This window comes from Cupressus sempervirens, chromosome 10 (genome assembly GCF_028749045.1).
Source record: "Cupressus sempervirens isolate cs-2001-9-10 chromosome 10, ASM2874904v1, whole genome shotgun sequence".
Lineage (NCBI taxonomy): Eukaryota > Viridiplantae > Streptophyta > Pinopsida > Cupressales > Cupressaceae > Cupressus > Cupressus sempervirens.
Window position 1 is genome coordinate 571,152,328 of NC_143127.1, and position 144,179 is coordinate 571,296,506.

Below are 144,179 nucleotides of genomic sequence, written 5' to 3' on the forward strand. Positions count from 1 at the left end.
CATCCCATTAATATAATAAATATAATTTACCATGAACTACGATCACATATGATCCATATAAAGTGATATCAACATTAAACTTTGAAGACTCCAAAAAAATTTGTGCTGAAGGTTAACAATTTTGAGAGGAATTGCAAACTATATTTCATGTGTGAAGATCCTCACTATGGGACCTTGAATAAGCAATATCAGAATCGAGGTGTCTAAGTGTAAATATTAACTAAGGCAACCCTATCTTTCAAAAGTATTGAATAAGGTCAAATAAAGGAAAAGGAAAGAAAATGAAATATGTTTTATGCAGTCTTTCTTGATAGATCATCATACTATAGATTGATCACTTATGACAACTGAGCTGATGTATTATCTAAGTAAATCAGTATTGGCTGTAAGGTAATGGTGACAAGTATATGAAAAGAGGTCTGAAAGGTCTAGATAGTTGTTGTACCTACAAAGTACAAGTTCATTTATGACAAACTTAATTGACAAAATTAAAGGACTAGTATATCCAAAAAGGGGTAACTAAGAAAGTAAGGACCAATCATTAGAATGCAATCAAAGCATAGTACAAATACATTTGATGGTGACCTATATGAATCAAATCAGAAAAAAATGAATGACCAAAAAAAAAGGGTCATTACAGACATATTTACCATGCTTCTATTGTCATAATGTATGACAATAGGTTCACTGATTTCTATCTTTATATCCTTTAGCATCTACTTCATCTAAATGACTTGATTGAAATTATTTGCTGCTACAACATGTTTTTCTTCTGTTGTACTTTGAGATGTACAATCTTGCTTCTTTCTTAACCAATAAACCAATCTTCCTCTAAGAAAGAAGTCTCCACCACTAGTTCTCTTCCTGTCATCTATACTACTTACCCAATCTACATCAGTATAAGCACTTAGAGTGAAATCACTAGATCTGTCATACCATAATCTGAACTCTAATGCTCCCTTCAGATATTTAAATATCCTTTTTACTGTTGCATAATGTGCTTCTCTGTGATCAACCTAGAATCTTGCAATAATTCCAACTGCATTTTCTATATTTGGCCTTGTTTGAGTTAGATATTGCAAACCTCCAATCATAGATTTTTACTTTTTCTTCTCAATAGTAAGTGTCTCATCCTTTGTAGATAACTTGTGTCTAGTTACTATAGGTGTTCCAACAAGTTTGCATGCTTCCAAACCAAACCTTTTCAATAAATCCTTCAAGTACTTAGTTTGAGAAATAAACATTCCTTCTTTATTTTGTAAAATCTACAATCTTAGAAAATATTTCATCTCTCCTATCATAGTCATTTCAAATTATTTCTTCATCTCCTCAGCAAACTTCTTGTTTTCCTCATCATTACCTCCAAATATGATATCATCAACAAATATTACCAAAATCATCAAACCATCATCAATTTCTTTCCAATATAGATTACTATCTATCATACCTTTGCTGTATCCAAGTTTTGTCAAATGTTTGTCCAACCTTACATGCCAAGTTTTGAGTGCTTGCTTCAATCCATATAGTGCTTTCCTTAGTCTACATACTATGCCCTTGTCATCTGTCAAAGGACATCCTTTAGGTTGTTCAATGTATACCTCTTCTTCTAGTTCTCCAATTCAAAAATGTTGACTTGACATCCATTTGATATATTTTGAATTTCTTCTATGTTGTATAGGCTAAGAATAATCTTACTACTTCTATTCTGGCCACTGGAGCATTGGTCTCATCATAGTCTATCCCTTCTTGTTGTGAGTAACCTTTACATATCAATCTAGCTTTGTTCCTTACAGCTTCTCCTTGCTCATTCATCTTGTTCTTGAATACCATTTAGTTCCTATCACATTCTTATCTACTAGTCTGGGGACCGATTCCCATGTTTTATTCTTTACTAGCTGATCTAATTCCTCTCACGTAGCTTGTTTCCAGTAATCATCTTTACATGCTTCATCTGCATTCTTAGGTTCAACTTGAGATATCAAGCATTGTTCTTCATTTACTCTACTTCTTTTCATCACACCTTTGTCTTTGCTTCTGATGATTTGCTCAGATGGGTGATTCTTTATTATATTCTTTCCTAAAGTAAGAGTTGATATCTCAACTCTTGGCTCTACTGAAGGTTCTGATCTTTGTTCCTTCCTTGGCTCTCCTTCATTTTGCAAATCATTATTAGTCTCAAAAAATACTTCATCATTCCTTGGCTTAGTAATAGCATCATCATCTGAATTGTAATCAACTATTCTCTCTTGTATCCTGAATTTCTCATCAATTTTCACATTTGTACCTTCCATAATAGTCTTAGTTCTCTAATTATAACATCTATAAGCCTTAATTTCCAATTAATAACCAAGAAATGTACCTTCATTACTTCTAGCATCAAACTTACCAATATCATCATCTCTTTTGATATAACACTTACTCCCAAATATTCTGAAATACTTAACTAAAGGTGAGTGACCAAACCAAAGTTCATAAGGGGTCTTGTTTGTGTCTTTCCTGACTTGCACTTTGTTCATAGTGTAGACTATTGTATTCACAACTTCTCTCCAAAATGTCTTAGATACATCATTCTCTGCTAACATAACTCTTGCAACTTATGTAACTGTCTTGTTCCTTCTCTCTGCAACACCATTCTGTTCAGGGGTTCTTGGAGCTGATAACTATCTTTTAATTCTATTTTCTTCACAAAATATGTTAAACTCATTTGAAGTAAAGTCTCCTCCTCTATCTAATCTTAAACATTTAATCTTCATACCAGATTCATTCTCAACCCTATTCTTGAATATCTTAAACTTATCAAATGCCTCAGATATCTCTTTAATAAATGCAACCCACATCATTCTAGAAAAATCATCAACTAGAATCTTAAAATATCTTTCACCATTGAATCCTTTAGTCTTTGTAGGACCACTTAGATCTGTGTGCACAATCTCCAACTTTTCTATAGTGGTAAACTTCTTGCTGGGAAAAGAAGTTTTGTTATGTTTAGCCAACTTCCAAATTGTGTCAGTAGGCTCTATAATCTTTGGCAAGTCTCTAACTGCAAACATTCTACTAGTCTTCGCAATACTGTTAAAGTTTATCTGACAAAATCTCTTATGCCATAACCAATTGTCGTCTACCTTTGCAACCAAGCATGTCATTTCAATAGGATTCAACCGAAATACATTACTTCTGGACCTGGTTCCTATTCCAATTACCTTTGCATCTTTGTGTTTGATTATGCATGTCTTTTCTATGAATTGCAACTGATAACCTTTGCCTACTAATTGTCCAACACTCAAAAGATTGTGGTTTAAACCATCATCAAAGTATACGTCCTCAGTGTTAGTTTTACCATCAAGAGTTATAGATCCAATACCTTTAACTTGGCATGCTACATCATTTCCAACTTTGACAATTCCTCCATCCCAACTTTTGAAGTCAACACACTTGTCCATATCACTAGTCATATGATGTGAACAACTACTATCAATTATCCAATTAGATTTCTTCCCAACCTGTGACACCAAAACTACCTTTTCTAGACTTTCTTCTTTAATTGCCATAAATCCAATTTCATAATCACTAGCACTTAATGCTTGTTCATCAGAATCATTATCTTTATTTGCATACAAACACTCTCTATCTTTTCTAGGCTTGTAATTTCCTTTAACTGTTTCTCTTTTAGGACACTTAGATGCATAATGACCATATTCATCACAAATCCAACATTTAAAAATTTTCTTACCTCCTTTTTCTCTTCTTACCAAAAGGGCTACTCCTTCAATATTTTTGTCCTCCTCAAATCTGCTACTACTAGAAGAATCTCCTCTAGCACTTGTGCTCCTTGATAAATTAGGTCAAATATTTAAGGCATTGAAAGCTATCTCTATTATGGTCAATTCTCCAAACTGTCTAAGTTTCATTTTCAACTACTTCAAGTCTTCCAAGCATGTTTCCTTTGCGAAATCTTTGGTACAAGATATCAACAACTGTATCATCTGAACTGCTAACTTAAATGGTGGTGTTAGAGTCTTTATTATATTTCATATAACCTCATCCTCTTCTTTGGTTCCTCTTTGAGCTTTGATACCTATAGTAATTTCTGATATCCTGCCTATATATGTTCTTACAGATTCATCTTCCATCATTTTAGCATCTTGAAATGCAGAAATCCAACTTTGTAGTCTCAACTTCTTAGAATGTGCATCTCCTTCAAAACCATTTTCCAAAGCTTTCCAAATCAAATGTGAAGTAGCAAGTGATTTTACCTAATTGTACTCAATTTTAGGAAGTGCAGTCAATAGTGCTTCTCTAGCTCTCATGTTGCACATAAAAAGATCTCTTTCTACCTAGGTGAAATTTTCCAAATCCTTTTCAATGATGATTGTCTTATCTAATTTTGTCAAGATCCAATATCCTAGACCCATACGCAATAGAAGTTTCTTCATCTTTTCTTTCCAACTATCATTATTTGTTCCATCAAACTTCAAACTATCTTTCCTGAACATGTTTGTCATGGATCTCCCATAGTTGTTAAACTTTATCTTCAAGGACCTAATGCTTTCTGATACCAATTGTTAGAAAGGGGTGAATCAGTTATCCAACAATTAAAATATAAATATCTACTTTAAGAAAACTTAACCATTTAACCAAAGTAAATAGCAACCATAATAAAATGCACATAGACAATTACACCAAATATGTTGACTAGGAAAACCCTTGATTAGAGGGAAAACCCTGATGTGAATGATGCCCACAAGATGATGTAATAATATAAATATTTCTTGTTAGAGGATGGACCCTATTAGGAGTCTATTACAACATTTAGTATAATAAATCCCTATTAGGAGACTTTGAATCCCTGTGAAGAGATTCCAACCTTGTTAGGAGTTGTGGTACAATGTATACAAGATGAGCCCACTACCCAAACATGCAATTTCAACCACAAGAAGAGCTCACTACTCAAACATGTGATTTACTATTATGTTCTTCTTTCCTTTGTTCTGTCAATCAAACCAATCACTATCAAACCTTGTACACTAGGTCATGAACCTTGGATCCAAATATCAAACCTTGGATTATTCAGCAAAACCTTAACAATGAAGTTTCCTTCACTTTCACACTACTCTGCTCAACTTTGCATTCCACTCTTGCTACTGCTTAACATCAATTATTAATCCATTACCATTCCATGCCATGATAAATAAAATTATCCTTCCTCTATATCAAGTCCTCAAAACAATTCCCTAACTCAACTATTAGACCTTCTCAATTAATCATTATAGGACCACATTAAGAACACATTACACTTAGCAATAACATAAATCTTCTACCTCACAACTAGAATATATTTTCGTACACACAATATCATGACGAGAGAACTTAGCCATGTTATCATCAACATGTCTTCTTTATGTCCTTAACCTTGATTCATAGAATATCAACTCTGCTAAGAGACATAACAAGTTTACCAGAACATGCCTTTATAAACTCTATCTTAAAACAGACATTACCAAAGCTTACATAACTTCTTCCAGACTTATCATTTTTTATTCTCATGTTAACTACATATACTAGATACTTAGAAGTATCTCCAAAAACCTTGGATAGTTATAATACTCAACTAGTCATCCAAACAAACTTGATCTTTCCGTTGTTCTTCCATCAAATACCATAGAAAAATGCTATGTTGACATCAATGACAAACTTAGTCATGAATGTAACATATCATTATAGTAACATATCTATAGTACTCTCCCATAGGAATATCATCAACATTCATGCTTGCAACCGATCTTCTAACAAGTATTTCATAGTTGTAACAAAAGGCTTCATACTCATCATGGAAGCTTTGATAATGGGAGAAATCATTTTGGACCTTATTCATGTTTTGGATGCATTGGAAATGAAAATCATTTTACTCAAACGGATCATGATGATAAGGTAGATTATGTTACAATATTTTAGAAAGTTTGTTATTATTTTTAAATAAGAATTATTTTCTTCTTTGCTAAGTATAGAATGTGTTAAAATAGGAACATGATTTAAATGGATAATTTTCAGAAAATAAAGATATGGTAAAGTTGATAAAAAAATTATTTAGAAACAGATTACTTGTTGTAGTTCAATTAAAGCATTTTTCTCATTAACTAGCATCATTTCTTTTTGGCAAAGTAATGTATTGAATAGAATAGATAGAAACTTTACTGCTATTTTAGATGGTAAAATAGGGAAAAAACATGGTAAGAATCCATTTTAAGTTTTAAAATAGGAGTGAGTTAGAACTTAGAAGTTTAGTTAGGAAAGTTTTGGATAGATCCAAATTAAGTCATCAATACAATTTAGTCACTATTTGTAGTGCAAAAATCCCCAATCATTGAAGTCTCGTTGAATGACCCTTATAGTAGACAACCTTGTACATGCCTTGGTTGAAATTTGAATGAGAAATTAAATGATGCAAATTGACAAAAAAATGGCTTTGCACATCATAGAATATATGGCACACCTTGCTTGATAGATCTCTAATGTATACCCAAAAGATACCTTGATCTTCTCTTTCCACTTAGGAGATCTCTGTGATAGTTATTGTATCACCTCACTCTTTCTCTACTTTCCCATATTTTCAATGCACCAAACTATGTTGGCTTGATATTCATCTTCATTCTTTTCTCTATCCAACAATACTTTCTTTGATCAATCTTCTCATCTCAATATTTTGAACACACACAGTGATCAATTTATTTATTTTATTATATGTAATCTTTCCTTTATGGGTGTCAAAACCCTAAGAACATCACAACCAAAATAGTGAAATCAAAATTTTAATTGCACTACTAAGAAGTTCGTGAATAACCTGTGACACCTACATCATAGGATTTAGACTAGTAGCCATGATAGTATGTTCTAAGTCTATCCTTATCTTCTCTATATTGTCTTATTTTTGTTATTTTTTCATAATGTTAATCCCATCACAATTCAAACCATGTTTTCTTTTGACTTTTCATAGTGATAACTCATCGGGATGAGTGTCACTGCCTTGTCTTCTCTTCCTCTCTATGCACACAAATGTATATGTCTACTGGTAATAATGAGATGGTATAATCCACTCAGTTTGTTTCCAATCAATGACAACACTTTGTTGTTTAGGATATTTACAACACCATATGCCCTTCATAATGCCAATGAGACCTATAAGATCAACATGTTCCTCCTAGAACGGATATAGTTAAAAAAATCTATTGAAATAGGAGAATCTTGTAAAAATCATGGAGATAAAAATGAATAATTTAAGTGTATTATTAGAAGACATCATTTCAATGCATTAAAAATTAGTGAAGAATTGTTAACTTGGCATGAAATAAAAGAAAAACCAATTATTGATCATAATTATAAGAACATGGATGTTGAACACTCTCATCCACAATCACAAGATCACAAAAATGAAATTCTAAATCGGAGGTTGTTTACAATATGGTGGGAATCAATGATAACATTGTTGAGTATGATATTAATGAGGATATTATTCATCCCCACAAAACACTCATGCTATGTTTAATAAATTACAAAAGGATTTGGAAAAAGACAATTTAGGTTTAGACAATGTAGTGGTAAATGACACTTCTATAAATAATAAAAAATGTCAAGCTTGGTATTGCTCAAAACAAACCAACTTAAATACTCCAAAATGTAGGAAAACTCATAAAAAAAGAGGTAGGAAATTCATCTCAAAATTTTAGAAAAAAGATACTGATGCTGAAAATCAAGTGAAAATATCAAATCTTTTCAATGTAGGGAAGGGGGAGTTCCTTCCAACAACACCATGAAAAAAATTACATGGAATGTGAGGGGTTTAAATGTCCCAAACAAATGCATTTTGAAACATTGTCTTAATACCCTAAAATATGATATTATTCTTATCCAAGAATCTAAACTAAATAATGAGGAATTAAGTGAGACAAGTAGGAAACTAGGGATATGGCTAATAGATGACATTATAACCAACATTGCACTAGCGGTACAGCCATATTACGGGATCCAAGAAGAGTTAAATTTGACCCCTCAATAGAAAATCAAAATTGGATGGGTGGTTGGGTTAGTGTCATAAATATTAAACTATATTTTTCTTCTCATAAATATATATGGTCCAATCACTACTTCTAGTAAGGTAGAGTTATGAATAGAGTTAACTAACTTTATTTCTTAAAATAGAAGTATAAAATATTTTTTATGAGGGGATTTCAATGCTATCAAGAATCACGGTGCAAAAAAAAGATGGTATTCAAATACCAACAAAGCTATGAAGGATTTAAACCAATGTATTTATGATAATAATTTGATGGATGCTCCATTTTCTAATAGCATCATACCATGGAATAATAAAAGGGAGGGATCAGACGATATTACAAAAAAACTTGATAGATTTTTATTTTATAGGAATGTTTCAACTTTTGATTATAATATATCAGCCTTCATCATTCCAACATCAGGTTCTGATCATTATCATGTCTCCTTAGAGATTATGAAGGAATCTCAACCATTAATATGTTCATTTAAATTTGAAAATATGTGGTATCGAGATAATTACTTCATGTCTCTAGTAGAACAATGGTGGGTTGCAAAAAAATGTGAAAGATCTAAAATATATTTTTTGCATCAAAACTCAAACATATAAAATAAAATAATTCTTCAATTGAATAAACAATATTTTAAAAACATTTTTGAGGAAAAAGAAACTTTACTCTGAAATATATGAATTAAATAAAGAAGTTCTAAAAAATGATACGAATAACAAGAGATATCTAAAAGAGAAAGACCTTTAAGGTAAACAAGAAACTCTCTTACATAAGGAAGAAATTTATTGGAAATAAAATTCAAGAGAAGAACAATTGTCTGAAGGAGATAAAAATATAAAACAATTCCACAACAATACCAAAATGAGGATAAATATCAATAAAAATAATGAAAATAGAAAACTTCACAAGGACAATCAGTTGAAGATCTAAAGGAAATTGCTAAAAAGTAGTTTCCTTTTTTCAAAACACACTTAACAATTGGGAGTTCACATATTTGAAATCATAACTACCCTTTTTAAATTATATAAAAAAAATCAATACTGATGAATACAAACACATGTCAGAGAAGGTCTTCCCCTTGGAAGAGATTAAAATTGCTATATTTCAAATGAAGTCTGATAAAGCACCATGCCTTGATGGATTCCCACCTAGGTTTTTTCAAAAATGTTGACATTTTTTGGGTTTGGATCTTTGGGAAGCCATTGAAAAACTAGTAAGTTGGGTAATATCCTCAAAGAAATAAACAAAACATTCTTAACCCTAATACCCAAAAATATTGAAATAGAAAATTTAGTGATTTCAGGCCCATAGTATTATGTAAAACTTTATATAAAATCATGTCTATAGCTATGGCAAATAGACTGACGACATTACTTCCAAACATCATTTTGTAAGAACAAACAAGTTTTGTTCCCAATCAGTCTATATTTGACGGTATCAGAACTTTTTCATTCAACTTAAAGAAATGAAGACCACCCTATGCTAATAAAGTTAGACATTATGATAAACTTGACTCGAGGTTCCTTTGCAAATGCTTGGAATCTGTTGGCTTTTCAAAAAGATGGAACAGTCTCATTTTCAACTTTATATCATTCAACTTTATATCAACTACAAATATCTATCTTAGTCAATGGTTTTTCATAAGGATTTTTTGATATTTCAAGAGGACTATGACAAGGGGATCCTATATCACCCTTATTTTTTGTTATAATAGAAGAAGCCTATGGAAGAATGATGTGTGTGTGTGTGTGTGTGTGTGTGTGTGTGTGTGTGTGTGTGTATTCTTCTAACAAAATAGTGGGCAAAAAAGTAACGGATAGGGCTCTAAATATCACTAATCAATAGTTTTTCCAATGATACAATTGTATTGGCTAAAGCCTTTAAAGATGAAGCATTAAATCCTAAAGAAATTTTATATATATATATATAATCCTTAGGCCAAAAGGTTAACATTGACAAGTCTAAAAAATATGTCATAAACACAGACCCCACTATGGAAAGGGACATTTATAATTTAATGGGTTTCAAAAAAGGGACATTTCCATGTAAATACTTAGGTATCCCTATTGAAAAAGATAACAAATCTACAAAAATATGGGATCCTATTATAAATAAATTTGAGCATAAAATGTAAAATTTGAAAGAAAAATGGTTATCCAATGTAGGTTGTTTAACCATGATTAAATATGTTCTTTCTAAACTACCATCCTATCATATGTCATGTATTCCCTTACCTAATAAGGCAAAATTTTCCATCGAATACAAAATTGTAAACTCCTTTTGAAAAGGAGTATCTAATACTAAGGAAATATTTTAATTAGTTGCGATAAAATGCGCAAGCCATTTAACAATATGGTGGTCTAAGAATTAAGAAACTTGACTGGCCAAAAAAATCCATGGACACTAAACTAATATGGAGAATGTATCATAATCCTAATAGTAAATGGACCAAAATCATATTCCATAAATACCTTGAACTAGAGGATCATCTCAATATTTTTGAGAACTAGGAACCCACCCAAAGGATCTCAAGTCTAGAATTTCATGTTAGAATGCAGAAACATAATATCTAATAAACTCACATGGGATATTGGACTAGGTAACGAATCTTTATTCTGGGAGGACTCTTGGAGTGGCTACTCGCCACTATTTTATATTATATCTCCTAACATTAAGAATACACTTAGTAATTTATGGGGAGAAACCTTGAACAATTAAATTGAATTTCCTAAGGGGGGACCTAGTTTGAAATAGAAATGGAGATCCTTGAAAACAACCCTCTTACCAACACTAAAAAGATGGAAATCTCTACTTTTCTATTATCATGAATTAATAATACCAAGAATGTAGAGGATACTCTAGTCTGGTTAGGACCTAAATCTAGTACTTATATGGTTAAAGATGATTATCAATCCTTAGTAGACAAACAAAACTAGGTAATTTTGGACTTACCTTTACGTCTATGCTAGGATAGATTATGCTTACCCAAATCTAGTATGTTCTCCTAGGATACTCTCCAAATGTATCCTCACAACGAATTGGTTTAAAAGAATTAAATTTCAAGGATCCTCTCATTGTGTACTCTATGAAACTCATGAAGAAATTGTAAATCATATCCTAATTAGCTATCCTTATGCCCAAAAATGTTTTTTTTGGCAACTGCAAAACTTAAAATTCCAATTCCCTTTTCCTATCAACATAGTGGATTTCTTCAAGAGAGGATCATCTACTTATAAGAAGAACACCTCCTCTCTCACCAAGATTTCCCCCTTAATCATAATTTGGGAAATCTAGAAGGAACACGACCATCATATTTTCCAAGATAGGAAGTTTGAATATTGAAACCTCCTTAACAAGAGTGAAGCTAGTATGGTGGAAATCACTAATAATATACTTATACATATTAATGCTATTGAGAGCATATTGTCTCAGTAGGATAAGGAGATCAATGAGTAATGGCACTATCAGTTGCAAAATATCCACCCAGAGTAATGGGCAAGATAAAATCTCTAACTACACTTCTATCTAATAGTTGGAAATGGTGATACCAATAAACCAACACCAGCTCAAAGGTTGGTTAAAAGTGTATCAATTTGGCTCTAAGTCTTGTTTTAATCTATTCTATAAGAATAACCTCTACCATTGGGGTGCAAAGACTTCCAAAAGTATAAAATTATAACTAGTTTTGTGAATTGAGAAGGTAATACAAGCTACAATCAAAGTTTCTAGTCTGTGTATCACCGCAATCACTCCTAGTCAAAGCTTCGATTATGATTACTTCTTAACTCTTTATACTCAATTATTTAAACACACAAAAATAACATGAATCAAAGATAACATATGCAAACTATAGTCAAAGCTTCCAATTTTCACTATCACAATTGTACTCAATCAAAGTGTTAGTAAACATATTTGTCTTTTCACAAAATACCCTTAGATTGACTTTTGAATGTCCAAATCAAGAAGACAAGAATCTACAACTAACACTTGGGTCACTTTGTAATTAAAATACATAAGTGCCCTCTAATTTATCCTGGGTATAGCTCGTCATGTGATATTTTCAATGAATCCACTAAACTACAAATGGAAATTATTTTAACCCAATAGAAAGAAAGGCATACAAACATCTATCCATAAACAAGGAGTAGATGCAAAAAAGCTAAACAAGTTAAAAATAAATAACAAATAAATGGTACAAAGACCATTTATCAAACTATTACAATATATAGCAAACGTAAGAAGAAAGACATATCATATTCTCCAAATACATGAATTATCAAGGCTCACAAACCAAATGATAAATATACATGTAATCATGTGAGACAAAATTATATTTATGGAGGAATTGATCATGACCAATCTCAATTAGAAAATAAGTGTTCATACTCAAAGATTTAATACACAAATATCTTCTTTCTTTGAACACATAAAAAGATGACACATATCTTATTGCTTCTACACTCACTAATTACAATATGAAATCAAAATATTCCCTTCTCCCCACAGTTACAATAAAAAGAAAAAGAAAACCTCCTTGTTTGTAGCACAATATATCCAAGGAAAGAAGTTGGAATATAGAACCCTCTCCATGTTTGATCTTTTACAATAAATAAGTTTCTCTATAGGTATCATTCAGTTTAGATAATTGAATCTTGAAGCAAAGAATTTTACAATATCTAGTTTCATTCCTCATGCCTTTCCTTTATTGCCCAATATATTTTCTTTGTTCATTGTTTCACTAGTTTTGATGTTTTATAAATATTAAATTTATAAGAGAAATAATTAAGGTATTCTTGCACTTAAAATATGCATATATATTTATCTAGACTTTTCCCACTTACTGGTGATGAAGTGTCGTTAGCATCTTATAACTGTCATTAATAGTTTCAAGATTACTTCACTCTGACATCCAAAACTTTTGATCTATAAAGAATTCAGAATAACACTTTGGAGAGGATATAGAGAATTAGGATTACCAAAACATATCTAAAAATCAGCTCAATCCAATGGTTGGGTTAAACTTTATGCTCCCATAACATGATTGTTTTTTTTAGTAGAAAATTTGAGATTACAAGTTGCATTGAAAATTATGAATATTAGCGATATCAACTCTTACACATGGATCACCAATTTGAATTGAAATTAATTATTTGTATATTATCTTACACAAAAACATTCATATGGATCTGTGTCATCATTTTTATCCAACATCATAATAGCTAACTCAATGCAATATTGAGTAAGTCTATTGTCAATATTTCACCAAATAACAATCTAAATTGTTGAACCAATATGAACCACTCAAACTTGTGTGGGCCATATTGAACCAAAATGAACCTGTGAGAACCTCACTAAACTTTCCTAATCACGTTTTGAAATTCTTTGAACTATTTGAACTAGTTTGAACTACTTTGAATTCTGTTCCAAATGGTTCAACGATTAAATAGACATTCAAATTTCAAAACCTCAAGGACTCCCTTGAAACTCACTGAAATATATCATCAAACCAACTAGCCAATAGAAATTTCACACTCTGAGTCTAAATTTTTGAATCATTACATTTGAACCTACACTCTAAACTTATACCTTCAAATCATTGAACTTTTGACCTTGTTGAATCTATGAGCCTCTTTGAACTAGTTTGAACCACTTCAAACTCAAATGCACCTGCATGCATTCATGAATCTTCTTTAACCTTTGGACTAGTCTGAACCAAGTTCAAGGAAGTTCTAAGTCCTTTCCTTTATTTGTTTTAAATTATAAAGGAGATACCTTCTAAAGCATGGTATGCAAGTGGGACAATTTGACTTTGGAGAAAGTTTTAAATGGGGGATCCGTATGAGAACTAACACAAAGTTTTAGCTCCAATTTCTTGTTTGTATTCACTTTTCATCAAAATATTACTACACAATCATTATGCTTGCACAATTCTTAAGAGCTTTATTTCATACAAATAAAAGATGATTTTTACAATGAGGCAGGCACCTCTTATATAGGAGCAGAAGTGAGAAAAATAAGAAGTGGGAGAAATTCAACCACTTTGACTTGGTAAAACTAGGTGAGAAGAATTATTGGATCACAAGTCATGAGGAAATGCAATCAAATTACATGTAATTGCATCACATGCCATTCATCTTCTCCAACTACAAACATGAGATACTAAAAATTGGAAAAAGAAAAAACATGGAAAAAGTTGAATCAATCCTAAAGATTACTCTGAAAGGACTTATATTTTGTGATATAGGAAGATCTATGATATCCATTGTCTTTGAGATAACTTCAATTCGAACTGCATCCACATGTGCTGATTTTACAACTTTTTAGTATTCTACAAGAGAATCCCACTAGTGTTTTGCTATAGATTTGTACGCAAAGAACTTATTCATCATGTGTGATCTCAATTCTTCATAATGAAGATCAATATTGACTTGGTTGGTATATTCTAAGGTCATTGAGTCTTCTTTGAACAGGTTGTCATGTTTAGTAAAGACATTGCATCTCATTTGCTCCAGATTGCACATGATTTATGTTTTCACTAATTGACAGCCTTCTAAGGCCCCCTATAACTTTTTTAAAAGTTTTCCATGTACCTCTTCCTTATGACCCATGAGTCCCTAATATCTATAGAGCATATCAAAAGATGGGATGATGTCACATGTAATCAAGGTACCTAGGACTATGTTTTCAATTTGATCCCGAACACCCAAAATTTCTTTCAAGGTATTGGTTTCTTGATTTAAAAAGGAAATCATGTCATGTAGTATCTCCTCAATACCTCTAATATGTTCAAGAAATTTGATTGCATCCTTGATGGATTGAACTCCTTCAAAGATCACTTCTTTGAATGTGGCTTTTGCTACTTCAATTCTCTAGTTCTCTTGAGTTTTCTAAGGTGTGATGACTAGATGTTGTGAAGACTATGGAAAAATGACCTCATTAACATAAGAAACCTCCTACTTCTCTTGATTCTTCTTCTCCCAAAGCTCATGATTTCTCTTTGACAAATTGGCAAGTGTATCTTGCGCATCCTGTAAATACCGCAGTTGTGACTATTTACCAGGTTCAATTTTAGTGAACCTTTAGTTTGACTAGTTGAGCTCCTCGGCGAGTTTTTCTATCAAAGCCTCTACAACCTTGGTATACTTGGTTTTTTCAAAATAAAAAAAATTCTTGAAATGACTTTGGCTTTTGAAGATTTAGACTAGTCATTTTTACAAGAAATTTTTTTGGAGGTACTACAACCTTCCTTTTCTTCATAGTGTTTTTTTCCCAACCATATAGGTAAGAAGGATTTCCAACCTTGACATACTTGTTCATTTCATAATTTAAAAAAAAACCTTGAAATGACCTTGGCTTTCAAAGATTTAGACTTTGTCTTTTTTATAGGGGAATTTTCTAGAGGTACTAAAACCTTCCTACTCTTCATAGTGATTTTTACCAACCATGCGGGCAAGTTGAAACCTTCATTAGCTAGAAAAGGGTTAGCAGCTACAATATACATTGATGTTGATTGTATTTATGTTGTGACTATGCATGCTTTAGTTTGTGTGGCTGAAACCATGGGTGTCCTTTGAGATAATTGTCGAGAACAACGCAAACCCTACAATCGAGGTATCAAGTTGAGAAACTTGATCTTCTATGAGAGTTGGAAAATCTTCAAACACACTTTCCAAGTTCTCACTCTACTCTTTTGTGAGGATGGGAAGAGTTTCTAAATACATGGGAATTGACAACATGTTCACTCTGAGATGGAAATGGTAGGTGTAAAAATGGTGGAGAATGAGTCCACATCATTGTCTATGGTATCCAAGAAGGGTGTTTCCTAAATGGATGGACCTTGATTTCTTGTTGTCCTTGGGGGAGATATGATCATTATCTCTCCCACTTCCCCTTCATCTTCTTCTGAAATTATTTTTTTGATCCTTCAGCCTATAGGGGTACTTGAGAAGATTTTAGAGATGGTTTTGATCATTTTTCGCCTTTGAGCTTGAATGTGATAGTTTTAGTCGGTGCTAAAGAGGATGAACCATCCTTTCTTGTTATCTCCTCCCAAGATGTTCTTCCAATATGTCCAAAATGATTGCAATCTAACTCGAGTTTTGGATGTACTCTTTTGAGGCCTTGGATTTTTGTCCACTTATTGATATTTACTAAGAAAGATTGGGATCTATCAAAGATATAATTATGTTGCTTCTATTATCATTGAATAGGAAATGGACAATTCTTATCAAAGTCAACCTTGTGATATTTTGGATCTAGGATGATGCCATCATCTTCAACTTGAAAACTAAGTAGAATCTCAACCATGTTGAGGTCAATGATTTTCTACAACATGAGCCTACAATAGTATATTTTCATGATGTCCACCTTTGTGCACAAATTAATCCTTACATCTTCCATGCGATGAACATGGGTGAATGCTCTTTTGATTCTTGCATGCATTCCTCGGTAATCAAAGTTGAACCTAGTTGTGAATTGCTTCAAGGTGATAAGTTGAAATTCTACTTCCATTGTCTTCACTTGGTATACATAATTGAACATATACTAACCAATTGTAAGGGGTTTAATAGTGGTAATATCAAATCCTAACATGTGTTGATTATGTTGGTACAATTGTACCTCCATGAGTTGTCTGGCCAACTCTATCAAAGTAATCTCATAAGTAGGATATATTGGTAAGGTATATGGTTCCCCTTGAATATAACCAACTCTTATATAGGTGAAAGTTGGAAATTTCAAATAGATGCATCTGAACTGATTAATCGTCTGTCTCTCGGGCTTCATCTAATACTCTTCTAATTATCAACTCTTTGTCAAATTGACACCTAAAATGTCAAAAAAATGAATCTTGGACTCTCCTATAATGATATTTTTTGTGTCAATGTGATTTGATCATAATAGTCCCATATAGGAACTAGAGTCTAGTCCCCCTTGGTGGAAAGTCCTGAGAATGTTCCCATAGATGCAAAAATGTATACCAAGTACGAATTCATGTAGAAAGGTGTTGATCTTCCCACATTAAGCAACTTCTCACATAGCAATGTGCTTATATGTTCTCCCTAGTAGATATGTTCCTTGTTATCAAAGATTTGAAGAATAAACTTATACATCCATTGTTCAAAATCACAAGATGTCACAAACTCTATTTAGTAGAGTTATCAAATCCTTAACTTCTAGCTTGAAGTCAGATCTATGTGTTGTTCTAAACCACCTAGAAAAATTAGTTCTCTTATTATCCAACTAATATGCATTTATGCACCTTTGTTAATCCAACTTGGTGTGATTCCATAGTTGTACAAATGTCTCTTTAGTTAAATCTACACATTTTAAATCATGAGGAACTTTGAAGATTTTCTCAATGACATTTGGATCCATGCTAATGATGACCTCACTATATGCACTCTTGATTATTTTCGTCTTGGGGATGAAATGCTAAGAACATCCCAAGATAAACTTAGGTTCTAGGGAAGCCATGGGAAAAGTAGACACTAGATGAATATTGCTTCTTTTCATACACTGCATCTCCCTTTTAGTAGGGGCTTCGATCCTTTGTAAGAAATTAGTCATGTCTACATGCCCAATCTCTATATCTGATACTTGATCCAAAATAGATGAGATGAGTAATGCAGTCGCATGAGCCAACTCCTTATCATACTAGTATTTCATCTTCCCTTTGGATTTTTTTGGCACATGTTGGCACGGACATGTCTTGTGCTACAACATGAAAATTCTGTAGAGTAAATACTTCATTTGAAGGGATTTTCTCGATGAAGACGTTAGTCTTTGATTGGAAAAGGAAGATATATGAAGGCAAAGGTGTTTGCAGTATTTATTAATACTCATGGAACACATGTGATGGTTGGAAATGATCTAGAAAGCATATGCATTTGGACATAAAGTGAATAAATATTGGACTTAGTAGGATGGTTTTTATTTGTATGACCAAGAATGCAAGCTAAGTGCATAGGAATGTGTGTAGATAATGAACTTGATATTTAAAAGAGTGACCTTTTACCAAAATCGAGTTCTTTAGAGGTAATTACATGTAGTAATTATTTGAGTTGGCTTCAAGGGATGTAATTACATGTGTTGGAAAATGAATGAGAGATGTGTTGACATCAAAAGATAAAAGGTGAAAGGATGTGGATGCATTTGCATTCTTGGGTAGGAATTCATAACTTTCTTTCAAAAAAGAAACAAAAACAAGCAAACAAGAAAACAAGAAAACTAAGCACAAAACAAAAACATATCTCTTGATATTGGAGGATTCTCAAGAATTTGAAATGAGAAGATTTCATCTTATTTAAATAAAAAGTGCACAAGATATGGCATGTCTTTCAACAATTGACAAAGATGAGCCGAATAATGCAACATAATAGTAAAGCAAGCAAGAACTACAAGAAAAACTGAAATCTTCTACTTACTTGGAGCTCAATGAAATAAATGTGGAGGAAAGAGAAGTTGAAATGAAAGAGTCTTCTCCAAAACCAAACTCTCCAAGTGTTTTTGCATCCAACAAATCAATAGCTTTTGACTATTTCAAAGTTGCACATACAAATTTTCATGCTCAAATACTTGTACATTTTTGCATGTAATGGTGAAAAGCAAGCTAAAAAACCATGTAATGCCAAAGCATTTTGATGTAATGCATGTAAAGGAAAATTTTGGGAAATGTGCCTTCTAAATGCACCAATATGGGTCATTTTTAATGCCCTTAGCAAAAAAAGGTGAATCTCAAACACCAAAATATGCATCAAAATATGAAAACGCCTTCTCTATTTGCAAACGTATGGGCTAGAAGTGTAGATTCATGGGTGTTTTTGACAAAACATTGGCATGTAACTTTTTTAATGTTTTTGACAAAAAATGTGGATATCAAATGCATTAAAATGCATCTACTTGCAAAAATGTTTCTTACAAATGCTCAAATGCTCATACGTCGCTTCCAAATGTGGATTTCTAGGCATTTTTAACAAAAATGTGTCCTTGAAATGCATGTGCTAGATGCATTTTTTAAGGGAAATGCCCAAAAATGTGTTCTTCAAAGGTATTTGCATGGTTAGACTCTAAACATGCATTTGCATGTTTTATTTTCTGTTGGAAAGCCAACATTCTGGCTTTGAAATGCATAGTTGGACTCTTCGAATGTAATAATATAAGTTATTTTCCCTTACATTTACAAGCTTAAATAAAAAACATCCCTCCCAATGCAAATCACTCTCTAGGTGCTACTGCATATTTCATTTTTCCTTTTAAATGCAAATCACACTCTACAGGGGGCATTGCTTATTTACATATTGGTTGGAAAAGCCATTTTCATGCAAATCATGGTCTTGAAGGCCCATTGCATATTTTAAAATATACTTTTTTATTTGTCTAAGTCCACAAATTGCTTTCCTAGTGTAAATCAGACTCTCAAAGTGCTATTAAATGTTAAGTTATTTGCATGTAGAGGGAATTTTTCATGTAAATGGACTCTTAGGATTTCATTGCATATTTCAAATATACACTTTCAAGCCAAAATCAAACTCTCCATATGTATTTGTGTGTAAACATGTAAAAAGACACGTTATTGAGTTTGAAAAACTTGAAGTGACCAAGTAAACACGTCTAACTGATTTTTGAGTTAATATTACTTAAAAGGGGTCAAAAATAATATTTACACTATATAGTTTATATATCATGTGTAAATATTATTCAAAAAGTAACATTTAACTTAGATGTTTTAAGATAAAATATAAAGTAAAACTCAACATTAAATTAGAACTATATAGTAACAAAGTCACTTATGTGAAAAATTAAAAAGTAAGTCGACATAAAAACATAACATAAAGTGCATTATAGTTACTTAAGTGATAAATTTAAGTGATGAAGTAACTTAAAAGCATAACACAAAGTCAATTTTTGTTATATTTTTCAAAAAGTGAATCTCAACTATGAAATATAACATTCAGATTTTAAATATGCAACTACACTTGGAGAGTCCACTTTTTGGGCACTTAAATGGTCATATCTTTTGACTGCCAAGTTTGATTAACTCTTAATAAATATAGAACCAAAGGGACAACCAAATATAAGAGATTGGATGAAAGAAAAAGACTAAAAGAATTATCTCAATCAATGTTGGCCAATTAAATAATGAATTATCTTAAAGAAATACAAAACTAAGTTGAAAAAGTTTCGTATTGTTACCTATATTTTGAGGTGACAAAATGCAGGACAACAACCACAATAAAAACATCCCTCCACACTATGGTAAAGAAAGGACAAAAACATCATGTGCAAGTAGAATTTGTCAATGGTTATCCCCCAAACCTTTTGGTATAAATTTAATTTTGATAGTGCATCCCATGACAACCTAGGAATGGCAGACATAGATTGCATTTCATAACTAGGATAAACAAAATTGTGGCAAAAATGTTAAACCAATTGGGATAGCTACAGATAATGTTGCAAAACTTGAATCAATGTCTTAAGGTTTAACAATCTATAAAACCATGGGTATCAAAAATGTTGAAATTGAAGGGGATTCTTTGATTAACGCTTTAAGAAGAGGATCGACCCCAAACTAGATATCTAAATTTTAAACTTCAAAGAATAAGGGGAATGCTTTTTTTTTATAACATAACTATCAAACATACATTGAGGGAAGAAAACAATGAGGCTGATAAATTAGCTAATTTGGGTGTTGATGGGTCAACAATTAATGAATACTAAAATCATTCTGATAACTTAGCTAAATACTACAAGAAATTAAAATCATCTAAAAAGTTTTAATAATATATTGGATCCCTTAATAACTACTAAACCTATTAGGTTTCACACACACACACACACACACACACACACACACACACACACATATATAATTTTAAAATCATATTTAATTATTTTTGTAATTTATTTTCCTTTAAAATCACACAATTGGGTAAATGTTTATTTATCGATTTTATACAATTCTTTTATCTATTATATTATTATGACATACTATAGCCTTGATAGTCTCTTATTTGGCTATTGTAAAAGGGAAATATTCAAATAAGAAACTATAAGGCTTCAATATCCATAATACGATGATTATTTTAAATTTCTTAATTACTCACTTTTATTATATGACTTTAGGATTCGAACAGTTTGACACATTTTAGAATTAGTAATCTAGTATCAATTCCAAGATCTATTATTTAAGTTCTTAAATAACTAATCCTCAAAAGTGGAATAGAAGTAGTTTTTTTAATACAAGTGGAGGGGTTTAGTAGTACATGAATTTGGAAAGATTGTGGTAAGAGAATTGTGCCATTCCTAGTCATTTAGTTTATTACTTTCAATATCAGTAATATTTTTTTGTAAATTGATTAAAATTTAATTTTTGCCATGTAAACAAGGGTATGCCCTTGTATTCTTTATGTAAAATGAGGTATGCCTTGTCCTTTTTGTTAATGTGTATTAATCAACCATGGATAGTATGATGAATCTATAGTTGCTTCTTTTACCCATAATGAAATCCAAGTCTCACTCATCTTTCATTCTCTTTTTACTTTTATGCTATTACAATCTTAAAAATAAAATTTATTTGTTTATCAAACTATTAGTCAACCATGAGTATGATGAATCTATAGTTGTCTATTCTACCCATTATGAAACCCAAATCTCATTCATCTTTCATTCTCTTTGTACTTTTATAGAATAGTTTCTAACGTTAAAATACTATTAAAATCTTTAAAATAAAACTTATTTGTTTATCAAACAATCGGTCGATGAATAGTATGATGAATCTATAGTTGTATGTGCTAGTTTTCCCAAATTTGTTACAAATGTAATAACGCTTCCATGATATGTGGTATGTGTCTTCCAAATGGAAACAACCTTTTATTTATAATGAACAAGGGCAAAGAAGAGACTTGTCCCATGAAGGGACATGTCTATTCATTAATTTGACAATTAATATAATAATACATACATACATACATACATACATACATACATACATTTTTGCTCATTTTATAAACTTATATATAATTATATCTCATATATAATTATATATGATCATACGTTTATCTTACTGAAGCTACCAACCATCAACACTCCCTCTTAGCTAGGGAGGATAAGCACATGTATTACCTCACAATAATATCAAGTAAGCAATGTTAAGGATATCTTTAATTAGAAGATATCCATCATTTGATATCATGAGTATTGGCCTTCAAAATATATGATATTCACCAAATACTCTGAGTAATGGTCTTCAGAGTGTCAACACTTGATATTCACCATGTACTCAATAAAGTAATGGTCTACAAAATATCAACATATGAATTCACCATTTTGACATCACATTTGAGTATTGGTCTAAAGAATATCAACATACGGTATTCACCAAATACTTTGAGTAATGGCCTTTACAATGAGATACAAGATATTCACCAAGTAATGTGAGTAATGGCCTCTAGAACATCAAGTCATGATATTCACCATGTACTCTGTGTAATAACCTCTAGAACATCAAATTGCATAACATTCACCTTGTACTCAAAATATTTGTAAGGTATGTGCACACGCATTCTCACAATGTTACCATATAAACATCAACCATGCAAAGTGTAATCTATCATGATCTGCAAAGATATCATAAGATATCCATCATAATAGAAAATTAAGTTATTATAAAAGTGTTACCTTACAATAACTTATGCAAATACAAGTGACATCATTTGGAAGTCATCACTTCCTCATGATGTACATAGGGGGTAGGCCCATTAAAATCACATAGTCGTGAGGTATATTCATGAATCACAGTCCTCTTGATTGTTACAATTTATTGATCATTGGATAATCCATCTCAACATGGTTTACTTCCTCTAAATCAATATGATAGAGATCACCAAAGCTTGACTCACTCATATCATCTACCTGGTCCCTCTCTTTCAAGGTTGTATCTAATCAAATGTCAAGCTCCCTTTGAATCTCAGTCTCATTCTCCCTACAGTAACGTTCTTGAAGGAAAAGATCAAGGCACATGGCTCTTATAGTATATACAAATAAGATAGAGACTTCATTGATTCAATAAAATAATACAAAATAGTAAATAATTTTGTATAATGATTTAAGATCATTCCAATGCAATATAGATAAATATCTTTAAAAAAAGATGTATTGTAATTTATATTCACTTATATTCATAAGAGATTATATTACTATCTTGTTGCACATCAACTAATCCTCTTACATTTAATAATCTCAAATTATGAAATTAAAGGATATTTCTATATATGCAATTTATATTTATTAGATATTTAATCATCTTATCAAAATTAAAACATTATCCCTTTGAAATTAACAAATATCTCAAAACTATATATAAATTCATTATATGTTTAGGCCATATTATAGTAGTGGTGAGAAAATTTAAATATATAATATACCTCCAATGTACCTTTATTCAAATGTTTGTAATACCTTCTTTTTGCACTCCTTCTGTATTTGATGGTCTTGCATAGTTATTAGTGGATCCACCTTACCCACATGGCCTATGAACCTAGTGGTTATTATGGGGCCCGGTGACTTTTTAACTCTAGTCTCTTTTTATCTAAGTTTGTAAGTCACTGATAGCCAAGTCCTCATGCCTATTCATTACAAATAGACCCAAGGTAGTGAGCATTTGATCAAAATGGATAGTCCTTACCTCTCATCATGGCTTCTAAGCTTCCCCCATACGCCACATCCCCATGACCTATCCTAGCACCACTATTTACAACAAACTTCATCCTCTTTCCAATTTTGTTGTCTTCATTTTATATTCATTTTTTTTCTTTTTGGTCGATTGGATTGCAATTAGACATCAATGATTGAAAAGAGCTCACTTTTTACTTGTCAAACCGTCTTGGCATTCCTATGTGTGCGGTAGGGTCCTTCTAATATGGTCACATTATTATATTCTCTCGGCATGTTTGAACTTAATTGATGCTTCAGTTACTTTTGAACTTTTAATAACACGTGTATATATCATATATATTCACTTCCTCTATGTTTGAAAGAAATCAATAAATGCATTAATTTTTTCATAATTGATAATCCCTCTATTTTATACAATCTCATATTACCAAAGTCGCAAAATTGTTAACAATGTTGTTGATTTGACATAAATAGGTGAATTTGAAAGTTATTATTACTTGTATATCACTATCTTGTCTTGTGTATAGCACTCCTGATGATTAACAACTATCTTTTGGAATGATGTACAATCATTGCATAGGACTCACCGTCATCTTCTCTAAAATGGCATGAATATTAAGCCCAAAATTGTTTTCTATTATCTAGTAGTTTCAATGTCAACAACTCTCCCTTGAGAACCATAGTACAGAGCAACCTAATGGGGACTTAAACCTTTGTTGTAGGAACTACAAGCAAAAGGCCCCACCATTTCACCAAAGCATCAAGTGCTGAAACATGTATAATGTTACATGTAGTATAGTAGCATTCAGATTATATGTTTATTCCTTCATACTTTTTATTTGTAAAACTTTTTGATCATGTCTCTTATTTTCTAATATGTCTAGACTCTTGGTGATCAAGTTTGATTTTGAATTGGGGCAATATCTCCTTATAATGTATTCCTTTTTGTACACTATATTTAGTATAAGAGAATTATTTTCAAAAAAATTGTATGATGATTAGACATATGTATAGTAAAGATCTTCTATTACATGGATAATTGATCTATGTTATCCATTAGTCATCATGTTATCCATTATGATTGATCTATGGTTGTTATGTAGTTGGTACACAATATAAGATATTATGTTGTCAACTCCACCTATAGATGTATATTAGGCTTTCAATCCTACTAAAAAGATACTATTTGACATGCCTCTAAGTACTATTTTCTTCCCATTTGACAAACTTCATCTCCATGTTCTATAAATTTCAGTGAGCTCCACAAGTATTTGCATCTAATGCATCCCTAAAACCACATCAATGTCCCTTATCTTCATCACAATTCAACTCATACTCATATAATTGTATGCTCCAATTAGAAATCATATTGAGCACAAGTGAGCTTATATTCATCTACTACCATCACCTTGAAGCACGTGTGTTCTTTTTTACTAAATTCCTCTCCTCTCCACGTTGCGTCATCAATGAAATTTTAGGGGTAGCACAAGTATCAATGGGAGTTGCCCCTATAGAACACCTCTAACCTTAAATTTTACCACATTCATGAAAATAGAGAGTTAGCCAACAATCCCTATCATCACCTTGAAGTCGTTGTGTTCTTTTTTCCTAAAATCCTCTCCTCTCTACCATGCCCTGATCAATGAAATCTTACAAGTAGCACAAGTATCAATGAGAGTTGCCCCTATAGGACACCTCTAACCTTAAATGTTACCAGTTCCATGGAACTAGAGAATTTGATGTAGTACCTAAGTACCTTTTTACAATAATGCATTCTACAGAAGGGAAACATACAGAAAAAATACATAAGCAACAAATATATTTTGAAACTCGAATATCTTTCATTAACTAACCTACTTCTACATCGATTTGTTCGTTCTTAAATAACTAAAAACTCTCTAAATTTGAAAATATGGAATTAAATTTTTGGCAGAGTTTAACAAATCTTCAATTTTTCCATTTTAGGTAACCTTCGAAATTAACTCCTAAAAAGCTAAAAATAAAATTGAACTTTCCTTAAGCTATGACAACTTGACCTGCCAACTAATCTTCAAATTTGGAAATGTCCATTCAAAGTTATTACAAAAAAAAAAAACTAATGAAAACTGAGTTTTGGGAGTCTAAATAGATGTTCTAAGACCTGAAAAATAACTTCTTTTGGACACAATGGAGTAGGGCCTAACTGTTGGGCCATCAAACTCCCCCTTCCGAAACCACTATAAAAATTTTAGACAAAAACCAAATCCAAGTCAAAAGTTATGACTCCTAGAAGTTGATGCACCATTATCCCCTTCTTGAAAGAAACACAGCTCTTGTAAGTGGTTGTATGTGAATTGTTGCAATTTTGTCAGATCGAACTGCATTACTACCCACTCAGATAACCATGTACTCTCTATTTCAAGTAACCTATCCCATTGTATCAGGTATTTGTTATGTTGGTCATGCCTTGTGGCGGTAGTTTGCTTGTCAAGAATTTTGGTGATCTTTTCCTTCTTATTGGGAAGGTGATATTGCCAATCCACTCCCTATATGTCATATGTATTTGGAACATCTCCATGGAATGTGTATAAATCAAAAACATTAAAAATAGGGGAGATACCAAGATTTTTTGGTAAGCTAATCTCATAAGCATTATCATTGATCTGTTTGATGATTTTGCAAGGCCCAATCTTTTTATACTTCAATTTATGATATGTGCCTATAGGAAACCATTCATGCCTCAAGTAAACCACCACCAAGTCACCTACAACAAATATTTGTTGTCTCCGAGTAGCATTTGCAACAATCTTGTAATTTGCATTATTATCTTGTAACTTTTGTTTGACATCTTGTTGGAGCTGGTGAAGGTTCTCAGCAAAGGAAACTCCATCATCACTAATTATGTCTCCCAAGGGAAGTGACACAAGATCTAGAACAACTTGAGGATTTCAACCATAGACAATTTGAAACAGAGATTTTTTGGTGGATATGTTAATAAAACTATTATAGGCAAATTATGCCTAGGGCAATGCCAAGTCCCACTATTTAGGTGTCTCACCCACAATGCAACGTAACAAATTTCCCAAACTCTGATTGACTACCTATGTTTGTCCATCAGTTTGAAGATGATAGGAAATACTAAATTATAACTTTGTTCCTAATTTCCTCCAGAGAGTCCTCCAAAAATGACTCAAGAACTTAGTATCTCTATCATAGGTAATGGTCTTTGGAAGACCGTGTAAACAGACAACTTCTAAGAAGAATAATTTTGCTATTCTAGTTGCATCATTGGTCTTTTTACAAACAATAAAGTGGACCATTTTTTAAAATCGATCAACAACCACAAAGATAGAAACATTACCTCGTTGAGAGTGTAGAAGACCCAATACAAAATCCAAACTCAAGTCAATCTATGGTTCAGTGGGTACTAGTAAGGGCATGTATAATTTTGTATTTTATGAATGTCATTTAGCCACTTGACAGATTTTGCACCTTGCCACATATTTAGTGATGTCCTTCTTTATCTTGGGCCAATAATACTTATCTTCAACCAAGTTTATTGTTTTGTCCTTTCCAAAGTTTCCAGCTAGTCTGCCACTATAAAATTCCTTGATAATGTTTTCCTACATAGGTCTACCTAGTATACATAGTTGTTTACCTTTAAAGAGGTAACAATCTTGCATAAAATAGTCACCTTTCACATGATTCAACTTACTAGAAGATGAAGCCTTTAGCTATTCTAGAATTTCCTAGAAGTTATCATCAGTTTTATAGAAGGTCTTAATAGCATCAAAACTAGTGATCTCTATTTCCATTGTGGTTAATAGTGTAGCATGCATGCTCAAGGCATCAGCAACCTAATTTTGTTTTCCAGACTTATGTTTTGGAACAAAGGTATATCCTTGTAAGAAAGATACTTACTTGGCATGTTGACTATTCAACTTCTTTTGTGTGTTGAGATATTTCAAAGCAATATGATCAGCAAATAGCACAAACTCACGTGGGACTAGATAGCATCTCCAGTGTCTTAATGCTCGAACAAATGCATAAAACTCCAAATCATAGGTAGAATAATTCTTTCTTACTTCAATCAATTTCTCGCTAAAGAAGGCTACAAGCTTACTTGCTTCACTAAGAACAACGTCTATCCCAACATGTGAAGAATCACACTCTACTTCAAAAACTTTGTCAAAATTTGGAAGTGTCGATAAAGTAGCTCCAGTTACCTTTTTCTTTAAGAATTCAAAACTCTCTTCAACATCCATTGTCCCATGTGAACTCCCTTCCTTTGGTACAATCTGTTATGGGTGCTACAATATTGCTAAAAATTTGGATAAACTTTTGATAGAAAGTTGCCAACCCATGAAAACTTCATACTCTTGTTATACTAGAAGGACTGGGCCATTCTAGGATTGTTTTTACCTTTTATGGATCCATCTAAACACCAACTTGAAAAATGACAAAGCCTAGAAAGGTCAAACTAGTTTGCATGAATCTACACATCTTCAAGTTTGCAAAGAGCTTATCCTTCCTTAATACAATTAAGATGATCCTTAGGTGTTGTAAGTGTTCTTCCTTACTTCTACTATAGATCAAAATATCATCAAAATAAACTACAACAAACTTACCAATGTAAGGTCATAGCATTGTATTCATCAACTGCATAAATGTGCTAGATGTGTTTGAAAGCCCAAAAGGCATAACTATCCATTCATACAAACCATCCCGTATTAAATGTTGCTTTCCATTCATCTCCCTCTCGAATGTGGATCTAGTGGTAGCCACTTCGAAGATCAATCTTATTGATGTACTTTGCCCCCACTAATTCATCCATCATGTCCTCTATCTAAGGAATAGGAAACCAATACTTAATGGTAATCTTATTAATCACTCTGCTATCAGTGCACATCCTCCATGTGTCATCCTTCTCTAGAGTCAACAATGTGGGTACCACACATGGACTCATGCTTTCTCTGACCAAACCCTTTTGCATCAGTTATGTCACTTGTTTATTCAACTCTGCATGTTGTGTTGGATTCAACCGATAGGTTGCTTGATTAGGTAGAGTTGTTCCAAGAATAAAATCAATATGATGTTGAATATCTCTTTTTGGTGGGAGACCATTAGGCAGTTCATTAGGAGCAACATCAGCAAACTCCTCTAACACCTTCATTGCTTTAGGTGGCATCAAGTTTTCTTCTTCTCCTCCTCTTTTTAGTAGTAGTGCATAACAACATCCGGTTACCTTCATTTATTTGACAACTTCTTTTGCAGGCAACATAATTCATTCTTCTTTTCATCCTTAAGTAGCAATAGAACCACTTTAGAGTCATCCTCCCAAAATGTGCAAGTATTTTTCTCCCCATCATGTATGACCTTCCTATCATACTACCATGGCCTTCCCGACAACATATGGCAATCATCCATAGGGATAACATGACACCATATTTCATCCTTACGAAATTTCCCTATGGTAAATCTGACTATACATTTTTTATCAATTGTTACTTCATTTTATTTCTTAAACCATGCAATACGGTAAGGACAAGGATGCTTCTCACATTGTAAATTTAATTTCTCTACCATTTCTCTAGATACCATATTCTCACAACTACCCCCATCAATAATAACTTGACATACCTTTCCACCAGAAGCACATCTAGTTTTGAAGATGTTGGTTTAGAGCCACGAATCGTCAAAGTTCTTTGCAGGAACTTTATCTTTTTCTGGAATGATCATTGATCTTCTCATCATGAGGGTTTCTCCCACATCTGGTGAAACTTCTTGCTCCTCCTCTTCTATCTGGACCAGGTTCACTCTAGGTTGTCTTCCTTGATTTATTTCTAACATGTTATAATTTGAGCATTCAAAGGCTCTATGTCCTTCACCACATCTAAAATAGGTAAACGACCTCTGTTGGCTTTCCCATCCTCTTCCGCTACCATAACCTCATCCTCGTTGAAACCCCCTTCCTCTTTCCTATTTTACAGGATCTGGTCTTGAATCTATATTTCCTTCAAATCCTTGGGAGGATTCTCCTTGGTTGTAATTAGAACCTCCTTGAAACGGTGTTGAGGGACCCCTTCTTCCTCCTCTATTCATTTGATTTTATTGTCAATTTTGTTTTTCTTCAACCTTCAGGGCTAGTTGGTAGGCTTCTTCCATAGTGCCAATATGATGCATGCTTAGCTCATCTTGGATAGAAAATTTTAGGTCATTTATGTACCTAACAACCATCTACTCAGCATCTTCTTAATGCTCTATTCTTATGGACAACTTATAAAACTTATTTGTGTACTCTTGTACAAAGGACAAATTTTGCTTCAAATTCTTGAACTTCCAAAAGAGGGTTTGTGGTAATCCAAGGGTAAGAACTTTTCCCGTAGCTTTTTCTCCATCTTACTCCATGTTCTAATCTTTTTCTTTTGTTTTCTAGTTCATTCCTTTTGGAGGTGATCCCACCATATCATTGCATGCCCTTTTAATTTTGTGCATGCAAACTTCATCTTCTTTTCCTCTACCATAGGCTTCCATTCAAAAAAAATCCCCATCTCATTTAGCCAGTCTATCAATTCTTCTAGCTTAAAACTACGAACATAGTCTAAAACTTTGATCTTGATCCCTTCATTTTTACCTTATAAAGCTTGAAGCACTCTATCTTCACAGCTCAGCTCTTCCAACCGTTCTTCATTTTCTTCATTTTGATTAGCATCCCTTTGGTTTCCCTCTTCTTCTGATTCATTCTCTCCTTGTACTACTGGTATTCCTTGACTATTCATTCACTCATTTAGTTGTTCAATCTACCTTTGCATATCTAGCATCAATCTCTACATTGGAGTGACACCTCTTCCTCTTCCTCTTCCTCTCCTGGCCATCTTCCCACTTTGATACCAAATGATGTGGTACCCAAGTACCTAATTACAATAATGTATTCTACAAGGGGGAAACATACCCAAAAAAAAGCAACAAACATATTTTGAAACTCGAATATCTTTCATTAACCAACCTGATTCTACATCACTTTTTTGCTTCTTAAATAACTAAAAACTCTCTAAATTCGAAAAAACGAAAAATCACCCTTTTTGGCAAATTTTAACAAATCTTCAATTTTGCTATTTTAGGTAACCTTTGAAATTAACTCCTAAAAAACTGAAAATAAAACTAGACTTTCCTTAAGCTATGACAACTTGACTAGCCAACTAATCTTTGAATTTGGAAATGTCCATTCAAAGTTATTACAAAAAAAATTACGAAAATTGAGTTTTGGGAGTCTAAACGAATTTTCTAGGACATGAAAAATAAATTCTTCTAGACACAATGGAGCAAAGCCTAATTGTTGGGCCATCAAACTCCCCCTTTCGAAACTACTATAAAAATTTCAGAGAAAACCGACGTCTGAGTCAAAAGTTATGACTCCCAGAAGTTGATGCATCAAAACTGGGCAACAATTCCCCCACTAATTTATTCCTCTTCCGATGAGCATTCTTCCTTAGTACTCTTTGATTAAGATCATTTATCTAATATTTTTTAGACTAATCCAACTACTAAAAATTATTCTATCTTTTGCCTTTGCCTTAAAATTGCATATATGAGATTGGTCACGGCTCCCTGCAATGAAAGCATTTTTTTTTCTCTACAAATTTATTTAGATGACTATCCAATTGATTAGCTCATTTATTGTTTGATTTGATTCTTTATTTAATTGTTCCTAATCTTTTTCTCTCCAATGTGTGAATAACTTGGACTGAAATTTGCTCCTAGGAGTGGAGCTTTCCATGATACTGGCCTTTTTAATGGCTCCTCGTACGGTAGATGGATTGAGTCTCAAATGTTATGGTAGTCCATCCATAAACATAATAATAATTCTCCTCTCTAAAATATATGTAACCCAGTCTCCTCTCTGAAATATGTGTAACCAACACTAACAACCTCTGAAAATCAACTGCATAAGCATCCATTGAATCACATTGTTTCAAATGAGCCAACTCCTTAAAATATTGCTCTATAACCTCTTCATCCAATCTATCCATAAGCCTACCCGCAGACTCAGAATATGAAGTGATATGATCATGTCCCATAGTGGTCATCCAATGATGCCATCACTCATATATTTGATAGCTTTATCTATTAACATGGGATTGAGGTGAAAAAGTGTCCACCTTTTTCTCCCAAGATCTAGCTAAAGTCTTCCTTGCCCCATCCTAATAAGGGTTAGCTTCCCAACCTTTTCTACAAATCATTAATGTGTGTCCTTCCACCAACACAAGGTATATGCTTGAGTTTGAGGTCCATGTATTCTTTGAGAGGTATTGTGACTTGAGCTTCTAGTTCTCCATCTTCTAATCCAACATAAATTGATTTTGCAAATCAGTCACTCTAGGTTCATTGTCAACCTAAGTTGAATCTACATTGAACCTTTGAGCTTGGAACCAATTGTTCTCATATGTTGATTTGCAATAATTTCTTTGTTGTGTTGTCCCTCTAACCATTATTATCTCCATGATATTCATTACACCCCCATGTTCACACCATTGTTGTTGTTGTTGACTCCAAATTGAAGAGCGACAATCTCAATCAATTGGGTAAAACAAATTTTTTTGCTTGTCACATTTATCTTCAACCTCATCCTCTAACCAGCGTCTACATTCCCTTCTCTTTCACCCATATTTTCAGCTCTCTATTCTCTTACCATTAGGTTTGGATAAGACTTGTTCACGTGGGTGTTCTAGTGATGTGTGAAATGTGATTCTCAAACCCAAACAAGTCAAGGTTTAATCATTCTAAACCCTTCAGGATGGTAGGATAACCACTCTAATACACACAGTAGTTAGTTTTTCTGATTTGAATTTGTTTTGAAGTAGAGAGAGGTACAATATCTTGTTTGCAACGATAAGTTAAATAAAATAACTCTTCAAAAAAAAAAATCAAGCGTGCTCACAATGAGCTAATTTCAGAATTATTTAAGAAACTGAAAGCACAATATATCATCAAACTTTTTGATACCCAAATAGTGAAACTACATTACAATGAAATATCAACATAGCTCCCAAACTTGGGCTCAACAAGGCAGACTCAACTTAGGACAATGAAAAATCCAAAAGAAAACAAAAACTTGGCAAGACTTGGCAAAAACTAAGTTTCTTGGGAGTTTTGCCTAGGCTGAGTTTCTGGACAGTCACAAGTCACTAGGACTCGGCCAAGGTGACTCGACTTGGAATTGACCAGGACTTGAAGAGTCCAGGAGGTATGTATTAGACATTACCCATTTGATTTGAATGCTTACAAGTCTCATTTTGCAATAAAAACACCACCTTGGAAACTGTACCTTGGATGCCACTCCTTTGTTCACAAATTGAGCACACAACTAATATCAAACCCTAGAAAACCCCAAAAACAATAGAATCGCCTCCAAAATGGGACCCCAAGCCTTCCAAGTCTTCCAGCCCAACACAAATGGTACAACCCAGCTTGGTTAAGGAGGAGCCAGTAAATAAGGAAATAGATCTACAATAAAACCTCTACAATCTGCTCCTTTGTCTTCCCAAAATCTTCCATATTAACTCATTGAAGATATAAATTGAGATCTTGCACAATGTATCCCAACTATGATTCGAAAAGTAGTAAAAATAGACGAATTGAACAAATCCATTCCAAAAAAGATCTTGATGCAACTTTCAATTGACTAAGCTCAGTGCAACACTATTCATTGCCATATATACTAGATTGAGCAGTCATCATGAGTCATCATGAGTCCCCTAACCCCATATATACTGGATTGAGCCTACAAGAACTTGCTAAATAGGCTAACAGTCTCCAAACTGATAGTGCTTAGGAGGGGGACATTACACAATGGGCTTCTTGCGAGTGAACTAGCCAAATGTCAAGCCTATATAATAGATTAATTGAACCAAGTTATAAAGGAGTTGGGCAGTGGGTCATATGAAAAATCATGAAACGTAAAGACTTGGTTTATGTCTTCCCTTGTTATTGTTAGTTCTTTTGCTACTATTACTCAAAAAAGAAAACTCTTAGCCATTCTCACTATACATTCATTTTAATCTCTTAGAATCAGAATTTGTAAGAGATGGTTGTACAATCTCATTGCAATGACCAATTATGTCGAAAAAAAATTTTGTTGTATTTTGTGATAAATTTATATGTAGGCCCAATGCCATTGAAACTTCTCTGGTCATGTCTCTTGTTTTCTAATATGTCTGGACTCTTCGTGATCAAGTTTGATTTTGAATTGGAGCAATATCTCCTTATAATGTATTCCTTTTTTATACACTATCTTTAATATAAGAGAATTATTCTCAAAACAATTGTATGATGCTTAGGCATATGTATAGTAAAGATCTTCTATTACAGGGATAATTGATCTATGTTATCCATGTGTCATCATGTTATCCATGATGATTGATCTATGGTTGTTATGCAGTTGGTGCACAATATAAGACAATTTGTTGCGAACTCCACCTATAGATGTCTAATAAGCCTTTCAATTCTACTAAAAAGATACTATTTGACATGCCTCTAAGTACTATTTTCTTCCCATTTGACAAACTTCGTCTCCATGTTCTATAATTAAAGTGAACTCCACAATTATTTACATCCAATGCATCCCTAAAACCACATCAATGTCCCCTATCTTCACCACAATTCAACTCATACTCATATAATTGTCTTCTCAAATTAGAAATCCTATTGAGCACAAGTGAGCTTATATCCATCTACTACCATCACCTTGAAGCATGTGTTCTTGTGGACTAAATTCCTCTCCTCTCCACATTGCCTCATCAATGAAATTTTACGTGTAGTACAAGTATCAATGAGAGTTGCCCCTAAAGAACACCTCACCTTAAATTTTACCACATTCATGAGAATAGAGAGTTAGCCAATAGTCCCTATCATCACCTTGAAGCCTTTGTGTTTTTTTTTCCTAAAATCCTCTACTCTCCACCATGCCCTTGTTGGAAATTTGATCAGCGCTCCCCTCAAGATTCGTGACAAGGGCCTAACCACCTCCTTTGTACTATAAGTTGAGTGGTTGTATCGGGCATTGATAGATCGGTCTTTCGGTGCAACGACAACCCCACTCTAACAAGTGGTATCAGAGCTTGGTCACAGGTTTGAATCCTCAGACCCTCAAGTAACACTGAGGGGGAGATTGTTGGAAATTTGTTCAACGCTCCCCTCGGAATTCATGACAAGGGCTTAACCGCCTCCTTTGTGCTATAAGTTGAGTGGTTGTATCAAGCATTGATAGAATGGTCTTTTGGTGCAAGGGCAACTCCACTCTAACAACCCTCATCAATGGAATCTTACCAGTAGCACAAGTATCAATGAGAGTTGCCCCTATAGAACACCTCTGACCTTAAATGTTACCACTTTCACAGAACTAGAGAAATGGGAAACAATCCCCCCACTAATTTATTCCTCTTCTGATGAGCATTCTTCCTTAGTACTCTTTGACTAAGATCATTTATCTGATATTTTTTAGACTAATCCAACTACTAAAAATTATTCTATCTTTTGCCTTTGCCTTAAAATTACATATATGAGATGGATCACATGGCTCCCTGCAATGAAAGCATATTTTTTTCTTTAGGAGTTTATTTAAATGACTCTATCTAATTGATTAGCTCATTTATTGTTTGGTCTGATTCTTTATAATATTGTTCTTAATCTTTTTCTCTCCATTGTGTAAATCACTTGGACTAAAATTTGCTCCTAGAAGTGGAACTTTTCATGACATTGGCCTTTTTAATGGCTCCTCGTAAGGTAGATGGATTGAGTCTCAAATGTTATGGTAGGCCATAAGTCTCCTCTCTGAAATATATGTAACCAAGTCTCGTCTCTAAAATATGTGTAACAAACACTGACAACCTCTGAAAATCAACTGCATAAGCATCCATTGAATCCCATTGCTTCAAATGAGCCAACTCCTTAAAATATTGCTCTAGATGCTCTTTTTTGAATCTATCAATAAGCCTCTCCGCTAACTCAGAATATGAAGTGATATGATCATGTCCCATAGTGAGACCATCCAATGATGCCATCACTCATATATTTTATAGCTTTATCTATTAACACGAGATTGAGCTGAAAAAGTGTCCACCTTTTTCTCCCAAGATCTAGTTAAGTCTTCCTTGACCCATCCTAATAAGGGTTAGTTTCCCAACCTTTTCTACAAATCATTAATATGTACTTCCACTAACACAAAGTATATGCTTGAGTTTGAGGTCCATGTATTCTTTGAGAGGCATTATGACTTGAGATTCTAGTTCTCCTCTTCTAATCCAACATAAATTGATTTTGCAAATCAGTTGCTCTAGGCTCATTGTCAACCTAAGTTGAATCTATGTTGAACCTTTGAGCTTGGAACCAACTGTTCTCATATGTTGATTTGCAGTTTTTTGTTTGTTGAGTTGTCCCTCTAATCATTATTACCTCCATGATGTTCATTACACCACCATGTCCGCACATTGAGTCTCAAATGTTATGGTAGGCCATAAGTCTCCTCTCTGAAATATATGTAACCAAGTCTCGTCTCTAAAATATGTGTAACAAACACTGACAACCTCTGAAAATCAACTGCATAAGCATCCATTGAATCCCATTGCTTCAAATGAGCCAACTCCTTAAAATATTGCTCTAGATGCTCTTTTTTGAATCTATCAATAAGCCTCTCCGCTAACTCAGAATATGAAGTGATATGATCATGTCCCATAGTGAGACCATCCAATGATGCCATCACTCATATATTTTATAGCTTTATCTATTAACACGAGATTGAGCTGAAAAAGTGTCCACCTTTTTCTCCCAAGATCTAGTTAAGTCTTCCTTGACCCATCCTAATAAGGGTTAGTTTCCCAACCTTTTCTACAAATCATTAATATGTCCTTCCACTAACACAAAGTATATGCTTGAGTTTGAGGTCCATGTATTCTTTGAGAGGCATTATGACTTGAGATTCTAGTTCTCCTCTTCTAATCCAACATAAATTGATTTTGCAAATCAGTTGCTCTAGGCTCATTGTCAACCTAAGTTGAATCTATGTTGAACCTTTGAGCTTGGAACCAACTGTTCTCATATGTTGATTTGCAGTTTTTTGTTTGTTGAGTTGTCCCTCTAATCATTATTACCTCCATGATGTTCATTACACCCCCATGTCTGCACATTGAGTCTGAAATGTTATGGTAGGCCATAAGTCTCCTCTCTGAAATATATGTAACCAAGTCTCGTCTCTAAAATATGTGTAACAAACACTGACAACCTCTGAAAATCAACTGCATAAGCATCCATTGAATCCCATTGCTTCAAATGAGCCAACTCCTTAAAATATTGCTCTAGATGCTCTTTTTTGAATCTATCAATAAGCCTCTCCACTAACTCAGAATATGAAGTGATATGATCATGTCCCATAGTGAGATCATCCAATGATGCCATCACTCATATATTTTATAGCTTTATCTATTAACACGAGATTGAGCTGAAAAAGTGTCCACCTTTTTCTCCCAAGATCTAGTTAAGTCTTCCTTGACCCATCCTAATAAGGGTTAGTTTCCCAACCTTTTCTACAAATCATTAATATGTCCTTCCACTAACACAAAGTATATGCTTGAGTTTGAGGTCCATGTATTCTTTGAGAGGCATTATGACTTGAGATTCTAGTTCTCCTCTTCTAATCCAACATAAATTGATTTTGCAAATCAGTTGCTCTAGGCTCATTGTCAACCTAAGTTGAATCTATGTTGAACCTTTGAGCTTGGAACCAACTGTTCTCATATGTTGATTTGCAGTTTTTTGTTTGTTGAGTTGTCCCTCTAATCATTATTACCTCCATGATGTTCATTACACCCCCATGTCCGCACCATTGTTGTTGTTGTTGACTCCAAATTGAAGAGCAATAATCTCAATCAACTGGGTGAAACAAATTTGTTTCCTTGACACATTTATCTTCAACCTCTTGTCCTCTAACCAGTGTCTACATTCCCCTTCTCTTTCACCCATATTTTCAGCTCTCTGTTCTCTTACCATTAGGTTTGGATTTTGTTCACGTGGTTGTTCTAGTGATGTGTGAAACGTGATGCTCAAACCCAACCAAGTCAAGGTTTAATCATTCTAAATCCTTCAGGATGGCAGGATAACCATTCTAATACCATTATGCACACGGTGGTTGTTTTTTTCTGATTTGAATTTGTTTTGAAGTAGAGAGAGGTGCAATATCTTGTTTGCAGCGATAAGTTAAATAAAATAACTCTTCAAAACAGAATTCAGAAGTGCTCACAACCAGCTACTTTCAGAATTATTTACGAAACGGAAAGCACAATATATCATCAAACATTTTGATACCCAAATAGTGAAACTACATTACAATGAAATATCAGCATAGCTCCCAGACTCGGGCTCAGCAAGGCTGACTCAACTCAGGACAGCGAAAAATCGACAAGACAGCAAAAACTTGGCAAGACTTGGCAAAAACCAAGTTTCTTGGGAGTTTTGCCTAGGCTGAGTTTCTGGACAGTCACAAGTCACTAGGACTCGGCCAAGGTGACTCGACTTGGAACTGACCAGGACTTGGAGAGTCCAGGAGCTATGTATTAGACATTACCCATCTGATTTGAATGCTTACAAGTCTCATTTTGCAATAAATATATCACCTTGGAAACTCTACCTTGGATGCCACTCCGTTGTTCACAAATTGAGCACACAACTGATATCAAACCCTAGGGATCCCCAAAAACAGTAGAAACACCTCCAAAATGGAACTCCAAGCCTTCCAAGTCTTCCAGCCTAGCACAAATGGTACAACCAAGCTTGGTAAAGGAGAAGCCGGTAAATAAGGAAATAGATCTGCAATAAAACCTCTGCTCAAAATCTTCCCTATTTCCTAACTCGCTGAAGATATAAATTGAGATCTTGCACAATGAATCCCAGCTATGATTCAAAAAGTAGTAAAAATAGACGAATTGATCAAACTCCAGAAAAGGTCCTAATGCAACTCTCAACTTACTGAGCTCAATGCAACACTATTCATTGCCATATATACTGGATTGAGCAGTCATCATGATTCTCCTAACCCCATATATACTGGATTGAGCCTACAAGAACCTGCCAAATAGGCTAACGGTCTCCAAATTGACAGTGCTTAAGAGGGGGACATTACACAATGGGCTTCTTGCGGGTGAACTAGCCAGATGTCAAGCCTGCATAATAGATTAATTGAACCTAGTTATAGAGGAGCTGGGTCATATGAAAAATCATGAAACTTGGACTTGGTTCATTTTTTCCCTTGTTATTGTTAGGTCTTTTGCTACTATTACTCAAAAAAAAAAACTCTTAGCCATTCTCATTATACACAGGACATTTATTTTAATCTCTTAGAATCAAAATTTGTAAGAGATGGTTCTACTATCTCATTGTCATGACCAATTATGTCGAACAAGTTTTTTGTTGTATTTTGTGATAAATGTATTTGTAGGTCATATGTCATTGAAACTCCTAATGATCTTTGGATTGGGCTACTCAAGAATGCTTTCACTGAGAAAAGGTTCAACAAACCTCAGACTGCGCTAACATAAGGAAGAAACGGATTATTAAGCTTGATATAGTGTGCTTGTGACTTTAGGCTTCACACTAGCCTTCAATTTATGTATTGTTATTCTGTGCAGTAAGGTATGGCTCCAGGCACTTAATTGATGCCAGTTTTGAAACACTATCACAATGGCTTTTTAATTGTACATTTGAAGAAAACGTAGTGTCCCTCTTAGGGTAGCTGATTAGCTCTAAATCCATATCTTAATTTAGTAGGCATGACTTTTAGTGAAAGTAATGGGAGGGAGGATGCATAGAATACACTGACAACTGGTATTTAATACACACAACTTATAACTAGAAATTGATGGATATGACAATGCAACCTATGATTAACTTCAAGCCACTATTACAATGACAAAGGTTAGCTTATTTTATAATGAGAACATAACCATCTTGAAGTGGATCTGATATCTACACAGAAATGTCCAAAAGACATCATATGGATTAGTGCTCAATTTCTAAGAATACCTCTTGGTGCATATCATACCTGTGCTAAAATAGATCTGGACCGATGCCACTAAATAAAAAATTAAATTAAAGTAATTATACGCCTGTGAATGAAAGATCTCAAGTCAGAGAAAAATATATATGAAAATACCACATTTCCCTAAAATCAGTGTGAACATTTCTGACTCATAAAAGTAATTCCTGCTTCACAACAGTCCGTCCCTGTTGGCCTCTTCTTCTTCTTTCTAGTTATGCATTTTGTGTTAATCTCTCAAGGCTAATTTTGATGCCACTTTACCATAAAAATTGGACTCAAAAAAAAAAAATGAAACAAATTAAGAAGATAAGATATTTTTCCATTCTAGAGGAATATTTAATAAAATAATAACAAGCTCCAGTTCATGCCCCAAATATTGGCTTGAAATATTAATTCATCCTATTCATTTCCTAGCAACTCACTATTCAAAAGAATCAGTCCTAGTGAGTGCAGCCTATTGACATTTTCTGAAAGTAATACAGAAGCTGCTACTATTAAAAACTTAATCCATCAACATGCACATTGGATAAACAGCTCTTGTACTAGTCACAGCTGCATCATGAGGAGCTGGAACATGAGAGAGGAAACCTACGTGTCTTCATCCTCCCATTTAAAGCAAGGGCTAAGATATCTAGCTCTTCTACAAACCATATTTCTGATACTGTAGCCTGTCAAAAACCATACACCAGCATATTCTTCAAAACTTGAGTTACTAAATACACATATTTCAAATGTGGATTACAAACTACCTATTTTTCACTTTTATCATATTGGAAGACAGTAATAATCAGTTGTTCATAAAATTTCTCATCCAGACTAATCATGAAATGAATTTCAATTAGATAAAAACATTTTCATTATATCATATGTAATGCATTCTAGGTGAAGAATGGACAGCGGGAGCAAGGAAGCATTAGCGTTTCATTTGGTGTTACAGCTGCTCAGAAAGAGGGAGATGCTGATGAAGCTTGGGGAGATGAGGGCTCTGAGGGTGCAGAAGAGTCTGTGGCTCATACACTTGCCACTTTTGGGGGGCTTGGGGTGGAGGTTTTGGAGGCAGAGCCTTTGGTTGTTGAGTTCCCTGCTTCTTTCTCTCTCTCTTCGGGTTCCGTGGGGTGCCAGGCTTTGATGTTTATTACTCCTCTCCAGTGGTGATTCATTTTGCACCTAGTGATATAGGCAGTTTTGGAATCTGCGTCTCTGTTGGATATGGTTCTCTGCGGATTTGAAGCCAATCCTTTTTGTGCTCAGCTTGGCAGGAGTTGATTTTGTCTGCCCTGCTCTTGGTTGGATGTTCTGTGAGGGTTTGTTGGGGCTTCCCCTTCGCTGGAGCCCATTTTGAGGGTGTTGTGTCAAGAAGGAACTCGTGGTTTGGCAACAGCTTCTTGGTGCCTTCCTTTTACTTTTTCTGCTCTTTTCCTATGCATAAGATGATCTCTATGGAATTTGATGGAGGTTTTGCTTCAAAGGATGACTGGGTTGTGCTTGTTTTATGGATGGGCTTTCTTTACCGCCCTTGCATAGTTTGGGCCTGGCAGTTTGTCTTGTTGGGTTTTCTCAGCAACTTATCATCTATTTTGGGCATGGGCTGTCTTGAGGGTTTCGAGGCAAAATTGACTCGAGGTGTGCCTATTGAAGGGGGCTATTTTGAGGATCATGGCTTACCTCTCTCCTCTTTGACAGACAGGTGTTCTGCTCTCTCTTCTCTAGTGGGTGGGTGTGGGGTTGATCCTTTGGCTAAGCCCTACGTTGGAGGAGCAAAAGCTGGTTTTGTGGGTTTTGGTTTGGCTTGGCTCACTCAGGGATGTGGTTTCTTTTAGTACCACTTCCCCCAAATCTCTTCCTCCTCCAACTGTTGTTGCAATTATAGAAGATGGGATGAGATGGTTTGCTTCCCTTCTCTTTGTTTTCTTTGGTCTCCTATGCTACATTGACTCTTTGTTGTAGGTGAGCTGCATGGTGCTAGAGGGTTGTGGCTAGTGTTGTTAGCTGACTATTTTTCTTTCAAGGTTTCTAAGTGCCTTCCAAAAGCAGTGGTTCCTAGTGTTTTTGTTGAGAATGATATGTGGGTTATGGGTTTTCCCGTAGAATTTTAATAGTCATCCTTGTGTGAGGCCCCAATTTGCTGTCTGGAAGCCATGGTTGTCTGAGTGTTAGGATTAACCTCACATAGAAATAACAATTACATGTAAATATAACCAATATCAAAAATTAATAGATCACACATAAGAGAACACAAGACACCAAGATTTAACGAGGTTCACCCAATCCCTAGGCTACATCCACAAACAGAAAGCCCAATATTATTATTATCTAGTGATTACAACCTAATTACAATCCATAATCTCTTACAACTCAATACCACTGCAAGAACCAATTTTTGCATCACACATTATATTATGAAATCCCTAACCCTAAGCCTTTTTATACAAGTTTTTTCCGCTTACAAAATTAGGGATAGAATAAGTCGTCCAATAGAAAAAATAGCAGCCGACGCCTTTTACAATATAAGGTCATTTTTGGCTTCAGGGGCACTTCCCCCAAAAACCGCCACGGGGGTGTTGCCCCTCAACCCCGCCCTATACTGCGACAAGGAGCGCACCTGGGGCGCTGCCCCCAAACCCCCGTAGAAATAATATGGGGAGAAGAACTGTGCCAAATAAACCTCCGAGTCTAATTAGGCTCCACATCACAACAATCTCCCACTTGGAGACTAATCAAGCTCCACAATAAATAACCTCCCACTTGGAGACTGATGATAGCACTGCTAAACCTATAGCTCCCACTGGAATATCAAACCACCCTAGACTCTGTTGTTATTTTATTCTATTCAGTCTAGAAGACCAACCGAAGCTGAAGAGTCCAGCTTCTCCCTTATCACTACCTTTGTAAACATATCCGCTGGATTATCATCTGTATGTATCTTCTCCATCTTTAACTATCCATCATCCAAAACCAACCGAATGAAACGGTACCACAACTATATATGTTTTGTCTTTGAATGCAGAGCTGAATTCTTTGCAAGATGAATGGCACTCTGACTATTTCTGAACAAATAATTATCCCTCTGTGGGTGTCCCAATTCTTCCATGAAAAAATGAAGCCATATCATCTCCTTGGTTGCCTCTGTAGCAGCAACATACTCTGCCTTTGTAGTGGATAAAGCATTAACCTTCTGTAATCGAGAAACCCAACTCACTACTGCCCCACCAACAGTAAATACATAACATGTAGTACTCTACCTGGTATCAATATCTCCTACCAAATCTGAGTCAACATAGCACAGTAAATCAATAGTAGAGCCCCCAAAGTGTAAACACTTACTGGATGTACCTTTCAAATATCTGAGAATCCATTTAACTACATTCCAATGTTTTTGTTGAGAATGATATGTGGGTTGCATGTTTTCCCGTAGAGTTTTGGTAGTCATCCTTGTGTGAGGCCCCAATTTGCTGTTTGGCAGCCATGGTTGTCTGAGGTCTGAAGATCTTTCTAGGGCTCCTTTCTCTATCTGTTTTGTGATGGGCCAGGTTCATGGCTATTGTATTTCCCCTCTCTCAACTATTCCTATTTAGGTGGGGCCCTATATTATTGAGGTAGAGTGGAGTCTTGTTGAGGGCCTTTCTAGTGGGATGATCTGGCTAGTTGTTGTGGATGGTTTTTGGAAGGTCTTCCAAAATTCCCAAGAAAGTTGTGAGAGACTTGCTATAACCTACTATTCAATCTTATGAAAATGGACTTATCAGGCTTGTCCTAGATGGGTTGATAGCTGGTTTTCCTTACCATCTTTTAGCTTGCACTTTTTTGCCCCTCTTCAATTATATGAACTTGTTGTTTAAAAGAGGGTTCTATAGTAAAAGGTTCCAAGGTGCCTTCCAAAGCCTGGTAGTTCTTTCAAGGTTGTGGCCTCTTTCCTTCACTAAGATTATCTTAGTTAAAAGGGGTCCCTATAGTGTTGCAGGAAGCTTTTTTAAACCCATTGTTAGTGTTTAGATTTCTAGGTTGTTTTGTTTCCAATGGTGGGGTTTTTTATTGTGTGAAGGTTTTAGGTTCTTTCTGAAACCCCTCTATTCTTCACATGTAATTTATAGTGGGGTCAAGCCCCTATGTGTCATTGGTTGGTTGTTCCATTGAAAACCTTTTATAAGGGTCTCACCCTCTTTGGTTTTTTGGTGGTCTCATGGCTTGTGAGTTCCTCCCCTTCTTTTACGTCTTTGCTGTATTTTGGGTTCGGGCTCTTTCCCTACTAAATTGATTAGAACAAATTCAAAGTGAAGTACATTGGAAAACTGAAAAATACATATTTAGTATTTACAGACATCATTTCAACTTAAAATATATATTTATTAAATTATACTATGTTTCAAAACACATTTACTAGTATAAGATAATACTCAACCATAGAACTTTTGTCCTACAAACTTCTCCTTAAAACAATAAATTTCACTAGTATTAACGACCATATAAAATGGAATATGAAATGAACAAGACACTTTCCAGCATCCAATTTCCAAAGGGTTCTATTATAACTCGGGAAGTACTCTAGCATGAGCAGTAATTCTAAAAGGCAGAAGGCATGTTTTTAACAAGCAAGGGAAAATAATTGTATGTTGTAAAATCCACCAAAAGAGCAATTATATGTTGTATCATCAAGAAAAAGTTGTACTGCTCAAGCCTCCTCGTTAAAATGAAAAATTTCACTAGCATTGATGACTGTAAAAATAGAATATGAAATGAACAAGCAACTATCTAATTTCAAATTTCCAAGAGGTTCTTCAATTATAGCTCCTAGAGTACTCTAGCATCAGCAACATATAGAAGGCAGAAAGCATGGTCTAAACAAGCAAGGGAAAATAATTGTACATTGTAACTTCCACAATTGAAAAGAACAACTATTATATGCTAAGATACCAATTCGGATGCAGATTCCGAAGCGGATACAATTCGGATGCGGGATTTTTTTTTTTGTTTTAGGGGGGGTGCAGATGCATGTGTGTGTGTGTGTGTATACTACGTGTATGCAAAGAAATCAGATAAGTATTCAAGTATTTTGTTTCGATGCAAAATCCCTAGACAGCAGCCCAAAAGAATCCGATTGCAATTCAAAAGGAGCTGTGGAATCAGTTTTGTAAGCCATTTTTAAGCACTCTGCATATAGTATTTTTTGGTTGAAGTTTTCACCCACAAAGAGTTTCTCTAAGGCATCAATGTCTCATTGTTGTTCAAATCTATTGTATCGCTCTTATCTTTCATTACATTTGTTTAATTATTTTACTCATTTTACTCATGATTTAAGCCTAATAGAACCACGTCACATATTAAAAAATGTTTGTCTTTCTTTTTTGGGCAAGGAAGCCTGTGGATCCTCCCGAGTGCCATCTGGATGCCATTCAGAGGCATCCGAACGCATCTGAGTGCCTTTGAGTGGAATCCGAATGGCACCCACATCACACCCATCGGCCTCTAGCACACGTCTGCATCCGCTTCTGCATCCAACCTCCAGGAGGTCAAATCAGTAAATTAGATTGTATGTTCTGTCATCCAAAAGTAGCCATAGTTTTGATCTAAGTCACAAGGTTCGAATTCAAATTTGAGTCAGGCAGCCACAAAATTTGAATGGAGTTCAACAAGGACAGAAGTTTGGGAAAAAAATCAGATTAAGTTTGCCTTATATAATTATCAAATTAAATAAATTTTTAAAAACAAGTAATATATTCAACAAATCATCATAATAGTATTAGATTCTTAAATAGATTTGTAATAAATTAATAATTCAGAATACAATAATAGTATGAAATTTATTATTAATTATATTTGATTTATTTTGATATAGCAATATATAATTAATTCAATATAATACTTGAAATTTTAAATATATCGACATTTTGAAATAATTTGATTTTTTTTTAATTTTATAAATATATAAATAAATAAAAACTATAATATATTAACTGTAATCTGGCTTTAGATTTTAAATTTTATGAAGTATAAATAAGAAATATAAACTAAAGTTTAAACGTACTCTACTACAACTAATAAATCTTAATGGAATGGGAGGTAACATATTGATATGCAGGTCTATCTGGTCTTCACAGAATGGTGCGGCGTCTATCTGGTCTTCGCAGACGAATGTGGCATCTGCATTAGGAGCAGGGTCACCTCTAGAGCAGCATCACCAGCCTTAGTCCACTAAGAAGTCATTTTTTTCTGTTTTGCTAAGATGCTGATCTGTCCAAATTTGCAAATTAAAGAGATCAAATTTCCACAATCCATTGCATAATATTGATTTGTTTTTGGATTCAATTGTGTAAAGATTTTTACCATCAATGTTTCAAATCACACTATGTGATCCATCATCAGGATGAAAAGAGAGCAAGAGATGCAAAACAAATTTGCAAAGTCGGAATACATCTTTGTAGACTAAGTTGTGAGTGGAGAGCCGCATTTTTTGAAGAAAATGTGCTGAAAAACTCTGGAAAATGTACTCAAAAAATTTCTATTTAAATGGAAAAGCGTGACCTATTATTCCATACAAAAAATATACTAAACTTCAACGAATTTCAAAAGAAATTTAATGTTTGGCAAAATTCGAATTTCATTGATGAAATTCACCGAATGCTGCGACTGAGGTTTTGATAAACAATGAATTCTTTGTACTTGTCCATTCACAAGCGATATGCTCTAGTAGAAGAGTGGTTACCACTAGTGAGTTTTCATCCACTGCTAGAGTAATCCTAGCACATAAATTTGTTACAAGCTAGGGTGGTTGTTGCACCAAAAGATCAACTTGTCAATGCCCGACACAACCATTAGACTTAAATAACACAAGAGGTGGTTAAGCCATGTCACGAATCCCAAAAGGGTGATGGAAGTATTGTCATTGATGTCAAAGTAAAATGACTTACTGATTATTCTTAAAGAAACATATATAAAATTCATTGATATATAGTATATACAATGAAGTGCAATTGAAATAAAAATCACACAAGCAGCATATGTAGTTGAAGAAAATTGATCAATTCATAAAGAGAAAAAGGTGGAAATATTAAACATATCAAGTTCATCCTGATTGAAGACAAATAAAATATACAGCTAGCAAAATGGAGCCATACATGGACACAAACTAGAGGATGCACTAGACAAAGCAAAGGATGTTGTGATTCCGCTAGAGAAGGATGACTGATACAAATCTAATAAGCAGTCAAAGATATATATATATCGACAATCAATGTTTGGTGACATGTAAATTCATTCCAGTCAGCATATTTGAGAAGAGTTTGAGCAGCAGCAATAACAGTATATGTTTTTGACACAGAGCCATTGAAGGATAGATAAACTTTGCTCTTATTGAGGACTGAATCAATACTTAACCACAGGCTAAGAATCAACGTGGCAATCAAAATACAGCAGCAATAGTGGAGTTCACTGAAAAATATGTATAGACGATATACGGTGATAACCTTGAATTACAGCTTATTATTGAAAGAAAACATTATGTGTATCATTATTGTATCAGTATGTTCATAACAACGACAGACCTGATCAGTTTAAAGACTGAGAATATCAAGCAAAAAAATGGAACTTGCGACATCATTGTTGAAGCCAATAAGGATGCAAGGTTAAGATAACTGATATAGCAGCAAGAACGTATATACAGCGATAATATTGAACATCATTTATACGCGGCAACACAGTGTGGGAAAATTACACCAGTAGTATTAATAGTATTGAAATTTGATACTGAAACAACAGATACTGAGATTCAAGTATCATGAGAAAATGGATGAATGACATGTGTGATTCTATGTAGAGGATCCATCTAGCGAACTCAGAACATCGAAGGCATTCAGACAAGTTGGTGAGTTAACATGAGAAAAGTCTTTCAATTATTGCATGTCATCCTAGTCAGCTAGTGAAAGACGAGGAAGGAACCATGTAAGACAAAGTGACAGCGATCATCATTATACCCGATAAAATAAATATACATTAGTGAAATCATGTACAGAGCTCCGATCATTACTCCACAGTAGGCCTTACCTAGTACCTTTATATGTAGTCCATGCCCATGTTATGACAAATTGATGTTGTTATAGTTGTATTAAAAAGAGGAGATGAAAACTCCTTATATGGATTTACAAAGATGATGTTTCCAAAAGAATCAATCATGAATTAAAGATGAAAATAGAAACTACCTAAAAACTAAAGACTAACTAAGATGACCATTATAGAAACATTGTAATATTATAATACCCTCCCTTAATGGTCATTGTCTAACTGTTGTCTTTTGGTCACAAATTCTTCAAAATATTTTGATGTTGTTGAGACCCTCCCTGGATCAGCAAAATGTAATTGACCAAGAAACCAAAATCCACCCAAAAGCAAACAAGAAAGGGTATCCCTTTCTTCACAATGCTTTGCAACAAAAGACAAGCCTGCCACTGAGATAAGTCTGTCACTAACCCTCCCAAAATATGCAAAACATCTAACTAGAAATCATCATAAAATATCTAACGTGACATTGGATAACGAAGCTGCTCTCCAACTTATTTAAACTCTAGGCTCAAGGTTCTTGTAAAACCTGGTCGTTTTTTATGGTTTACACTTTTGAATTCAAGTCCCTGTAAAACCTAGTTTTTTTTTTTTTGAACTTTAGGTTTCAGGTCCTTGTAAAACCTGGTGGCGCTTTATTGTTTATCTTTAGTTTTTTGTAAAAGGTTTCAGGTCCCTTCAAAACTTGCTTTTACCGTAATCTAAAACAAATTTGCTCTCTTTAAAGACAAACATTGAGAATAGCAAGCATGAGTTTGAGGAAAAATCAACAAACCCTCCAAGATTTGCAAATGAGCATGATGCCCCAAAACAAACTACAAAAAGGCACAATTTTTAGGAGAGAAATAGGAAAAACTAAACACAATTTTTGAGGTGAAACCAAACAATACAAAGCTTCATTTTTTTAGGAGAAAGTAAAATGGTAAAACCCACCAGATAATTTTTGAGAAAAAAATTATAAATCCACAAAGGAATCCCACACAACTTTGTGAATTACAAAATCAAAAAAAAAAAATTCAAGAGAAAAAATTATGAAAACCCATTAGAAAATTGCAGCGCGCGCCCAGGTCAAAACTCCGGCACACCCAGTGCACATAAGCACTTGGTGCGGGTGCGTCACGCACCCGAGTACCGCTGCCGGGAGTTTTTCCGCCACCGCACCAGTTGAGCACCCGGGGGGGACACGATGCTTGAGTGCTTCCCGAGTGCTCAGGTGCGCGGGTGCTTCTCGGGTGCTCGCGGGGTGCTTCCTGGGTACTCACTTTGATATGGCTATGATACATTATTATTATTTCACTGTTTCATGCTATTCAACTCATTGTCATCATGAGCATCTTTATGATATATGATATTCATAGAATCATATTTGAACAATGAATTTTGAATCTTGCATCTTGAACTAAGTTAATATGTTAAATAGTCATTGGTAATGGTTATGAAGTTTCAAGTTTGAACTTATGGTTTGTGAATCACATTTCAATTTTCTCTATTCATTGTATTCAACTATATTTGGTATGTTAATGTTATATAATATATTGAAGTATCATTTAATAATTAGCATTTTCAGTCATATATATTATATATATACTATGCAACCCCCTCCCCCCACTCCCCCTCCTCTCCCGCTCCCACACCCCCCCTCCACTCCCCCACCGTCGAACCTGCGCCATCCTCAAATTGAGGCTATTTTTTCCCCGCACCTGAAACTCGTCCCGACATCCCCCCGCACCGCCGCACCCCCATGCTAGGGTAACACTGGAAAATTGTCAAGGGAAAAATTTATGAAAATCCATTAGAAAATTTTAAGGGTGGCAAAACAAGAGACTTCGCATGGTAAACCAGCACATGCAAATACATACAACAAATATGCAAGCACATGCAACCTAAAAAGTAAGAGACTTCTACTGCTAAATCAAAACCCTTAACCAAAAGCTTGTGATTTCCAACAAAAATCCTCAAAGACAAACCACAAAAGTTCCATAAAATACCTCTAATGATTTTTATTACTAAACATTGAAAACCAAATTTTTAAAACAAATTCCAAATCAAATTTTTTCTTAGAAAATCCGCCAAGTTTTATTAAATCTTGTCGACCTTCTCAGATACCATGTTATAATAAATCGATGTTGTTGCTGTATTAAACTGTAATAACCCCAATAGGTTATAACTTCTTCAAACACCAAACATCTTTATACTTCAGTTCTTTGACATTTCATCAAACACTTTGCAAGCAAGCTCTGATACCACTGTAATAAGCCACCTCAAATCTGCTCTCAAAAATGCTGATGAAAGCTCAAGGAATTTCATCAAACAATTCACATGCAAGGGACGTATGACTGATATAGTATTTCAGCTGGCTTTAAATGACTCTTTTTCAATTTGCATCAATGAAAAACTTGTGCTAGAAGACTCCAAATGGACTACACAATGGCCTACCATGAGTGTGCTACTAATTTTGACAATATTTAGTGCATATATATGATCTAAGCATGAGAAATGTACACCTACAGCCAACTGGCATTTTTACAAACAGTTGGTGTACAAACTAACTAGCTAATAAATAATGATATTAAATTGCTTAAATGACACCAGCAACTATTATCTTCTTAATTTGCAATGAAATTTCTAATACAATGTTCATGAAATATGGCCAAGACTTTTGGCATTTACATGGATTACAAAATGATAATGCTGGTATAATGCACACTTACAACTGAAACTTATAACACCCTAAAAAACAATACTAATAAAGGAACCTGGTTGTAGATGGCTGTAATAATCTTCTTCAATGCTGCCCCTTCTGATTTGCTTTTTTCGAACTGCTTTTTCGGACTGCTTTTTTCAACCTGTTTTTTCGGTTCCTCTTTTTCGGACTACTTTTTCGGGCCTGCTTTTTCGGTTCCGCTTTTTTCGGACTGCTTTTTCGTATCCGCTTTTTTAGCCTGCTTTTTCGATTTTCGCTTTTTCGGACTGCTTTTTCGTACCTGCTTTTTCGGATTGCTACTATGTTGAATCTCAAGACCATATCTTTCAATGGCGTCAAGATTTCCAGCTTGAAGGGATTTCGTCCTCCAAACTATTGAGACATAATCTTCAGCAAATTCCCCAATTTCTTTGATATTTCCAACCATACTTAAAAGAAGCTCTTCCATTTTTTTTATAGTGTTCTCACAAGAGCTCCATCCTTCGTTTTCTCAATGTGGGATAAAACATAACTCCCTTTATGTAACTTATGTCTCCAATGTGTTATATGTGTTATAAAATAAAGGGGACTCTTTTAATTTAAATATTTCCCACAAACTATAGTCTATGCACTAATAAAGTTAAATATTTAAATTTAACTTTATAAAATAGCTTTATCAATGCAAAACAAATCTTATCAATGATAAACAAGTCTTCTTGCCGATTTTAAACAATTACCATCGACATACCGTTGCCACTGGATGTCGACCCATGCCCAAGATGACTTACTATAAATAGTAAGTATGCCCAAAGTTGCCTCAAAACCCCTCAGAAAGACCTACAACTGAAACTATCTAGGCCAAATGGCCTCTAAGCCCCTTTAATGTCCTAGTTAGCTTACGGGACTATGGGGAAATAGGCTAACGACAACATCATGCTATGAATGCTAAAAAGGGGACATTACATAAACAGAGGAGATGAAAACTCCTTATATAGATTTACAAAGACGGTGTTCCCAAAAGAAACAATAGTGAACTAAAGACGAAAATAGAAACTACCTAATAAACTAAAGACTAACTAAGATGACCATTAAAGAAACATTAAAATATTCTAATAGCCAATTCCACTACAGGCCTTACCCGGTGCCTTTGTTGGGATTATTAGATATCATTTATTTTTCTCTTAGGAGGAGAACATTATAATTAAGGTTGTAAAAGGGGGACATGACATCACTAGTTCTCCCTGCACTTTCACTTAAAGAAAACACAACCAGCAGGTACGAGAGACAATTTCTATGGGCTTTGGAACAGTACCATCCACCAAAGAATAATGAGAAGGCCTTGCATGTTAAGCATGGTGACAAACAAATAGAGAATGGTTGGGCATTTGATTGAATAGAGTACCTAGAGCCATGTCAGATATATCTGGGTGATATAAAGATAGCATGTATTCACAGTGCATATAATATGATTGCTGATGCACTCCTCACTATTGAGTTGAAATTGTAAATCATACGACAGGTGCTTTGGCGCCACCTCCTCATTGAGTTTTCTTTCTTTCTTTCTATAAAAAGGTTGGATCTCTATGGAATAAGCTTCCAAAAGTTCATCGGGCCTCTTCTTTTTTAAATGCTGAAACAAGTAAACTGAAGGGAGGTGAAATAGATCAAAGCCTATAATTGCAATAGGATCTGTTTTAACATACAGGCATGAAATAGGAAATATCAAATATGAAAGGGAACAAAAATGAACTATTCACTATTCTCCTTAGGAAGTACAAGTTCCATGCCACTGCATGTTGAACGAACAGGCTCACTTAAATGAGTGCAAGGTGGATTGAAAAAACAAAATTTCTCAATTGGAAATAGATGATGTGCAACCAGTAACTCGAATCTCAGCTAAAAGGACGAGAAAACACGAGAAGGTTACAGTAAATGTGACAAGCACTCATGGAGAAGCTCACACTAGAGCCCGTTTGCAATGCAGCACAAGCATTGGAAGCTGAAGATAGAGGTAAATTGAACACAATTCAAGAAACTACAGGCAGTATTTGTCTCAAGGAGTTGCATTGGGGAAACAGTCCTTTGATTATGTCTCTATGTTGGTCTACGGGTTCACCTACTAACATCAGTCAGATGATTTCTTGTGGTTGACAAGGATCTGTTGGAGGCACTCTGATGCTTCAAATATATCAACTTTTCAAACCTTTGGAAAATAAGCTATTGGCTGGGTTTGGTCAGATTGGAAGATTGCAAGTATTGCAGCCCTTCTCACCTGAGGACCTTATGACAGAGTATGGATAGGAGGCTGAATCTGATCAAAAGCTTTGAAATGGATATGCGCACTACTTACACAAATTGGCAGAGAGTAAATGACTACATTTTTCACATCATTTCCTCTCTCTGCAGAAGCGCTTCTTATATTCATCATAGTTATCATCAAAATCCAGTATTAAGTCTTCGCATCGTCTGTACGAATAATTTTCATTATGATAAATGATTGCACTAAGCCAACACTCAGCAATTTAATTCTGAAGCCTGAAGGCTCAAACATCCCAGTTAGGAGAAGGCCATTTAACTGGATGTTGGAGGCTCTGGCATCCAACATTCCTCCACCTAAATATCTTCCATCTTCCAAATCTTTTTTTGAACCCTATATCCCAAAATCCACTATATTAGATACTCTATAATCTCGTTCATCGATATTGGGTCCTTGTGTTCTAATTTCCACATCTTTTCCTCCATCTAAATCTCAAAATCGAACAACCATCTTTCCTCCATCACTATGTAACCCATCAAGGTGTGTGCGAATTTTCATTTTGTTAGCATTTCCATCCACCCATATGCAAATCTTCCAACACCCCATCGATTATCCACCACCTATTTTCCATCTTTCCAGTCCTCTTGTCCAATCCTATGCATTTAAACTTACCCTAGTCCATAATATCATGGATTTCATCTCTCTTTGCCATCATCCTATCAATATCTTTGAGAAAACTTTAAAAAGCCATGATTAATTTAGTAAATCATCAAGGAGTGTTATCCAAAGAAAGAGATGCTTGATTCCTTCCATCTCTTATCTTGAAACCATTATCTTCCAAAAAGCGAAGAACACAAAATAAAGTCAAAAAAATCATCACCTTGATAAAAACATGGCAAACAAGCATATTGTGTGACACAAAAAATAGAATAAAGAGAAATAATTTGTCCTACGATAAAGACAACTTTCGTTGCACCTTGGGAAAGTACCACAATGAAAACATGGCAAAAAGACCATATTTTCATCATGTTACATGGGGCCGAGTTTTTTCCCTGCTATACTACCTACCACATCATCGCGATACCACATCCTCCATGTCCATCTGTTACAACCCAAATTTTGCCTAATTTAAAAACATTCTTATAGCCGTTGAGATTTAGTTGAATATTATGATCAAGTGAAATGGAAATATGGTTATTCATTATAGTTTCATGTGAAGATGACATGCTAATTAATCGTTATGATATTACTTGAAGATGATTATTTGTTATCTTGGATTTATGGAAATATGTTATTACTCTGGTAAATCTTTTCTTGCACAAGCGCAATGAAGGGGAGAAGCATTGCCAAAGCGGGAGTTAGGCATGGGGCACCAAATCAACTAATGAACCAAGTATGAAATTTTAATTACCTTGACTAAGGATAGACGGCTACTCGAGAAAGAATATACTTTGGACGACCATGAGCTAACCAGTTAACATATATCATTAAATAATAAAAGCAAAATTCTAATCATTAATAAAATGTGTTGCCTCTACAAATTGAGAGCCTTTTGATGTGTAAAGCATGTCTTAGTACAGCGACACCATGATACCTATATATACTAATACATGTACATACATATATATGTATACATGCATAAATCAATTAAGATGTATACGCCTATTTTGAACATATACAAAAAATACAGGTTTAGGATTAACGCATGTATACATGTATGTGTACACACATATAAGTATAGGTAAGTACGATGATGTCCTTGTATTAAACATTAAGAGAGTGAAATTATTATTTTCCACCTTGGCTATGGATTAATATTATCTCATGAACAGCCATACTTTCTTAATTCTTCATCGGGCCTTATAGCCTTCAATGGCCCTTTTCATTTTAAATAAAAGATTGTTTGGTGCAAGGGCACCACCTCCTCGCACTAAATTTTGAAGACCTCTCATTTCCTATAGGATCAGAGGTATTTACGAAATAAGGTCCTAGCAATAGTAAGAGAAACATCTACACCCAAATGTAAGACCTAGGTACAAGTTTGGCATTTATAAGCCGCTTGTTACACCATGGTCAGTAGGGTCAATAGATGTCTGTTCTAGGATAGTTAGTTGTTTAGGATTTGTTTGTTTTAGGAAAAAATAAGGAAACTTGAGTTTTAATACTTGAGTTTTGTTTTAGTCTTATTTTACTGCATAAAGGCAGATGTTGCTAAATGCAACTGTACTCGGTTTAACAAACAAAATTGTTAAACTGTTTTGGTAGTTTTCCCTCCAACCGGCTGGGTAGTTGGAAGCTGTTGTAATGCCATTGGAGGAAACCTTCATAGCCCTGACAGGCGGGTGGAAGGAGAAGAGAGATGTAATAAAATCAATAAAAGAAAACCATTTTTCCTGCAATTAAAAGAATTACCAGTAGTCTTTACGGTTTTGTAAAGTGTTGGAATTGGATGATATCAGTTTAGGATTGGAAGAGTAGCATCGTGGACCTCGTATGCTTTAAGTCTGAGGCAAAACTGTTGCCTAATGTGTGAGAAATCGGGAATCGAATCTCTGCAGTCTCAGTTGATTCTTATCAGAACCGCCACATTTCCTTCTCAGACGGGAGCATTCCTGCCATGGGAATCTGTTGATTTCCGATGGAGTGCTTCCTCTTCTACATATTTTGCGAGCCTCCAAAAATGTTTGACCAAAGAGAAACTGCAGGGGGATGAGCGTTTGCTTGAGCTCTAGGCGGATACCATGGGTTTGTGCCAACTGAAATGACAATGCTGATGTATGATCTCAGCAACCAAGCACCAAGAATGAGCTTAGACTCGGGTCTATTATGATGTATTGCTCACTACTCGGTATTGTAAGCCAAAGTATTCCCCATTGGTGGATGGGACAGAATATGGCCCTTTGACCAGTCTATGACCTGCGGCCCGAATGTCATCAGTCGCTGTTATGAATTTTGGTGCTCCGAGTATACGGAGGTTCTGAGGATATAATCAAACTCAGAATCGAATGTTAATATTAACTGTTTTGTCTCACGGTTCTCATTTGAATAGAGTACAGATTTTCGGGTTGGATCCCTCGAAATAGTGAATAGACCAATCTCCATTGTGCGAAGATTACTTCTTGTAGTCGATTGACTTTTCTAAGTTACTAGCAATGTATGGAGTTTATTGTTTCTGAGAGTTCTCCGAAACCACGATAAGTCTCTATTTAGATTCCTTTGGTGTCTTTTTTTAATAGACAGTTGTGCATATAAAAGTTCTGTGTACCCCATTCACTGTTACGGGGTCTACTAGTATAGAGGGTTCCAGTTTGCAGGTGTTCTAAAATCCCCTTCATGATGTCCTCTGTATTTAATAAAGCCTCTTGTCAGTCTCATTCACCGAATACATTGAAGAGACACAGTCAGTCTGGTCAAACTCATGGTGAGATCTGAATCGGTTCTCATGACAAGTGAGAATCTTGAGAGTATTTATCAAGGTTCCATTCTATTAGTTTGCAGTCCTGGTTCATGTATAACCAGTCAACTAAAAGTCAGGAGGAAATCCATAGCACTGTTTGAGACCCATATAAAGATGTGTGAGCCAGAGTTTTAGTGTTCATCCTCAGGGTCCAACAAAACTTTTCAAGACTCTCAGCATACCCCTTTGGCAGCCTTACATCATTGTTGCCAAGTATTGTTGATGACCCCTTGTTTCTTTATAACTCTCGTGCCACCTTCCATCTTGCTCTTGCTCGTAACCGAGCATTCAAGGGAGCGCATCATATACACAATGGTCTTGTTTCATTTTGAACATACTATTTTCTTTCAAGCCACCTATTTGCTCTGCAATTATTTCTCCATACAGCCACTTAGCTCTGCAATTCTCACCCTGCAAGATCACTGTTTCACAATCACAATTTCATACAACTGGTTTACTGCATAGTCTATACGTGTGTGAGGAATCGCTATCTTCAGAAACATATATTTTGTGAAAACAATATGCACACTGTGTTTTGAGCCAAGTTGGAGCTCCACGAGTATATGTTTTCTACCTTGCATACTCTCTACAAGTGGTAAAAGCAAGACGTAGCAGTGTTCCACTGCCATAAGGAGGCAATATTTATTCAGGTCATGCACTTTTCCTTTTAATACATTGTCTCTCTCAATTTGATGCATGAGGTTCTCAAATTTACAGTTAGGAAAAGAGAATGATAATAACACAGAAAAAATCTAACTCTAATATGAATCCAGTTGCTTATTCATGATTGAGTTCAAATATAAGAATTAAGGGAACATTTTTTTTTCTGATCTTTATCAAAATTTATTTAAAAAGAATTCCTAAAAGTGCAAGTTTATACAGTGGCATCTCTCATATATTATGAAAGTAATTGGTAAAACACTTGCTTGGTATTAACAGAGAATGAGAGATCAATATATACAAAAGAATAAAACGATGTTCCCTTAGAAAACAATTGTAAAAACTAAAAATATTCTATAAAGAAAGCTAATAGATAACTACAACTAACTAAGTATTAAAAACATTTGAATATTTACAATAGATTACCATTAACTAATAATAGACACTTATCTATTATCGCAATACCCTCCCTTGACGGTTAATCCATCCACAACACCAAGTTGTCCTCTGAATTTGACAAACTTATCAGGACCAAGAGGCTTGGTGAGAATGTCTGCAGTTTGATCCGTGGTAGGAACATACTGCAAGTCTATTGTCTCATCTCCAACCAGTTGTCATATGTAATGACAGTGAACATCCACATGCTTGGTTTGTTTATGGAAGGTTGGATTTCGTGCTAGTTTGATAATGCCTTCATTATCAACAAAGTGATCGGTCCTGCCAGCGGCATCTACATATTCCCAAGCATCCGACAAAGACAAACAACTTCACAAACTTCCTTGATTGTCCCTCTGTATTCGGCCTCTATAAACAAGAGAGAAACTGCCTATTGCTTCTTACTCGTCCATGTGATGACACCTGATCCCAAATTGAACACATATCCAGAAGTTGACTTTTTATCGTCAATAGAGCCTACCCAATCTGAATCTGTGAAACCACTGAGTCTAGGATTAGAACTTCGAGAGTAAAGGCGTTCATAATCTGAAGTGTCCTCCACATAACGAAGCACACGCTTTTCCTCCATCCGAAGCACACGCCTTTCTTCTATCCAATGATCAGCCTTAGGAGCTGTCATAAAATGTGGAATGTCACTGACTAAGAAGCTGATATTAGGCCTAGTAACAGAGAGTTAGATGAGGCTGCCTATTAGTTGCCTGTATGTAGTAACATCAACAAGAGGAGAATCGGTGTAGATGCAAGCTTGCAATCCTGCATACGGAATTTGTCTAACAGAGCCCTGGTACTTTTGGACTGAGACATGAATATACCAGAAGATTGTTGCCAAACCTCAACACCTAGGCAATAATGCATAAGCCCAAGGTTAGTCATATCAAAAGACTGGCATAAATTATGTTTGATTCCCTGAATCAAAGATGTCGAATTGCCAATGATGATCAAATCATCCACATAAATAACCAGAAGGATGATGTAATTGTCAGTAGTCTTGGTGTACACATTTGAGTCTGAAGTGTTGAAAAATTTAGCCTCATTAGGAATCGAAGCAAATTCCATATGTAAAAATATGTTTTCATATATATGTGTGTGTTGATGGATTTATGTTGATATCCTTAAATATGCCATTCTAAGAATATCATATTGAGAAGATGTCTCTTCATATACTCTTGAGCATAATGTGTTCTATATCAATCCTCCCTAAGAGGGAGTGTTAAGTTTGTAGTTCAGTCAGATTGATATGACCATGAGATTCATTAATGATGATAAATCATCTTTAGATATATATTCTTATATATAAAATATATATATTACATATATTATATTATATATATAATAAAATATATATTATACATATAGTTATTTATATTATTAATATACTAACTAATGATGATTAACTATAGAGACATGTTTCTTCATGAGACATGTCTCCTCTCATATTTATGAGTCCACAAATCATCATTTCGTAAATCATCAATAACAATGGCCATGATTCTACATTTCGTAAGAAAGCAATCCTAGACATAAAATGGTATTAAAGCCAGACTACAAATGTAAGAAATGGACATAGCAACAATCAAATCTATTATAAATATTACATTGCATGGTGATTGAGAGCAGGTTTATGGGCAGTTTCCCCAGTACTTCTCTATAAGCCTCTAAAAATTGTTGGATACGCATGAAGTACATCAAAGAAAATTCATTCACCTTTTCCAATCCCCTCACTATGTATGGCAAATAGGATGCCATGACTGGACTCCTCATCACCGATTTGTTAAAAGGTCTAGCAACTTGAAAGTAAATATGCTTAGGAGGTGTGAAGTCGTTGTCTACAATCTTCACTAGTTCCATCTCTACCCATATCGATGTGGAAGCTCAAGAACAAGGCGTGGACAACCATGAGAAGACATTGACAAGGCTCGGTGACTGTTGCTTCAAGGATTTGTGGTCTCCATGAAATGCTATGATTACAGATCTATGGATATAGATTCTTTGAAAGTATTTTTTGAAAGTTTTAAGAATATATGATTGGTAGAACTGTAGGGCAAGCCAATAAGAGCTTGGGACATGGGTGATATCTTTAAAAAGTGCAGGAACAGTATTTTCAAAATTGGGGACGATATTAAGTACTGTCAGCACTAAAAGTCCTATGTGGCCAATTGATTATAATAGTCCTCTACCATACAATGGAGCAGACCATGTGTAAAAAGGAGCATACATTCATTACTAAGATCGAATGCAATCAAAAGCAGCAATTACATTGAAGAGAAGAGTTGCAGAGACCTCATGTATTTTCAGACTCACTTCTCAAAGCCATATAATAATGCAATTATTGGACAGAAGAAACGATTAGTATTAACTCTAGGGAGTTTGTCGTGGGGCATCAATTCCATCAAGTATTTCAAACAACTGTTAAAGGGATGATGTTTGGAAATTCATTCAATTGACGATGATTGGAGATTCAAATAAAAATTTTATAAAAAAAAAACAAAAAAAGTTGAAACTAATGTGAATTATGACACTAATGTTCCATTGAATGGGCCATTTCAAATACTGACGGGTTAACATCAATCATTCGACAAGCCATTTTAAATACCAAAGTGCACCAAGTCAAGCAGCCTCTGATAAGAAGGGATGAGAGAAGTCAAAACTCGCATGAAGCAGCACACAAGGAAAGTTGGTGAAGACATAAGACATCAACCTGTACATATAGTGCACTCTACCCAAGATTAAGGAACATAGTGATAAAATATAAGGATTTTATTGTTACGTTCTAAGATTGTCTACCTCCTTTGTATGTATTAAAAGTTGTAAATACAAAGAAACTCACATTAAAACACCACGCCAGGTGGAACGAACAAAGTCTAGAAAAATAATCCTCGTTCATACAAATAAACGGCTAGTTGTACAAGGGCAGTACCGCCCACCGTGAAGGTGATAAAGGCATGCGAAAGGACTAAGGAAAGTGAGTGTCGTCAACTGCATAGCAAACTAATGGAGTTAGGTGAGATAGTTTCTTAATGTGCATATGAAATGCATTGCCCAGTACCTACAAAACGATAACAAGACTATTGAGAGTAAGGACACAGTTGCCATAGGAATAGAAGGATAATGATATAAGCCAAACAACACATGGTCAAAGGGATATGACCTAAAAAATTGTGAGGTGGTATTGCCTTTGCCACCAAGGCATTAACAAAACATAGGTTGACTATATAAAAAATGAATGACAGAAACTGCAGGACATCATTAGTATGCAGCCCGATATACTCTAGAAGAGGCATCACTTCAGGTTGAAAGTATTTTTGGTGAGCCTCTAGATAATTCATGAACTAAACATACAGATCACATTTTGGTGAGTATAAAAGGTATATTCAGTTCTATTTGTTTACATTATTTTATATGAGATTCTTTTGCAAGGCAATATTAGATATATAGTTAAGACTTGTTCATGAGGTTATCTATAAAGCTTTTCTTATATAAATATAAAGTGCCATTATATTTACGATAATATGTTAAAAATATAGATTAAAACATATATTGAAAATTGAATATATGCATATATGTTCAAAGCATATATTTAATTTAGATATTATCTATAATTTTGGAATGATATTATTCATTATGTAAAATTAATTTTTACATACTATAAAAGTTATGTGCCTTGATCTTTTCCTTCAACAATGTTATTGCAGGAAAAAGAGGGAGATTGACATTTCATTATTGTACACCTAACTGGCTGGGTAGGCCCCGCACTAGTGAGCCCCATGCATCATAAAGCACAAAGCTTGACATTTCATTAGAAGCAACCTTGAAAGAGAGGGAGCGGATAGAGAATATGATTCAGTCAACCTTTGGTGATCTCGATCATATTGATTCGGAGGGAGTAAACAATGTTGAGATGGATCCTCTAATGATCAATAAATTGTCACAATCAAGAGGACTGTGATTCATGAATATACCTCGTGACTATGTGATTTTAATGGGTCTGCCCTCTAATATAAGATGACGATCTTATGTGATGTATAATATAGGATTAATCAAAAGATCTAACAAATACCTTTGCATGAACAAAGGAAATTTAAGTTGTTGTGAGACATTAATGAAGCAATTAAGAATTCATTTGAACCATCTATGAGCCTCTCTTTGATGAATGGAACTCGACGTATGAGTTGTAGATTCATTCATGTGGCACAATCATACTCAAAATCATACTCAATCAAGATATTGGCGTATTGTGGACGAGTTTGAGAAAATGGAAGGACATGTTTGCTTCTATAAGAATGAGTGGAAATTTTACATTGTGGGGGGAATAATAGTCAATGTTCCATTCCCACTTGAACCTTATTTAAAAGGGAGATGTTCCATTCTCAAATAATCTAAAAAGACAACTTTTGAATCTTCATGTGCAAATAAGTATTCTTATCTTTTCCATTTATCTACTCTTTGTAGTCTCTCTCTTATTTGTAATTTTATACATACTATAAGGGTTATTTGCCTTGATTTTTTCCTTTATGTTTGAGGATATTCTTACAAGAAAAGAAGGTTGGTACTTTACATATGCTACCTTACATTGTGCAGACCCAACCTAATGATAGTAGCTCCAAATACCCTAATGATCAAGATGGATAAAATGAGGCTCTTGAAGCAAACATCCTTGATGATCGAGATTATGAGATTCTTCTACATTAAGAGGGAGTCTGACACTTCTTCTAAAGCAATGCAGGAGCTTAGAAAATTGATACTCAGAGAGAGTCTAAAATACATGTGTGTGACTGCATGATTTTGATGGGCCTACCCCTATACACATCATGAGGAAATAAAGACTTATCACTGAAGGTTGAAAAATTAATATCAAATTCAGAGAGAGTCCAAGAGGCATCCTTGGGTAAAGAGAGTCTCAAAGGGAGTAACTATAAGACCTCACTTCCCAGGATCATTGTTCAAAGGGAGAAATTTTGAGATGCAATCCTTTGTGGATGATATCTTCTCTATAAGGAGAAGTTCTAAGTAAGATTCTTTGTAATGTGCTCTCCTCTATGAGAGAGAAGTCTGAGGTGAAAACCTTTGTTCCACCCTCTACTAGCAGCTATGGTGGGTCCACCCTCTAACTTGATTTTAGCTGGACCTGTTTTCATGATAGACTTCATTAAATTGTTGTCCCAGAGTGCTAGAAGTCATGAGAACGAATAGAGAGAAGGTAACTATTGTAAGGTGGCAATCTTATAAATGGTAGACTTGTTATCATGATTCTTTGGGCCAGATTTTGTCGAACACCATGATAACCAACTCATCGTGGTTCTTTGGGCCAGATTTTGCCAGACACCATGATAACCAACTTGTTATGGTTCTTTGAGTTGGATCTTGTCGGACAGCATGACACAGTTACTATTATAGACCACACTTAAAGTGGTATTTAATTTTGTATTATATGTGCTTCAATTCCCTCCTTGCTAAAGAGGGAGTGTTGAGAAATTTAGCCTCATTGTGAATCAAAGCAAATTCCATATGTAATATATGTTAATATATACATATATATATATATATAATCTTGTATTATATGTGCTTCAATTCCCTCCTTGCTAAAGAAGGAGTGTTGAGAAATATAGCCTCATTGTGAGTCAAAGTAAATTCCATATGTAATATATATATATATATATATATATATATATATATATATTTGTGTATGTTGATGGGTTTATGTTGATATCCTTAGATATGCCATTCTAAGAATATCATACTGAGATGATGTCTCTTCATATACTCAAGAGCACAGTGTGTTTTATATCAATCCTCCCTAACTAAGAGGAAGTGTTAAGTTTGCAGTTCAGTCAGATTGATATGATCATGAGATTTATTATTGATGATAAATCATCTTTAGATAAATATTATTATTATATATATATAGTTATTTATATTATTAATATACTAACTAATGAAGATTAACTATAGAGACGTGTCTCTTCATGAGACATGTCTCCTCTCATATTTATGAGTCCACAAATCTGCATTTCGTAAATCATCAATAACAATGGCCATGATTCTACATTTGCAGAAATAATCCTAGACATTAACATGAAGAACTCCTCTAGAGGCCTTGATCACTGAGATACTTATCAATTTTCATGCACCATGCCCTAGGGGCCTGCTTTAATCCATAGAGAGCTTTCACCAATCTGGGAACCTGATGATCTTTATTAGTAACCTTGAAACAAGAGGCTACGTCATGATGGACCTTCCAACCAAACAGTGTTGCCATGGCTAGGAGTAATCTGATTGTGCTCATCTTTGTAGTAGGAGCAAAGGTCTCCTCATAATCAATGCCTTGACGCTAAGAAAAGCCCTTAGCAACCAAACAAGCTTTGTACCTATCCAAAGTACCATCAGATTTATATTTAATTTTGAAACCCATTTGCAACCAATGGGTTTCTTCTCTAGTGGAAGATCAGAAAGGACCCAAGTGTTATTCTTTAGTAGACTCTGGTGTTCAGATGTCATGGCCTATTCCCACTCTAGATTTCCTTTATCCTCGGAATATGTGTGAGGTTCAAACACACTATGAATGTTGGCCATGAGAGCAAAGTTAACAGACTTTGTAGGTTTGTCTTTTCTGAGCGATTCTACCATCAATAAGCTCATCATCACGAAGATCAGCAAGTGTCTTAGCCCACCACTTAGGCCAGAGAGGAGAACGACCAATACTAGTATCAGGAGATGCTTGGTGATCAGGTTCCTCATCAAAAGAATCTGGATCAAACTCAAGTGAACCATCTACAAATCAAGGTGATCCTGCACAAGAAGTTACAGGTGTCTGTACAGGGATCACTGGTATAACTGGAGCTATAGGAGCTACTGGAGCCCTCCCATCAGGTGGACCTAATGGAAGCCTAACTCCCAAGTCATGAGCCTTCATAGGCTGGTCTACTAAATCAAGAACAGGAGAAACAGGCATGAATGGTCCTCGTTGGTCATCAAAAAATACATCATGACTGTACAGGAAACGAGATGTCTAGGTGTCAATCAGCGGTAGGCTTTATGAAGACTATTATCCCCAGCAAGCATAAGTTTTTGACTCTTGGCATCCAACTTGGTGCATGACACATCAGGGATCCAAACAAAAGCAAGGGATCCAAAAACATTCAAGTGACTGATTCTGGGCTTGCAACCTGACCAGGCCTCTTCAGGAGTCTTACCTTTAATCACTACTATAGGTGACCGGTTCAAAAGATAAATTGCAGCGTTGACTGCTTCTACCCAGAACTTCTTCAGAACATGTCTGTGTTCAAGCATGGATTGATCGATCTCAGTGATTGTTTTGTTCAGATGTTCAACTACATTGTTCTATTGTGGTGTGTGGAGTGTGGTTAACTGGTGTTTGATGCCATGAGTATCCAAGAAGCTAAAGAATTCATTAGAACTAAATTCCCCCATTGTCTGACCTAAGAGTAATAATAGATTTCTCATACTCTTTTCCAACTAAATGTTTGAACTTCTGAAATACAGGAAATGCACCTAATTTCTTTTTAAGAAAATACACCCACCTTTTTCTATTGAAATCATCAACAAACAACATAAAATACCTGGACCCAAGAACAAATGGAGTGGCCATAGGGCTCTAGATATCGGCATGAACAAGCTAAACTACCTACGAAGCTCGCTATGAATCGCCACTAGTGAAAGGTGTACAATGTTGCTTGGTACGAATCACAAACTCCAAGCTGTTGAGTTTGCATCTCTAGCAAACTAAGGACAAGCTCTTCCCGAGCATGCTGAGAGAGATAATGCACATTTAAGTGGCTGATGCCAAAGTGTGCTAACAGAAGACCACCGAGAAGCCATAGCTAAGTCTTAAGAATCACCCGAATCAATAAGTCGGAAAAGACCATGATCCTCAAGACCCACTGCAACAATTGACTAAGTTGCCTTATCAATGATGGTACACTGATGTAAACCGAAGGTGACATTCAACTGTGGAGAATTTCGTGGTAATGACTGACTGAGAGTAGATTTAGTTCCATCCCTAGAATGTAGTACACATCGAGGAAAATGAGATTCCTCCCAACAGACTGAATCTAAATGTTGCCTTTACCAACAATGATATACTCTTCTCTGCTACCAAAAATAACAAAATCTAAGTAAGGCTGGTAGTCAGTGTACCAATCTCTGTAGTGGGTGAAATGAGGAGAGGCACCTAAATCAATGTACCAGGCAAAAGACTTTACATGATTTGCTAGTCTTTTAGCCATGAAGACGTAAAAGGTAGATTTTGTCTGCTTAGTGTGCTCTACACTGTTCGCTTTGGGTTGCGAACATGTTTGCTTAGATTGGGCAGTAAAGCATTTCTGACATTCAACCTTCATGTGACCAAATTTGTGGCAATAGTTGCATTGAATGTTCTTCCTTCGAGAACCTTCCAAATCTAGAGCAGAGGATTTCTGCTAAGAAGACTACTAAGACTTGCCTTTATCCTTGTAAAAGGATTTAGCAACAAAGGCTTGCTTTGAGGAGGTGGAGGTGGAACCACTACCAAATTGTTGTTCCACCGATCATGCTGAAGTAGAAGTGTGTAGAGATCAATGAACTTTAGATCAACACCACAAGACATGATGTTGAGAGTCTCGATAAAATGCTCGTAGGACTTGGGTAAACTCCGGAGAGTGATAACCACAATGTCATCTTCCTCCATCTTGCGACCAATGGCAAGCAACTGATCACGGATTTCCTGAATCCTATTCAGGTGAGCCTAGAGCTAGGTTCGCTCAGCCATAATAATAGAAAATAGAGTGTTCTTCAAGAAGAAAACTCTACTTTGTCAGAAGTCTTATGAAGATTTTTGAGATGTGTCCATATCTCGGCAGTTGTCTTGCCGGATGGAATCTGAGAGAGCTGAACATCGGCTATGGATAATTTGAAAAGCATCACTGCCTCTCGATTATTCAGATCCCATGTATCCTAATTAGTACCAATGGCAGTCGGACGCTATGTAACACCCAGAACAATCTTATCAGTATTCCGATATTCAAAAATTGCAATTATTTGTTGCTTCCAAGTGCCATAATTCCAACCATTGAATATTGAATTGCTCTTGAGCAAAATATTAGTCAATGATGCCATAGCACGTTTTTCAATGAAAAAGCATGAAAATCTGTGAAGGCATGTTCTTTGAGGCAAAAATAGACCTAGAAAATTTGGAGGGTGACCCAGAAGAGAGCTCAAAAAACCCAAAAAGAATATGTTGTCGATTTGTAGATCCGCTAACTCGAAAATTGAGGCACTCGAAAAAATTGAATGACCCAGTTGAGCTCTCGAAAAACTCACCAAGAATTTGTAATCAAAAAAAACATTCGAGCCCAAAAAATTAGGGGTTTGTAAAAAAAAGTCTTGGTGCAAAAAAAAATCACAAAAAATAGCAGAAATGTGTAGAAAAATGACCGTAAGAAGCAGATATCACAAAAAATAATTTCGAAAAAATATTGCTCTAATAATCTTGAACAAGAAATTATAATATTTTTTGAAAAAAAAATCAATGAATTGGCTCTGATACCATATTACGGAAGTAATTGGTAAAACACTTGCTTGTTATTAATAGAGACCGAGAGGTCAAAATATACAAAAAAATAAAGCGATATTTCCTTAGAAAACGATCGTAAAGAATAGAAATATTCTATTCTAGCAAAATGAGAACTAAAGAAAGCTAACAGATAGCTACAACTAACTAAATATTAGAGACATTCTAATATTTACAATAGATTACCATGAACTAATAATAGACGCTTATCTATTATCGTAATATCATATGCCTCTGAGAGAAGCGAAAAACACTCTCAAGAAGAGCCAACAAGTATTTTTTACAAAGCTATATGCATCTCTTTCTAAACCATAAGCTGGGGTGGGCTGAATATAAATGGTTGTGATTATAAACAATACACTCCCAGGAATTCATCAAGGATGACCAATAAGGTCGAAATGAAGGGAGTGAAATGATAATCAATGAATAGTCGGTGAATCCTGCAAGATAAAGAGAATGGAATCAGTACCTAATAAAACAATAATGAATGTAAGCAAATCAAACAGTTGAGTCTGTTCATGGTAGTCCAATGTTTAGATCTTGTTTATCAATTTGAACGGTGGGTGATCGGATACACAGTGCCGACACAAATCTTTGGGCAAGGTAGGTTAGTGGCATGATTGTTGTTGTGATCACTAGAGGTCAGAGTGCTAGCAGTTGGTAGATAGGTTGATAAAAGGTATCCATAGCCTAGCTGACTGACTAGTTGACACTCTAACACCATGATGCTTAGTGGAAAGACAGTGGTGTCCCAAGCCTAATTCTAGGGTAGGGAGGGCCTTTCTCAGTTGAAATTGTGTGGGGATACTTAAGGGTCTGCAGTTGGAAGGTTAAAACCATGGCAATGCTTCTCCTCTCATCTAGAGGCCAAGGCTTGCACAACACAAGGACAAAATCTGCATACATATCGGGTACTTTACTTTGTGTTTATGCATTTTCAATTTGATGTATCGGTAAAGTAGTTAAATCGGTTATTCTTTTCAATATCTAGAAATCAGTTGTCCTATTCAATGTATTAAGAAATCAGTTAAATCAGTTGATCTTTCAATTGAATATATAATATAACTATATGCATGAGATAGGCTTACAAGATGTTAGTTATAATTGTCTTTCATGTGGCTCGGAAAAGAAATGTTATTTCCTTCAGTTAAATCAATAAATTTGGGATATGTAGATATAGCATGACTCCGTTAAATTCATTAACCCCTTCAGGTGAATAAGATAAGTAGTTGATATAGTTGTCCTTATTTCATGTGAATATGAATATGAATGTATCGTTTACTTATTTTTTATTGTTTAATTTAGCATGGGAAAATAGCATGTTAGAATAGATAGGTTGATGGAAGGTACCCATAGCCTAGCTGACTGACTAGTTGACACTCTTAACACCAAGATGCTCAATGGCAGGATAGTGGTGTCCCAAGCCTAATTCCAAGGTAGGGAAGCCCTTTCTTAGTTGAGATTGTGTGAGGATACTTAAGGGTCTGTAATAAGGAGGCTAAGCCCATGGCAATACTTCTTCTCTCATCTAGATGCCAAAGCTTGCACAACACAAGGACATAATATGCATACATATCGAGTACTTTACTTTATGTTTCTGTATTTTCAATTTGATGTAGTGGTAAAGTCGTTAAATCAGTTATTCTTTTTTGTGTTCCCCCGAGTTTCTAAGACGGGGGCAAAAGGGGACGGCATTAAGGATTTCCGAAACGACAAATTTTTTTGCCGATTTTGGGGACAGGAAACGGGGTCGTCTATATAAATATATATATAGGGTAATTTAAAAATATACATGTCATTCATATGAAACTAAGCGCAAAGCATGTCATTTAAACATTATAGAATCTTAACATACACTATTTGAATGCAATCTAGGAAATAGTAACCAATTTCAGTAGTCAATTATCAATATGTGAACAAAAGTATTTAAATATTAGTTTAGCTGTTACACCCCAAAATTTTGACCTATTTAAAATTATCATAACCGTTGAGTTAATTAGATAAAAACTATTGCTTTTATTGCTTTTCTTTCCTACTCATGTGAAAAGGGTAGTTATATGTAACCGTTGTTTCATATGAAATTGGGTGTTATCATTTATTATGCATAACCATTTAATGATGATGGTATTTAACCGGTACTTGTCATATGTTGATGATAGTAGTTAGCAATTGCTTGGTTTCGGAATGATGGTTATTAACTAATTTCTTTACTATTATCTATGTTATATGTCGATATGGATTTATCATAGGAACTTATTATTGTGGAAAATGTTGCACGGGTGATTGGAGAAGACGAAGGGGAGAAGCATTGCTTAATGGGAACTATGGAATGGGGCACTACCTTAGTCCATTTGTCCGATCAACAGGTATGACCTCTAGCTATCTTGGTAAGGACCTAGAGACTGTAGAACAGGGTACATTCATTGGACACACATGAGCTATAGGACAATTAATAAAACATTAAACATTTTAACACAATCAAAATACGTACCATTAATGGTTTATGTTGACCTTCTCACCATTTCAATGTGTGTGTGTCTGTGTGTGTACATAAGAGTATGGTGCCACCATACTATTATATACAAGCTCATCCCTATCAATATACGTATACATAAATGTGTATACCTTAAGAGGATATGAAAATAAAATAATCTCCCAAGTATATATGCATTTAGATATGCATATCCTAATAGATATAACCTTGGACAAGATAATAATATGAAAAATAATATATGTGTGTGTGTGTGTGTGTGCAAATATATATATATATATATATGTATGTATGTATATATGAAATATAAATTATTCTTTTTAGGAGACCTTTGAATTCTTTCCTCATAAATATAAATCTCTATGAGAGACGAGGAGTACACTTGGCTTTTTTCTTTTAAAAATCAGTGAACCAAGAAGCCGGTTATCTTTTCTATAACTTCTATTAAGAGCCACGACTTCCTTGAAGCCTTCTTCATTATTCTGTAAGCATATATATTCAAACATATGATGGAAAGCAAGCACCCCCCAATGGTGGATTTTACTTATATTCCCTCTTCTTATTTCGTTCGTTTTTCTGTGATTGATGTGAAAAGGTAGAACCGAGATCTATTTCTGATTTTTTAATGGTATTCAAACCTGATTCCCGTATTAAAGAAGCCGACTTCGAGAATTGGCCATTGAGAGTTAAACAGAGATCGATCTTCTTCCATTGATCAGGTTATGTGATCGGTTCTCCTAAATTTATTTTGATATATGTATTGCATTTGAAAGTATAGACGCAAGAATAGCATTTAAGCACTTCCAAATAATGATGCTCAGCCTTGATGTAATTCAAGTCTATCAAATAGTACCTTCAATCAAGCCCATCAAGTTATTTCACCATGTTAAGACTAAAGCACATACACATTTCATACTACGTTTTCCTCTTTGATTAAGCTGGTCTTTCAAATTTGAGTTATATTCTCTGAGGTTTCTTGAGGTCTTTAAGGACTGTATTATATCGATACTGAAATATATGTGTATTAAATTACAACAGCTGAGATTCGGAAAATGAATTGATATCCTCCATGATAGGACACCTAGAACTCACCCAGTTAGATGGCCCGAAATGGGTGAAGAGGTGAGAGAAAGTTCTGCAAGAACAAGAAAATAGAATCAGATTTGATACAATAAATTTATTCTCATAACGAATCATTTAATAGCTCATGCATGTCCATTTAATTTGCCTTGTTGTCAAGTCGAGCGGTGGTGATTGGGTATTAAAAACCCATTCAAAAACCTTGGTCAAGGTCATTAAAGGCATGCTTGCCTTATATAGATCACAAGATGTTGGTGGCGCCAAATAATCAAACATGTTCATCTATTACTGAGCGGACATTTTAAACACCGGTACTGCTTGGATGACACCACAAATAGTGCCCCAAGCCTAGCCCCAGGGTAGGGAGGGTCTTTCTTATCAAAAGATTGTGTGAGGATTGATATGATCCACAGTTGGGAGGTTAAGCCTAAGCTAATGCTTCTCCTCTTACCCAAAAGCCGAGGCTTGCACAACCAACTCAAGACTCTCCAATTAGCTTTATATGTTCTTTCTCTATCCTTTGCTATGCATTTACTTTCTCTTGTGAATATCGAATATCATGGTATGGATGGTAATGATTTAATATCAGTTATTCCAGTTGGTAGTTATTTCAGTTGAATGTTACTTCAATTAATATCTCATGAAAGGGAATTAAAGATGTTATATTTTGGTAGTTTAGTTGAAGTATTACTTTCATATCTACTTGAAATTAGATTTTAGCTCTAACCTTTTTAGTTAAGAAAATTTGTTTGTTACATATGGTATCAGAGCGCTGGGTTCGACACTGAACCTTGGGCACACTACCTAAACAAGATCAGTAAACTTAAGATTTTCTTAAATTAAATGTAACAAGATGCAAGTACATAAGACACTTCACAAGAAAGCACAAAATCTCATCTTTCCATACTTGATTAGGAACATGTCAAACTACGATTACACTTGTTGTTCCATGCCTCAGGGCAATGAAACATTAAAACAAGCTCTGCAACGAATGAGGAAGGAAAGAGTCAGGTGGACTCCTGCCAAGAAAGCGGCCTATGGAAACAAATTAATTCAAATTTGGAATGCCCGCCAAGCCAACTCTCTCATGCACTTTCATAGATCTTAGATGGTGCGAGATATGTATAAAACCGAAACTGAATAGGATGCTGAAAATAAAATTTTAGAATAACTGAATCTATAATGTAAACATCGTCAGAAGAGGAAAATTTTGTATATAAAGGCTGTTGAAAAATGCAACAGAGAAGTTTTAAAATTGATTAAATAAATTGGTCTATTCGGGTGTTCTTTCTACTTGCAATCTCTTTATTTTGTTGTAAACATGTAAAAAGAAAAAACAACAAAAAAAGGAGAAATTTTGACATAAGGATCTTGCAAACATTTTTCAGGTCAAACAATTAAGAAACATGAGCAGCAATGAGAATGTTGCAAACCACGACATGGTCCATGAGAACAACCCACAACCTGCTACTGATTTGCTACTTCAGATTTTGCCAGACACGCAAATAAAGTTAGACAATATGGAGAAGAGAATGAACGAAATGGCAGCCCAGATGGGGGCAAAACCAAGAGGAAATGCAATCCTCGCTCCCTCCCAGAACAGAAACAGAAATCTATGAACACAGAGAGAAAAACCCTCAAGCCTCACTTACCCAAACTGAAAAATAGAAGAAACTTGAAATAGTAAGCGACCTATCGACAGACATTAAAAAAGATCAAACCACCCTAGTTCTCTGGTTCTAAATCTGGAGAGGACGTAGAGGCCTAGTTAACAGAAATGGAACAATATTTTGAGATTAGACATTTTTCAGAGACCTCAAAGGCGGTTTGGAGAATATATCATTTTACAGGAGAAGTTGCTACATGGTAGGGAAACACCAAGGTTGAACTGAATATAAAAACAACTGAAACTACCTAGACGAAGTTTGTAACCATCTTTAGAAACTGTTGGTTACCCCAAACCTTCTATGACCAAAAGCTGTTGGATTTCCAAAATCTCAAACAAGGAGATATGACCATACATAAGTATTGGGAGAAATTCACCCGACTGCTGAAATATGTACCTCCATACCGACAAGACAAGAATCTGAAGGTGAGGAAATTTATCATGGGGTTGAAATAATAGGATTGGAGGAACAGTTGATGTTCTCACTCCTCAAACCATGGAACAAGCCCTAGAAAAAGTTGTTCGTCAAGAATATAAAATCAACAAAGATGATTCTATCCGAGATAACAAAAGGAAAAAAAAACTGAATACAAAAGGCGTAGATACAGGGTCCCAAAACAAGCAATTTAAGGAGTACAAATTTATCAAAACGGAACCAACAAGAATGGTATTAAGGATTTCAAAAATAACCATAATACAAGTAAGATTGGAAAGGGTGGTGAAAAGAAGGGGCTGCCTTTAGGATGCTACACTTGAGGAGGCGATCACTATGCTAACAAATGCCCTGTTAAGACAAACACCAACCAACTACCCCGACCACCCCTTCCACCACAACAGCATGTTTACCAACAAAGGATTCATGCAACACTTGATAATCAGCAGGCAGAACAACAAATAGGTCCAATCGAAACTTTGGGTAAGATCTACAGAAACCCTGTTTCTATATTAATTGATACAAGAGCCTCTGAATGCTTTATATCACCTAAATTATTAAGTAGATTTCCAAAGAGATCTTGTTTTATGGCACAACCATGGATAGTTGAGTATGCAAACCAATCAAGGGCTAAGGTAGAGCAACGTTTGTTTAAGGCTCGGGTTAATTTTCCAAACTTCTTCACTGAACTAAACTTGTATGTAGCACCTCTTGGGTCTTGCGACATTATTATAGGCATTAACTAGCTCAGTGAGCATAAGGCCAAGGTTGATTGTCTTGCTAAAATTGTAGACTATTTGGATGACCAAGGTAAACCTGTAAGCATTAAGGGAGTTATACATGAAATTAAATCAAGACAAATATCTACCATGCAACTCAAGAAATGTGGAAGGTTGTGAGATCTCTGCAGTAAAGGTTGAAGATTTGAGAAAACCAATAGATGCCACAAATGTAGACAAAAAAATTAGAGAAAAATTGAAGGAATCTTTCGAAGAGAAATTGTAACATCCCAATTTTCAACCCAATTTAAAATGTTCATATAGCCGTTGAGGTTCACATGAAGTCAGTTGACAGTTAAATTTGTTGTAATCCTGCGAAATGGTAAGATGGTTAGTCATTATAATTTCATATGAAGATAACATGCTAGATGATTATTTATCATAAATTCATGGAATTGAAAAGGTGGTTATAGCCGTTATGATTATTTATGATTAATAACTTGTTATGGTAATATGATTTAACTGCAGAGAATTTCTTTATAGGGAGCAAGTCAAAGGGGTGGAAGCATTGTTAGAAAAGAATTGGGCACAGGAGCATCACCATCACTGGGCAAATGGGTATGAACGGTGAATCACCATGGTCAAGGACCTAGCGACTGCATAACAGGATACACACATTAGACACGCATGAGCTATTAAGTAAACATTTAAAATATTAATCATTTTAACTTGAATAATGCATACCTCAAATGGTTTTTAATTGACTTTTTCCCCCACATCATTACAATGTATATTTATGTACATGCACATAGATATAGAAATAAAAGTGACACCATAATGTTATTTCTTATACAAGATTTTATCTAGTATGTACATTTAAATACATGTATAAGAAGATAAAATAATCTTCCAAATAAAGCACGTATTTAGATATACTTAATAATTGATACAACCTTGGATAAAATAAATAATATGATACCGCCTCATAAATAAATCTACGTGCAAGTAGATAAATATATTATAATTTTCTTTAATTTATAACCTTCAAATCTTTTTCCATATTTATTCAATTTCTTGCTAAAAACCAAAATGCGCATTTGGCATATTATATTGGCATTCAAGAGCCAAGTCTTTTCTTTATAAGTTGAGGCTTCTTGGAAGCCAGAGAAACTTCAAATACTTCTTATATTATGAAGTAGAGAGAGACCATGAACACACAATATATCACCCGATTCCTTCTTCACATATCTACCGAATACTTTTGCATTTTTTTACATGATATCTCTGCTCTATACCGCCCAATTTCTAATGCATTTTCCTTGCAACAAATGCCTTTTTCATTGATTTTCACTGAAGATATGATTGTTATTTACATTGAAAATCACAATTGAAGATTCATTCCGTGGAGAAGTTGATTATTAGTGCCCAGCAAGACTCCATCTTATTCCATATTTCTACCAGGTTATGTGGATGTCCAAATCCCAAGTATTGCAATATGTTTTATAACAGTTATTACTGCAATCTGATTATTATAGCAATTAGATACAAATCCAGATTATGAAGCAAATCATCCTTGTTTATAATATCATCGGTTAAGATGAATAAAAGTCAAGTATCCATGACATGATATCATATTATATTATGCCATTGAAAGTCAAAATTAAATGGTATTTATTATGCTAGTCTTAAGATTATATTTTCAGGACGCAGAAATGTGATTTGCTAAAAAACATGTAACATTCTTATAACAGTTGAGAATCAACAGAAAGAGCTGGTTGCTCTGAGATTCAAACACCTGGGACTCACTCGACCGTATAGCCAAGGAAAAGGGTAAAGAGGTGAGAGAAAGGAATCTGCAATAACATGAAACAGAAGCAAATGTGACATAACAATGTTTATCATTTTTAAAAGGAATCATTTAATAGCTCATGCATGATCATGTTTATTGTTTTCTCCTGTTGTCAAGTCGAGTGGTATGATTTGATACCAGGATGCTCTGTGGCTGACAGGGTGTTCCATGTCTATTCCGGATAGGGAGGGTCTTTCTAGTTAAAGAAAGTGTGGGGATAAGTTTAAGGTCTATGGTTGGGGCGTTAAGCCCCTAACAATGTTTTCCCTCTCCACGAGATGTCAAGACGTGCATCAAATAAAGATAAGTTGAGCATTCAAACATTTATTGGTAACAAGTATTTTACTTTTATGATATTTATACAAGTAGAAGATATGATAGATTAATTTATATCGTTGAATTCAATTATTCCCTTTGATGAAAGCAACCTTTCTCGTCAATATAATTGGTAACCATTTAGATCGGTTGACCTTCCAAACTGAATTATGGAAAATATCTATTAAATTGTTATTTCAGTCTTTCATTTATAAGAATAATGATTATATCTTCTAATCTTATGTTATTGCCACAGTTAGCAATAGGAAGAAAAGAAATGATACAGTGGTATCTGATGCCCTAAATGATCCAAAGGTAATTGATGCCCTAATTCATATAGTAGTATTTGATGGTAATCGTCATTTGATCCTAAGTGGTATTTGTGGACTAACCTGGGTGTTTCAAGAAGCATCCTTAGATTGATTTCGGCTTCAAATTCCATGGTATGTAGATTTTGATTTCCATAGTAAATTAATTGATGGTGTTTTCAATTCTTAGTTATGAAGTTATGTTTAACTAATTGTAACCGTTAATCTCATTCACATGAACATAACTGATATAACTATCCTCCTATGAAAATGAAGTAATAACTGTATTTTTTGATATGTTAGTTGTTAATTAAAACCCGAGAGAAAGTGGTTGTTACAGAAATATCCTTACGTAAAGAAATTTCAGGATGTGTTTTCCGAAAAACTCCCCGGATTACCTCCATGCCACAAGTCTTTGATTTTACCATAGATTTAGTACCTGGAGCAGAACCAATTTCTCGAGCTCCTTATCAAATGACCACCACAAAATTAATGAAGTTACAATTGCAATTGCAAGATATGTTAGATAAGAAACTTATTCAACCCAGTGTTTCACCCTGGTGAGCCCCAGTATTGTTCGTCAAGAAGAAGGATGGAACTATGAGATTATGCATAGACTATAGGATGCTCAATAAAGTCACCATTAAGAACCAGTATCCACTTCCTAGAATTGACAACCTCTTTGATCAAATGAAAGGCGCTACAATATTCTCGAAGATTGATTTAAGGTCAGGATATCACCAACTCTGCTCAAGGATGAAGACATTCACAAGAGTGCATTTAGAACTAGATATGGGCATTATGAGTTCACAGTATTACCCTTCGGGCTAACCAACGCTCCAACAGCTTTCATGAATTTGATGAACAACATATTTCAAGATTGTTTGGATAAGTTTGTATTGGTCTTCATAGATGATATCCTAATCTACTCGAAAAACGAAAAAAAAATCAAAAGCATCTAGAAAAAGTCCTACAAAGGCTGAAAGAACACAAATTGTACGAGAAGTTGTCTAAATGCGCTTTTTATCATAAAGAAATCCAATATTTAGGACATATTATATCAGCCCAAGGAATAGTCATAGATCCTTCAAAAATAAAGCAATTAGGAAATGGCCTATACCTAAGAATGTGACAGAAGTCAAAAGTTTCATGGGGTTGGCAGGACTCTATAGAAAGTTTGTTAAAAATTTCTCCAAAATAGCTTACTCGATCACTTCACTTGAAAGGAAGGGAAAGAAATTTATATGGACTGAAAAATGTCTGTCAGTTTTTGAGTATTTGAAAGAAAAGTTAAATATTGCACCTAAACTAAGAGTACCTGACCCTCAAAAGAAATTTGTAGTCATAATTGATGCATCAGGAGTAGGAGGTGTACTAATGCAAGAAGAGCAAGTGATTGTGTATAAGTCAAGGAAGTTAAAGAATTACAAGCAAAATTATGCTCCTCATGATTTGGAACTAGTGGGTATAGTACATGCCCTCCAAATCTGGAGGCACTATTTGGTTTGGAAACCTTTCAAACTTCGATCCAATCACCATGGTCTAAAATATATCTTTACTCAACCCAACCTTGACGCCAAGCAGAGGAGATGGTTGGAATTTTTAGCAGATTATGACTTTGACATTAAGTATATTAAGGGTAAGGAAAACAAGGTAGCAGATGCCTTAAGTAGGAGACATATTTCCGCAATGGCCATCATAAACTTCAAATTAAGTGACCAAGTACTACAACATCTTGAGCATGATGAATTTTATACAGAGATCGGTCAAGCTCTTATCAGAGACCCACAAGATCCCAAGTACTCAGAATTTAGAATAGAAGATGGATTGCTAAGATATCATGACAAGATTTACATACCCAACAAACCCGAACTTCGAAGAATGATCCTAGAAGAATCCCACTCAGCTCTTATTCAGGACACCCTACAGTGACTAAAATGTTGTCAAATATTAAACCACCATATTTTTGGAGAGGAATGAAAAGAGAGATAATAGATTTTGTGGCAGGATGCCTGGAATGCCAAAGAGTAAAAGCAGAACATCGTTAACCAGCTGGCTTTCTACATCCAAATGAAGTACCAGAGTGGAAATGGCAGATAATTTCCATGGATTTTGTACAAGGATTACTTATGACACAAAACAAACACAACACCATCCTAGTAGTGGTGGATAGATTGACTAAGGTTGCTCACTTAATATCAGGAAACCTAACCAATGGAGCTCCAAAAATCGCTCACAAGTTCATGAAAGAGATTTTTAGACTTCATGAAATTCCATAGAAAATCATTTCGGATAGGGATATTAGGATAACTTCCAGATTTTGGCAGACATTATTTATAGCATTGGGAACTAAGTTAAATATTAGCTCAGCTTATCATCTCGAGATTGATAGTCAGACAGAAAGAGTAAACTAGGTTTTGGAGGATCTTTTAAGCGTTTACTGTATGGATCGGCAATACCAATGGGAAATGTATCTACCCTTGGTGGAATTCGCTTATAATAATTCCTATTAATCCACCCTTAAAATGGCCCCCTTTGAGGCCTTTTTTAGTCGTAAATGTAAAACCCCTATAAGTTGGAATCATATTAAGGACAAAATTATTGTCGAGCCCCAAACACTCAAGGAAATGCAAGAACAAATAATACAAATCCATCAAAGATTAAAAGAAGCCAACAATAGACAAAAAAGTTATGCAGATGCTAAAAGGACACCAAGAGAATTCTCAGTAGGAGAAAAGGTGCTACTAAAAGTAAAACCCCAAAAGAGTACCATCAAGTTTGGTAAGAATACCAAGTTAGCCCCACGGTATGTGAGACCCTTTGAAATATTGGAAATCATGAACCTGATAGCCTACAGAATTGCCCTACCTCCAACTCTTGCCAAGATGCATGACGTCTTTCATGTGTCATATCTTAATAAATACATCACTCATCATGATCATATAATTGATTGGAACCTATTGCAGGTACGAGATCCAAGGGTGTTGGAAATAGAACCACTCAGAATACTCGAGGTACGTAAGCTATGCTTACAAAATTGACACATGACTCAATGCAAGGTCCAGTGGGATTAGTATGCTAAAGATAATGCTTCTTGGGAATACTACAATGAGATTTTCCAAAAATACTCCCATCTTTTATCTAGGGCTAGACCCTGATCTCTTTTTCAATTCTTTTATAGCTGTAATATTTTGGATGGATGTCATTTTTAAGTTTTGTTGTGGTATTCATCGGGGACGATGAAAACATAAGGGGAAGGGTATGTTACATCTCAAAATTTTGACCTATTTAAAATTATTATAGCTGTTGAGTCAATTAGATAAAAACTATTGCTTTTATTTCTTTTCCTATTGTTTTTATTTCTTTTCTTTTGTGTTCATGTGAAAAGGGTAGTTATATATAACCATTGTTTCACATGAAATTGGGTGTTATCAATTATTATGTATAACCGTTTAATGATGATGGTAGTTAACCATTACTTGTCATATGTTGATGATGGTAGTTAACTATTACTTGTTTTTGGAATGATGGTTATTAACTAATTTCTTTACTGATTATCTATGCTATATGTTGATATGGATTTATCATGGGAACTTGTTATTATTGTGGAAAATATTGCATGGGTGGTTGGAGGAGCAGACGAAGGGGAGAAGCATTGCTTAACGAGATCTACGGAATGGGGCACTACCTTAGACCATTTGTCCGATCAACAGGTATGACCTCTAGTTATCTTGGTAAGGACCTAGCGATTGCAAAATAGGGTACATTCATTCGACACGCATGGGCTATAGGACAATCAATAAAACATTAAACATTTTAACACAATCAAAATACGTACCATTAATGGTTTATGTTGACCTTCTCACCATTTCGAAATGTGTATATAATATATATATGTATGTATGTATGTATGTATGTATGTATGTGCACATAACTATAAGAGTATGGTGCCACCATGCTATTAGATTATACAAGCTCATCCCTATCAATATACGTATACATATATATGCATATACCTTGAGAGGATATGAAAAGTAAAATAATTTCCCAAGTATATAAGTATTTAGATATGCGTATCCTAATAGAAATAACCTTGGACAAGATAATAATATAATGTCACCATTTGAAAAATTGTATATATAGGTGCATATATATATATATATATATAATTCTTTTTAGGAGACCTTCGAATTCTTTCCTCATAAATATAAATCTCTATGACAGACGAGGAGTACACTTGGCTTTTTTCTTTTAAAAACCAGTGAACCAAGAAGCTGGTTATCTTTTCTATAACTTCTATCAAGAGTGGTGGCTTCCTTGAAGCCTTCTTCATTATTCCGTAAGCATGTATGTTCAAACATATGATGGAGAGAAAGCACCTCCTAATGGTGGATTTTACTTATATTCCCTCGTCTTATTTCTTTCCTTTTTCTGCGATTGATGTGAAAAGGTAGAACCAAGTTTTGTTTCTGATTTTTGAATGGTATTCGAACCTGATTCCCGTATTTAAGAAGCCGACTTCAAGAACTAGCCATTGAAAGTTAAACAAAGATCCATCTTCTTTCATTGATCAGGTTATGTGATCCGTTCTCCTAAATTTATTTTGATATATGTAGTGCATTCAAAAGTATAGATGCAAGAATAGCATTTCAGCAAATCCAAATAATGATGCTCGGCCTTGATGTAATTCAAGTCTATCGAACAGTACCTTCGATCAAGCCCATCAAGTTATTTCACCATGTTAAGACTAAACCACATACACATTTCATACTATGTTTTCCTCTTTGATTAAGCTGGTCTTTCAAATTTGAGTTATATCCTCTAAGGTTTCTTTAAGTTTTTAAGGACTGTATTACATCAATACTGAAATATATGGGTATTAAATTAAAACAGCTAAGATTCAGCAAAGGAATTGATATCCACCATGATTGGAAACCTAGGACTCACCCGGCTAGATGGCCAGAAATGGGTGAAGAGGTGAGAGAAAGTTCTGCAAGAACAAGAAAACAGAATCAGATTTGATACAATAAATTTATTATTTTTAATAAATCATTTAATAACCCATGCATGTCCATTTAATTTACCCTGTTTTCAAGCCAAGCAGTGGTGATTGGGTATTATAAACTCATCTAAAAAACTTAGCCAAGGTCGTTAAAGGCATGCTTGCTTTTTATAGATCACAAGATGTCGGTTGCAACTAATAATCAAATATGTCCGTCTATTACTAAGCGGACATTCTAAACACCAGTATTACTCAGATGGCTGGACATATAGTGCCCCAAGCCTAGCCTCGAGGTAGGGAGGGTCTTTCTTATCAAAAGATTGTGTGGGGATTGATATGGTCCGTGATTGAGAGGTTAAGCCTAAGTTAATGCTTCTCCTCTTACTCGAAAGTTGAGGCTTGCACAACCAGTTCAAGACTCTCCAGTTAGTTTTGTATGTTCTTTCTCTACCCTTTGCTATGCATTTACTTTCTCTTGTGAATATCGAATATCATAGTATGGATGGTAATGATTTAATTTACTTCTGTAAAGATGATAGAAAACAGTTAAACATTAATGATTAAACACATCACACAAGTTTGTAACAATTATAAATATAAATAAACTTAAAGCAAACTAAAAGTAAACTATAATTAAAATTGACATACCTCGTCTCGGTTGGTTTGAGGAACTCCTTCTTAGAGGACCTGAATAGAGCAAGTGAAGTGTGGTGATTGCATATAAATGTTTGTACTTCTCTAGCTTCTAACACTGACTGTTTCACCTATTCAATCTTCCCTATGTCCTTCAATGCATTTTTCAATGCATGAACACAAGGGGTCCAAAGGATGTGCCTATAAGCACCCTTTACCATCAAACCGGTTGATTTGCACACACATGCGGAATCCATGATAACATGAACTACACTAGCAGGCCCAACCACCTCTATGGCATCCCTCAAAAATTCAAAATGGTGAACTGGAATTTTGCATCCTTCTTCTTTCCTAAGCAATTTATGACTTTCAAAAAATAAAAGCCAACAAAAGATGTGACAATGATATTGGTGAGTGGTCGATGTCTAACATCGATCCACCCATTCGTCACAATAGAGCAGCCCGTCCTAACCCAAGTACATTTCATATCCTCAAACAACAAAGCAACCCTAGAGTACTCTTCGTCTATGATGGTGGTTCGTAGCTTATGCTCACCGAGGGGTACGAAGGAGGAATTCATATTCAATATATCTTTCACCATTTGTTTAAAATAAATGGAACAGGTTGCGTGATATTGGATATCATTAGCAACAAAGAATCTACCAATGGATGCCTCACACTTTTCCTTTGCCTGTGCATTAAACAAACTTTCCATCGAGCCCTTCTCACCAGTACTCATCTTCCTCTTCCCTCTAGACTCATTAAGGCTACCACTAGGAACCATGGTGAATAACATATGCCTAGATGATTGTGACTGAATGGATGGCGATGTCATTGTCAAATTTCGCCCCCTCGGTTTCAACCTCTAACTGCAATCTTTGGCATTCTAATCTCTATTCATCAATCAAGTTACAAGTTTTGACTCCATGGCATGCAACACCTAAATAGAGTGACTTCACCCTTGTATAGCTGCCCCTAAAATCATCAAGACAAACACGGCAATCCCACACCTTAGTCCCTCCTACATTCTTTTTATATTTTGACCTAGGTGTGACAAATTAGAGAAAAGGTTTTTTCCTATTGAAATAACCCTTTGCAAAATCCTTCATGATGGTGGAAAGGCATTTAAACAAATTAATTTTAGGATCAGCTCCTTTCCTAGTCCCACTACTAGCAATATCACCCCCAACCACATTTTCCTCATCATCACTACTAGTAGTACTTTCACTACTGCTCATTGTGTTTTGTTTTGAGATTTAAATATGCAATGAAAATATAAGTTGAAACAATGAAAAAAAATAAAAAATTAGACTTTTCAAGTTGCAAATCTATTTTTAAAATGGAAAAATGGAAGCATAAAGAGTTTCATACTTAATTGGTGCACGATAGACGAAGCTGAAACCCCTGATCAAGCTCTTGGAAGCAAAAACACCACCTCCTCTTCTTGCAAAATGAAAACCTCAGCCAGTTGCAACACACTCTAATTTCATAGGCAAAACCAAACAAATGACAAAACAACCATAATGTGGTCTTTTTTTACCTTTTAGGGCATTTGGAGGGGCATGGCCCACCGGGCAACCAAGTTAAGATTTAAAAATTTACGTTTTTTTTGTTTTTATTTTTATTTTTTGTTTTTGCTTTGTAAAAAACAGGGATGGTCGGTCTCCCCGATACAGTCGGGGGATGTCTAGAACTCCCCTTTCTATATCAAGGACAACCAGTTGCCCCCTTTTTATTTCCCAGACATCCCCAAGTACCGAGGACATCTCCTGTAGATTTTGGCAAGTTGGGGATGGCAAGGGGACGTCCCATACCCTTTCCCCCATCCCAAGGACATCCCCATCTCAGAAACCTCAGCTTTTTGGGCAACAATACTTCCCTAAGGTACGTAGATTCTTTTCAATATTTAGAAAACAGTTTTCTTTTTCAATGTATTAGGAAATTAGTTAAATCAATTGATCTTTCAATTGAATATGTAATATAACTATATGCATAAGATAGGCTTACTAGATGTTAGTTATAACTGTCTTTCATGTGACTTAGCAAAGAAATGTTATTTCCTTCAGTTAAATCAATAAATTTGGGATATGTAGATATAGCACGATTTCATTAACTTTGTTAACCCCTTCATGTGAATATAAAAAGTAGTTGATATAATTGTCCTTATTTCATGTGAATATGAATATGAACATAGCTTTTACTTATTTTTAATTGTTTAATTTAGCATGGGAAAATAGCATATATTATATATGGTATCAAAGAACTAGGTTCAACACTGAACCTTGGATTCATCACTATCTTAACTAGGTGAAACTCATCTGACCAAGTTTTTCACCTTGGGGTTAAGGCAGAGCGCAGATACCTTGCTGAGTTGTTACACCCGCATGAGGTTCCAAAATGAAAATGACAAATAATCACTATGGATTCTATCCAAGGTTTACCCATGACCCGAAACCAACACAATACCATCCTGGTGGTTGTGGATAGACTAAGGTAGCTCATTTTATTCCAAGAAATTTTGGGGTGCCAAGAATTGCCCATAAGTTTGTGAGAGAGATTTTCAGACTTTACGGACTTCAACAAAAGACTATATTTGACAGAGATGCTAGGATAATATCCAGATTTTGGAAGACTTAATTCTCAACTTTGGGAACAAAATGAACATCAGCTTAGCCTACCATCTAAAGACAAATGGTCGGACAGAAAGAGTAAACCAAGTACTAGATCTCTTAAGAGTATATTGCATGGATCAACAATATCAGAGGGAGATGTATCTTCCCTTGCTTGAATTTGCCTATAACAACTCATATCAGTTTGCTTTTAAGATGACACCTTTTGAGGCTCTACATGGGCATAAGTGCAGAACCCCTATGAATTTGGATCATTGTCGAGCCTAAGATGCTTTGAAGTTCAAATGCGTCAAAGCCTGAAGGAGGCAAACGGCCGACAAAAAAGTTATGCATATGCCAAAAGGATTCCTAGGGAATTTGCAGTGGCAAAGAAAGTTCTCCTGAAAGTTAAACCACAAAAAAGTTCTATCAAATTTGGTAGGAATGCCAAATTAGCCTCAAGATATGTGGGACCCTTTGAGGTGTTGGAAGTCATAAACCTTGTAGCCTACAGAATTGCCCTACTTCCAGCCCTTGTCAAAAGCATAATGCGTTACATGTTTCATATCATAAGAAATATATAACCAACCATGAATATTTAAATGACTGGAATCTCTTGCAGGTGTGAGATCTAGGGGAGGTGGAAATAGAACCACTCAAAATACTCAAGGTGCATAAGCTTTGCTTGTAGAATCAAGATATAACACAGTACAAGGTCCAATGGGACCAATACACTAAGGAGAATGCTGCTTGGGAAGACTATAATGAAATCTTCCAGAAATTTCCACATCTTTTTCCAAGAACTTGAATTATGAAATAACATGATTTAATGTAATGTGATGATATTTGTTCTTAGTTAGAATATTTTGATTTGCAAAATTCATCGAGGACGATGAAACACAAGGGGAAGGGTATGTTACAACCCAAATTTCGCCTAATTTAAAAACATTTTTAGAGTTGTTGAGATTTCATGTGAAGTAAGTTGAATATTATGATCATGTGAAATGGAAATAAGGTTATTTGTTATAGTTTCATGTGAAGATGACATGTTAGTTAATCATTATGATATTACTTGAAGATGATTATTTGTTATCTTGGACTTATAGAATTTTGTTATTTCTCTGGTAAATCTTTTCTTGTGGGAGCACGACAAAGAAGGGAAGCATTGTTGAAGAGGAAGTTATGCATGGGGCACCAAATCCACCAACGAGCCAACAAGTATGAAATTTTAACTACCACGACTAAGGATAGACAGCTAAGCATGCAAGAGTATACTTTGGGCAACGATGAGCTAACTAGTTAACATATATCATTAAATAATTAAAAGAAAAATCTCTAAGCATTAACAAAACTTGTTACCTTTATAAATTGAGAGCCTTCTATTGTGTAAAGCATGTCTTGATATAACGACACCATGATAACTTATAGATACTGATACATGTACATACATATATATGTATATGTGCCTAAATCAATTAAGAAGTATACCCCTATTTTGAACATATACATAAAATACATATGTTTAGGATTTACACATGTATACATGTATGTGTACATAAACATATGAGTATAGGTAAGTACAATGATGTCCTTGTATTAAAACATTAAGAGGGTGAAGGTATTATTATTTCTCACCTTGGCTATGGACTAAAATTATTTCATGAGCGGTCAAATTTTCTTAATTCTTTATCGAGTCTTATAGCCTTCGATGGCCCATTTCTTCATACATAAAAGATTGTTGCCAGGTATTGCCGATAACCCCTTGTTTCTTTATAACTCTCATGCCACCTTCCATCCTGCTCTTGCTTGTAACCAAGCATGCAAGGGAGCGCATCATATACACGATGGTCTTGTTTCATTTTGAACATACTGTTTATACATTTTCCTCAAGACACCCATTTTCTCTACAATCATTTCTCCATATAGGTGCTTAGCTCTGCAATTCTCACCCCGCGAGATCATTGTTTCACAATCACAATTTTATACAACTGGTTTACTGCATAGTCTATGCCTCTACGAGGAATTTCTATCTTCAATGACATATTTTGTGAATACAATCTGCACACTGTGTCGTGAGCCAAGTTGGAGCTCCACGAGCATATGTTTTCTACCTTACATACTCTCTAAAAGTGCTAAAAGCCATACATAGCAGCATTTTGATGTCGTACGGAGGCAATATTTATTCATGCCATGCATTTTTCCTTTTAATACTCTGCCTCTCTCAATTCGATGCATGATGTTCTCAAATTTACAATTGGGAAAAGAGAACAATAATAACACGAAAAGAGTCTAACTCTGATATGAATCCAATTGCTTATTCATATGATTGAGTTCAAATATAAGAATTGAAGGAACCTTTTTCTTTTGTGATCTTTATCAAAATTTATTTAAAAAGAATTCCTTTTTGTGCAAGTTTATGCAGTGGCATCTCCCGTATGCCTCTGAGATAAGCGACAACACTCTCAGGAAGAGGCAGCAAGTAATTTTTACAAAGCAATATGCATCTTTTTCTAAGCCATAAGTCAAGTTGGGTTGAGTATAGATGGTTGTGATTAGATACAGTACACTCCCAAGAATTCATCAAAGATGACCAGTAAGGTCGAGATGAAGGGAGTGAAATGATAATCAATGAATAGCGGGTGAATCTTGCAAGATAACAAGAATAGAATCAATACCTAATAAAACAATAATGAATGTAAGCAAATCAAACAACTGAGTCAGCTCATGGTAGTCCAATGTTTAGATCTTGTTTGTCAAGTCGAGTAGTGGGTTATCGAGTACGTAGTGCCCAAACAAATCCTTGACCAAGGTAGGTTAGTGGCATGCTTGCTACTATGACTACTAGAGGTCAAAGTGCTAGCAGTTGGTAGATAGGCTAATGGAAGGTATACATAGCCTAGCTGACTGACTAGTCAACACTCACCAAAATGCTCAATGGCAAGACAGTAGTGTCCCAAGCCTAATCTCAGGGTAGGGAGGGTCTTAGTGTAAATTCATTCGGAGATACTTAAGAGTCCACGGTTGTGAGGTTAAGCCCATGGTAAATGCTTCTCCTCTCATCCAAATGCCAAGCCTTGCACAACACAAGGATAAAATCTGCATACATATCAGGTACTTTACTTTATGTTTTTGTATTTTCGATTTGATATATCAGTAAATTAGTTAAATCAGTTATTCTTTTCAATATCTATAAATCAGTTGTCCTTTTTACTGTATTAGGAAATCAGTTGATCTTTCAATTGAATATGTAATATAACTATATGTATGAGATAGGCTTACTAGATGTTAGTTATAACTTTCTTTCATGTGACTCGGAAAAGAAATGTTATTTCCTCCAGTTAAATCAATAAATTTGGGATATGTAGATATAGTATGATTCTGTTAAATTCGTTAACCTTTTCAAGTGAATATGAAAAGTAGTTGATATAACTATCCTTATTTCATGTGAATATGAATATGAACGTATGTTTTACTTATTTTTAATTGTTTAATTTAGCATGGGAAAATAGCATGTTACACCATCATACTATCTACCTACATACCTTTCTCACCTTTCATCTTGACAAGGCCAAGGATCTCCATAAGATCCAAACTTCCTATTTGCATTATCTTTTGCATAACCTTTAGTCCATAACCCTTATCTTATCCACCCTTTACTTCCATCATTCACTACATCCTTTGATCTTGCTCATCCTCTCTCTGTCCTATCCAAACCCATCCCTTGATCTTGAACCAAACTAAGGACATGAAATACATGACATGTTTTCAAAAACCTCTTGACGTGTCCATCTTTGTAGACCACATGTCACTCAATGCCCCATGCCATCACCTTAAATTTCCATTTTCAGTCCCTTAGCTTGGATAATCGGGTTATCCTATTAAGAGATAGTCCCTGCCAACCAACTCAGCTTTGATTCCATAATAAGCTACCCCCATCTTTAATCTAACCATTTTTATCCCACCAATTCATTCCTCAATTGATCATATTGCATGCCTTGCTAGACATTGGGGTAAATAAAAACAAGGTGTTTGAGAGTTAATTTTGACACATGCCTTATACCTCAATTAGTGATCTAAAAAAGTACTGAAATTTGTTTTTTAAAAGATCATACAAAGTCCTTAGAAAAGCCAAGATTTTCATAAAAAATCCTTCAAAACAATTTCCTAAGAATCATAAAAATATCATTAAAAGCTCTTAAAAAATCAAAGAAATCTCAAATATCTTTTAGAAAATAATTTGAAAAAAAAAAAAACTCTCTTCATCGTCCATAATTAGACAACCATTTGCAACAACATGCATTACTTAGGTGCAAATGCAGAACAATTCTAAAAGAATGAGCTTAACACATGCACTAAAAAACAAACTTATCTAGTCCTTGATCGAACTGATCACCTTGTCTTACCGATTGGTCAATCATTATCAATCCTTTTATCAAATGGTCATTATGTCTTATATAGAAGATGGTCACACTCAAAACCACATAGATGAGTCTTATATGAGGTAGCTCATTCCTAAAACACGACATCATCAGCATCAATACCATCACTATCCAAACATTTAACAAAGACAAATATCAGTACGGCGGTTGACTAGTTGTCCAAGTGAGTTTTATTACAGTTTAATCTTAAGTCATACTTCTATGCTTCTTTGGGATATCCATAAGTGATTATGATGGTCGGGATGGTTCATGACTTTACTTTTCTCTATCTATTGCTTATGAGATTATTTTTATTAAGGCGGACAAGTGTATTGGGTGTTTGTATTGGCACATTTACATATGAGAAAAGTATCACATGCAGAAACATTGCCATGAATAACAATGCTTGTGAATGTTGCATATACCTCAGCCTTTAATGCTCATGCTATTAGATGGATGGGAATGTTCCTTGTTTATTATAAGTGTCTATCAAATGCAAAGGGAAACCTCCCATCTCAATCTTTCAATATCTTGTTGTTGACATTCCCATTTGCCAAATAAAAGTGGCACAATTATAAAAATAATTGCACCTAGTATAAAAACTCAAAGTGGTATCTTTCGATTCAAGACTTCAATATTAGTTATTCCTCCAGTCCAATTTACTTAATCATTTCTTATCCTAGTCATGTTGCTAAGATTTCTGTTGTTAGTTCGTGGTCATTTCAATTTATTTCAATTCATCAACCAATTTATCAAATTAGTCACTCATCAATCAATCATCATTGTCTTAAATAGGATGTATCTTTCTTGAAAATAAATTGTCACTTGTTTTGTACAGGGTATGTCTTCCCTAAAACCAGAGATTGTCACTAGTCTTATGCAGGATTGGTCCTTCCTAAAATCCTTATCATCCATCTCCGATCTATCTGCCTCATCTTATCCATCAGCCATCTCTATGTCTAATTTCGATCTAAAAACCATCATTACCTACTAACATTTTGCACTTCCGACTTCTTCTTTCAAGAGATCAGCCATGCCTTTATTGCGCAAACAATCTCTTGCCATATTAACTTGTCTTCACGTCAATCCTATTGGGGCTTACTAGGGAATTTTTTTTACAATTTATTCTTTAACACAACACTTGAATATCCATTGTCTCAAAGACAAACTAAATGTAGACACTTAAAATTATCCCATCACTTGCGAGTGATATTTTACTAATTTTCATCTTGATTAATCAAATAATCATTATTATTTAATTAACTTGCATCTTTCCTTTAGCTTGAATTTCAAAATTGAAATTTCCCTCTAATTTTCCATAATTGAGTAATTTTAATTATTAATTTATCTAATTATTCCTCTAAAATTAATTAAATGATTTTATTGTTTAATAATTGATCGATCATTTTTCTCAATTTTAATTAAATAATCGTTTTATTTTATTAAATTACCTTTATTATTCTTTTCACTCAATTAAATAATTATTTTTATTATTTAATTTACTAACCATTCCTTCTTTAATTAAGTCAATTGTTAATTTATTTAATTATTCACTCTCCTCAAAGACAACTAATTCTTCTAAAATAAATATTTTATTTGTTTCCTTCTCATGCATAATTAAATACTCTTTCAATGATTTAATGTTAATGTATTCTTTGAGTCCCATCTCTCTAATTGCCACAGAGTATCATTCTTACACTCTACAATCAATTTTCTCTGACTAATTCATCTTTTCAGTGATCTCGCTAGTCAATTTACTTAACTATTCAGTCTATTTAGTCGAGTATCCAATCAATCTAGTTAACTTGCAATCAATTATGTTATGCAACTAGTCATCTGCAAATTTATATGAGTTATTTGTCCAATCAATTTTCTCTCAATTAATCTTGTTCGCTCATTTTCAATCATTCTCCTTCAATCTGACCCATCCATTTGAAATCTGAATTTTATAAAATGAACTACATTCTTCATAAACTTCTTAATCACATTTTATGAATCTTTGTGCTATCATAGAAGGAAAAAATATGAGAGCCCAACAACAACACAAAGAAGGGAGAAACCAAGAGAGATCATGGTGATGTTGAGTGTATTTGATTATTGTTCCATGATCAATATGTTGTGCATTTAATTTCATTGTTTCATTCTCTCTTGAAGGAGTTGAGCAATTGTTACATTGAGTAAAGCCTTTTCTGGTTTCGCTTGTTGATCTCTTCACAGGAAATACTAATGATTCATTTCCCCCTTGCACAATAGTTTCCTACAGATCAGCACCATAAGTGGATCCAATATCAATTATGGTTGGCTCTATTTGGATTATTCCAAATCAGTACAAAAGAGGGCTCAAGATTCCACTGCGGTGGGGGGGATTTTACAATAGCAATCAACATTTTATCATTTCATAATCCTTGGAATGAAACCCTCAAGTCAGAGGCAATTGGTAGCATAACCCTACCATTGCCGTGTCCTTTTGAAGAGATTTCACCAATAAGAGTTTGTAAGCACCTTAAAAGGTATTATTTCTCTTTCAGTTTCGCACAATTATTGTTTCAGGCCACCACTTTGCTCATACAGAAGGTATCAATTTGGAGAGAACGAATAGTTTTTGTTGCATGCACAGGTCCACCTAGAGTGTCCATTGCTTAAAGAGACCTGAATTTAGTGCCTCTATTTCATTCAAGGATCTCTGTATTTTTGCTTGTTAGCATCTAGATTAGGCACAACCAGTACCTGGAGACACAAGTCCTATCTACTAGATCGCATGGGAAGACCTGAGTTTACGGATGGGAGATTATGTGTTTTAGACACGGGGTAACCAGCAGCATGGTCAAGATCCACCTCATCTGGCAGCAGCGAATAACTATTGGATTAATTATTTAAGTTGATAATTCAGTCCATGGCACTAGGGGTTACCAAGCTTATCATTGGTGAGGTACTATGCTTAGTGCTACTGTAGGAGGGCACCAGTATTACCTCTGTACCAAACACTGCTTCACAAATCTAATCGACTATATCCAAGTTGGTTTGGGTTTACAGTCTAACAGGCAAACTTACTTCATTCAACACTTTGTATAGTATCAGAAATTGTAATTTTCTAATCAGTGATGTGCATAAATTGTTTCATTCTGATGCTACTGATCCTTGACCTTTACATTCTTTCAGTGATCTAATAAAGGATATCAGCATTCTGAAGGTGAAAACAGTCCTATTTTGATAACTATATCAGAGATATCTCAAATAATTTGACACAAACTATTTAGATCTGATAATAATGATGTATGTGAGGACATATATCAGCATTATGAGGGTTTGAATTGTGATTTCCCACAGCATATTGTGTGTTTAGTTTCAAATCAATTGTTGTTGCAGTTTCACAAACCAGATAGCTACAAAAAATTGCATATTTCGCTGTTAAACACCCCAATGGAGGAAACCGCAGCTCTAATGCTTGGTCAAATACAATTACGACTTTGCAATTTCTTTATGGTTCCTATTCTGTATGTTTGTGAAGCTAAAAAAGGAAACGCATATTTTGAAGATTTAGCAATGGCTTCACAAAGAAATCCAAAGCAAGACATAGAAGAAAGCAAGTTAAAAACTTTCAAAGCAAACTTTCCAAAAGCATACACATGTCAAAAGAGAAAAATACATCCTGTTCAACAAGAAATTCACGCTCATTTAGGTAACAGACTTGCATATTAAAAGAAAAATTACCTCAAAACCAAGAAGCTCTTCAGTCACACGATCAACAAGTTTTCCAAAAAATGTGAGCATTCCACTGGAGGTTTTTATTTCCTAACCATAGAAAGACAGATATCTTTAACATAATTGTAACGTACTGTTATTAGGTGTAAAGTCATAAACCCAGATGCCACAACACAAATGTAATAACAAGTTCAGTATTTGAACAATAATGAACCATCTTATTAACCAGATGAAAAAAATTATGTATGTTTTGGGTCAACAACAATATTTAAGACAAAAACAATGATATTCAATTAATACAGAATCTCCCACCTAATGGCTATTGAATGCGAATAAAATTAGAAGATATTCTATATTTTACCAATACAGGATGATGCTTCATTCATGTGGTTATGATTAATAAATTGAAGAAAGCAAACATATCAAGATTAAAAAGATTTAGACTAAAAATAATTCATATAGGAAATGCAAGGCACTTGGATTCAATTATTATGACCAAGGACTGTGTCTAATCATTAATGAGATTCTTTATGATCTACACTTTTTTCCATTTGATAGCTACTTTATAGGCAAAGTATCTGTATTTAGAATAATAAAAAATCAGATCATTTATATCTACATTTCTTTCCAAATGATACATGTTGTAATTACATACATCATTCTAACTCTTGTTAAATGCATTCCAGATAAAGGAATGTTTTTAGTATCATCAGTGTTCATGATACAGTTTCTATAAAAATGATGAGACTTACAATGATAATACACTATCCAACCATTTCAGCCAAAAAGCCTGCTGGATATAAGATGTTTATATTTGCAATTGGTATTCCAATCACCTTTCAATTAAATTCCTTCCTTTTTGAATATGCATAAGATTATTTGTCTGATTGGCTATTCAAGAACCCTTATCTTAAAATACTTCAACCATAAAAAGAATGGTTGAGATTGATATTCACTCTTGCATTAACAAGAGTTAATAAATTCCATCTTAAATGTTTACAGTGATTCTGTGCACCTCAGTAGTGACTGCCTTAAAATGCTTTTAGCTGGAAAAATAGATGGTATTGAAGTCCATCCTCCCATCAACAAGAGGTTACGGCATTAGTGGTGAGATTTTGCCTCTCATGCTATTGGAAAAAGCTATGGAATAATCCATTCAAAACTTGCTCTAAACATTTGCAATTGTGAAACTATGTTAGCATCATTTTCCTTGACCTCAGAAAATTGTTGGGAAATTTAAGATAAATTGAGAATAGGTAAAAAGATTAATCTATTATATAACTCAGGTTAACCTACCAGCATAAAAATGAGTCACAAATTGAGTACAAACCTATTAATAATACGTGAATCCAAGTACAAGGAACACCAAGGACATTGAGATTTCTTGATACTTGTGAGATGCACCCTACTTGTTATAGCCAAAAGAAAAATTAGCAATCCAAACTTCAAGGTAACTTCATAAATCCTTCTTTCTCGTGCCTTGTACTTAGGGAAGCCAAGAAACTAAGAGACCACTATAAATACACAAGAGTGCATTATAACTTAAGGGGAAAAGAAAAGGGCCAAGTCACTCAAAGATAACGTCCACAGATTACACTAATGAAGACATTCAAAAAGTTATTGAATAAGTAGACCCTTATTCACCTTCCATCTTTAGAGAGTTTCAGGATCTTTATCAAAACAAATGTCCCCAATATCAGTATGGGAAAACAAGTTGAGCAGCTTGGAAGATCATCTATCATATACCAACCTACAGAGCTTGAATGCAAGCCTTTGATATGATGTGCTCTGGTTAATAACTACTACACTAATATACTCTATAAAGTATTTGTTTTTATCCTTTAATATGTCCTCTGTTTTACAAGCCATATTTGGTGCTAATCATGGTCAATTGACTAGCCATTGGGTAGTATGGAGCTCTCATGGTTCTTAGCATTCAAATTATGGTTAAAATGTTAGTAGTTTGTCAAGCATGTCTTGCGTTATAGTTCCTATTCATCATTCTGAGAAAGTTTCAAAAAGACAAAAGTGTACAAAATATCTGTAATCCTTGTTTATATATCCTTCAGGAAAAAAATGGGACATCACAAGAGAGAAATACCAATATGAGAAGATAGAAAATATTGAATCAAAGATGGTCTGGCATGCAAATAAATTAAAGAGATAACAAGTATTACCTTGTCCATATCATGTGGGGGTCCAAGAAGTCTTGCAAAAGTTGTGTGAAAAATAACAGGGCTGTACTGTTATACATCAAGCATATTTAGAAAAACAATTAGCATAGGATTTTTCTCAGACCAAGTAGAAGCAACAAGATGTTAAAAAAAATAAGATTCCATACAGCATATGCTTAAAAGGAACATGATCATATCTTAAAAGAAAGGGATAATTGTACTTAACATTTTCTAAATATAGCTATCCCAATGGCTAAGGCGTAATTACTATATATGCAAAAGGTCAGTAAAGATAAGTATCATCAGCGTGAACATGAAGAAAAGCCAAATATTATCCTAAGAAATAAGTATTCACTACTATACATGCAAACAAATCAGAAAAGATGAAAGTGACGCTGCAAATTTTTTGAATATCTCCTAAAGATGACACATATTGCTTATACATGGCCAAATGAAGTTTTGTTCCAGCGACTTACAAGTTGTTTTTTGGGTGCACGTGGAAGAGCTTTCCTCAATTCACTACGAATTATTGCTGGATCAGTGCCATTTATGACCTATACTCAAGAAAAGAAACTGTCAACTCCAGAGTGTAGATAGAAAAAACATGCTCCTCTATTAAGATCTTATGTGAAAGGATCTCAACTGAAGAAACAATTTCAAATTCACTTATGCATAAATGGCATATGCTTTTAGCTGTGAATAGTGACAAAGACATTAAAACTTAATTAAAGATTTCAATTTCAAGATTGCTGAATCAAAATTTTAGAAATACCATAATGATAAGCCAGTGTGAATTACTAAGAAAGTTAAAACAATCAAAAGTTTTACCAGTGTGTTAAGACTCAGAGAGTTCTCATGGATATGAGGTTAAACCAGGCTTGGTGAGTCTGACCGTGTAACCTTGACTCAGAATTTCAAGTTCAACAAAGTCTAACAGCCAAGAATTGTAATTCATGGCTTATCAGAATCAGCCATCTCTAAAAAGAAAACAAAAAATTGACTTGAAATTTTCAAAAGAATAAAAAAATTATAGATAATTTCTGATTCTTCTTAGCCCAACAGCCAAGACAAGAGTTTAAGTAAACGCATGAATCTCGTGTGTCAGACAGGACCAGATCTGCAAATAAAACAGAAATCGACACAAGATTTTCAAACGAATCCAGAAACTTATTTTTATATTAAAAAAATCCAAGTTTTGCCCGTTTATAGCTTCAGTTTTCCACCATATCCAAATCAAGAAACAGCTTGCTAAATTTTCACAGTCGGAATCTCACACCTGGTTTTTACATCATGATTGTGAAAATGTATGACTAAGATTGCATCAGAGCTAAATTAGCACTAGCTTTGTGATAACAAAAAGTGTCTTAAAGTAATATTGTTGTATTTATTGTTTAATGGTCATTTATGTTTTAGTTAGTTTAGTAACTTTATATTTGTGCTTTTTGTTTACAATTGTATCTCATTTAGAAATATCATCTTGTAATTTAATGGTCATTTATATTTCAGTTAGTTTAGTAACTTTATATTTGTGCTTTTTGTTTACAATTGTTTCTGATTTAGAAATATCATCTTGTAATTTCTTATTTATGGAGCCTTATTCTCCATTGTTAATAAATTAAATATGGTATCAGAGCAAGTTTCATTTTTTGGCGAACTTTTTAACAAAATTCATGGTGAACCTGGAAAGGTTTTCAGAAGCTTTTATCAACTTTTTTACAACAAATATCAAATATTTCAAACTGTGAGGATTTGTTTCAAAATCGAGGGTGTTATCTTTTTGGAAATCATGGTGATCTGGTACTGGGAATTACGAGGGAGTTTAAAAATCGAGGCTTGTTTTCTGGGAATCGTAAATTCATAAATTGTGGAGTTTTCTGCAAGTTTGCATGTCATGTTTTCTTCTGCAGAGTGACTTTTTTTTTCAATCCACATGCGAGGGTGTTTTTTTGATCCCACAAGTGTGCGTTCACAAGGAATCCAAGTTTACAGATTCTTGGCACAATTGCAATCACAAGGGTTCCAAAATCTTGTTGAGATCTTCTCTTCCTACATGCACACAAACTAGGATTTTTAAAATTCGTGGATTTTTTTTGAGCTGCAAACCAAGCATTTGTTTTTTACTAGGTTTTTCTGGAAATCTAGATTCCCTTGGTATTTGTACTGCAACATTTCCTGACTGATTTTGACCAATCAATCACTCATGCTCAGGCAGCTCCTCTTTTTAACCTCATTTTTGTGCACTGATAAACAGGAGAGTTGGCCTTGTTGACCAACACTATGTTGGACAGCAATCAGCACTTCAACAGAAAGAATTACATGTGGAAACAACACATGCTCACAATTTTTGAGTACCAGTGCCTAGATTAGATTGTTTTTGGTAAAGTTTCACATCTCATGGCCGTAGGCAATGGCTAAGACAAGTTCAATGAGCACAATTTAGAATCAGTTATGTTCATCAACTTATCAACCACCAACCACATGCTTGCAAAGCTGCCATCTAGCAAAACAGTTGCAGAGAATTGGATGCATTTGAAAGATCTCTATGAATAGTCAAATGGATGGTTAAACTAAAATTGTAAACAAGTTGTTTGAAGACTACTTGAGGAATTAGTATTGGGACGGTAAAAAGCATGGGCAAAATGATTACATTTGGCAGAATTTGTTACAATACTACATATCATACGAGCACTGGCATGACACTAATCAAAGCTTTGTATGGTTATGAATGTTAAAATGTTGATCGGATTTGAATTAGGTAAATCTTATTTCTGTTTTATAAATTGCCGATAATATTTGTCAGAAATAATAATTTCGGGATCCTTGATGTTCCTTTAACCTCAGGTCTGATGCAGACTGTACTTTGCAATGAATTTTTTTTGAATGCAGAAGTAATTGACACTTTGAAGAATGGTGTATAATGTGCTGCAATCTGCACTTATTAACTTAGTTACCGGTTCGAGTTCGATTTGAAATATGGGTTCGAAGAACCGGTTCGCTGGTACGGCAAAATTTTGGAAAGGGTTTTGGGTTTGTTTATACAAAAACATGTAGAAATTATAAAAAATTATATATATACATATTTATGAAGCCTAGAAGCATAGAGTATCATAAGATCATATGATTTAATCTTAGTTAATTATTTAAACAACAAAAACACCATAGGCATAAACTTTAAACATGTAAGTTGTAATCATAGCATCACGAATCAAGATCATTCCATCATATATTTCAATTTTCAAGTTCAACATCAAAGATTCAAAACATTAAAAAGTAAATCATGATCCATGAATCATAATAGCACCTTCAAGTATCATTGTTTCAAGTACAAGTTTCAACTAATCATAATGTACAAAATTTTAATTTCATCATCATCATCATCATCTTCTTCTTCTTCTCATAGTCCTTCCGCATTAGTTGACCCAGCAATAGAGCTAAGGCCAATGGGATCAGCACCAACAACAATAGTATGGTCATCAAAATCTTCAAAGTCTTCAATTGTAAGCTGAGAAGTAGAAACATCCAAGTCCACTAACTCTGCATCTACATCCCACCTCTTTGTATTCTTTAGTCTTGTGCGAAAGGAGATGCAAGTTGTAATGTACAAACACCAAGTTCTCCGCTCTTTTTGATTGCAACCTATTGCACTTCACTAAATGGATGATAGAATATTTGCTCCAATTTCTCTCTGAAGCGGATGAGCTAGCAATCTATGAAGACATGACATGTAAACAATTAAAAAAAAAATTTAATTATGTATCTTGAATCTTAGAATTTCTAGCAATTTTTGAAGACAAAGGAAACTAATAACATTTCTTTTAGACAAAGTTACTAATAGGGATTGTAGACTATTGGGAGGCATGCCCACGAACAAACATGCCTCCACAATACGTGGAGACATGTTCTTCCATGGACATGTCTCCATGTCATTAGTCTTAGTCAATGCCCGATAAACAATACAAACCCCACCAATATGAATCAGTCTTAAGTAAGTTTCAAGTGCATATTCTTCCGTGGACATGTCTCACGTCTTTAGTCTTAGTCAATGCCCAATAAACAATACAAACCCCACCGATATGAATCAGTCTTAAGTAAGTTTGAAACACATCAGTTAAACCAATTAATATACTTCATAATAATACATATATATATATATATATATATATATATATATATATATATATATATATATATATATATATATATATATATATATATATATATATCATTTTCTATATTATTATTTTATATTAATTTCTCTGGCAATTCATTTAAATATTATATGAGTTTAAGTATATATAAATAGAGCATCATTCTATATTATATTATATATATGAATAATTTAAATAGTGATTTAACACGTGAATTTATCTGACTGGAAATACAAATCATCAACGGTGTAGCTTCTACATTTGTGGATTTGGTATTTTTTGATTCTCGAGCCCCAAAAGCTCTTGAGTGGGCTAAAGAAAATCAAGATATCCTCAAAGTGCTCGAGGAGAATAGTCAGATTTCACAGGAACAGCAAAAGAAATATGTTGATCATCATTGATTTGTAAGGTCTTTTGAGGTGGGAAACTTGGTATTTGTCCATCTTCAACTTTATAGACAATCTTCATTGAAGATAAGTGGGACAAAAAGCTTAAACCCCAATTTATGGACTTTTTAAGGTAACTAAGAGAATTAGTGAAGAAGAATATGAGCTAGATCTTTCATCTACCAGCAAGATTCACAATGCATTCCACATGTCATGGCTCAAAAAGGCACTTGGATAACATGTGACATCTTCTATGGAGTTGTCTCTCATTAATGAAGAGGGCAAATTGATACTTATGCCGGATACAAATGTACAAGTAAGTAAAAGGCTGAGGAACAAGTTCATTTCTGAAGATTTATGGCAATAGTATATAGCTTTCAAACATTAGCTACGAGAATAGTAAACATTATTTGAGTTTTATATGCTCCACCCAAAATATGAATCCAATTCGCTATGTCATGAACTACTTAAAAGAAAAATGCATTAAATTGGGGCCCACTCAAGTTAATATCTTCTAATGTTCACCACAGTGAAAAGGATCACTCAAATACATTTACTATTATCTTCCAACATTGAATTTCAAGACTCAGAGCATTAGTGCTATTAAACACAAGATTCGGTTCCATGCTGACTAATGTGGTACAAATGTAAGAAGTATGTGCATTGATGCAAGTTTATTCCTTTGTATGAATATATCTATTGTATTGACTATGTAGGCATTATTCTCTGGTTAACCAGGTGGGGAGACAGTAAAAAGGTTAATATCCTCCAAATTTCCACCATTGTTGACCATCCCAAAACATTCTAAAATAATTCCTTGTCTGAATCTGAATATGTCGCCACCTACTAAAAACTCTTTCATTGTGTACAACTTGAATCCAAAATGGAAGCGATCTTTGGCATCAAATTCCACTTCTTGGACCACATCACCAATCTGATATGCCTTCATCGCTCCCCCCATCACAGATTTGTAGGCATTGTGAGTCACAAACTTCTAATCTAGCATCCATTCCAACAAATTGCGCCAAGTTCAGAAAGCTTGATCGTCAATCAATAACAACAATCTCATAACATACATTGTCTACGATCTAATCTGATTTTGTGTGCTAAGATTGGTTTGATCAACACAACTTGCATATGATTAGATCATAATTCTTGCCTAAGAAATATATGCTTTTGATCTAACCTCCACAGTGAGAGCAGTCCATGGACACTGCTTGTAGTGATTTGACTCGACACTCCAACTTGAGCAATATTTACACATGATTCAGACGAATTGATTTTCTTCTCTCTCAAACAGAAAATACAGTACCACATGCCCACATAAAGAAATTTCCAATTTCTCCATAGACTTCATCCCAAATAGGGAATTAAGGGATCGATGCAATCGTCTACAAATACATTTTGTTCATCTGTACTAAATCTTTATTTTCATTAATTCTCAAGCCTCACAAATAGGTAGGGAACCTGCTCTGATACCATGTTAATGTAATGGGCACCCTAGAAATGACCAAAAACTAAACCAACTATTGATAGAGATTTTAATGTCTTTGCATAGATTTGAAAACACATAACATGAACAAGAAGGAATTTATGCAAACTAAAGATTGAACTATTTTTGAAATAATTTTAGTTTTCCAACAAATAAAATTAAATACATAGCAAACTTTTCAACTCACTAATTACTCCAGCATTATAACATGTAAAATCATCCCTTCACAATGACATAAGTATCGGACAAGGCGAGAATGATATGAGCAAACACCCAAGCTATCTGTAGCTAGAAATGTGCCCAAGCTGCCTTTTAATGAAGCTGATAGCAATGAATTCCAAAGGCCAAACCCCAAGGGAATGATGTCTAGAATGTCACAAGAGAGGACAAATGTCCTCTAATGCCAAGAATAGATCTGTAACTCACACGTCCATTTTCTTCTCATATTCAACCTGCCTAACAATAGCCACAAGCTCTCCTTTTATTTCTACTTCATAGGGTCGACCACTTTTCACAAGCAATGTAGGATAAATAAAATAAAATAAAAGGCTAACGGTCGCACAACTAGTCAACTACTAAAGTGGGGACATTATAGTCCCCCCCCCCCCTCCTTGAAATTGCTTGTCCTCAAGCAATCTCAGTCCCATTAGTTATAACACCTGCTCACTCTCCCAAGTAGCATCTTCCTCTAGCAAGTCTCTCCATCTGACTAAATATTCTTTAATCACCCTATTCCACAGAGTCTTTTCCCTGGTATCCAGAATAGCCTCAGGAAACAATACGAGCTTCCTCTCCTCATCCAATGGTGGCAAATCTACAAAAGGCACAACTCTCTAACCAATGGCTTTCTTGAGCCTCGACACATGAAACACATTATGCACCCGATTACCCTTCAGAAGCTCAATCTCGTAGACAACCTCGCCCACCCTACGAATCACTCTGTAGGGGCCATAAAACCTAGGCTTCAACTTCTCTGCTCCACTCTTCTTGAGTGATGACTATCTATATTGTTGTAACCTTAAGTAAACCATATCCCCAACCTCAAAGTTGCACTATGTCTAATGCTAGTCAGCATACAATTTCTGCTGATTTTGGGCTTGTTGTATATTCTCCTTGAGCAACCTCAAAATATCCTATTCTGTAAGAATTTTTTTGCTTTGGGCACTCTACTGTCCCCCAAAACCAGATCCACGAAACTAGGTGCTTCATAACCGTATAGTGCCATGAACGGAGTCCTCTTGATGGACATATGATAAGTGGTGTTATAACAATACTCTCCCATATGTAGCCATTTGACCCAAGCCCTCTATTGTGCAGTCACATAGTTCCTCAGATATCCTTCCACCCATTTATTCACAATCTATCTCTGCCCATCTGTCTACAGATGATAACTAGTGCTAGGTGTAAGATCTGTACCACACAACCCAAACAATTCCTACCAAAAAGCACTCATAAATTTACTATCCCGATCATTGACAATGAAACTAGGTAGCCCATGTAACTTGAATATCTTTCTGAAGAAAAGATCAACCACCTGTGTTGCTGTGTAAGTGGATAGAATAGCAAAGAAGTGAGCAAACTTCATCAACCCATCAACTACCACATAGATGCAATCTCTCCCCTATACTCGTGGTAACCTCGTGATGAAGTCCATAGAAATACCTTCCCATTTCCTATCCGGAATGGGGTAAGGGTTGTAACAACCCTGCAGGATATGTGTGCTCTTCCTTATTCTACTGACAAACTGCACATTCTCTGACATGCTTCTGAACATCATCCTTGGGCCCTTTCCATGTGAACCACTCACAAATCTGCCTATAGGTCTTAAAGACCCCTGGATGTCCAGTTGTAGGTGCATCGTGAAATGCCTTCAGTATTACCTCCCTAAACTGCGATGAAGGAATCAAATATATCCTACCCTAGAACTTGATCAATTCGTCCACCACCACATAACAATCATCCTATACGGTGCTTGCAATCACTCAAAAAGCCCAAGTGTCCCTCGCATACTCTGCAGTAATCTTATTTCTCCAATCTCCGATAACCTCAGCAAGAGCACAAATATGAGGTCCCTCGAATAAAGCATCTGCCACCACATTCTTCTTACCTTTGACAAACTCAATGTTAAAGTCATAAGCCTACAACTTTGTAATCCACTTATGTTGTCTATCATTCAAATCATGCTGGCCCATGAAGTATTTGATGTTGTTGTGATCAGTCTTGATAATAAACTTTCCCCCAACTAGGTAGGATCGAAACTTAGCCAACGCATGCATAATAGCCAACATCTCCCAATCATAGATGGAATAGCTCCTCTCTCCTCCATGGAGCTTCCTACTCTGAAAAGCAATGGATGCTTCTCTTGCATCAAGATTGCCCCAATCCCATCAACTAACGCATCAGAATGAAGCTCAAATGGCTTTGTGAAGTCTGGTAGAGCTAATACTGGACATGATGACATTACCTTCATGAAATGATCAAAGCATCTCTGAGCTGCCCCTGTCCATGCAAAGGCCCCTTTCTTGGTAGGGTTTGTCAAGGGTGCAACGGTCTGTGAAAATCCCTTAATAAATCTCCTATAAAACCCACAGAGACCAAAGAACCCCTTAAGTTGTGGAAGGTTCGTAGGAGTAGGCCAATCAACAATAGCTCTAATCTTTTCGGGATCTACCCGAACTCCATTTGCGCTAATGATATGCTCAAGGTATAGCAACTCAGTCAACCCAAACTCGCACTTAGATTCCTTGGCATATAGAGACTCTCTCTCCAAAATGGACAACATCTCAAGATGTTGTAAATGCTCCTCCCAAGTCTTACTGAAGACCAAAATGTCATCAAAGAAAATCAAGACAAATCTCCTAAGCTACCCCCTGAATACCTGATTCATGCACCTCTGGGATGTAGCAGGGGCATTGGTTAGCCCAAATGGCATAACCAAAAACTTGAAATGGCCATAGTGACACCGAAAAGTTGTCTTCTCAATGTCCTCTACCCTCATCCTGATCTGATGATACCCTAACCGTAAATCAATCTTCGTAAAAATGCATGCACCATGCAACTCATCGATCAACTCATCTATCCATGGGATGGGATATCTATTCATAATGGTCTTCTTATTTAATGCCCTGTAATCGATGCGCATGCGCATCGTCCCATCCTTCTTTACCAATACTACTGCTGAAGCAAAGGGGCTCTTACTAGGCCTAATATGCCCCATCTCCAACAAATCCTTAATCACCTTTTCTATCTCATCCTTGTGTTTCTTAGGATGATGATAGGGAGTAATCATAACTGGTTTGGCTCCCTCCTTGAGTTCAATAACATGCTCCATTCCCCTGTCAGGAGGAACCCCATGTGGAATCTCGCCAAAAACTTTAGCATGCCTATCAAGTATCTCTTGGATATCTAATGGATGATTCTTCACCTGCGGTTCCTGTGAGGCTGGCATAGTAAATCATTTTGTCACCCACTCTACATCATCATGCCAAAACAGTCTCTGCATTCTCCTTAAGGAGATTGCTCAACAGCTCCCATCTAAAAGTCCTCTAAGTACAATAGCTTTGCCCTCATGCTGAAACCTCATCTCCAATTTTGCTAGGTTGAATGTGAACTCGACTAGCGAAGCCATCCATGTCATACCGAGGATGACATCATTGTCTGACGCAGGCAAGGATAGAATAACCAGGGCCAAAGACTCACCTAGCTATCCAAACCACCCTACAAGAGTTAACACAGTGGAAAACACAACACCAAGGAGAGAGAACAAGATATCCTTATTTAATTCATCAAGTAAACAGCATACATGCCTAGCTGTAAGGCCTTCTAGGTTACGGCCAGATATAGAATACAACTTCCAGATCCATGATCCAACTTCAAATTCGCATTTCCAGACTCATATCCTTCCCTTTTCCACTCTCTCCAAAAATCTACCTTTAATCTAAGTCCCAACACTCTATTTATACTTGCCAAAATGGTTTACGAAACATTCTAGAACTTAGAGAAGCCACAAGTCGGCTCTTAGCAAATATAAATACCTATACCAAAATTAAATGCGAGCAAAGTCAGCCCAAACAGGAACCAGACAGACAACTCGGCACCAACTGGATGACTCGACATCAACTGGAAACTGGCACTCGGCATCACTCGGCATCCACTGGAAACTGGCACTCAGCATCAACTAAAAACTGGCACTCGGCATCAACTAGAAACTAGCACTCGGCACCAATAGGAAACTGGTCACTCGGCATCAGCTAGAAACTGGTCACTCGTCATCAACTAGAAACTAGTCACTCGGCATCAATTGGAAACTAGTCACTCGACAGCAACTGGCAGAATGAACAAAAGTGCAGGATTACAAGGAAACCCAGGATGCTCCTGCATCAGACAACCGGAGTTGAAAGAAATGATTCTCTTGAATCATGCAAGTGTCACAACCTGAGCTGAATTCAACTCAGATTGAGAAATCCATGAAGCATCTTCAATAGGTCTATTCTTCCACTTCACCAAATATTCATAGTAATCTTTTCCCCTTGTGCTCTTACCAACTCTTTGATCCAATACCTTTTCAACTTCTTCAATCTGCTTCTTAGGATAATCATCTGCTACAACAACTTCATCATCTGACTCATGATACTTATATAAATCAGCAACATTGAATATAGGAGATATATCCATGTCATCAGGTAACTCAACTTCATAAGCATTACCACTGTCAAACTTCTTTAGGATCTTACAAGGTCCAAATTTCTTTATCTTCAACTTGCTATATGTTCCAACTGGGAATCTTCCTTTCTTTAGATGAACCATCACCTCATCACCAACTTGAAAATCATGGTGTCTTCTAGACTGATCAGCATTCTCCTTATACTTCTGATTACTTTGTTCCAACCTCAAATTCACTTCTTTATGCAAAGACTCCATAAAATCAGCAAATTCTTCTCCTGCAGCACTTTTCTTTTCTTCACTAGCAACATCTCTCAAATCAGATATACCTCTAGGATGCATTCTGGTAACAATCTCAAAAGGTGTCTTCCCTATACTCCTATTCACAGAATTGTTATATGCAAATTCAGCTTGTGCCAATACCATATCCCAATTACTTGGCTTATTCCCAACTAAACATCTCAGCAAATTACCCAAGCTCCTATTCACAACCTCTGTCTGTCCATCTGATTGTGGATGGAATATAGAACTAAACTTCAATTCAGTACCCATCTTTATCCACAAAGTCTTCCAAAAATAACCAACAAACTTACTATCTCTATCTGAAATAATGCTTCTTGGTAATCCATGCAATCTCACAATCTCTTTAACGAAAAGTTCAGCAACATGCTCAGCATCTAATGTCTTCTTACATGGTATAAAATGAGCCATCTTAAAAACTCTGTCCACTACAAGAAATATGGAATCATACCCTTTCACTGTTTTAGGCAATCCAAGAACAAAATCCATACTGATATCAGTCCAAGGTTTCTCAGGAACAGTAATAGGAGCATACAAACTAGTATTTTGACTCACTCCCTTTGCAACTTGACAAACTCCACAACTCTTTACAAATTTCTGAACATTCTTATACATTTGTGGCCAATAATATTTCTCTTTCAGCAAACTCAATGTCTTATCAATTCCAAAATGTCCAACTAATCCACCACTATGGTTTTCCTTAATCAAATTCAACCTCATAGGACTTCTAGGAATACACAACTGAATACCTTTGAACAACATTACTTCTTGAATGAAATAGTCATCATACTTGCTTATGTGATCTGTCAGATTTGGTGCTCTGCACTCTCTATGCCTCAGAAAAATCAGGATCAGCATCATATAACTCTTTCATCTCATCAAAACCAAGAACTTCAACCTTCATTTCAGTCAACAAAGAACGTCTTCTACTCAATGCATCAGCAACTTTGTTAGTAACTCCACTCTTATGCTTGATCACAAATGTAAAATTCTGCAAATATTCAACCCACTTCATGTCTTTGATTCAATTTATGTTGACTTCCCAAGTATTGTAAAGCTTTATGATCAGTATACAACACAAACTCCTTAGGCATCAAATAATGTCTCCACTTCTTCAATGCTTGAACAATAGGATAAAACTCTTGATCATACACAGAATATTTCCTTTTAGCATCATTCAACTTTTCACTAAAGAAAGCAACAAGCTTACCTTCTTGACTTAATACAGCTCCTATTGCATTACCACTTGCATCACATTCAACTTGAAATACTTTGTTAAAATCAAGTAAAGCCAATACAGGTAATTTAGCAACCTTTTGTTTCAAAGTCTCAAAACTCTTATCAACTCCATTTGTCCACTTGAATTCCTTTTTATCTCCCCTCATTGTTTCAGTCATAGCATTACAAACAGCACTGAAATTCTTTATAAACTTTCTGTAAAAACTAGCCAAACCATGAAATGATCTTACCTTGCCCACATTCTCAGGTGTAGGCCATTCCAAAATTGCTTTAACCTTCTCAGGATCCATCCTCAATCCATCAGCTGAAATCACAAATCCTAGATACACAATCTCCTCTTGCATAAAAGAACACTTTTTCAGATTAATCAACAACTTTTCCTCTTTCAACCTCTGCAATACTTGTCTAATATGCTCAAGATGTTCTTCCTTAGTCTTGCTGAATATCAGAATATCATCCAAATAAACAATCACAAACTTACCCAAGAATCTTTTTAGAACTTCATTCATCAACTTCATGAAAGTACTAGGTGCATTAGTCAAACCAAAAGGCATAACCAACCATTCATACAAACCATCTTTTCTCTTGAAAGCAGTCTTCCATTCATAACCTTCTCTGATTCTGATCTAATGATAGCCACTTTTCAAATCAATCTTGGTAAAATACTTTGCTCCACTCAAACAATCCATTATGTCATCCATCCTCGGCATAGGAAACCTATATTTCACTGTTATCTTGTTAATGGCTCTGGAATCAATACACATTCTCCATTCTCCATTCTTTTTAGGTGCTAATACAGCAGATACAGCACATGGACTCAAGCTTTCTTTGATCAAACCATTCTGCAACAACTCATGCACCTGTCTGTTAAGTTCTTCATTCTCTACAGGTGTCAATCTATATGGTGCTTTGTTTGGCAAACTAGCTCCAGAGATCAAATCCATACAATGACTTATACTTCTTATAAGAGGTAAAGCATCAGGAATATCTTCAGCAATAATGCCTTTATACTCATTCAGCAACTCTGCAATTTCTCCTAGTACTCGGCTTCCATTGGTTTCTGCTGTCACTCGGTCACCACTGACACAACTCGGTCCTCTAGGAATTATAGCAAAACAAACTTGATTCTTCTTCACTTCCTTTTCAAATTGTTTCCCATTAACCATGCAAATTTTTACAGTAGTACAATTAACCTCATCTGGACCTTCGACCAAAGGCAACAATGTTTGTTTCTTCCCATTTACCCAAAGAGTACATTGATTCAATCTTCTATCATGTACAGCATATCTATCATATTGCCAAGGTCTACCCAACAAAATATGACAACAATCCATGGGCATAATATCACACAAAACTTTATCAAAGTAATGTCCAATTTTGAACTTCACAAGGCATTGTTGACTTACCAATATCTTATGCTCATCTTTGATCCATGAAACATGATAAGGTTTGGGATGTTTTAGCCTCTGCAACTGCAACTTTGTAACTAGCTCTTCTGATGCCAGATTTGTAGAACTTCCACTGTCAATGATCACTTTACAGCATTTTCCAACCATCTTACATCTTGTCTTGAAAAGACTTCTCCTTAAAATAGATTCCTCATCACCTCCCTTATTAGATAAGGTTCTTCTCACCATCAAATTTTCTCCAACCTCAGGTCCACTTGGTGAACTCTCAATGTCTTCTTCAATTATAGCATTTCTATTATTCTGCCCACCTTCAGAAGATCTACATTCAAAGGATCTATGCCCTTCTTTGCCACATCTAAAACAATTACCATGAAATCCACCTCTAGAATAAGAATTACCTCTTCCTCGATAAGAATTAGTGCCTCCTCGGTAAGAATTACCACTTTTCCATTCAGTCTTGCCTTTGTCATCATTCTTCCATTCAGATTTGTCTTTATCCTGCACAGAACTTTCAGGTCTGCCACTTTCTCCATAAGATCTACCTCTGCCTCTCTGAAATCTACCACCTCTACCTCTCTGTCTTTGTTCATGCTTCTTTATCAAGATTTCCTCAGCTTTCAAGGCATATTGATATGCTTCTTCTACACTTTCCAGCTTCACAAAACTTATTTCATCTTGTATTCCAGATCTCAATCCATTAATGTACCTTGCAATTTTCTCAACATCATCATCCACATGTCCAGATCTGATGTCTAGTCTATAGAATTCCTCGATATATTCTTTTACAGTCATGTCCTTTTGTTTCAAATTTTGCATCTTTCTCAACAAGCTAACTTGGTAATCAGCAAGAAGGAATTTGTTCTTTCCCTTGGTCACCATCTTTGGCCAAGTTTTGATCTTCTCCTTTCCTCTCCTTTGTCTATCATTTTGCAAATGCTCCCACCATTGTGATGCATGACCTTTCAACCTAGTGACTACAATCTTCACCTTTCTATTATCAGGAGTGTTTTCATACTCAAAAAACTTCTCCATATCAGAGATCCAATCCAACACAACATTAGTGTCCAATTTTCCATCATAAGGAACAACTTCTACAGCAGGCTTTGAATTCGCTCTAACCAATACTCTCAACAATCTTTCTTCATCTTGATCTTCTTCAGGTTTTGGATTATGGTTTGATGTTGCTGCTTCATCATCACTTACATCATCAAAATGTGCTCCTCTCCTCTGGGCTGTCTCCACAGCATCTAATCTGGCTGCAATTTGTCTCAACTGATCCAATATAGCATTATCAACATTATTTTCTCTACCACGAACCATCTTTACAAATCAGGTTCCTACAAGATCGTAACCCTCTACAAGTTATAGGTCAAATCCGTAGATCTGCCACCCTACAACCAAATCCAAATCAAGGTTCTACACGATCCAATCTCCACAAGGACGAACCTCAAGCTCTGATATCAACTGACGCAGGCAAGAGGTGAATAACTAGGGCCAAAGGCTCACCCAGCTATCCAAACCACCCTGCAAGAGTTAACACAGCGGAAAACACAACACCAAGGAGAGAGAACAAGATATCCTTATTTAATTCATCAAGTAAACAGCATACATGCCCAGCTATAAGGCCTTCTAGGTTACGGCCAAATATAGAATACAGCTTCCAAATCCACGATCCAGCTTCAAATTCGCATTTCCAGACTCATATCCTTCCCTTTTCCACTCTCTCCAAAAATCTACCTTTAATCTAAGCCCCAACACTCTATTTATACTTGCCAAAACGGTTTACAGAACATTCTAGAACTTAGAGAAGCCACAAGTCGGCTCTCAGCAAATATAACTACCTATACCAAAATTAAATGCGAGCAAAGTCGGCCCAAATAGGAACCAGACACAGACAACTCGGCACCCACTGGCTGACTCGGCATCAATTGGAAATTGGCACTCGGCATCACTCGGCATCCACTGGAAACTGGCACTTGGCATCAACTGAAAACTGGCACTCGGCATCACTCGGCATCAACTGGAAACTAGCACTCGGCACCAATTGGAAACTAGTCACTCGGCATCAACTAGAAATTGGTCACTCAGCATCAACTGGAAACTGGTCACTCGGCATCAACTAGAAACTGGTCACTCGGCAGCAACTAGCAGAATGAACAAAAGTGCAGGATTACAAGGAAACCCAGGATGCTCCTGCATCATAGTCTCTCATGTCTACTACATAGAACTCATCCTCCAACTCATAGTCATCTCCAAACCTGATGTGAAGATTAGATATCTTCTGAGTGCATAATCATTTGTCACCATTAGCTATCATGACTCTAAACCCAGTGTGCTCCTCAGTTTATAAACCTGTCTTGGCTACCAATTGTGTGTCTATGAAATTATGTGTAGCCCTAGTGTCAATAAGTTAGATCACTTTCTGCCCTTGGATAGTACCCCTAACCTTTAATGTGATTGCCTTCTGAGCCCCCATTAATCATGCCAATGACTTCTCATCCTCAGGAATGTTGCTCTCCTTTGTAGTGCTATCCTCATCTAGATCAGCGTGTTGATCCTCCCTCTCTGACTGTGACTCCTCTACTGAGAAATACTCCATTTGATTTACCTTAGCCTTGAGAGGACACTTATGAGATAAGTCCCAAGGCTCTCTGCAACGAATACATGGTTTCTTCTTCCTCAACTCAATCAGGGTGTCATTATCCAACTTATTATCCCTTTTTGGCTGAGCATCCTTGCGAAAAGATTTTTTGTCCTTCTCCTTGTGCTTCTTCATATATGAATCCCTGTGCTAAAATCTACTCACAAAAGAAGGTACTAAGTCAAGAGCCTTTTTAGTGGCCTCTTGTAACGTAGCTGGGTCATGCACCTTCTGAGCCCCCATTAATCATGCCAATGACTTCTCATCCTCAGGAATGTTGCTCTCCTTTGTAGTGCTATTCTCATCTAGATCAGCGTGTTGATCCTCCCTCTCTGACTGTGACTCCTCTACTGAGAAATACTCCATTTGATTTACCTTAGCCTTGAGAGGACACTTATGAGATAAGTCCCAAGGCTCTCTACAATGAATACATGGTTTCTTCTTCCTCAACTCAATCAGGGTGTCATTATCCAACTTATTATCCCTTTTTGGCTGAGCATCCTTGCGAAAAGATTTTTTGTCCTTCTCCTTGTGCTTCTTCATATATGAATCCCTGTGCTAAAATCTACTCACAAAAGAAGGTACTAAGTCAAGAGCCTTTTTAGTGGCCTCTTGTAACGTAGCTGGGTCATGCACCTTGACCCAACCCTTCAAGGGATCTAAGAGTTCGTCCATAAAAAACACTACTAACCTCCTCTCTGAAATGTTTGTGATCAACATAGCTAACCTCTGAAATTCACTAATATACATCTCAACTAATTCCCACTGCTTGAGTTGTGCCAACTCCTTAAACTGTAACTTGAGATCTTTGGTATCAAATCTCTCTATGAGTCCCTTAGTGAACTCCTCGTAAGATGTGATCTCAGGGTTACCGTGCCATTGTGTCACCACTCATGCACTGGACCATCCAAATGAATAGCCACATACTTTATAGCCTCCTCCTCAAACATAGGATTCAGCTGGAAGTATGTATCTACCTTCTGCACCCAAGCTTGTGCAGTCATCTTCCTTAAAGCATCGTAATAAGGTAAAGAAAGTTTCCAACTTTCTTTCTTAGCTCAAAGTTTTGATTTCTCCCTCCTAATCTGGGCATGTGTCTCTTCCTCAAGTCCATATAATTTCTGAGGGAAATATCCCCCTGAAACTTCGGTCCACTAGCCTCCCAATCCCTACTGAACTGGTCCTATAACTCGATAATTTGTGGCTCATTTACTAGTTGAACCGGCTCTCTAGGTGGAAAGGTGGGTAGAAGAGGTCTCGAGCTCGTTGTTCGAGTTGGGCGTGCAACATGTCTAAAGTTATCAACCTCATTCCCATTGTTGCCATGTCCATTATTACCATTAATGTTATTCTCAAGAGCATTGTTGTTGCCTCGGCCTCCATTATCATCATTGCCCCTATTGTCATCATTTCCTGCATTGTTATCGTTTCCATTGTTGGCATCACTTGGATTAATACTGACACCCATCTGTCTAGCCATAAGCTGCATCATCATATCCATTCGCCTATTCTGCTCCTATTGCATACACTACCCTCCTCTAACATACCCAGTAACCATCTGAACATTACCTCCTCTTGATCTGGACCGGTATTCCTATCTCCACCTAATCCTGTATTCCTGTCATCTCGATCACCCATACGACTGTGTTGTTCAAAGAATATCTCCTCTGTGTCTGTATGACTAGATTGTATGTCCCTCTGCACGGATGAACTAGATTGTTTGCTCTGCAAAGCTGAACTCCTACTTTGTCTTGCCCTGGTATTGCAAAAATTATAAAGTCCCTGTCACATGCTCAAACATAAATGCTTAGCCCTTTTAATTTCTGATTTTAGTGTTTTGACATTTTGTCAAACACTTTTCCCTCTATCCAGCTGTCCCAAATTCCCTATAAGACTTCCATAGGATGGCAGGACTTATAGCTCTAATACCACTGTAATGGGCACCCTAGAAATGCCCAAAACTGAACCAAATGCTGATAGAGATTTTAATGTCTTTGCATAGATTTGAAAACATATAACATGAACAAGAAATTTATGCAAACTGAAGATTGAACTATTGTTGAAATAATTATAGTTTTCCAATTAATAAAATTAAATACATAGGAAACTTTTCAATTCACTAATTACTCCAGCATTATAACATGTAAAATCATCCCTTCACAATGGCATAAGTATCGGACAAGGAGTGAGAATGATATAAGCAAACACCCAATCTGCCTGTAGCTGGAAATGCGCCCAAGCTGCCTATTAATGAAGCTGATAGCAATGAATTCCGAAGGCCAAACCCCAAGGGAATGACGTCTAAAATGTTACAAGAAAGGATAGACGTCCTCTAATGCCAAGAATAGATCTGCAACTCACACATCCATTTTCTTCTCATATTCAACCTGCCTAACAATAGCCACAAGCTCTCTTTTATTTCTACTTCATAGGGTCGACCACTTTTCACAAGCAATGTGGGATAAATAAAATAAAAAGCTAACGGTTGCACAACTGGTCAACAGCTAAAGTGGGGACATTACAATTAAAATTCCGGATTGCTGCAAATGTACTAACACTACCATAATATGTGGTATGTATGTTCCAAAGGCAACTCCCCTCATATTAATAAGTATAAACCATGAATAGACATATCCCTTTAAGGGACATGTCTATTTGATAATTAATAATTAATATTATAACATAGTTACAATATTATTATATATAATTATAATAAATATGAGCATAGTTATATATATATATAAGATGAAGACATCCAAATTGACTAAAAAAAGATGAAAACATCCAAATTGACTAAAAACTTTAACAAATGCCCTGTGATTGCATGACAGTAATGTCATTGAGTTGCATCTACTCTATTGCCCAAATAAATAACAAGTTTGTGTTACTATGATCACCCAAGTAAATTATCGGGCTTGTATCAAATATGAGTGCCCAACTTATTATTATCGGGCTTGCTTTAAATATCGCCCAGTTTAGATTCGGGCATTAACAAGCTCATTGTGTTAATTATGTTGAGTCATGACACACGTCATGTCACGTAGAGTCGTGTCTCACTGGTGACATGACTGTTCAATCACACACACACACACACTCATATATATATTGAGTGATTCAAATGCAGTGGAGAACATATCGATCACAAGGAAATATTATTATTCATTGCATCTACTATCCTCAGCAATTCAGTCAGAAATTATGTAACGTATTATTGTGTTCTCTATCAACCATTGAATACTGAACATACATTGTGGCCATTGGTAATTCTGCAAACACAATTCAGAGAAACGATGTCAGATTACTCTATCACTGATTCTATATTCCTTTAACAGCTATACTTGAATTCATGGAAGACATTTCCTAAACTAAAAGTTATTATTTCTAGCATAAAAGTGGTCATTGCAAGAAACAGAGAGAACAACAAAAATTTGCAGCTTATCATAATTAGATACTAATTATTCTACTGCCAACAAAATTTGACATAAATGGTCTCTTTCTGGACAGAGAGTCATCCATAAGCCAGAAGAAGGAATGACCTGCCAGCAACCAAGTAACACGCCTGTGGAAGTAAGAACAACTCTCTCCAATCTGATTCGTAAGGGGCATAATGTTTTAGCAACTTCCTCCACAGCCCTTGCCTCTGAATCAACCTAGTTAGAAGACTTAACATTTGTGTAAGACACAAAAGAAAATTTAATATTATAAAGCAGACATGTAATCTCATATCAGATAGCCATAACTTGAAATTTTACCTCTTCCACAGAGGCAAAAACAGGCTCAATATGGTGAGAGCTATGGAACATGCTGAAGTGATATAAGCTTGCATTTTGAAACCAGATTGCTGGGAAGAAGAATCATCAAAGAAAACATCCTTCAAAAAAGGGCGCATCCAAAAACTTCTACAAGAAGCATTCTGAAGAAAATGAAATAACAGCTGATTTCGACTGCTATTTGTCTTTTTTGTAAGTTTAAAGCAAATGCAAATGCCAAAGGCTTGTTTTACAGAAAGATAGGAATTAGCATACACAAAAGTAGGGAAGCTTACCTTCACCAAAGTGGGCAAGAAACACCCTTTTTATGATCTGCCTGCACTGCATAAGAAAGCAATGTTAAAAATTACAAGTGTAAGTTTGGATGAAATCATTTGACATCAAGCCTGTGAGTAATTAATCATCATCAAAGGTAGAAGCAAATTTCCAAGCAATTGGTCTTAGCAATGGAAAATACTGACTGCATGTATGTATTTGGAAAATAATGACTGCAGGTATGTATTTATATATTCTCATGTATAACTATATATACATATCACCACACACAATGTAAGCTTTCCTCAACGATTTGTTAGAACTCACAGTAAATATCTGTCTAAAAATGAAATAGACAGCTAGAATGAAGCAATACAATTTAGCTAAACAGGAAGAGTATAAGCTCAATACAACTCTGGTGAACTAGGTACAGTTAATTAAGTTTCAATGTCAGAACTGATGTTCTAAGATTTGAAAACACTACCCCTTAATAGGTACGATGAAGTCTGATATATCAAAACAATGTTACTGTCCAGCACATAAATTCAAGCAGAAGCGTATCAAGTCAAAAATTTACTGTGAACACTAATAAAGGCTTTGATTGAAATCATAAGTTTGGAGGGTCTTAAAAACTATCAGGTTATGCTTGCTAGCCCCAAAATGTCCACATGGTGACCATTTAAGTTCATTCCACAGGATATAATGACTAACCTGCTTTTGTCCTACATATAGTATGCATTTAATATCTCTATTAGAGTAGACAAACCACTTTCTGGAGGCTTAGCCATCTATAATAGCGAACAGCCCATTCTTGCATCAATTAATGAGGTCGGTACTTATATGAATGGCCATGACACTAAACAAGCTCGAAATTTTATTCCAAAAGCCTTTCAGAAGATGTGTTTGATAGCCCTTGATGATTCTTCGAACATTTGTTTTCACCAGGCTATGGTAAAGATTTTACCTGACAAGGCCAATTTACTCATTTTGGTTGATTTGCTGGACCTATCCCCTTCAAATCCAATTTTTTTTTTTTTAAGATTCTTAATACATAAGGAACCTTGTATTATTGAAGTCGATATCATGCAAAATGTCGCCAAAGCCTTTCCTTGTTTCAATTTGGGGATCCCATTAGTTGTAGAACTATTATGAGCCATGGCCCTTGGATTCTCTAGCATCTTTACTTGTTTCTTCATAATGAGTAAAATATTTTCATTCTTGTTGATTGAAATTCCTAGCTTACCCTCGCTTATTGGATTGCTTGCACCCTTATGATGATAAACACATTCTTGCCGATGTGCCACCAAGTTTCCAAGACAGGACGACAAGGGGATAGGATTTTTTAGGGATGTTGTTGAACAGCCATAAATAATATATATCTGTATATGTATATCAATGTGTATGTGTCTATGCATGTGTCTGTGTATATATGTATATGTATATGTATATGTATACGTATATGTATATATATGCATGTGTATGTGTATGTGTATGTGTATGTGTATGTGTGTATAAATTATATAGCAAAATTCTCCATGAAGTGAAGAGTTTCCAGAGTGTCGAAAATCACATTTGGAAAGTACCATTGGACTCATTGATTACTTGAACTTACTGTCACCAACAAAATTCCTTTCCAATGGAAGTTTAACTTCTCCAAGAATCTTGAAACTTTCTAGGAATGTTGAAAGGGACCAAATAGGAAACATTAAACCAAATGACATGTGGGCCCATAAATCCTTGCAACCACGGGTGTCACAAATTTTTCCACATTAACTTGCTTGTGACAATGCCAACAAATCTCAACCTCATTTTTATACCTTGAAAAATGTCAATAGAATCAGTATCTTCATGTATTGGATGCATCTTTATTGCAGTAGAATCTCAACCATGCCAATGATAATTAACAGTGTCAGAGTTGGAAAAGTTAAATAGCATCAAGTAGATGAAAGGTTTGCTAAATTTCAGAATTTGGAAAATCTTAGAAGCTATATAAACTTAAAGTACAAAATGATCCATAGTTGGAGAAATACAAAATGAAAACAAGATAAAGAAACATAATATCTTATAATGCCCAAAGTACTTTTTTTTTCCAAACATCCACAATATTTAGAGAGTGGCATTCATTCTTTGACTCTAAAAATGGTCTAGTTTCTAGAGCCACCAGACTAAATTAAATAAAAAATCACGATGATCTAGATCATGATGATCAATAAAATAGTACCAACCTCGTGAACTTTGCATTTTCTATATCATTAGAATAATTCCTATGTGTATCATGTTTCCGAAAGCATACAGACTAGAAGATGCAGAGAGGTTTGGAGGATGCAGAGAAATTATATGATCACCCTGACTCCACCAAATCTGATTGAAGCTGAGAAATCAGCATATGCAATTTGTGGACAGATTCAGGTAGCAGAGAGTCTAAGAAAGACTTGGGATGTTAATTTGGCAGCTTCTAGGAGCAACTTTTCTGATATTTTAAGTTCATGTAAGTGTGTTTGGTATACAATTGTAAATATGTGGAGTTCAAAGATTTTGGTAGTAAAAATTTTATATGAGATCCCTGCCTTTGCCATTGATGTCAGAAAGGGGGTAGTTTTGGGTGTAAATGAGTTACCAAGTTCAGGGAGAGTTACCAATTTTGTTATCTTTTTGAGTTTGGCATTTTTTTTTGGATAGTCATTTTTCAAGTGGGAGATTGTTGGCAAGAGATACCACTACAGACGTTGTCTATGTTGGCATTGATGTCAACCATACTCTAGTTTCTTGTCATTAGGCAATGCCATGGCAAAAATTTGAAATGTATTGACAGATTTGGTCCACTAGACTTAGTGCTCTTAATAAAAATTGAGGTTTAGTAAAACTCTTGAGGTTGATCCAACCTTGACACTGTCCTTTAATGTTAGGAATGTCATATCCCCTTTTTCAATATGCACATATTAGTAAACAGACTGACAGTGTAAAATTAGCAATTAGATAAATTGGTGGTTACTTTGAGAGTATATATGTTGCATTTTATGAATATGGTGGTAGCGGTTAATTCTTCGGTGGCTGAATTTACACCAGTAATTGAGGGCTGGACAGCCCAGTTAACTGTCATCAATTTAGGAGTAACTCCCTATGAATGTACATTGACAGTTTAGACGGTGTGTTGTTCAGTTACCTGCCAAAATTTGAGGAAATTAATTTTCACTTAGTTGCCAGCATTTGTGGACTGACTTAATGTAATTGAGGATAACTGGGAAATGGCTCTATACAACAGAGCAGAGTGAAGAAGAGAATTGACTTTTCGGAAAAGTAGCAAACATTCAACTCTCATTTAAGTCAGTGGCTTTGCCACAGCGGCTGTATGCATTAAAGAAAAAAGCCTTAAGCGTGAAACTATCGTGTTGGGGATGCAAACCCACGGGGGCAGTACATATCAGTCCGTGTAGAGCTTGTAAGCTGGGAGTACCCATTAAGTCGTACTAGACTGACAGACTTCCCTTTTAACGTATGTCTTCAGCGAAAAATTATGAAAAACTATTCAAAAGTATAATTGTTGCTGGAGTATTGTGAATCTGTTATTTGTGCATTAAGTAGTCGTTACTATAAGCAAATACACTTTAACATGCAATATTTACCATAACCAGAATAAGTAAGGTGCACTCACGATATTGGCCCTGAAAATATGGGATTGAGATAAAGCACATTCGCCCTGACCGGAGGATCTGCTACCTGTAATAGAAGTCACCAACGAAAGGGCTAATATTAAGTTAAATTTCTTTCTAACTCGAGTTTTCGAAGTAAGTCTAGAAGTATTTTGCAAAATATAGCCACAAGTAAGATTCCAGTGGAAGCATAACATATATACGCATAAACTACATCATAATACCTATGCCAACAAGAAAAGAACAGTCATGTACCTAAGCTCACATTGACTTGATTTGTTTACTAGCTCCTACTCAGAGACATTTTTTTTCAGTGATTCAGAGTCCGCATAGAAACTTAAACTTCTACTCAGAGGCATTTTTGTTTAGTGATTCAGACTCCGCATAGAAACTTACTTAAAAGTTCAAAACCAAACAATGCTCTTGTATTTACGATTGCTCGAGTATGAAATATATGAGCAACGATTTCACATACACGATTGGCTGAATATTACACAAAGGCAGCGACTGTGAGCGCTAATAGATCTGGGTTTACATGCGCATAAGCTAATGACAACCATAGGAGCAGCTTTTTACAATTTTCTTTAAAATCAATCTTCAATGCAACCACCAGTGATATCGATATATAAAGATCAAATAAACTAACCTTGAGAACAGGAGTAACAGTGCCATTCTTTAGTGTAAAAAGTTCTGAAAGTGAAAGGGACTGAGAGGTTTCTCCACCAGCAAGAAAAGCCGCACCGCGCTCATAGATATCCCTTGACATTTTCTCATACAATTCGGTCCTTTGCTTATTATAATCCGACAAAGGCTCTACGAAACAGCGTATGAGACACTGTCATGATAAATTCTTAGCAGTTTCAAGTTCAATTCAACAAGTTTCAAAGAAAATGCTCAAACTTTATTTACCCGGAACATTTGGGATCGTGTTAACGGCGTCCTTGGAAGTATTTGTGGATGCCATTTTAAGGAAAATTAAAAGCAGGAGTGTTGAAGACAACCAAATTAAAATTGTGAGATATCTGGCTGACCACAATTTCTTAACCCTTAACATTGATGGCTCTGTTTCTCATCTACTTTGAATTGCCTTCTTTGAAGTCGGTTGGCTTGCAGGTCAAGTAACATGTGACAACGGGACACTCGGTCGCGGACCGTGGTTGTATCAAGTATGAAAGTCCAAACATGCCATTGTCGTCGATCTCCAATTGCCGACGCATGGAAGCATCGTGAGCGCCAGTAAGAAGAAAATGGGTACTGAATGAATGAAGATTGTAATTGATGTTTATCAGACTAGACATTCTCAAAGATATTATTAATTACATCTGGAAACGAGTGATTTCTTAATTCCGAATTCCTATATCTTGTCGTTCCAATTTTCATATCTCTAGGTAAATATAATATAATCCAATTTTTAAGATGGTGCAAGCTCATTCTAACATATAGGTTATTAAAAAATGTATTTATTTTTTCTTTGATTTTTCTCTTCGCACATTGGGTTGATCTTCTTGATACACTTGATTTATTTTCAATTAAATTATTTTCTTCAAAAAACTTAAATATTTTATTTATTTTTTCTTCATTGTTCGCATTCTTGCATATTATCGATTCAAATAAGGTAACTTAGTTTAGAAGTCTATCACATGTGACGTACTTCTACGAGCTATTTAAGTTTGGGTCGTTGAATCATAACAAAGACATGTTACAATATTATACAAAGACGTGTCATAATCTTAATGCAAGCTCAATCTTACACAGTGTAATCACTAAAAAATGGTCATCTAGACTATGAGCCCTCTTTCTAACAATTGTTCATAATTTATACATTGCTTATCTTTGATCAAATCCTCGAAAAATATATTTATTCAATTATAACCTATGGTTTGACCACTTTATCCTAAATCTTTTATTTGTTGTCCTACAATTTGTCCCCACAAAATGTAGGTAACAGTATGGAACTTTTTCAAACTAGTTTGGCATTTCTCTAAGTTGAATTTGTTATTCAATTGGTTAAAGTTGATCGATCAATCAAGTCCAATTCACGTAGCAAATTATTTTACTAAAGGCTTTCATCAAGTCTTATTCTTTTTTTATTTCTTGAGCTTGTGATTGATTTTTTAGGCCTTCATCGTCCTTTCTTTCATTTTTGAGAGTGTTGTTTGGTTTTTAGTCCTTTGGTTTTACTCAAGTCATTGCTTTTGGTTTCCCCTTCGATTTGGTCTAACTTGGGGCTTAATCAGCATTGTCAGACAAAAGATATGACCAGTTCGTGCCCAAAAAGTGGACCTTTTTTATGCAACTATTACCTTGTTACATGAATTCCTACCTTGTTTACATTACTGCTGCCATCAGGTCTTTCTCTAGACTCTCAACCAAAGGAGATCGTCTTCAAATTCTAGTTTGGGATTACTATGATCATATCACTCTGACTAATTGTAAGTTTCATTACAAAAGAGTTCAAGATGTTTTCTTTGGGCATTTTCGGTGTCATCGAAAGGGTATCTGATGAAGCTTAGGAAAAGGTAAATCAGTATGGTTGTATCTTTATCCAATTTCCAACCTTTACTTACTTGAGGGTTGGCTACTTTAAAGGTGAGCCATATACCTTACCTAGGTATGGTACTAATAGGATCATTTTGACAGAATAGGCTAGACAACTCATGGAAGTTCAATCTGATCAGCATGCTTTGCATAGGACTTGTTTTGGTATTTCTTCTGCCAAACCCTTGGCAATTGATAATTATTTGATCAATTTTGTACATAAAGCAAAAAATATGGAAGCGGAATTGTAGCTAATCACTTTGAAGAAATTTAAAGTCTGATTTGACTTTGATTTTAGAGATATGAATTCTTAATCAAGAGGGTTTTTACACATGTTCATTGTATTGAGGATGTTTGGATTGACATGCAAATAGTACTAGATATAATGAAGATGGATTACTATAGATTAACTTTGCAACAAATCATTGATTTTAACATGCTTGAGATCCTGTCAGCTTTCCAAATTGAAGATGATGGCAATGTTCTTGATCCCGAATATCATTAGGCACGTTTTGATAAAAGGTGCCCTTTTCCCATTCAATGGCAACAGAAGGAAGGTACATCCATCCTTGATAGATTTCAATCCATTTTAGCAAACACCAACAAGTGGCTGAAAAGTAAAGGCCTAAAGAGGGTTAATCTGAAATTGAGTTTGGATTGTGGAAGTTTTGGTCCTCCTGGAAGGAAGTCATAGTTGGAAATTACAAGTAAAGATGGAGCTTCTTCTTTTGATGTGAAGAAGTCTCTTATATTCAAGTTGAAGGGTGGAATGGGATCTAAATTGTCTAAGATCCTTGAACTAGTTTAGGAATCAAAGGAGGAGTCAGATGAACAATCAGAGGAAGAAGATGAGGAGGAAGAAGGGGAAGTTATGATCATATATCCCCCAAGACCTGCATAGACTCATGTACTATCCATACATGAAGCACCTTTTCTGGATGAGATAGATGATGATGTGGATTCATTTTCCATTATTTTCACATCTTTTATTCCGACTTCAGAAGTCAACACATTGGCTCTTCCTATATCTTCAGCAGCTCCTCTCATTTTAACAAATGAACAATATCAACATTTGGGAAGTGTGTTTGAAGATTTTTCAACTCTCACAAAGAGTCAAGTTTCTCAACTTGATACATCTAGGATAGGTTTTGAGTTATTCATGATAGAATCCTCTCACCATGCACCTATGAATTCAATTGTACAAACTTAGTCTTGCTCAGTTATAATGGACATACAATCAGAATCAATGCCAATGGTCTCCACTATACCCATTTCAATAGATGAAAGTTCCAGCTTGCCTACATGGTTAAAAAGGATCACAATGAAAAGAAGGAAAGTGGTTGTACCTCCAGATAACCTTCCTATAAAGAAAACTACATCCAAATCTTTAAAAGATAAGATTGTTTCAAGGATATTAGTTGATTCGAAGAAAACCAAGTTTGTAGAGGTTATTGAGCCATTAGTTGACAAGCTTGTTGAAGAGCTTACCCATTCTAATTACAAGTTCACCAAGGTAGAAATTAGGAAGCAGTCACATTTGAGTTGCTTGCAAGATGCTCAAGATGCATTACCTAATGTGTCAAAAATCAATCATGAATTGTGGGAAAAGAAGAATCGGCTCAAACAGGAGGTTACTTGTTTAAATGAAGTCATCCACCAACAATCTTCTCAAAATGTTGTTGTTATGTCTTAGACATCTAAGGAAAGAAAGTTAATTGAAGTTGCCAAGTCTTGGATAGGAGAAGTCATTTCTGAAGGAGTCCAAGTCATTACAGATATAGTTAAAATCCTTAGACGTATCAAAGATATGATTGAAATGGGGCAAGGCTTGATTTCCTCTTTGAATCAAGAAGAAGATGATTTGAAAGAGATTCTCAATGACTAGGATGAGATTGTTAAATTTGATTTATATGTCATGGTTTCATGTGCCATTCTTTCGTCATGTGAAACATCCTTCCGATATCAAGGCTTTATGGGCTACAAAGAAGAAACATTGAGAAAACTAGTAAGAAAGTTACAATCAACCCTAGGAGATTGTTAAGCAATAGAAATGGGGATCGCATGTGACATAGAGCAAATGGGATGCTAGGCTCTTGATGAACACAGTAATCTGATTGCAATTGAAAGAATGACTTTAGAATATACAATCAGGGTCAATATTGATATAGATTCTAAAGATTTTGGCTTTCACACAATGAACAAGTTTTCTTCACATAATTCTTTGGAAAAACACTTTTAATTTTCTCTGGCGACGAATTCCAAGGTTGTACAATCAGCATATGAAAATGCAGTAAGGATAGAAGTAATATCAAAGACAATGGAGATTTCTGATCTTCCTACAGTGTGTGATGTTATCATCAAATTTAAGGCACTAAAGAACAATCTTTAGGATTGTTATTTTTTTTTTTCTATTTGTAGATCAAAAAGGATGCATTGAATGAAAATATGTAATTACATGTAATGTAAGTTGCATACAACCCAATAATTTCTCTTCTAGTTAGACATGGTCAAAGTTGGTTGACTTGCTCCCACTTTTTCCTCCATCTTTTTCTCAACTCCTTTGCCTATATAAAGGAGTGTACCCTCATTGTAAAAATCATCTTTTATTTATGCAAGAGATCTCTAGAGAAATTGTGCCAGCAAAACTTTGTTTGTGTAGCATTACTTTGATAGAAAAGTTAATACAAAGGAGCAATTAAAACTGGACTTTGATTAAATGAAATTGTTACTTATGTGAATTGGAAGCTTTTTCTGTGATTTGCATATGCTATCTTTGATTCATGTAATCTTGTGTTCTTGATAATTGAGTCTAAAAATAGTTAAGAAGCAATTGGAGTTGGAGCTTTGAGTAGGAGCAATTGCAGAGATATATAGTTAGAAGCTTTGTCTATAGCTCATATCTCTTTCTTGATTCAAAAAATAATTAAGATATCTTTACTTTTAGAAGTCTATGTGCCCTATTAGTAAAGCTTATTCATATAGAAATACGACTAGACTGAGAGCCAAATCTGTATACTTTGAGTTAGTGGTGGTTTATCGATATCATTGTTTTTGTCTTTAGAAGTGTAGTTAGAGATTTCACCCTGCTCAATACTCGCTCCATGGGTAACTAGATTCTTTCCTGAAAGTTAAGAGGAAATAATATTGGTAGAACCCTTTTACAAAATATCTCGACTTCTTTCTTACCTTGAGTTGATCCAAGGAATGGTGAAAAGGGGTAGCCTTCCCTTTAAGGTAGGAGAGATGCTATCTCATATGGTGTGGCTGGTCATCCTATTTTGTGACTGGATTGTACCCAAAACTGTCAATTGAAAAATATCTACCCAATAGTTTTTCGGTGACTCTGTTGGAGATATGAATGCATTCAGAAGCCTCTTGCTTTCATTTGAAGTTTAGTTCCTTTTTCTAATTGGCATTATGGGTTATCACACTAGCAAGTTTTGAGCATGTGTATTCTAGGAGAAAGAAGGGTGATATTTCATCAAGTTCTACTAGATCATTTTGGGCGCAACAGGCTCGTTTTGATTTTCTTACCAAAATTCCTTCTCTCTCCCATCTTACATGCTTTCCTCCTTCTACAAGGAATATTGTTATACCTAGTGAAGATTCCCAATTTTTCCTCAAATCCCTTGTGTCCACTGCACAATTACATCTTGCTACTCATACTACTCATCCTCCAGTCATCAATATGGTTGTTGGTTCATGGGGAGCAGCTTTTGGTCCATTAAATCTTGCAACACCATTGCATGCATTACCTCAAGGTTCTCGTAAGAATTTTCCCAAATTCTATAGGGACAGTAAGAAACACCTAGATGAACACATTAAAGCCTTCTACATTGTTGTAGGAGTTTTTGGTGTTGAACATGAAGATATATATGTAAGGTTTTTTATTGAAACCTTACAAGGTATAGCAACTAATCAGTTCTATAATGTGGAACCTAATCCCATCATAGATTGGACATCTTTGCATACTGAGTTTCTTGAAAGGTTCAAGCCTACAAAAGATAAGCATTCTCTCCTAGCATAGTTCACACAAATGAAGAAGGAAGCAAATGACAGAATGCGAGAGTTTATTGCTAAGTTCAATAAATTAGCTAATCAAATTCCTACTACTTCTCAACCCACTACCATGAATTTGAAGTGTTTCTTCATCAACACTCAGCTTCCCGAAGTCAACTTTTTGTTTAGAAGTGTTGCTCCTACAACATTGGCTCTTGCACAATCTATGGCAACTAAGATTGAAGATGATCTAATACTTGCAAGAAAAATTTGTAAAGATGTTAACCAATTTAAGAACAATTCCTTCTTAGAATCTTCTTCATCGAGTACATCTGATTCACTGGTTCAAAAACTAGCAAATGAACTTCTTGCTCTCAAGAAGAAAATATCTCAAGGTTCATTTGTGGCACCATACAAGGATATTCCTATGCGACCCTATCCTAATGCTATGAATAATTATGCATCTAAAAACTAGAATAAGCTTCCTCCTCCTCCAAAGAGGCTTGCACTCAAAGCACCACCAAGTAACACAACTACTGGTTACTTTGAAGTCGATTCAATGAATGATAATAGGGATGAATATCCTTCTGAGGATATTGTTTCTTTATATCATGATGATTCTCAAGCAGCTAGCAACTATACTATTGGATATGTACAATATAATGATGTAGATCATGAAATTGATTTTGCATGAGCTTATGTAATTATGACATGTTCACAACCCAAGTTGGCTCAACAACAGGAAGAGGCTGAAATTAAGTTGGATATTCCTCAAATACCTATGAACACTACAAAGAGAGGAACATAATTACCTATCCTACCTAATGATCTAGCTAAAAATCAAGTAAGTGCTAATCAAATTGCTCCAACATCTAGTATTTCAAAGTCCAATATGCCTAATACTAGTGTTAAAACTCAGGTTGAAATTTTTAATTCTTCTTTAGTGAATTATTTCCAAGCTTTTGATATCATTGATCATGCTAAGAAGACTAAAATTCAGATGTTTGAGGTAGAATATCTACAAGCCTATCTAGATCAACTAGATAGACTTAATAATTTGTCAAAGAATCTTACCCAGCCCAAACTCATTTGGTTGCCCCTGAAGTTAAAAATATGTCAATAACTTAGTAACCATTCCATCCTCAGTTCAAGAAAATATTAAACCTTTATACCTTTCTCTTTTTATCAATAGTTCTAAATTAAGCAACTGTGTCATAGATTATGGTGCCTCTGATAGTGTTATGTCAGCTAAGGTTGCAAATGCTTTAGGGTTGACTTTAACTAAGTCTTTTGGTAGTTGTTATTCTATGGAAAACAAACAAGTCGCCCTGAAAGAACAAATCAAAGATGCTCAATTTTCCTTTGTGTCTTTCCTAGACAAAAAGATCAAGATGATTGTCTTAGTTGCTGATGTACCAGCTTCCTATGGTATGTTACTTGGTCACAATTTTTGCAAAGACATATGAAGAGAACTCAATATGGATATGACTAAAGCCAGAATACCAGTTAAAGGTGTTATGCAAAATTTTTACCTTGAAAGAGAAACAAAGTATGTAATAGTCAAGTCCAATGATCCACATGCTTAGATCCTTTTTGAGTCAACCAGAATGGGTAATTATTATCTACATGTTGATGAAGTATCTAAATTTTCCAAAGATTGGAATGATTATGAAATTTCCTTGTTACTATTAGACACTAAAAGATTTGCTGATGTTATTGAAATCATAGAAGAAGATGTTACACCTAAGGAAGGAGTTATTCTTGAAGATGATCCTATGGATTGTTTAAAAGAGGAAGAATTTATTTTTGAAAGTGATTCCACTAATTCTCTTGAAGGGAAAATCATTCTGAATGATTTTGGAGCAAGTTTGAGTAGTTATAATGTTATTTGGATTATGGAATTGATGGTAGTTGTACTTCTATGTGATTTGGTGTTGGAGTTGTGTTTATTTAACCCGATGGTGAATTTTTCCCTCTTTCTTACAAGTTGCAATTTCTTAACACCAATAACATGACTAAATATGAAGCCTTGATATTGGGGTTGAACATGGTGCAAGCTAGAGGAATTCAAAATTTGCATGTAAAAGGAGATGTTGAGTTGGTAATATGTCAAATCAAGGGTCAATATCAAGCAAGAAATGATCGACTTAGACATTACTGTGATTTAGCTTGGGATTACATCAAATTGTTCAATGCTTTCAATATTTTAGTAATTCCTTGGCAACTAAATGATAGGGTTTATTCATTAGTTGTTTCAACCACTCTGTTACTTCCAAACCAAGATTTTAAAGACAATATGTTTATTGACCAAGTATTCTAGATAATTGTGAACATTGGCAAGTGTTCAACAATGATACTCAGATCATTAATTTTCTTGAAACAAAGGAGGGATTTAATGAGATGTACTTTGAAGGAAGTGAACATGTCTCAAATGAAGTAATTTTTGTGAAACTAGCCATGAAGTTATTCAGCTTAAAGGAAATAAGATTCCAAAGGGTTTGGTTTCCTTGGAAAACCATTTTGATAAGCATGATAGGTATGTTAAGGAGAAACAAAAGACAAGGACAAGGTCTATGGAATAGTATGAGAAATACAACATTCGAACTGAAGAAGACCCAAAGCTAGTTAACATTGGTAATTGGTGCATGAAGGAAGAGAAGGAAAATTTTATTGCCTTGCTTCATGAATACAAAGATATTTTATCTTATTCTTATGAAGATCTCAAGTCTTTTCATCCAAAAGAAGTACAACATGATATTCCTCTTATGTTTGGTGTAGTTCCTTTTTGGTAAAAGCAAAGGCAATACAATCCTAAGATTTCAAGTACCATTCTGGCTAAAATTCAAAAGATGCTTGAAGCAAGTATTATTTTTCCTATTCATCATTCTTCTTGGGTAGCTAATATAGTTCTAGTTAGAAAGAAAAATGGAGAGATTCACATATGTGGATTTTCATAATCTCAATTAGGCATCTCTCAAGGATAATTATCCACTGTCAGTCATGGACCAAGTTTTACAAGTTCTTACTACTTCTAAAATGTTATTTATGTCAGTTGGCTTTTCAGGTTATAATCAAATTGAGGTTTGTGAAGATGATCAGTATAAGACAACATTTACTACCCCATTAGTAATTTTTTCATATAGGCGGATTCCTTTTGGTCTTATCAATGCTGGAGTAATTTTCAACAAGAAATAGATCTCAATTTTGATGGTCTAATCAATGATAGTATTGTTGTATACTTGGATAATTTGACTGTTTATTCCAAAAAAAAGTCAAGATTATTTCTTTCATCTTTGACAGGTTCTAGAAAGATGCAGACAACATGGCATGTCTTTGAATACCAAAAATTCAGTCTTTGGTATGATGGAGAGAAAATTTCTAGAACACATTGTATCAAAGGAAGCTATTAAGATTGATCTAGAGAGGATACAAGCAATACAAAGTTTATCTTTACCATTAGGTAAAACAAAAATTCATCCTTTCTTTGGAAATGTGCATTTTCTAAGAAGGTTTGTACCAAATTTTACCGAATAGACTTGTCATACTATTGAAATAATGAAAGGAAAGAATGCTTTCCATTGGAACCAAGAAGGAAGAAAAACATTTTTTGAAATCAAGTATGCTATAGCACATGCTCCTGTATTGGTATGTCATGATTATATAAAAAGCTTAATTATGTATAGTTATGCTTCAAAACATAACTACACTTGAAAATGACCATTATTACCATGTTGATTCATGATTTGTAAACATTCACACAATACTGTGAAAATGCTCACTACAAAAGAATCAGCAGTTTATACTGCAACGCTCTTCATTTTAGAACAAGAAACCAAAAGCGTATCTCGTTTCATTTTCTTGCACTAAGAACATAATTGAGATTTCCAATTTTAGAGACAAAAGTGTACATACTTTCCAAAATTTGTCTCCTAATCAAAATTTCAGCATAGTGTCCCCTTATTCTAAAGTTGAAAAAGTTCTCCCCCTTTTACAAAGCCAAAAAGAGCCCTTATATAAACACAGAGGTTAATAACTACCTCTTCATGGTTAATAACTACCTCCAAAATATGTAATTTTGGAGAGGATAATTAACCTCAATATAATTAACCTATACAAGGAAAACTTTCAAAAACAAAATTTTAGCTAGAATTTCTAAGGATGTTTACATATCCAATCACTGGTCTTCCAACTATTCTAATGCAAAGAAATGATGAAGGTATAAAATCACCTATTTCACTCATGTGTTGTCCTCTGAAGGCTCGTGAATTAAAATATAATCAAATGGAGAAACATTCTTATGTTGTTGTCAAAGTAGTAAAGCATTTTAGGTTCTATATTTTGAAGTCTCTTATCATTGCTCTAGTTCCAGATATGACTATCGAGACTATTCTGACTTAGCAAGATTTTGGTACTAAAAGAGGAAATTGGATAGCCAAGATTCAAAAGTATGATATGGAGATATGACCTACCGAGTTAGTTTGTGGTCAAGGACTTTTTCAGCTTATGGTTGAAATTAAACTTTTGCAAGTAGAAGATGAGAATTCTTCTCTTCCTATAGGCTTGTTTGTTAGCACTACATATGATTGGTTCTTTGATATGGTGTACTATTTGAGTTATGGTGAATATCCTCCACATTTGACATAAAAAGAATGAAGGACTCTCAAATTAAAAGCTCCAAGTTTTGTTCTTTGGGAAAATGGTCTTTACAAGTGAGTGATGGATGGAACATTCCTTAGACATGTCAATAAAAGTAAACAAATATGAATTTTGGATTCTTTTCATAATAAAGTATGTGATGGACACTTCTTAGCACCGGTCACTGCACATAAGATTTTGAGAGCACAAAATTATTGGCCCATGCTTTTTCAAGATTCTTATTCGTGGGTGAAGAAATGTGAATTGTGTCAGCAATTTATTGGTAAGCAGAAACTTGTTGCTTTTCCATTAAACTAGTTGTGATTGATGAGCCATTTCAACAATGGGGAATTGATTTTATTGGTACTATTAATCCATTTTCAAGCAAGGGTCATACTCATATTTTAGTAGCAATAGATTACTTCACCAAGTGGGTCAAAGCAATTATGGTGAAAGGTTCAACATCTAAAATAATTTGTGACTTTCTAAAGTAGAACATCATTTCTCATTTTTGTGTTCTGAAATAATACGATTGTTGTAGATAATGCAGTTGCTTTCTCCTCCAAGGAAGTCATTGAATTCTATTTTAGTCATGAGATTACTTTGGCACATTCATCTAATTACTATCCATAAGGTAATGGTCAAGCATAATCAAGCAACACGAATCTAGTGATTATTATTAACAAGTTGGTTAATTCGAATCAAAGAACTTGGCACAAAGCTTTATTTGATGCTTTATGGGCAGATCAGATTACTCTGAAGTGAGAAATTGGAATATCATCTTTTCAAATTCTATACAAGATCAATGGTGAGATTCCGATAGCATTAGAGCTTCCAGCTCTCAAGTTGGTAGGAGCCATCGAGGATGAAACTTATTCTGACACACTAGATAAGAGGATTATGTTTCTTCAATAGTTGGAGGAATGAAAAAAATAAGTGGTTGATGTGCTTGTTGCTCTCAACAACAAGTCAAAGTTCTTTTTGACAAAAAGGCCAAGTATCAAGAATTTCACATTGGTGACCTTGTTTTCCTCTGGGAAAAGAGGCAAGAACCAAAAGGAATGCATGGAAAGTTTGATTCTCTTTGGTGAGGACCTTTTAAAATTCATTAGATTGTGGGAGAAAATAGTTTTTGGCTTGCATATCATGATGGAACACCAATGCCACTATCATATAGTGGAAAACATCTAAAACATTACTTTTAGTAATTATCAGATAAGTACTCCTTGTACATAGTTTTTATTTTTGAGTCATAGTTTTTGTTTTTTTTTTCTTTTGTCGCCTGACTCTATTGCCTAGTGAGGTAGATAAAGGCACTTAGAGAACTGGATTCTATGTCACTCTTTGTTTCCAATGATAAATGAGTAACATTCCCTAGGTAGAGCCACTTGTTGTCTTGCATTTTTTCACCACAAAATGTAGGTAATAGTACAAAACTTGTTCAAACTAGTTTCACATTTCTCTAAGTTGAATTTGTTATTCAATTGGTTAAATTTGATTGATCAATCAACTCCAATTCATGTAGAAAATTCTTTTAGTGAAGGCTTTCATCAATTCTTTTTTCTTTTTCTATTTGTTGAGCTTGTGATTGATTTTTGAGGCCTTCATCATCCTTTCTTTCATTTTTGAGTGTGTGTTTCTTAGTTTTTAGTCCTTTTGTTTTACTCAAGTCATTGCTTTTGGCTTCCCTTTTGATTTGATCTAACTTGGGGTTTAATCAGAGTTGTCAATCAAAAGATATGACCAATTTAGTGCCCAAAAAGTGGACCTTTTTGATGCAACTCCACGAATTTAAAATATCATGTTATATTTTTTAATTTGACATTCATTTTTTGAAAAATGTAATTTAAATTCACTTTATGTTATGTTTTTAGGTTACTTTACCATTTAAATTTTCACTTAAAGTAACTATAGTGCACTTTATGTTATATTTTTAAGTTGAGTTACTTTTTATTTTTTCACTTAAGTGACTCTATTAACTATATAGTTCAATTTTATTTTTGATATTTAAATCAAATGTTCTAGTAAAATATTACTTATTAAATGATATTTAAACATTATATTGTTAATATGATAATGCAAATATAATTTATGTCCCAGTTAAGTAATATTTTATGAAAATTAAATTGACATGTGCTTAAATGGATAACTTAAATGCACAATACATCTTAATAATGGACCTTGTTTATGCAATTGCATGTAAACTCAACTTAAATGTGCAATGTCATATTATAAGTGGACCTTTTTTATGCAATTGCATGTAAACTCAAGTTAAATGTGCAATACATCTTAAAAGTGGACATTTTTTATGCAATTGATGTAAACTCAACTTAAATGTGTAATGACATCAAAAAATTGAGCTACATGTGTTATATGCATATGCATAAAAAAAGTGAATTTTTTCCTTGAGTTGCATATGCAGGTAACTTAAACATATCTTTACACCAAAAAGGTGTGTTTTTGCCTTCGGAGAGCCCATTAAATGTATTTAAAACATGTAATGGCCTCCAAAAGGTGCATTTTTAAAACATGCAAACACCTCCAAAAGGTGCATTTTTCTCTCAAACACATGCATTTTACCTTCATAAACCCATTTTTGAAAAAACTCCATGCAAGTTCTTCCCAAGAACACAATTTTGCATTTTTGAAACATGCAAACACCTCCAAAAGGTGCATTTTTCTTTCAAACACATGCATTTGACCTTCATAAACCCATTTTTGAAAAAACTCCATGCAAGTTCTTCCCAAGAACACATTTTTGCATAGAAATCTTAGATTTCTTCACAGATATCTTCCAATATTCTCCTTTAGGGATGTTTTTGCAAATCTAATCCTCTCCATATAAAAATGTTGAATCCTTTTTCCAAAAATATGTGCTTTCGGCTCCATTTGAAGTCACATTTTGAAGAAGAATGGCCAAATTTGGGCCTCCAAAATGCACGTTTTTGCCCAATAAGGAGTCATTTTGAAGTTTTAATCATTCTAGATGATATTGGAGGACACCGTTTTGTATTCTATGTGTAAAAACAACTCATATAATGTTGGAAACTTATAATTGGAACAATAGTTATTTTGTTATTGATATCAAATCTATGGATGAGACATATTGCTACCTAATCTAAATGTCATATCTATTTGATTGATGAAGAGGATTTGAGAAGTTACTCATTATTATAGCACCTAGAGGAAAGGTTGAAGTTATGAAATGGAAGTTAAATGGACATTTGATTAGATAGACTTTGATAAAGCAAAGTAATTATTTATGTCAAGAAAGCTAAGCTAAGCCAAGAAAAAGAGTAATATACTATGGATCATTGAGTAATGCTAGTGATGTTGTTATTGATAAGTGAATTAGAGCAAAAGGCTTAAATGTTGATGAGAAGAGTGGACTGATTTCTTGAAAGGTGTCTAAGCATATCAAGATCAAAGATGACAATGAAAGGCTTATTAGAGGACCAACATAAGGACCAAGCAAAGATCTGAACCAGCAAAAATGAGTTGTAATCACATAGATCAAACCTATTGTTTTCTTTCTTATCATTGTAAATAGTTTATATTGAAATCTTTTTAACAGATGTTGACCTAACAATCATTTTAAGACTTAACAGTATGTGAAAATCCTTTAACTGGGTGACATTCTAAATGGAATGATCAAAGTACTCTTACAAGGACACTCCTAATAGGGTGATTAAATCCTCTAACTAGGTCATTGTTGTGGTTTCATAATGCATGCCCCATTTCTCCTAGAAATGGGGACCCCCTAGTTTTTAAAAAAAAATCTCCTAAACCCCTAGTCCGGGGTGTGGGTCATTTTTGAACTCTTCATGAGTTTGGTTCAAGCCTCAATCTCTTACTAAGTGAGTTTGGGGTGTCAGAATAGGAGAAAATAGGAGATTTCAAGTGTATTAGTGCATAGATGCACTCTAGCACACATGCACACCTTGTCTAGGAAGATAGGTGCACTCAGTGCGCAAGTGCACACTTATCTCCCTTAAGAGATGCACACATGCGCACCTATGAAGGGTGCAGATCTACAGAGGTGCGCATTCTGGGGTTTAGGTATATATAAGCCCGGGACCCCTTCCCCTCTACTCACTTGTCTCCTCCCACTTCCAAGAAACCACACCTTCGCACCCTTCACTTTGCACTTCCCTCTCGCTCCTACAACCAAAAGAACACTCAAAAAATGTAAGACACCAAAGGTCCATATGTGTGTGCACCTTTGTTCACTAAAAAAAAAAAATCTAATTAAAACCTAAAACCAAGTCAAAGAAAGGTGTGCACATGTGCACCTAGTCAAGGTGCACATGTGCGCACTTTTTTTCAAACTAAGTTAAGCATAAAGCCTAAGGAAAGGTGTACATCTTTGCACCTCCCCAAGGTGTGCACATGCACACATTTTTATGCTTTCATTTAGCAACCTTTATGCACATATAAGGGTGCACACATGCACATTCCATCAAGGTGCGTATGTGCGCACCCTTTGTGCACAAAATAAAAGTAAAAAAAGGACTTAAGTCCCCCATGCATTTGCCTTGTGCATGTGCACACCTCATGAGGGTGTGCAAGTGCACAACTACACTAAAATGATCTCAAAATGGTCTTTTAGTGCACTTATAAGGGTGCGCTAAGTGTGCTATTTTGCATATCATGGCTTATGGGGGGATTAGACTCTTGTTTGACTATTTTTGAGTATTTTGGGCTATGTTTTTGTTAGTTAGGGTTTGTTTTGGGTTAGATTTTTAGCTCTTCAGAGTAATGTCTCCTTCCTTGTGTAGATAAAATGGTGCCTTCATCATCCTCACTTACAAAAAAGATTGTTCACAAACTTGTAGTGTTCAAATACCAAGGCACATTGAGGAAATCTCACTTTCAAGATGGACAATCTGAAATCAAAGACACTGAGCTTGGACCCATTGACTGGAACACTTTCCTCACCATCTACAATAAGCCAAGAGAAAGATTTGCAATGGTGTTTTTACTCATCTAATCAGGGTTAGTCAATGCAGTGTTGTTAGAAACAATAGTCCACCAAGATAACTTGGGGGGTGAATCAATTATCCAATAATTAAAACATTTATCCACCTTAAATAATCTTAACCACTCAACCAAATTAAACAACAACCATAACAAGATGCACATACACAATTACACCAGATATGTTAACTAGGGAAACCCTTGATCAGAGGGAAAACCCCGGTGGGAATGATGCCCACAAGATGATGTACAAATATAAATATTCTTTGTTAGAGGATGGACACTATTAGGAGTCTATTACAAAATTTAGTACATATGAGTCCCTGTTAGGAGACTTTGAATCCTTGTTAGAAGATTCCAACCCTATTAAGAGTTGTGGAAAATAGAAGGACCCACTGTCCAAACAACTTTCGGGGCAAGATCACCGAACTCACTATCCAACTGATCTCTAAACTATTCCTTGCAAAATAATTATATGTACTAAACTTTAACTTCTTTCCTCTGTCCTGTCAACTGGACCAATCACTATCTAACCTTGTAGACCAGGTCACTATTGTGGTTTCACAATGCACACCCCATTTTGCCTAGAAATGAGGACCCCCTACTTTATTTTTTAGCTTTTCAAATCCCTAGTCCTTGGTTTGAGCCTTTTTTAGGGTTTTTCTTAGTGTCTTTGGTCAAATTTGGGTCCCAGCTTGAAAACCCAGATTCTAGAAGCCATCATTTGAGGGATTAAGTCATTTTGCAAGAAAAAATGGCAAACTTGTGCACCTCATGAGGTGCATTAGTGCGCCAAAATATACAAGGAAGGAATTTCCCTCTTGGAAATGCGCAACAACATAGCTGTGCATCACCAAGGGGTGTGCTCAGCCCCAAGTCTATAAAACCTGGGACTCCCCCCCCCTCTTCTCCTTACCTTGTTTTCTCTCCTCTAACTCTATGACCCACATTGCTACAGCTCCTCAGGTGCACTGCTATGCCCCCTAACCACCTTCGCCACCTATACAAAAACAAAAAAATAGTCACATGTGCAAGCTTTGCACCTTGTTTTCATTTAACAAATAAAACATTTAAAAAACTAACATCTTGTAAAGGTGTGCAACAATGCACCTATCTAGGTGCGTTGTTGTGCACCTTTAAAAAGATAAACATCTGTAAGAGCCCAAAGGGTGTGCACTTGGCACACCCCAAAAGGTGTGCCAAATGTGCACTCATTTTATAACTTCCTTTTGTATCAAGGTGGGCACCAGGCACACCTCAGAGGTGCACCAAATACACACCTTGATTTTTACAAAGGAAAGCACACCTAGTACACCTCTAAGGTGTTCCAGGTGTGCTCTCTTTTTGCATTTTAGGGATAAAATTGAGTTTTTTAGATCTTTTTGCCAATTAGGGTTTTTGGGTTTTTCTATGTCATCATTAAGGTTTGTAATAATTAGGTTTTTTAAATCTCCAGACTAATAGATGTTGATTTTGTGTAGATTCAATGGCTTCTTCATCATCCTCCCTCACTACAAAAATGGTCCCAAAACCTATGATCTTTAAGTTTCAAGGTGTTTTGGTAAATTCACACTTCCAAGATGATTATTTAGAGATCCAGGACACCGAACTTAGTCATACAGAATGGAACACATTCCTGGTGTTATGCAACAAGCCCACAAAAAGGTTCCCATTGATATCCACTCTTATCCGATCGGGACTAGTCAATGTTGCATCACATCTAGTATCAATACAATCCTCGGAGCTAATCATGACACTAGCAAAAAACTATGTTTCTGAGGAAAGGTTCATAAGGAGTATAACTGGAGAGATCGTACTAGATCTCTGACCTAAGAACATAGACAAGGTGTTCCATCTTCTGAGAGTAGATTAGTTTATCTAATTAGCCTATCACCAAGTGGAAAGATGGTACAAAGAACATGTAGAGGAAGCATCTAAATTCATCTGGTCCTCATACCTTATTGAGAAGATTCCTTTCGGGTGCAAAGTAGAAAAAGTGGACATGACAAGGGGTTACATGAAAGAGGATATTGGATGTTATATAATACTTTTGAGTAGAGTTATGGGGTTACTAGCATCAAGACACCTGAATATATGGATGGTGCATTTTATTGAGACAATCAAGACATCAAAGATGCCAATTGATTGGGCTTCCATTCTTAGTGAGAATTTGGATGAGTAGCTGGTGATGGTTAAGAATAACTGTAAGTTTTACATGACATCTTATTTGGTGTACCTATTGGTGGCAAGGGCAACAGATTATCCGAGACTCTTCAAAAAGGGAAGTATGCAATATGCAAATGCATGGCCATATATAGTATATCCCTAGTTGATAAAGAAAAAGCTTCCAAGGCACAACAAGGAATATAGGATAGTGAATGATGCTTTTATTTTCACAATTATCCAGTTCATTGAAAAAGATTATATGAAGAGGATGTTAGATGAGGTAGCAACAAAGATTTCAAAATTTGGCACTTATTGCATCTAGTTTCAAACATTCACTTATTTGAGGATAGCAGGTACGACTATCAATCCCAAGAAGCTCCCTAGGTATCCAAGTGACAGATTTATATTGTTGGATATCGCTTGACAACTCTTGTCTACATACGACAGAGTAAGGAAGCAACATAAGATAACCTAGGTGTGGTCCATTACTATCAGAGTGTTTAGTGTGGTCCAGAGACAAGATATTCCATCTTTTGAGCCTGAATGGGATCAATATCCCTTGGAGGAATATAACTCTCCTCGGCCCTATTTTGATAACATTGGAAGAGTAGAATATTTAGCAGGCAAAACATTCCAACATGAAGATGCAATTGAGGACCATTGGATGAATGCAGTAGATGACTACAATATCCATATAAGGGATTAGTGTAGGATGACTCTCTATTTTGCAAGAAATGCTTTGAAGATAAAGGTTCCTTTAAAGGTAGTACAATGAGATATTAAGGATAGCCTTGATCCAGTGTATAATAGAGACAAGATTTTTGATTGACCCATTATGAATGTTGAGATTGATAAGGTAGAAAACTTTGATATTAATCATAGGGCTAGGCATGTCATCAAACTGACTAAGGATTGGATTAAGAGACATTTCAAACTTGATCCAATTCCTCAAGCAATAGTCTTTCACACTACAACCTCTCCAAAAAAAGGTAGAGGAACTAAGGTGACAATGCCCACTTTCATAGCTCAATCCCTAGTGAGGGCGAAAATAATGCACCAACTTGATAGAGAAGTTGGATATTATAGGGCTTAGAAAGGTAAAGGAAAGAGGAAGAGAACTTCTCTCCAACAACTCGAGCTAGAAGAAGAACCAACTCAAGAACTGCCATAGCCTAGGGTAGAAAATGTACAAGGGTTGGAGAATGTAGAAGCTACACAGCCCCAGGATAATCCTCAAGTGCCATCGACTGAATAATGGTAGGGTAGAGCTAAAATACAAGTACACGAAGTGTTTCTGCTTCCTCAACAAGAGGTGCAAGCCTTCCCATTGGCTCCTAAAAGAAGAAAGATCAAGACTCTAGTCAAGAGGAGAGAAAAGGTGATTAGGAGAGTTATTCCTTTCCCATCATTCCCAGAAGTCATTCCAGAAGGAGAGGAAGAAGAGGATGATGAGGAAGAAGAAGATAATATTCCTTTAAATTGGAGGACTCATCTTGCCAAAGCCATAGAGTTGGAACGAAGAATAAGCTCCATAATTACACCATCCATTCTTGAGAAGCCTATTCAATCTACTACATCAGAAGATGAGTTACAACAATGGATTGATGAATAAGAGGGTGAAGGTAGTGATGCCTTTCATATGTCAGATTTTGATTTTATGTCAGTTGGGACTAAAATAGTGGGAGATAAGATAAGGGATACTTTGAATGATCAACCTCAACAAGAGGATTGGAGTTAGTTTCCATCATAGCCAAAAGGACCTGAACTAGCTTCACCATCACCAAATCCAGTTACATTTTGTGTGGATAAAGGTTTAGTTACTCCTTTCCCTCCAAGCAATGAAGAAGAATAGGTTCAAACAGAACAAGAGGAAGAACCACAAAAAATACCAGTCGATAAAGTGTTAGAGGAAGGGTGAATATGTGAGCAACCTCAGTAGACTTCCCAAGACATAGAGGTAAGAACTATGGACTCCATGGATATAGAGACTCTCGATGTGGATCTCTTGCAAAAGGAGAAGACTCTAGAGGGGAGTGATAAGGGGAAGAGCATAACAGAATAAACTCCTTCATCTTCAAAAGGAAAATCTTCGATGGGACATGTTCTGAGGTGGTTGAGGAAAGAGGTGTTTAGGAACAAAAGGCAGCAATACACTACTAAGGAAAAGGATATGAGAATTGATTGAAGTTCTCACAAAACTTGAGTCACCACTAAAAGATGCACGGGCATTGGCCTTTATCAAGAGTGATTAGAATCAAGAATTGTTTGCACATATTACTATCCCTCCTCCACATGTAGATGTTGAGGAATTGACTTTGAAATATTATCAGATCAAGGAGGTTATGCTTGGGAAACCCACATTGGAAACTGCCAAGTTGATGGTGACAACTAGAATTAAAGAAGTGTTTAGACACTTGGAACAGGATGATACAGAGTTGATAACACTAAAAAAACAAAATGAGATCCTAAAAGGATATTTGAACAAAGTTGTTGGTCCCTTAGATCCTAAAAATCCTAAGGATACTTTGAATGTAGCACTGGAGAAAAAGGATAAGGAGATAGTGCAACTTGATCCATTTTTGAAAGCTTGTCAGCAATTGCAAGAAAGTTTTGAATCTAGAAAGGTGTACAAATTATACATGGAAATCTTAAGCTACTAATCATATGCAAAATAATGTAGATAAGTTAGTGGCCATTTTGAATTAGGATTTTGGTTTGATGGATGAAGTACATACCTGGGGCAAGGACCTGCAAGCACTACAATCGATCAAGGGTCAAAGGTCTCAGATGTTAATGGATGTATATACAGTGAAAGAGTTACATAAAATTGATGATTGGATAGAGAATATTGTGGATGGAAATAAAGTGATGGAAACACTAAGCATGGATATGCATAAGCTTAAGGATCAAACCCAAGAGCAAATTTTGGAGGCACAGAAACATTACAGTGATGCGTGTTTAAATATTTTTGAAGATGATTCAAGGGACAAATTGATAACTCTAGAAGTAGTTGTTGAACAATTTTGGAAGATTTTTGAAGAATCTTCCAATGATGATGATATTAGACAAGCATTTAGAACTAAAGAAGCATTACTAGATTTAGATGTGAAATTGGGAGATTTTGCAAAGCCCCACATCAAGGTGGGCAACTATAGGTAGAAAATGAAGGACAAATACAAAGCCTTAGATTTTCCAGATGCAGCTCAAGTCACCAAGATTATTGAGAAATTCAAGAGTAAATACCCAAACATAGCTCTGGTATGAAGGGGAACAAAACTCGGAAGCTAGAATTTCAATTTTCACACTTGGTAAAATTTTGCATTTTTTGAACCTGCTTTCAAGGTGCGCAGGTGTGCCAAGTGTGCAGGTGTGTTGCTTCTAATGTGCACTTTTTTCAGAGGTGCACCAAAAGTTTTTGAAGAAGTTAGAGGTGTGCCAACAGTTAACTACCACTTCTAAATTTAGAGCTTTCCATGCATCGAAAACACATTCTAACAACAATTTATTTCCTACAAACACCTAGTGAAGATGGAGCTTCTATTTTTGGAACTTCTAGACACTCCTACATCATCTAAAGGCTTTCTTCTTCTTATTTTCTCATGCTTTCTTTATTTTCAGACATGTAAAGACTCATGCATCCATTTAATGATATAAATATGGATGAAGTCCTACTAAGCACCAGTTAGAGAGTTAGTTTATACATAATTAGATTTGTTTTATTAGTTTAGAAGCATATGTTTGCATAAAGATATATATCTCTCTCTCTCAACACAAACTGAGGAGAAGATTTCTTATAAATTTAGGAATGTAATATGTATTTTGGGTAACCATTATCTTGTTGCAATAATATATGCTATTGGTGCTCGCATCTGGAGTGTAATGATTCTTGCTTAAGTGTGTTATATTTTTTGGATGTATATTCATGGAATGTAATTGAGCCAATAGATTTATTGCATTATTTTGGTTGTGTGATCTTTTAATTTTGGTGTTTGCTATGGGTTTACAAATTTCGCTAATGTACTTAGTTCAAGAAGAGATCATCATATTGTTCCTGCATAGCTTCTTGTCTCACATTAGCACACTTTTTTTGGCCTTGCGATTTGATGAAAAGTGAAACATCTTATGGTTAGTGAATTCCCATTAATGATTGCATCAGTAGAATTAAGGAAGCATTTCTCTTATTTTCATTGGTTACCCACCGATCTTTTCAAAGGCTTAACTCACAAATGCATTGTTTCTGTGGCTTATGTCCATTAGGATTTTACTTTTCATGTTATTTGCTTAAATTTCTTATTACCCTATCTTTGTTATTTTCTTTACTAACCCCTTGGTTAAATTAGGTTTGTTGCATTGTTAGACTACATTCATTAAAAAAATACAAAAATACAAAAATATATTTCTGTTTGTCTGATTGTTATTTTGAGATAGCAAGCAAATTCAAAATCTTATTTGAATTGTCTAAGAACCAATGAAGGCCTCCTTGTGAACATTCACATTGATCTTCAATTGAGAGAATTTCAATAGGTCTTAAGATCACCAAGAACCTTGGAGTTGATTCCAGATTGAATTTTCAAGAGAGGAGTTCGAAAGGATTCTTGTCATTAAACATCATGTAGAATGACAACTCAATAGTCATGAATCTTAGATCCAAGTATCAAACTTTGAATCACACAATAAAACTTCGGCAATGAAGTTTCTTTCACATTTGTTCTGCTTTTCTTATCTTCACATTGCTCTCTTTTTATTGCTTACAGTCATTCTCTTTCATCCATACATGATAAAGGAAAGTGCCCTTCCTTTATACCAAATCCATACAACAATTCCTTGAATTGGCTATTACACCTTCTCAATTAATTATTATAGGACCACATTAAGAACATGTTACACTTAGTGATAACATTAATCTTTCACCTTGTAACTTGAATAACTTTTCGTACATGAAACATTATGACAAGAGAGCTTAGCCATGTCATCTCCATAATGTCTTCTTCTCATCTTTAACTTTGGCTTCTCAAAATTACAACTCTGCTAAGAGATATAACAAGTTTACTAGAACATGCCTATGTAAACTCTATCTCATAATAGTCTCTACTGAAACTTGCATAACTTCTTCTAGACTTAATATCTTATGCTTTCGAGGTTAGCTATATATACTAGACACTTAGTAGTATCTCCCTTTAACCTCGCTTAGTTAAAATACTCAACTATCTGTCCATACCAACTTGATTTTTCCATTGTTCTTTTGTCTAATACCACAAAAAACTACTATGTTGACATCAATGACAAACACAATCATGAATGTAACATATCATCATGATAATGATCTAATAATGTTTCTACAATACTCCCCCATAGGAATATCATCAGCATTCATGCTTCCAACAATTTCCCCCTTTGGCATTGATGGCAACATAGATGAAAAACATATAGTTCCAAAAAATACCAATTTCAAAAGATTGTTAACTTTTCTTTTCAAATCCTCTTCATCAATCATTCTTCCATGTTGTACTTCTCCCAAATTGTTACTTCTCTCAAACTATTTTTTGTACTTCTTCCAAACTATTTTTCATGCTATACTTCTCCCCCATTAACATCAATGTCAAAGGTTTTAACAACCATCAATCTCTGTAACAACTATCTCTAACCTACTCAAGTTTCCAAAGGCACTATTAAAAACAACATCCAACAAAATTCCTAGATGACTTTGTCCATCACAGATACTTCCCTATATAGGAAGCATCATCATTCATTCAAGAAAAACAATAGTGCTCTATTACACTGGACCGATGCACTCTTACATCATCTGATCTGATGTAGGAAGGGTATAACCCCTAGCATATCTCACAAATACTCAAAAGTCTCTTTGGGAAGAGGTTTAGTGAAATTATCTGTAATCTTCTCTTTGGTGCATACATACTCCAATCTAATTTCCTCTTCTACAACTTTCTCTCTCAACATGTGATACTTGATAGAAATGTTCTTAGTCTTAGAATGTAACACTAGATTCTTAGACATATTCATTGTGCTTGTGTTGTCACAATGTATGACAATAGGTTCACTGAATTCTATCCTCATATCCTTCAACATCTGCTTCATCCAAACAACTTGATTATAATTGTTTGTTGCTGCAACATATTCTACTTTTTAAAAAAAAAATTGTGAGGTATAGTCTTGCTTCTTACTTAACCAAGAAATCAATCTTCCTCCAAGAAAGAAGGCTCCACCACTGGTGTTCTTCCTATCATCCATATTGCTTGCCCAATTAGCATCAGTATAAGCGTATAGAGTAAAATTATTAGATCTGTCATACCACAATCTAAACTTTGGTGTTCCTTTAAGGTATCTAAATATCCTTTTGACTACTACATAATGTGCTTCTCTGGGGTCAACTTGAAATCTTGCAACAGTTCCAACTGCATTTGTTATATTTGGCCTTATGTGAGTCAGATATTGCAATCCTCTGATCATAGATCTATGCTTCTTGTGCTCGATAGTAGGTGCCTCATCCTTGGTAGATAACTTGTGTACAGTTACCATAGGTGCTCCAACAGGTTTACATGTTTCCAAACCAACCTTTTCAATAAATCTTTCAAATACTTAGTCTGAGAAATAAAGATTCCTTCTTTGTCCTACATAACCTGTAATCTGAGAAAATATTTCATTTCTCCTATCATGCTCATTTCAAATTCCTTCTTCATTTATTTTTCAAACTTGTCACTTTCATCATCATTTCCTCCAAATATGATATCATCAACAAGTGTTACCAAAATCATTAATCCATCATCAATTTCTTTCCAATATAGATTACTATCTGCCATGCCTTTGTTATATCCAAGCTTTGTCAAATGCTTGTCCAACCTTTCATACCAAGTTCTGGGTGCTTGCTTCAAGCCATACAATGCTTTCTTCAATCTGCATACTATGTCCTTGTCTTCTATTAAAGGATAACCTTTATATTGTTCTATGTATACCTCTTCTTCAAGTTCTCCATTTTGAAATGCTAACTTAACATCCATCTAATATACTTTGAATTTCTTGTATGTTGCATATGCTAATAATAACCTTACTGCTTCTATTCTTTCCATAAGAGCATAGGTTTCATCATAGTCTATTCCTTCTTGCTATGAGTAACCTTTACATACCAATCTTGCTTTATTCCTTACAACTTCACCTTGTTCATTCATCTTGTTCTCAAATACCCATTTTGTTCCTATCACATTCTTGTTTGCTGGTTTGGGGACCAATTCCCATGTCTCATTCTTTACTATCTGATCCAATTCTTCTTTCATAGCTTGCTTCCACTAGTCATCTTTACATGCTTCATCTACATTCTCTGGTTCAAGTTGAGATATCAAACATAGTTCTTCATTGATTATGTTTCTTGTCATCACGCCTTTATCTTTGCTTTTGATGATCTACTTGGTTGGATGATTCTTTGTAATATTATTACCTAAAGTAGGAGTTGTTATCTCAACTCTTAGCTCTATTTAAGGTTTCGAGCTTTGTTCTTGCTTCATCTCTCCTTCATTCAAAAAATCATTGTTAGTCTCAAAGAACACTTCATCATTCCTTCGTTTAGTAACAACATTCTCAT

General features: G+C 35.1%; 1 protein-coding gene across 1 annotated transcript; it reads right to left on the bottom strand.

Annotated features, from left to right (window-relative positions):
- Positions 1–40,090: 40,090 nt before the first annotated feature.
- On the bottom strand, positions 40,091–119,554 carry LOC149535165 (uncharacterized). Its single transcript, XM_089803759.1, has 10 exons — positions 119,180–119,554; positions 118,917–119,083; positions 118,273–118,337; positions 114,641–114,681; positions 114,348–114,436; positions 114,132–114,245; positions 94,795–94,872; positions 94,322–94,387; positions 92,154–92,234; positions 40,091–40,460 (listed from the first exon to the last, which is right to left on the bottom strand). The coding sequence occupies exons 1-10, from the start codon at positions 119,322–119,324 to the stop codon at positions 40,350–40,352; spliced, it is 957 nt and encodes a 318-aa protein (XP_089659885.1). The 5' UTR covers positions 119,325–119,554; the 3' UTR covers positions 40,091–40,349.
- Positions 119,555–144,179: the final 24,625 nt, after the last annotated feature.

What these genes read in the sequence shown, in the direction of transcription:
- LOC149535165 (XM_089803759.1), bottom strand. Translation starts at nt 119,324, where the DNA reads ATGTTAAGGGTTAAGAAATTGTGGTCAGCCAGATATCTCACAATTTTA. An exon ending in CTGTTACTCCTGTTCTCAAG is followed by an intron (nt 118,338 to 118,916) that starts GTTAGTTTATTT and finishes CTTCTATTACAG; the next exon opens with GTAGCAGATCCTCCGGTCAG. An exon ending in CCCCACATGATATGGACAAG is followed by an intron (nt 92,235 to 94,321) that starts GTAATACTTGTT and finishes TTCTATGGTTAG; the next exon opens with GAAATAAAAACCTCCAGTGG.